The sequence below is a fragment of the Tiliqua scincoides genome, chromosome 7 (assembly GCF_035046505.1).
Source record: "Tiliqua scincoides isolate rTilSci1 chromosome 7, rTilSci1.hap2, whole genome shotgun sequence".
Taxonomy (NCBI): domain Eukaryota; kingdom Metazoa; phylum Chordata; class Lepidosauria; order Squamata; family Scincidae; genus Tiliqua; species Tiliqua scincoides.
This window is the reverse complement of record NC_089827.1, coordinates 36,678,004-36,799,899: the sequence shown is the minus strand read 5'-3', so window position 1 is coordinate 36,799,899 and position 121,896 is coordinate 36,678,004. Positions and strand designations below refer to the sequence as shown.

The window sequence follows — 121,896 nt, the reverse complement described above, 5'->3', positions numbered from 1 at the left end:
GCATTTCAGCATTCAGATGGAGACATTTTGGAATCTGATGTGGGGGTTCTTTTTTCTTTCCCCCAATTCTTGGTGTTGAATGTGAAGGCAAAGATGTGTGTAGCTTAACATCCCTTTTATGGGGCTATTGTGAGGATTTTATACTTATCATCATCATCTTCCATATACCAATAGTGAACTCAAGTAGTTGCATACTATCAATTTGTATGCAAAATAGCGCTACCTACTGGGTATGTTTTAAAATGGCTCTTTTCTCTTCTGGAACCTGAAAAATCCAGGTTCCAGGAACTTTCAATATTGGGGGCAAAAAGGGATAAGAAAATGTAAAACTCATTGCTGGGAGATGGGAGCACCAGAAGATCTGTGCAGCCAGGACTATGACTGTACTATGAAGGGAAACATCTGGTGAAATGGAGTTTGGTATGGGTTTCTCCCATAGAATAACACTTTTTAAAGCTCCATTTGAAAAAAGGGGGGATTTATGGTCAGCCTGCCTATGTAAACTGCCTTGAGTCTATAGGACTCAAGTCTATGAGAAAGTCTCTTTATAAATGCTATAAATATTTTTTTTTAAACTTTCCTGCTACTTTTTATTGTGGGAGGAGGGATATGCTGTTGCTGAATAATTGCAGCTCTGCAAAAATCTGGGATTTTGCCATTGTTTTATCTGGGCAGCTTCCATTGCCATCTAAAGAAATTGAAAATGGGACATTCTGTGCTCCTCCATTCTTTAAGTCTATATTTGAGGGCAGCTGAAGAGAACAGTTAAAAAAAATGAATGTTCTCTTCATCAGTTGAAAAAGACATAGGAAAACAGAGGTTGGGAGGAAGAGATTAACCTGCATCCTGTGGATAAACCGGACACACACAGACTTCTCTTGCCCCAGCCTTCCCTTCACACCTGGAAATCCTGTAGCTTTCTGTTGCAGGGCCCAGTTGTTTCAAATACTTTTGTTGTGCCATGCCAAGGTGCTCCAATCTGCCCACAATACACCAAGAAAATCCACCTCCCTCTTGCCAGCCATGGATGTGTAGTTGTGATCGGCATTCATCTGCTTTCTTCCTGCTACATAAAATCAGTTGCCATATAAGATCAATTTTAAACAGACTAAAATCAGAAGGCACACTTGCACAAGCCAGAAGCCATTCTTTCTCCAGCAGCCAGACCTTCAAGTTCCTCTTTGCCTGTTATTTGGTCTTAAACTAATGGACGTTTCATCACTGTCTGGAGCTTATGAGAGAAGCACCTGAACCCTCACTTCCTGTGAGAGTTTGTTTCCTAATCTTGAAGCAACCACTGATAAGCACCTGCTCCCTGAATCAATCCATGTAATAACAGAAGAAGCAGGGGCAGCTCATCCATGAGTTGCATCTGTTGCAGATTGTGGGGTGGGCAGGTGAACGGGAAGTGAATTCTGGGTGTCCTTCACCCTGAATCTGCTGCCACCATCTCCCTCCAGCCTGCTGAGGATGTGATGTGCTACCAGAGAGGACACAGAATGGTCTGTACACAGCTGCAGCTGACAGTCAGTGCCAGCTGCTGGCAGTCGTCCTCTGCCTTCTTTAGTTGTCCATGGGGGAGCGCTTGCTTGGCGAGACACTGGAAGTGCTGCCTTGGGTGTCCATTCTCTGCCCTTTCTGGTGTTCCATGTGGGAGCACTCCCTCAGTGAGATGCTGGAAGTGACAGAAGGTAACCATCTTTTCAGAGACCTTGGGGACCACTTCTCAGGATCTCATGAACCACCTGTGGTCCATGGACCACAAGTTGGGAACCACTGCTCTAAGGTGACAGCTTTATGCATCTGACAGAAAGTCCACAAAAGCTTATGTTGCAATCAATGTGCTCATCTTTGTCACTTGGCAAGAGAGAGGGCGAAGGATGGACCACTTGCAGCTGCAGCCAGCACTTCCAGTGTCTTGCTGAGTGCTTCTCCAAGGACTACCAGATTTAATTGTATTTTTGTGTATGTGCAGGGGGTTGCATGTGGTCCACGATGACTCCAATTTTTGCCTTAGTGGTCCGCCAGCTCCTAAAGGTTGAGAACCACTGCCTTAGAGAGGATAGGTAAATATACCATCCTTCAGTCTCGGAAGACTATGGTATCGCGCTCTGAATAGTGGTTCTGGAACAGAGCGCTCTCTCCAGTGTATGAAGCCTGGGTAAAGTAGATATGGAGGATAGACTGTTACCCATGCAGCAAATGCCCCCTCTCCATGTCGCTGAAATGGTCCAATGGAAAGGCAGAAGCCAATACGGTTGGTTCCAGCGACGTCGCAGGAGTTGCCAGAACAGGACTGCGTTCAGCCATGAACTGCCTCAGGGACTCCGGCTCCAGATTTTACCTCGAGGTTGACTCCTGAAGCCTTTTCCATAACTGGATGTAGCCACAAGGCAGTGGAGGTTTGGGATCAGAGTTTTCCTTCTCTCAGATGAGCTGCCTTCCCAGGCTAATGAGTCCCATCTATCCGGTGGCTGTTTAGTCGCCTCTTACGACAAGTACAGCCAAACTGAGGGCCTATTATCCCCCAGCCCCCAGAGGTATTTATACCATAAATACAGCGAGATGAAGGGAGAAACAAATGTTTCTATCCAAAAGCACTCTGCATGTTGCACAGAGGCTCTTTGTCACTTAGTAACCTTGAAGGCAAGGCTGAAACTGAGCCCTGGGAGCCTTAGGAGACAGTGAAATCTAGTCGTGAGCAGCATGTGGTCTCTTTGCAATGAGGTCCTGCTGTCTCAAGAACCAGGGCTAATTAGGGATGCTGACCCCCCCAGGCAGCGCGTTGATCCTCCCCCTGGCGGCGCTCAGGGGAAGTGCAACTGCCTGTGATGCAATCGCGGCGGGCAAAAGCAGCCGCTTCTCCTCCAAGGAAGTCCTCATTCTGCTGCAACGTGTCCCGTTTGCGCTGGTGTGCGGGGCTTGCTTGAGCGCTGGCTCCGGCTTGGCTCTAGCTTGGCAGTCTGCAGAGAGAGATCCACCCAGAGAGAGCAGCCGTGCAGAGAGGGATCCACTCCTCCTCTTCCTCCTTCTCCTCCTCCTCTGTCCCTGGATATTTGGGACCTGGTGCGGATTTTCCCCCGGGCAGGATGAAGGTAACGATGATCCTTGCAGGACCCCAGCAGAGGGAGGGGGTGGTGGGTGGGAGAGATGCGCACAAACCGAGCCACGTTTGCAGAGCAGCAAAACAAGCCTCCCCGTTGCATCATTGCATCTACGTTCCAGATTGCAGGCTCTCTGATCATGTTGGAGGAGCCCCCTTTGCAATCCATAAGATCAGACATGGGTGGCTGGAGAGAAGGGCTGCATTTTCCTGTTTTTCCTCTCCTGGAGAATTGCATTGATTTTTTTTTTCCCTAGGGGGGTTGATTATGGAGGCGCCTAAAGGATTCAAAAGAGAAAGAGACTGTGATGCTTTTTCAGGGGTAACCCCCCCCCCCAAATTGCATTTTGAAATGCCTTGATTTGGGGTTGGGGAGAACATCTTCCATGTTCAAGGCCTCCCCGCCCAGGAGTTGATGATTTCGCCAATGGAAATGAGATTGCAGGCTCATCAGTGCCAAGGATCCACTTTTCCTGTTTTAGCTGGGTGATTCAAAGGGGTTTTGTTGGTGCTGCCCCTGCAAAGGGCCCAGAAATTTATTTATAGATCTCCGCGGCTTTGCAATCGATGTGCATGTTTTCTGAATCAGGTCAGCAAGCACTGAGTCAGGGGTATGGTGGATGGAAGATGTGATTTCAGTTTTCCCCACTGATGTGACTGACGCCCTGCAAGAATCCCACACTCCCCCCTCCTTTGGTTCTTTGGCAACCAAGCTTCTCCAACAGACGTGCTCAAGATCCTGTTTCACATTTCCTCTGCTGCTTTAGGTGTCAGGGAAGACGTGGTAGTTCTCATCCAAGCTACCAGGGCCCTTTTCCAACCTTCAGGTCGTGGGGGGGGGGCTGTAACTTTACACCCCCTGAACAGTCGCCCCCTCCCTAGGAGGGCCTGGGTCTCAGGGAAAGTGTGCTGACATCTTGCAAGTGAAAAGGTCATTGCAAAGTTGCATAGCTGAGCTGCATGTTGTGGATGCTGTTCTTCATACCATTGACAAGATGGGACGTGATGTGGGCCTGAAGAATAGCTGGTAAAACATTTCTCTTTAATTTTATCACCCTTCTTTCTATCCTGTCTTCTATCTTGTGGAGGAAAAAAAAAAATTCCTGCCCAAGGCAGCTTAAAAAAAATAATCTGATCAAATCAAAACAAAAAAAAGCAGAGCAATTAAGAAAACACCCAGGGCAGCCCAAGGAAGGTATTTTGGTAGCCTTAGGAAATAAGGAGATCTTCAGGTGATGTCTGTGGAGCCCAATGGATCACCTGGAGCAAGGGGTTCCACAGCCCTGCACAATGACCCTTTTGCATATTGCACTTAGGAGGGAGGTGGGTCATGCAAGGGGGTCTCCCAAGATTATCTAAAGGACAGGTATGTTCATGTGGGAGAAAGCAGGCCTCTAGATGCCCTGGTTCCCAACAGACATGACTTGGGTTTGTGTGTGTTTGCGTGTGTAATCGTTCAATGTAGTCGTATTACTGCTCATTTTGTTCTTATTTTGTTCCAGAAGTAGGACACTAGGGCAAATGTATTTTTAAGGGCCCTGCTCCTACCCCATTGACAACTACTAGATGGGCAGAAATTATGTAGTTGAAGCTGTTCCCCACAGTTTTCATCTCTAAACCAGAAAAATCTTTTCCACCACCTTTCGACAAATGAATCAAAGGCTCAAAGATATATGGTGGCATCAGCTTTGTGGACTAAAACCCACATCATCGCATGCAGGAAGAGTATCCTCAGTGTGAGCAAATTATTATTATTAAAAATATTTATATACTGCTTTTCAACAGGAATAGTTCACAAAACTTTTACATAGCAACATAATTCAATAAATGTTCCCTGTCCCCAAAGGGTTCACTATCTTAATTTTTTTTTTTAAAAGGCACAAAAGAGACACAAGCAACAGCAAATGGAAAAGACATTTTACTGGGGTGACAGGTGCTCTTCCCTGCTAAATATAAGAGGATACCACTTTAAAAGGTGCCTCTTTGCCCAATTAGCAGGAGTTATATAGATAGGGGCATGGTGGAAAAAAATGGTTGACAGTGAAGCTAGAAGGCTGTGGAACGTAAATGTTCAGGACATTTCTGCTCAACATTCAGATGTATGCCAGATAAGCACAGAGAAATCTTCCAGCTTGTAGAAATACTTCCTGCACCTGAAAATGGTGGGCTTGAGCCCACAAAAACTTTTACCTGCATAAATCTGTTGGTCTTTAAGGTGTCACAAGATGCTTTGTTATTGCTGTAACAGACTGACATGGTTAACTGTTTGAAATCTGCTAAATTTCAGGGTGCTTGGTGGCCATCCAAGTACTGGGAAAATGTAGCACCATGTGTCAAACCCTGCTTGGAGGGTCTGCATCCTTCAGTGAGTGGACAGTGGGATTGGGGGCAGACACCAGGACCAATGTAGGGGGGGCATGGTGGTGGGATTATTATGGAGCTTCAGATGGCATTAAAGGAGAAGGTCATGTTAGACGGAGGTGGTTCAAGAAAGGTGGTTCAAGAAAGTCATCAGGAGTTCCCCCAAAGAGGAGAAACATACAGACCATTTGAGAGAGAGGATGCATTCCTCTGGTTTCAGAGGCCTTCCCTCCTGCTGTTTCCTGAACAGCCAGTGGCAAAGCTGAACTGAGGAGTACATCCAGAATACAAACCTGTTGTGTAAGGAGACAATGCGACTCCCACCTAGAACAGGGCCTGGCCAGCTTGGCTTCATATTGCCTGGAGGCCTAGGAACAGCAGGAGCAAGTTTGCAGAATGGAACCCCAAAAGTTTCCAGTGAAGAGAGGGAGCAGAACTAAGGGAATTCATACCCTTTGTCAGTGGTGGTTGGCATCCAGTAGTGTTTCCGTGGGGCTCTACACGGCTGTAGTGGATGGTGAGGGATCACTGTGGATGACAGCAGTACCCCATACCATACATGGTGATGGCTGCGTGAGACCTTGCCAAGAGGAAGTGGGTTGGGACAACAACTATGCCAACCCTGTAAAGGCAAACCAGCCGCCAGTCTGAACTGGTTGCACCAACCATTTGCTCTGCATGACGGAGGCATGTGATTTTGTCCTGGCAACTCAGGAAGTATAGCGCAAAGAGCAACTGTTCACATGATGTGATGCGATTTGCACAATTGCCGGGGCTGATAAGGTGATGGAGAGCTCTGTTGTTGTGGATACAACCTAATAGATTGCAGCACTGTGGGAGTTATGGAAAGGGGCAGCTACAGTGACAAAGGGATAGGAACTTCTTACCTACTAGGGCTGGCTTTTTAGTTATGAAAGAAAGCAAAGTGAAAAGACATCTTTAAATGACTAAACACAGAGTTTGGCCATTTTATAAAAAAAGAGAGAAGCTGGGGAGAGGCAAGATTTGGATTGGGACTGTGGCAAGGGTGGGGGGGGGGCTTAACCCTTTCAGCCTGTACTGTTCTGCACAAAATTGTCTCCCTGAAACTACAATTTGCAAGGAGAAGAACTGCTGTTGGTGCCACTGAAAGGTTCCCACCCTGAAAAATAGCAGCTCTCAGATGGAGGGGTGGTGGTGTCATGATTATCACCCAAAAAGTCAGGGGCAAATTGGGAAATTCCAAACCCTGGCAGGATGCAATCCACACCCTCTGTCACCATCCTAATCCACCTAAGCTTTAAGGATAATGTGATCCACTTATAACACCATAAACAGGAAAGTGAGGTGAGGATTGCGGCCTCAGATTCTTTCAAAATGGTCAATAAAATGGATTGCACTTAATCTTCAAAATAGAAGAATTTTATTACATGAAAAGGTTAGTCTTAAGAGAGACCTTGTTGCTCCATAAACATTAGTATCATGCTTTTACAGTAGCATACAAAAACAAGAACAAGTTATCTAGCTTATCTACAGGATGGTAAGGTTACTGATTACCAACATTGCAGGACAGTCAGCAGCCTAATACTCCATAAACTGCCTTCTAACATGCTCCAGCATCAGGAGTACTAACCCTGGCTTTCCTCTCTCTCTGTGAACCCACACCCAAGTTTTATACTCCAAATTACAAATTAACCACACTTGAATAACGTCAGTCTTCTACTTAGCAACCTGCTTAAAATCTCACTTAAAGGAAAAGGCCACTTGCCCAACCCCATGACGGGGGAGCGATTTTTGTTGAAACTGTGGGATGTAAGATGAAAGAGACAAAACCCTGTCCTCTTGAACTATTCCGATATGGTTTGCCTCCCTCTTCACCCTCACTATGTAAAGTAAAACAGAAGCCTGACCAGCCAACCAAAGTGTTTTTGTTCTGTTGCGCTGTGTTAAAAAAGGGTTTAAATACAATGATACATTGGATCCCTAAATTACAATATGTGGGGATTTCATCAAAGTAAATTGTTTCACCCTAACATGAACTGGGGGAGGAGAGGAGAATGGAGGCACATGGGCATCTCCCAGTATCTATAGGGGATGTGCTCCCACCACCACCACACCATGGATACCAGAAACCCTAGCTCTGCGCTGTCTCTGCACCCCCAAGGTAATCTCCATAACCTTTGTTTGTCTTATTTACAATCACACTAAGCAAGAATGTCTCCTCCTTTTACCAAAAGCTATCAGCATGCAGGCTTATAGGAAGGCAAGCATGCAGGCAGCCTAATGCTAGAGAAGAGTAAGGGCCAAATCCTATCCATCCAGCACTGGTGCAGCCATGCTAACAAGGCATGTGCTGCATCCTGCAGTAGGGGAACTGTCACGGAAACCTCCAGGTAAGGGAACATTTGTTTCCTTTCTTCAGGGCTGCATTGCGGCTACACCAGCACTGGAAAGTTGGATAGGATTGGGCCCTGAGCAAGCATTCACAGGAAGCAGGAAGAACTGCAGATAACCTGATCCACGGATATGGGGGTAGAAGTTTGTACAAGATTATGAATGTAGTGAAGGGAGTAAATGGGAAACCTTCTTCTCTCACATAAAGAGTACTAGTGAAATTGATTGGATGTGGTTTCAGGCAGACAAGACCTACTTGTCTTGCAATGCAAGGCACGATTAACGCATGGAGGACAAACCACTTCACACTCTAGGTAGAACCTGCATATCCTCCATGTATAAACTTCCACCTAGCAACTAACTGTCCAAGAGAAAAGGAGAAGAAATTAAAACCAAATAGTTTTCAATGTATAGGAGTTGTTGTTGCTGTTGTGGGGAGTCATTAGACTATGAACCCCTCAGTCCGGAGTGGAACAGGATTGCCACCTTATCTGCCATTTATGTATAACTGAGCTATTCATTCATCCTGTGTTATGCTAAACACACACTATTTTGATCAGGCTTCTCTCCCCAGAGTTCCCTTCTAGACTTCCCTCCTGTCATTTCTCTAGTTCTTCCAATTTCTCAGTGTGTTTCTGCTTTGATGGAAGTTAATGAGATTCAATCATCCGAATCAACAATCTGCCTCAACTGAGGCGGGGAGGCCTGGCCATATCCAGCCCTAACAGGTTGGTGATATGCTTGCATGACATCATGGGTGAGAATTAATTACTGTTTGTGGTGGGTGACAGTATCAGCCTGGGTGTTGTTGCTACAACTTGCTATTACAATTGTTAAAACAAAGGAATTGTTTTAAGTAACGGGTCGGTTTTTTCTCATTGATAAGGGCAATGTGACCGTGGGATAAATAATAATAATAATACAGGTATTTCTATACCGCCTTTCTTGGTCCTCAGATTTCTCCTTAGACTTTATTCAAGGCGGTTTACATAGGCAGGCAATTTAAATCCCCGAAGGGATTTTTACAATTTGAAAGAAGGTTTCTATCTTTCAAGAAACCACAACATTCAGATGTTTCTTTCTTGATCTGGTCGCACATTCTGGCCTCCATCCTCCCACGCTCAGAGCAGATGGAATAGCTCAGCTCAGTTTGTCAGCTGCTTCAAGGTCGCAGGATGCCGGTGGCCTCGAACTGGCGACCTTCGGATGTTATCTTCAGGCAAATGGAGGCTCAACCCTCTAGACCAGACCTCCTGGCCTAACCTAGAGAAGTTGTACTTAATAGTTTGGAAAAGAGGTGGCAATTTTTGCAATGGAGTTCAGCCATTTTCCTGTTGCTTCTCAAAACACCCTTGCAAATCTCATTCACATGAAGATCAAAGAAAAAGTTCTCTCCAACAAAGGTGGTCTTTAAAAAAAAAACAACCACACACACACACATAGGTGCGCACACACAGAAATAGCCTTATTGTGCTATCTGCTTGAATTACTTGGAACAAACATGCTGCTAACAGTCTATGTCTAAGAATAGTACCATTTTATTGACTGTATAAGCAGCTATCTTATACCAAGACTTGTATACAGATTATATTTTTTTTATGATTCAGTTGCTGTAGCAAGAGACAACTACTGTGAACAGTGGCTCAAAGTTATTCCTCTGTTCTTCTCGAACGGCTCTTTCAAATGGGTGTCAAGTATGTCGATTTGTTGAGCTCAAAGTCCTCAGGAAGCATGGGATCTGTACTGATTCCAGGTGGCCCATTGCTGGACCAGTCAGTGACAGGGAAAAGGGATCAGCAGCATGGGACACTGAAAAAATGGATTGTTCTGGCAAAGGGTGGTTCAGCCTTGCACATGTTTTTTTCTGGTGTGCTAGTTCAGCTCCCTTTGGCTCCCCTTTCTCCCCTCTGTCTCCCTGCTGAGATTGGCCTGTGCCAACCCATTGAGCACTCCAGCTTATCTGACCAGATTGGAAGGTGAAGCAAGGTGTCCAAGTGGTTGTAAAGCATCCAATCAAACAGGGGAATAACCGCTGAAATATATGTCACCTTCAGTAGGTCAAGCTCAATAGTTCTGTATATTCTGCTCTGGCTCTTTCAAAGTGAATCTGTGCTTAGCCAGTTCCATCTTCCTCCCTGGAAGGAGAGACAGGTAATGGCATTCAGAAAGCCAAGGCCCTGAGTGAGTGCAGCTAGGGACAGCAAGTTCAATTGCTTGAAGGAATTGTTTTGCTTTTGTTTGCCTGGAATTGCCAGCTTGTTCTTTTGCTTCTTTCCTTCCTTACTTTGTATTTCTAATAAACTCTTTTTAGCTCTTCATCTGCCTGTTGTCATCTGAACTCAGCCAGAGCTTTGCCCCAGTCCTCCTAGTAGTGATTGACTGCCAGCTACAGATGAGCTTTTGGAGAGCTTCTTTGTAACTGGGGGTGGGGGTGGGTGGGGAGGCTTTTGCAAATGGTTGCTCTTTGCCTGTCTTTGTCCTTATAGCTATACCAAAGTCTAGAGTCTGCCATTTTGGTCAAGGGCAAAGGGGCAGATCTGGGGGCGGGGGAGAGGGAGACAGTGGCACCAGGGCTGCCTTCCTCCATCCCCGCATCTAGTCAGGGTGTAACATTTTCTGTCCTATACTAAGCTGCACAACCAGCAGTCCCATGGGCTGCCATTGTCAAAATGCTTGATGAAGGTGGAGAGTTCCTAGTAGAACAAGTAGCTCCTGTTGGACCTTTGCTCCTCCCAAAGTGTGTCTTCCTTGGGGCAGGAAGCAAAGTGCCAGTCTGCCCAATTCTGCAAAGCTCTCCCCACTGGGACCTCGATAGCACCCCCATGCCTACCCCCTGATGTTGCCTTGTTTGTTTCCACTGCTGCCAAGGATTGGCCTGACCAGGTGGACCCCTGAATGGCCTTCAGGCAGTGCCGTACCTGGCCAGCCCTGGTGCTACTTCTGCTAGCAAATTGCCTTCCAGTCAGGGAGACTGTGTGTGTGTGTTCTTCGTGCAAAATTAACAGCCCAATCCTATCCCCACCAGTTCATTACATGCAGCCATGCCAACTGGCATTCTGTTTGCTGTAGTGGTGGGGGGGATCAGGCAACCAGTGAGAAGTAATTAAAAAATAATTCACCTCTTGGTAGGCTGGCTGATAGCTAACAGATCTCCTCACACCCATGTCAGTTATTTTGCTGGTATAAGTCTGAGGAAAGGAAAGGTGGGGTCCTGCCAGGAAAAGGGAATAGGGTCTAGTATGTGCACTGCTGCTGAGATCCTTCCCCTCCCATCCTTCCAAATCACCCCTGGCCCTTCCCCCAACTCATCCAAAATCTCCTCCCTCCTTGGGTCAAACCTGTGCTTTAACTTTCACCTCCAGAGATCCAAAAAGGCTGTAAAATAGAGAGCTTAGAACAGGGGTGTCCAAACATTTTGGCAGGAGGGCCACATCATCTCTCTGACACTGTGTCGGGGGCTGGGGAAAAAAAGAATTAATTTACATTTAAAATTTGAATAAATTTACATAAATGAATTTATTAGAGATAAATGCAAGTGGCCCCCGGGCCGGGGTTTGGGCACCCCTGGCTTAGAATAAACAAAATAATCCTCCCCACTTCAGCATTAAACTATTGTTAAAAACCAATGAGCTGAAATTGTACTTCTAATCTGCAATCTGTTTGGGAGCCATTACTTGGGAAAGATAGCAATTGCCTTATTTATTTGCTTGGTACTTTGGGCTCCCCCCCCCCCCGATTATTGCTTTGCTTCTACCCTCATAAATCCAGGATAGCAGTCCAAATGAGTTCCAGTTTCCTTGAAATTAATTGCTTTCATTCATAGAATATCCATTAAAGAAGCCAGGCTACTGAACTTACAGAGGAGGGCTCCCATCCTCTTAAATAAACCATTATGCTATTAGAAGTTAAATTAGCTTTCCTCTGTTAGGAGGGCTTCAGCAAACATTGCCATATGCCACTGATACTGAAAGTGCGTTAAGTCTTGCTTATCTAAAGGAGCAGCATTCCCTCCTACTGCATCAACCCAGCGAAACGCCTTTTTAAGATAATCACAGGTTTTCACTTTCTTGTCGCAGCTGATAAACCAATCCTAGCACATCTGTTTCTTTCTGCTTTGAAATCCTAAATTTTTAGTGTCACAGAATGGGATTGCTTAGCTTTCTTGTGATACTTACTCTTTGTGCGTAGAATTAGAAATTGAGTGGTTTGTGACATGAGATCTTCTGGGCTTGACTTCTATCTATTGGTTGTGTCTACATCCCATGATTGTTTAAATCATTTTTCTTTCTCAAACACTGGATGACTCAGCTGAGAGCTGGACTAGATATTGCACTCATCACATAATAAGGATTGGTATGTGGAGAGTCTGTTTCTACCCATGCTTTTGAAGGCACATGTAATATATGCACGCAGGGAAAATCTACTACATGTGCAGGGATCAAGTGCAATAGCCAATGGCACAATTTGGTGGAGTGCCATACAAGATGGAGGGAGATGAGGTTGAAGGTGCAACAACAGAGAATTTTTATTGTAAGGATAAAAATACAAAATGAAGGCAAAGGAGAATCAAAATGCAATGCAGTATCTATCCAATCACTCCCTTAATTGCTTTAATGTAAGCATTGTCTTTTTTTCTTCTACCTAGAAAGGAAGAGGCAATGGGGCACATAATGGCACAGGCAAAGATGAAAGGAAGGAAGGGGACCAGGATGTAGGGAAACTTGATCCTGGGGAAATGGGTGCTGGAGAACCAGGGTTCTGTGATAGCGGGAGGGAAAAGGGAAAGACTGAGGTCAGGAAGATGAAGAAGTAGGGAAATTCCAATATTCCAGCCATTGTGAAAGGCCATGGTGGTGTTGCAGTTCTCTGTAGCCTGAATTGGAACTGTAGAAAAGGAGTGATTGCCTCGGTGAGCACTTGTGGTGGGAGGGCTAGTCTGTTCCACTGACTAATCCTAACCAATGTTTCAAGCCTTCAGGAGTATATAAATGGAAAACAAGGATATTCCTTGTTCTCTGAGTTCATAGTATCAAATAGTTGGAAGGGAACACAAGGTCATCTAGTCCAACCCCCTGCCTGTAGCAGGAAATCCTCTTAGCAGGAAATCCTGCCTGTAGCAGGAAATCTCCATCATGTGTCTGTTGAGCCTCTGCTTGAAGACCCCCAGTGAAGTAGAATCCACCACCCTCCTCAGCAATCTGTTCCACTGTCGAACTGCCCTTACTGTCAAGACTTCCTTCCTGATGTCCAACTGGAATTTCCTCTCTTGCTGTTTGTACCCAAGTGATCTAGATCTACTCTCAGAGGCAGTTGAGAACAAATTTGTCCCTTCTTCCATGTGACAGTCCTTCAGGTACTTGAAGGGTGCTGTCATAGCTGCTGTCTCAGCCGTCTCTTCTCCATGCTAAACATACCAAGTTCCCACAACCATTCCTCATAGGGCTTTTTCTCCAGTCATCTGATCCTCCTCGTCGCTCTTCTCTGAATATGCTCCAGTTTGGCTGCAGCTTTCCTAAAGCATGGTGCCCACAAATGGACACAGTACTCTAGGAGAGGCCTGACCAATGCAGAGTAAAGCAGAACTACAACTTTTCACAACTTGGGAGCTGCAGCTCTACTTATTATTATTATTAACAGTATTTATATAACGCTTTTCAACAAAAGTTCACAAAGCGGTTTACAGAGTAAAATCAAATAAGCAACGGCTCCCTATCCCAAAAGGGCTCACAATCTGAAAAGATGCAAAAGAACACCAACAGACAGCCACTAGAAAAGACACTGCTGGGGTGAGGAGGGCCACTTACTCTCCCCCTGCTAAATAAAAGAGGAGCACCCGCTTGAAAAAGTGCCTCTTACCCAGTTACCCAATTACTGCAGGCTAAAACTGTGTTTGCCTTCTTTGCAGCTGCATGACATATTCATCTTGTGATCCACTGCAATTCCTAGATCCTCCTCACATTCTTGATGAATTGGGGAATTGTTCTTGATGAATTCATTCTGGATGAATTGGTTAAGGGAAATTGTATATTGGAAGTCTGGGCTCATCTCAGGCTCTCCCTAAAACAATTAAAATAAATGGGCTGCTCAATCCTATGTAACTCCCCTTGCAGCCATGTAAGAACAGATTGATGAGGGGAAGGGGTGTCCCAGTAATGCTGAATTTTTGTTAAATCTAAATGCATTGAAGTCAATGGAGATGCACAGGTGCAAAATGTACATGGCTAGGGGTGTCTGTTTCCAAAGTTTGTTAAATCAAGGTTCATTAAATCGAGGGTTCTCTGTGCCTGCCTCTTCCCCCACCCCCTGCAACGGATCTTGATTTCTGCCTGATCTGATTCCAATATCTGCCTATAGCCCCCTATTTGCCTGCTCTGGAACTTATCCCACCTGCTGAACTCTGAACTTGGCCATAGCCTGACAGTATCCACTCTATATCTCCAGAAAAAAGGAAGAACCGTTTAATAAATGTAAGCCCTGGTCCTCTCAAGCTTATAGTTGCCTCTTAGGAATGTTCAAGTGTCAAAGATCCGGCCACCATAGCGCATGGCGCTCTTCTTGACCTTGAACTCCTACTTCCACCTCTTGGGTGGAATCACAAGTAGGTCTGACCAGAAATGATCAGATAAGCCTACTTCTCTTGGCTTCATCGTGTCAAGGTATCAAATCACAGGGATGCTGGTTCAAGCTTGAGAAAAAAGCATTGCTGTAACCAGTGAGGTCGATGGAAAAAGCTACTCTGGAGGAGGAGAATGGGCAGGAAGGTGGAAAGGGGAGTAGAGAGAGAAGCATGATTGTAGTTTGCAAGGCTAAGTGAAAGAATGTGGAGCAAAGAGCGTCTCCCAGCTCTGCAGAGACCTGCAGAGTCTCGATAAATCAGGGCTAGATGGACCAATGAGCTGACTCCGCATAAGGCAGCATAATTGGTGTTTGTAAACATATGTATAACTTTTCCTTGAGTTTGAGAGTTGATGCTTCTCAGCATTTGTAAAGATGCATCAATGGAACATTCTGTGATCTCTGAAGGCAGCAAATTCCTGTGCTGCTTTTAACATGTGACTCCCAAAAGCACTTTCTGAATGATTTTTGAGTTGAGCTGCATGTGGCAGTTGACAGGCCAACTGTCAACAGGTATTAAACCGCAGCTGTCCATGTTGATCATGCTTTAGTGTACATGTACATGATGAGGCTACCCTTGAAGTGTCAGTCAGTCTACAGTGTACATCAGAAGAGCCTGGCTAGATCAGACTGTTGGACCCTCAAGTCCAGCAGCCCATTTCCCATGGTTGCCAGCCATATACTAGTAAGGCCAGACACAAAGCTTAAAGACAAGAGGCTTTCCTCTGTAGTTGCTCTCCAAATAATAGTGTTCAGGTACACTGCTTCTGAACATGGAGGTTCCACTTAGATATGACTAGTAGGCATTGGCAAACCTTCTCTCCCCCCCCCTCCCCATGAGTCTTTCATTCACTTTTCAAGCCAGTAGCCACCACTGCATGTTGTGGCAGCAAATGCCATCATTTAATTTAGTTTTTGTGGTGTGAAGTGATACTGTATCTTTCTGTCCTGAATCTCTTTGCCTGTCATTTTCATTGGATGATTCCCAATTTATGGAGCGAGAGAGAGAGAGAGAGAGAGAGAGATACTTCATTAACGGTCATCCGACCAGCTACTCACAAAACAACAAAACAAAATACACAAAATTGAAACCAACATCCCTTTACACATATATAAACTCATAAAATCATCGATTTATACTCTCAGTTTTCTTTCTTGCCAACTGTGTAGCATGACAGAAACGGGCCACCCTTAGCGATATATCAGAATTTACATCAGATAGCAGAAAAGCAAGCTGCTCCTCCACCTGCATCCCCATTACAGCGCCGAAAATCGGGGAAATAAATTTGGATCGCAAATCGTCATAATTTGGACATTGCAGAATAATGTGGGCAGTTGTCTCCACCACATTAAATGGCAGGGGCACAGACTCTCTAAATAGGGACGCCAGTCCAAAAGAACTGCTGATAAGAGTACATTACACGTGGCTTTAGTGAAGGCAATCCTGAATTTTGGAATAACAATATTATAAAAATATCTGGCAAGAGAAAGTATAAAAGCTTGATTCCCCAAGAAAAACATACGCAGAAAGTCTGGCTCTCGCAGATCTCATTTCAAGGTCCACCAACCTCTGACGCAAAATTTCTTTTGCGTCTCCGGGCTCATCATCATTAAAGACTCTGGGGAAAGATCACAAAAATTAAAGTAGTCCAGGCACCTCTTTTCCCAGGAGCCTACAAAAGGATCCAAAAAGATCAAATGAGTAAAGTTATCCTGTCGCGAGAGAATCTTCAGAAAATAATGCAAGGCATTTAGCCACATCGACATCTCTATACTTGGGGTACCGGATTCCAGCCTAACCACAGTATTCGGCACACATCGGGGGACATACATCAGTTGACGCAGAAATTTGGTCTGGATCACCTCTAAAGACCTGGTATTTAAATATGGGGTGATCTCAGAACCATAAAGCAATTGAGCCCTGGTTTTAGCATTATGTAGCCTTAGAGCTGCAGGGAGAAATTTGGCGCCTTTGGATGAATAAAAGCGATAAATGGCACCAGATGTTTTCTGTGCTGATTGACTGACATAGTTTTTATTGGCCAAACGGCCACCTTGATAGTGAAAAATCACCCCCAGTTATTTTATTAATTTAACCTGCTCAATGGGTTTCCCATTTAGGAGCCATTGATGGGCCTTATAGCGTCTAGCAAAAACCAACTCCTTTGTTTTATCAGAATTAATGATCAATTTCTCCTGTGAGGAGAGAGAGAGACTTCTTTCTGGCCACCTTCTTCATTTCATGCATAATTTTACATATTGCTTTTGTGTGTCCCTCTGCCTTATTTGTCTTTTTTTTCTGAAGTAGTGAGAACCAAATGCCTCCACCAGGCTGTTATTGCTTGGAGCTGATTGGTGTAGCATAAGACTCTCTGTCCTGCTCTGTCTCCCTTGGTTTCCAGGCTGAATTCAAAGTGCTGGTTTTTGCCTTGAAAGCCTTATGCCAGGGATTGGCAGGATTTAGTCTTGGGGATTCTCTGTGTGTTTTTTGCTAGAAAAAAAGATCCACGACTCATAGCTAAGTGCAAAATAGTATTTGGAGGTGGAGCATGGTGCAAAGTGCTGGCTCTGGGATGGAGCCCACTGCCTTTTGCATCACGAGCCATGTATAGAAATGGCCTGGAGTTACAAATACATGAGTCACTGCATGTCAGTGATCGTGAGGTGATACTCTGAAACCACAGATACTCTGAAACCACCAAGCTGCACAAAAGCAACTAATGAATATTCAGATTTCATAGATGAGGATCTCTTGAGATTGTGAGAGAGGTGATTAGTGCAAAACCAGACATGGCATGATTTTTTTTTTTAACCTGCCCTTTAAAAAGAAAGGCAAGTTGTTCAGCATTCATAAACATGAAGCCCCATTTTACAGCGGAGATTTGGGGCCAAACTACATGTGATTTTAATACACACTGACCCTGACAGTGTGTGTGTGGGGGGGGGGAGCAGTCCAGATTGGGACTGTGGCTGGGGGACTAGGGGCTTTAAACCTACCACAGTTCTGGATTAGCCCTCCCCTGCACATGCTCCTTGCCCTAGGAAAAGAAAAATGAGCATAAAAAAGACTGGAGTTCCTGTACCTTTAACAGTTGTGCAGAAGAGGAAATTTCAGTTGGTGCAACTTTCTCACTTGCAACCCTATATATAGATTGCATCTGCTATAATTTCCTCCCCTGTGCAAATAAAGTATTACAGATGCAGTGTGAGCCTTGTTCATTCCTCCCATATCTGGTTGCCTTGGCCTGACCTTGACAGTTGGGCAGTCTGGGTGAGATGGTGAGATGAGGCATTTTTTCCCCTTCCTTTTCTAGTACTGCTTCCTCTTTGTTGGTACAGCTGGCTGTAGGACTGCCTTGAGATTAAACACTCATTTTTTCCTCACTTAATGTCGAATTTACATTGTGCATTTTAAAATCCCACCAGCTAGTCTTGAGGTGGCTTACTATACAGCGAAAAAATACAGTACCAGCCACTTGAAGACTTAATTAGATGCCATACAGCAGTGGTTCCCGATGTTTTTTTTCACTTGTGTACCCCTTGGCAACCCATTTCCATAAACTGTACCCCTCATATTAGCAAAATGTTTACAATTAATATAGTTGCTATTTCAAATTTTTATACAGGTGTGTGCCACTTAACGACGGGGATATGTTCTCCAATCCTGTTGTTATGCAATTAGGTCTTTAAGTGAACATTCAGTCCAATCTATTGCCTTTATTGTGTAAACAGACACTCCTTGCCAGACACTAGCTGGCTGCACAGGCGACAGGAGACAGATTGCCTCTTCTTCACATTAAGAGTCTCTCTGTTGTGTAAAGAGACACTCTGCTGCAGGCTATGGGAGATGCGATTGCTTAAGAGCATCCTTATTGTGCTTTTACCACCGTCATATATGTGATCCGTCATTAAGCGAGCCATTGTTAAGCAGCAGACGCCTGTATTTTCAACTACTGCCTGCCTTTTTATACACACCTGCCCTTTTGTGTCATTATTCAGTTCTTTTTTGCTAAGGACAAATACCCCTGGGGGTACATGCAGCCCAGGTTGGGAACCACTGCAATACAGAATTCAGAAATGCATATGGCCTGTCTCTGGAGAGCCCTGTCAGTGGGAGAAGAGAGATCTGCTCTCCTCCTCCCTGCCCTGGCATGCATTGGAGGGAAGAGCTATATGGCCCTTGGGAAACGTAGTTTTTTTTACTACTGCAGTGCACTGGAGATGCAAGGGAGGAAAAGGTCAGATTTCCCTCTTATTTCTTTATTTTTTACATTTTTATATCTTCCCTCCCTCCAAAGAGCTCAGTGCATAGTTCTTTCTGTCCTTTTGTCCTCACAGCAATCCTTTGAGGTAGGATAGGCTGGGAGATAGATGGTCCCCCAGCTGGGAGGTGGTTTTTGAAAAGGAAGGAGGATTAGGGACTGGGATATTGGGTGACTCCTGAATATTGACCTGGCTCGCAAAATAAGGTGAAGTATTTCCAGTTTGTTTGTTTGTCTGTTTGTTGAGTGTGTTGAGGAGTGTTGCATATAGTGTAACTTGTTTTTCAAGCCAGTCAGACAGAAACTGGGGGAAGTTGCCAATTGCTGGTCATGGCAGTGAAGGTGCAAGTAGGAGGCTCAAAACACATGTGCTCACATTCATTAACCTTAGGTGAGCAGCTCCCATTCAAACTTCCTGCTGAGTTATTGCAGATGAAAGTTCAGCCAGTCCAGTTTGTTCATGGCCACCAATGCCTCCATCAATATAACAACACTCTTTAGAAGTGTTATTATAGCAGAACAGTTTTCCCTGGCCTGTCAAGTCTGGTTCTGAGAACCTGTGTGCCACTGCTGAGCTGAGTTTACGCTTCAGGGATCAGTACACTTGGGCAGCCAGTGAGCTGCCAGGTGGGAGTGAGCATAAATCAACCTGTCGCTGCCTCTGACAAGCCTGTTGCAAATAAATAACATGCACGGCACAAAATGTTTGTTGATGGTAGGGCCAAGGCTGTAATATTACCTTAAGTATGAATTTGAATCCCTAGGAATAAAAGGAGCAGTGCTTCTTTCCCAAGAACTGCTTCACATATTGCATTATCCATTCAAAGAGAGGACACAGGTGGTTAAGTGTCTATGGGAGAGAATGGGGCCACTCCAAAACAAGATAGTGATTTCTACCAGGGCTCCTGATGTTTGAGGTGGTGTGCCAAATGCTGCTCCTTTTATCCAATGATGTGCAAACTTCTCCCACTATCTAATATTCTAGCGCAGCACTTCCTCTCTGTCACCCTCTTCCTTTTCCAATCCAGAGAGCCAAAGGAGAAGAAAGAGCAGTGGAGGCACAAAGATGGATAGAAATGAGCTCTCCCCAACAGTCTGCTGCCTGAGGCCACTGCCTCAGTCGGCCTCAGTGATGGGCCGACCATCCTACATTCTACAGTCTCAGGGGACTGCCTAGGTATGCAGGAATACACGTTTGTAAATTAAAATTAAAAGTAAAGGAAACATACGCAAAGCCTAATGAGGACTGAGCATGCTTATGTCCCCCAGGAGTCATGAAATGTTGAAGGTATTTGTTGGAATAACAGGATAAGATCTTAAGGGTGTGGGAGGAGGAACTGGGCTGCTTGATTCCGGCTGTAGTAGCTTAGAGCAGGGGTCTCTAAACTTTTAGACCAGAGGGCCACATCAAATATCTGGCATGGTGTCAAGGCCCAGAAAAATAAATACATTTTAAATATGAAATTTAAATAAATGCATTAGAAAGCTTCAGAAAGCCTAAGGCCTTCAGACTGCCCCAAAACATAATAATAATAATAATAATAATATTAGTAAATGCAGGTATTTATATACCGCCTTTCTTGGTCTTTATTCAAGACTTTTATTCAAGGCGGTTTACATAGGTAGGCTTATTAAATCCCCGAAGGGATTTTTACAATTTGAAAGAATGTTCTATCTTACAAGAACCACAACATTCAGGTGTTACTTTCTTGATCTGGTTTCACATTCTGGCCTCCATCCTCCCACGTTCAGAGCAGATGGAATAACTCAGCTCAGCTTGTCAGCTGCTTCAAGGTCGCACAGTGCCGGTGGCCTCGAACTGGTGACCTTCGGATGTTATCTTCAGGCAAATGGAGGCTCTACCCTCTAGACCAGACCTCCTGCCCTTTTTTGGAAAACCAGGAAGTGATGTTTTAGGCCTTTAGAAGGCATTCTGAGAGGAGGCGCATGGCCTCCCCAGCCCTCAGAACACCTTCCAGACGCAGCTGGAGCACAGCTCTGGTCACGTTCAGTTGAACGGATCAGAGGCTTGCCGCAGGCTGGATAGAGGCTTGTTGTGGGCTGCATCTGGCCCCTGGGCTGGGGTTTGGAGAGGCTGGCAGATGAAGGTTGGGGTGAAGCAATGTTTTTTCGTTCCCTGTATTTGCAAGCTCATGGTTAGCTGGTTGACCAAGAGACCAATCTGTAGACAGGGCCAGTGGTTTTCGCTTGCTTTGGGACTAAGAGCCCGTCTAATTCCAGATAATCCTTCTCTTTATTGTTTTTATTGTTCATTGTATATCATTTGATCCCCTGGCAGGGGAAATAGGCATTTGTGTTTGTTAGCCAGGCAGCGGTGCAAAGAGAAAATTATCAGCGTATAGGAAACAAGATGTATAGGTCAATTAGATTCAACTAGCTGCTCTCATAGAGTTGTTGTTGGTTTTACCCCTGTTGCCCCACTAGCAAACAATGCAATTGTTAAGCAAATGAATGAATGCCAAATCTGACAAGCGGGGCAACAAAAGAGACACTCAGGGCCACTGTTCTCTGGATAAGAAGCTTGGAAATAGCTTGTTTGACCATTCGGTGCTTTCTGTCCCTAGCAGTTCCTGCGGAAGTGTCAGGGCAGTGAGATGCGATAACAAGGAGAGGTCAGTAATGAGCAAGACAAACACTCAAGTTGTTCCCTTTTGGAAAACAAGCCTGGGATCTGAGCATTAAGAGCTTATTTGAACAAGAGTCTTCTGAAGTTGTCAGGCTGTGTCACAGGTGGCTTTGTGCTGTTTCTACGCCAAACTGGCATTGAATCTAGAACTTTCAGGCAGTATGTTGTTAGTTAAATTTTTGTGTTGCCTTTCTCCAATGAAAATAAGGGCCGAGTAGAGTCTATACCACCCTTGCAACATTTCAGTGATGTGGGCTAGATTCAGTTTTGGGATGATTGGCCAAGCAGATAATTTTGTCACTGAACAGTGATTTGAGCTCTATCTCTGCATGCATGCTGGAGAGAGGAATCCATTCTGGACTCTCATGGATTCAGTCTTTTGACTCTAGCAACATTTTCTGAAGCGGTTCCAAGAATTCCATCCCCTTGAGCAATTTGTACATACAGTAGTGGTGGAAAATGGGTGTATATTAATTCATACAATTGGAGAGCACACAGAAGGCCAGATACTCTTGAATTGGGATCCGCTAAGATTCATTTGCAATGGATTATTCCTTAAATTTTTATCCCACCAAAGAACTCAGAACAGCAAATGTGATTCTCAGAACAGCAAATGTGAATAAATCTCACAGAAGCCCAATGAGGTAGGCTAAGCTGAAGAGGGAATGGCTGGTCCAAGGTACCCAGTGAGTCCCATGGCTGTGTGGTGGTTTTAACCTAGTCTCATTCAACACTCTACGCACTATGCCCCACTGGCACTCCTATGTATGGAGTCGTCTTCTGCATATGGTTAGTCCTTTTATGTCATACCCTCCATCCCAAAGGATTGTCTTGTATATGTGTTGCTTTAGCACTAAATAGACCCAATAAATGGATCTCTTTTGCACTAATCAGATGCCTTCTCCGCCCCCCCCCCCCCCACTGCAAAGAACCTGCAATCTCCATATTATTTTCCTCCAAGGCTGTTTACTTTCTAGGCTGACCCTGCATGGTTAAGCTAATTATCATGCTGAATACTGCTGTGACTGCTTTTAAAGATTTAGTCCTTGTTTAATTCTATAATCCATTCTTGACGTTATTAACTAAACAGGGGGAGGAAGAGAAGAAACAACATACCCATTCACAATCCATCGAGCGCTTTGCTCATCAACATTGGGCCATGGGTGGTACATTATGTACACTTCAGACCAGCATGCAAGGTGGATGCTATTGGTTAGGCAGTGGTTTTTCAACCATGTATCAGCAGGTGAGGCAGCTAATGCTCACTGGCAGAGTACTTGATTTTCATGCAGACAGCTTCAAGAGCAAAGGCTTCTTTGGAGAGCTGTTTTCAGATAGAGAAGACATACTGGGCTAGATCAGCCATTGGCTTGACTTTGTATAGGGCAGCTGCATATGTTGATCCATGGGATGCTGTACACAGGTTCTTCCTGTCCAGTACATGGCAGTGGCAGAAGACATCTCCTGTCTGATCTACACATGATGAGGCAGAACAAGATGGCAGAATCTTGAAGTAACAGGATGGATTGTACCACTAATATCACAGGAGGAAGATTGTATCTTTAAATGGTCCCTCTACATAAACATTCCCCACAAGTAAAAGTACCTAGAGAACCGCCTCTTCCTGTAGGAAACAACCAGTGTCTTGAGATCTTCTGGAGGGGTCCTCCAGGTGGAAGGCTGGTAGTGATAGCCTTCCACCTGGATAGTGAAGGGAGAGGGCCTTCTCTCGGATGGCCCCTCGCACTGGAACTCTCTGAACATGGAGATGAGGATGGCTCCCTTTCTCTCATCATTGAGAGAAAGCAGCAGCAGTGGCAAACCTACTTTTATGTGGCTGTGTTTGGAATTTAGAGTTTTGTTTTGAAATATATACATATTTATTCATTAATATACACATACACACACTTGCATACAATCTGCAACCATTATATCTGTGTGAAATTGGGAGATCCTGTTTCTTTCTGTGCTTGTATCATTGCCTGATGCTCTTTTTAAAATTTTGCTTTTTTAAAGTTTAAATTGACTGCAACCCCTCCTTGGGTGCCTCTTGATTGGAGGGAAAGAGCAGAATCAGACTATATGCCACAGCCATTATTGGAGCTAGATAGGAAGCTGCCTTATACTGAGTCAGACCATCGGTTCCTTTAGCTCTGTTTCCTTCTGCATACAAAGTATGTGCTCTGCCAATGAGCTGTGGCCCTTTCCTCAAACCCAGCAGTAGCTTTGTGTCAAAATTACTGCTATAAAATTCTGGATAGTTTACTGCATGCTACAAAGGGTGTAACCTTAGTGGCCAATTCAGCCACAACACTTTCTTCCCTCCTTCCCCCCTTCCATTCCCTGTGTGCAAGCTTTTGACTTCCTTGTGCACTTTTCCTGGCAGAGAGCCACTTCTTTGGTGAGGGCTGTAGCTCATTGGTTGAGCACCTGATGCCCATGCAGAATGTTCCAGGTTCAATCTCCACATGAGAAAGCCCCCCTGCCTGTATTACTGGAGAGCACCTGCCATTCAGTGTAGACAATGCTACTGTAGATGGAGTGGTGTTCTGGCAGGCAGCTTCATTTGAAGGGGGCTTTTGGTTCCTCTTCTGAATTTAAAATTGGAGGCATACTTTTACATCCAAATTTTCCTTTTAGAGTTGGGAAGAGTATGAATGACCTGCCCTCAGAAGTACCCACATTCCTATGCTTATTCATGAGTCACCTCTTTTTTGGAAGGCAGTGAGCTCCATGCAGTAATTCTTGCAGAGATGCAGAAAGCCACTTCATTCAGTCTTCTGCTGCTTTTTGTATGAATGCTTTTTGCTCGTATGTTTGCTACAGTTCTTCTGTCATAGAATACCACATACATTACCATCCATGTACTGACCAGAACTAGACCTGTTCAGCTTCATCAAGGTGGTCATATCACATGCCCTCATAAGAACATAAGAACAGCCCCACTGGATCAGGCCATAGGCCCATCTAGTCCAGCTTCCTGTATCTCACAGCGGCCCACCAAATGCCCCAGGGAGCTCACCAGATAACAAGAGACCTCATCCTGGTGCCCTCCCTTGCATCTGGCATTCTGACATAGCCCATTTCTAAAATCAGGAGGTTGCGCATTCACATCATGGCTTGTACCCCATAATGGATTTTTCCTCCAGAAACTTGTCCAATCCCCTTTTAAAGGCGTCCAGGCCAGTTGCCATCACCACATCCTGTGGCAAGGAGTTCCACAGACCAACTACACGCTGAGTAAAGAAATATTTTCTTTTGTCTCTTCTAACTCTCCCAACACTCAGTTTTAGTGGATGTCCCCTAGTTCTGGTGTTATGTGAGAGTGTAAAGAGCATCTCCCTATCCACCCTCAAACCTTGATCCTTCTCTGCACTGGAAGCAATTAAAGGTGAAATGAAGCATAGCATTGGAGAGCAGTGAACCTGACTTAAATGTGCTATGTCCAGATCTCTCTTTCTCTCTATCTCTTTCTCTCCAGGATGGAGCCCCAAAAGAAATGGAAGGCATCCTCCTCTTTGTGTGGCTATATTTGGGTTTCCAGGAGCTTTTAATTATTTATAAGTAATTTGTTTCATGGCAGTTGAAAGTGCATTTGGTTCACAGCACAGCATACGGTTGAGAAATTATTCAAATATATTTTCTTTTCGCCATGGTTTGCTTTCTTTCTCTCTCATGTGCCTGAATTCGTATTATTTTAATGTTGGTGAAATTGCAAATATCTGCGCTCTGACTTTATAGGTAGCCTGGATGTATTGCTTGGCCTCCAGATTCCTTGTGGAAAAGGTCATGAGGAGTTGCAAGCCTTTTCAGCTAGAGTTAAAAATAGTCTTCAGTGACTCAGCCTGCTCAGCAACATCACTTTCCCTGCTTGATGACAAATAGCAGGGGATTTTAAAAAAATCCACCAAGTGCTGTGGATGTCATCATCATTTTCAATTAGTCTTCCTCTGAAGCTTTCTTCTCAAGGTGGGGGTTGTCAAAGCAGCAGTGGAAACTCCTAGTCATAAAATTTATATTGCTGTGCTGTACTGCCTGATGTTTTTAATTGTTTTAGAATTGTTACGTTTTAAGATGGCAGCATGAGCACTGTTTTGAAAATCACCATGTCTTGGCTTTTGCAAGGAAGGCAACATTACAAATGCAAAAGGAAGGTACTCTGTTTCTTTGGCTTTTTAGTGATGCTCTATCGGTATTGTTGGCAGGTGTTTGCCTGAAGATATGCAGGAACAGCTCAGACATGTTGGTCACCTAGAGCAGGGGTGTCCAAACTTTTTGGCAGGAGGGCCACATCATTTCTCTGACACTGTGTCGGGGGCCGAATTAATTTACATTTCAAATTTGAATAAATTTACATAAATGACTATATTAGAGATGGAACTTGTATGAATGAATGAAGGTCTTGCAATAGCTCAAGGCCTATAAAAATCCTTGCACAAAGCAAAGCTAGCCTTTCCTTCACCGCCACTGCTACATCACAGATGTGAAACAGCAAGCATTGGAGGGAACCCTTGTCCCACAGCTCATGCAAGAGGTCAAACGGTCATCTTCACACTGAGAGCAGTTGCGTCAGGCCAGCATGGGCTCCAGCAAGTCTCCAGAGGGCCAGATGCTCCTTGGAGACTGGGGGCTCCCTGCGGGCCGGTTTGTGAGTCCCTGAGGGCCGCAAGTGGCCCCCGGGCCGGGGTTTGGGCACCCCTGACCTAGAGTATTGCTCTATCCTGCCCAGTCTCTGGAAAAAGAGGTTGCTTATGGCCATGGACTCCTGCAAACCCCCCAGGCCCTGAGGTGGCAGGATGGTCAGTGGCTGGAGTTCAGATGGCACACATCTTGCATGGAGACAATCCATGGCACAGTTGCAGACCTGTTTTGAAAGACAAGTGAGATTGGGTCAACCCATACCTGCACAACTGGTGCCCCACTAACCAGCTCATCATCTTACAAAGTTCTGGTCCCGGAAATTCAAGCTGAAACAGCCTAGCACAACTTGCGACTTATTCAGCCAAGTGCAGTGCATCGGTCTCATGTTGCAGCCTTCAGTTAACCCAGGGTTGTCCAAACATTTTGGCAGGAGGGCCACATCATCTCTCTGACACTGTGTCGGGGGCCGGGGAAAAAAAGGAATTAATTTACCATTTAAAATTTGAATAAATTTACATAAATGAATATATTACAGTTGGAACTTGTGTGAATGAATGAAGATCTTGCAGTAGCTCAAGGCCTATAAAAGGCCTTGCACAAAGCAAGGCCAGCCTTTCCTTCGCTGCCACTGCTGCATCACAGATGTGAAACAGCAAGTGGTGGAGGAAACCCTTGTCCCACAGCTCAAGTGAGAGGTTGAACAGTCTTTCTCTTGCTGAGAGACCAGCACGGGCTCCAGCAAGTCTTTGGAGGGCCAGAGGCTCATTGGAGACTAGGGGCTCCCCGAGGGCCTGATTGAAAGGCCCTGAGGGCCGCATGTGGCCCCTGGGCCAGGGTTTGGGCACCCCTGAGTTAACCTCTTGTATTGGCTTTCTGTCTGGGACTGCAAAAGCTGGGGCAGGAGGGAGGAGTTGTTTCTGCCAAACACACACGGATGCTGTCTTTGCTTCCACTGGGGTGGACTAGTAGTGGCTATAACCTCAGTTGGTTGTAGGAGGAATCACAGAGGACTCTGTTTACAAATTTTGGGAACATACCTGAGGGGTTGCATTTGAGATGAGCGATCTGTACTCAGGAATGGCATAGAATATCAAAGGAAGATGGACTGACTGCTGGATCTGTCATGAGACAGGCAGTACATTGTTTACCTCTGAATCATTTTGTCCTCTGCTTGTCCTGAAGGGTGATATACAATCCTGTTAGTGCAAGTACATGGCTGTTTTAATAATGCATGAATGGAATAAACCAGGTCCATTAACACTGCTATCAGTGTAATCACCATTAACCCTTTTTTTACCGTTATGATGGCAGTTCCAGAGTTGTTGTTTTTTTTTTTTTTTTACAAGAGACTGTTAACCCGGTGAATTCATTGCAGGTTCTTATGCCAGAGTGCTGTAATGGGTCTCCACCTGTAGCAGAATGAGGTGGACAACTGGGATGTACCAGTGTGTGCGAATCACCACTGAATTTGTATTGGCAACCTTCAGTCTCGAAAGACTATGGTATCGCGCTCTGAAAGGTGGTTCTGGCACAGCGTCTAGTGTGGCTGAAAAGGCCAATCCGGGAGTGACAATTCCTTCCACACCGGGAGCAAGTGCAGTCTGTCCCTGGTCTGTCTCCCTGGCTATGGGCCTTCCTTCTTTGCCTCTTAGCCTCAGACTGTTGGCAAAGTGTCTCTTCAAACTGGGAAAGGCCATGCTGCACAGCCTGCCTCCAAGCAGGCCGCTCAGAGGCCAGGGTTTCCCACTTGTTGAGGTCCATCCCTAAGGCCTTCAGATCCCTCTTGCAGATGTCCTTGTATCGCAGCTGTGGTCTACCTGTAGGGCGCTTTCCTTGCACGAGTTCTCCATAGAGGAGATCCTTTGGGATCCGGCCATCATCCATTCTCACGACATGACCAAGCCAACGTAGGCGTCTCTGTTTCAGCAGTGAATACATGCTAGGGATTCCAGCACGTTCCAGGACTGTGTTGTTTGGAACTTTGTCCTGCCAGGTGATGCCGAGGATGCGTCGGAGGCAGCGCATGTGGAAAGCGCTCAGTTTCCTCTCCTGTTGTGAGCGAAGAGTCCATGACTTGCTGCAGTACAGAAGTGTACTCAGGACGCAAGCTCTGTAGACCTGGATCTTGGTATGTTCCGTCAGCTTCTTGTTCCGTCACCACTGAATATCAACTTAGGTAAAACAAAAAATCCCAAACGCTCTCTGCACATAGAAAACTAGCATAGTAGGGAGACATTTGGCTCAGAACTTTTCTCCCTGAGGTGCTAGTTTTCTACATAATGGGGAGGCATTCCAAAATCTTGTTGCCCACCTGCAATCTTGTCACCTCATTCTCCTGCAAGTAGAGAAGAGACCTAGAAAACCATGAGAGTGCTCCAGTATCTGTGCTGCCTCCCTGTATCTTTCTAAGCAGGATTCCTAAAATCACATTGTTAAGGGCCAAGACATGACAGGGACAGCCATGTTCATTATTCATATTCCTAGTCATTTGTAAATCATAATAAGGAGGGTTTATTTTTACAATGATAAAGAGTGCATTGGTGGGAGCAACTGATCCTTCCTCTCTTTACATCCCCATCCCCTGGTGTTTCAGATATTTTTCCCTAGCCTGGTGTTGGAACCCTGCTTGGACAAAAATGCCTGGGGCAACAGAGAATAGGGGTAGTTCTGCTCATCCACCCACACCACTTTTTATGTTAAAATAAAATATTCTTTTATACACAAACAGAACAGAGATGTGAGCAACAGACATGGCTGCTCGTATCATGTCTAGTTTGACCCTAATAGTAATTTTTTGTTTTTGCCTTTGCAAACCAGCCAGGGGATCAGGATTGAAGAATGACATCATCAGGATTTGGGAGAGATACTTAGCTAAAAGTGCTTGCAACTGCTGTTGAGATGTTCACTTATTACAACTTCATCATTACAACTGTGTTTTAATGGCTGTCAACCTGTCACTTTGTGATGCAAATGGTTTAATCAAGAGGGGAAGTTTCAGTGTCCTGGGTGGCTCCTGCTAGGAGGTGTATATGTACCATGCTAATCCTTCCCTGAAGGATGGTGAATCCTTCTCTTCAGGATTCAAATACAATAGTGAATTTTCTCAATAGGAAGAGGGCATTGTAGGGTGCTGTACATTTCCTTGGACTAGATAGATCTGTCAAACCTTCTTCAGACAGAGCAAAATAGAGTATGTCCTGCAGCAAGATAAACTGGGAGAAGGAGAAGGTCTGGATTCCGACAGCCAACCCTGCAATTTTCTGCTGGTTTCTCTGCCCTGTTGCTTCTAAAGCTGCTCCTGTATTTATGATTGATTCCCTAGTCGCTATACATGAAAATTCATAAATGAGCATTTTTGATCTTTTCAACATCTTCGCTCTCCTGTCTTCCTGGTTGCCATTACTCCATTCAACATGACTGTTCAGCATTTGTATTCAAGAACCTCCTTGTCTAATGATGTGTGTTATAACTTCTGGTTGGTTGATCCTTTGATATGCAGATTGCAAGTTTAGGGTCCAAAATGGTCAGCTGATTGGAGCAAGTGATGAGGAGGTAGTTGGGCATCTCAGTTTGTTTTTAACAAGAGGGTTTGGCAGAGGTCACCCCAACCTCAGCTAAAAGGTGACAGTGTATGCAAAGTATATGGTATATGTGTGGAGGAAAAAAGTAATTTGCAGTTTTGAGTGTATAGAGGCAGAGAAAGAGCCAGCTGTTGTTAGGCAGCAAGATATCTCTCTGGGAATCTGATGTGGGGTAGTAGGATTGCTACCTTGCAGGAATTTCTGCTATTTGTCTCCATTAATGCTCTGCTGATACATTTGTTAATAAAGCAACTACAGGTTGCATCCAATCATCTATTTATTTTTCATCTACAGAGTTGGCTCAACGTGGGTTCCCCTAACTGCGGGTCCCCCGACCCCCCCGCAGGTCATCCCAATCGGGGTCCCCCAACCTGCAATGAACCCCGCTCGGGGTGACCTGTAACTCCGATTGGATCCAGAGGGCATTCTGAGGGCTGGGAAGTTGAAACCAGTCTGGGAAGCTGCTGCCCTCTGAAGTGGAACACTTATTCCCCATGCCAGTCTTGCCACTGCTTTGCCTTTTATAGCTGATCCCTCTGAGCGGTCTTCTAGAATCAAATCTCATTCCACCTTTCCCTCTCTTCCTTGCTTTGTCTTCAGTGGAAAGTACAAGGAGAATGTCTGAGTGTTCTGAAAGGCAATCCAAAGATGGATTAAAGACACCTACTGAGCGTTTTGCTCAGAAACAATTGCACTATTGTGTCCTCAGCATGTCAGAGTCTCAAGCACACAGTAAAGTAGGTTTTCCTCAATCCTCTCACAAGCTCAGAAGTGCAGAAGGCACCAAATGAGCTGTCTTGTAGCAAGATGGATCATGCAAAGTATACATCTCAGTTATTTTTGGGAGTCTTTATTGGGTAGTAATTGTCATATTTTTTTCCCCAGCATGCAGGTGAATAGATTCTGAATAGAATAGAATAGAAACTGAATAGATTCTAGCCCTCCCTGATTTTAGAAATGGGTTATGTCAGAATGCCAGATGCAAGGGAGGGCACCAGGATGAGGTCTCTTGTTATCTGGTGTGCTCCCTGGGGCATTTGGTGGGCCGCTGTGAGATACAGGAAGCTGGACTAGATGGGCCTATGGCCTGATTCAGTGGGGCTGTTCTTATGTTCCCTGCATAGCACATTAAAGAAAAACAACCTAAAATGATATCTTGTTCCTTTCAGGGCTGTCAAAATGACTGTGCAGCTGGATGTGCCGGGGCAGCCGCAAAGCATGTGATCGAATCTTTCAAGGTACGTAGTTTGCCAAAGCAGACATGCCTGGAGCGCTTATCTGCTCAACGGAAACAGTGTCCTTAAGACACAGGCCGACTGGTTTGGCCTCAGCCTGTAAGAAGCCTGGAGTTATTGATGTATATGAACATTGCAAGCTTGGATGGGGGTGGAAGGTGGTTTAAGAATTCTTCTATGCATCTGTAGTAATTTAAGAGTTATCTGCCCTGCCCTGCCCTGCCCTGCCCTGCCCTGCCCGAGATGGGGGGTGTCAGCTGTTGGAGTGGGGGTTGTTTCTTCTTACAGCATGTTCCTGCTAGATGGCTGTGCTTGATTTGCGCTTTGCATTTCACAGGTAAGCTAGGGCCAGCTTACATTAGCATCACAAAACAGATTAACCACAGCAGCTTAATTCTTATTATTTATCTGTAAGCAGGAATGAACAGAACAGACTCCAGGCTCCAGCTCCTTACTCAGTGTTCCTTTTTGTGTAGAGCGTTGAAAAGTTAGCCAAAAATCACATCCATGAGTGATGTCCAACAGTGCAGAGAGGGATGCAGAATCTTTCCCCATTATTTTGTTCAAATCATATCTTTCTGTGTCATTTTTTTCTGTTATCGGAAAAGGGGGGGGGAGAACCCAACCAAAGTAAAACCAGCATTTTGGGGGGGGGGGGCAAAAACTAAAGAACAAGCAGCAGATGATTTTGCAGGGATCTAAACAAGTTTGCATGTGTCCAGATGTCAGGGTCTCATTTTCTGACTCAGAAGTTACAGCTCAGCAAGGATGCCCCAGAAAAACTCTCTTATAATCTCCTATCTTATTCCTGCCAATGCTTCTTAATATTCCTCTGTTTATTACTGTTTTATCCTTCATAATGACTTTGGCTGTTTCTCCAGCCCAGTTCTCTTTTTGCTCCATTTATGGGCCATTCCTAATGAATCACTGCACCAGCATAACACACATTTGGCTGGTGTGCACTGTTGCAAAAGTGCCACAAATCGCTTTGCAACAGTGCTACTTGCTGGTGTGCCGGCAGGAAGGCCAGAGCCTACCCACTAGTGTCAGTGGTTGCAGGCCCCCAGTGCACACCCATTATTTGTATGCTAGGATAATACAGTATAGACGCACACACATATATGGTCAATCTCCCAGATCAGCTGCCATTCATTCTGCCTGAGAAGCACACAAGAGTACCTGTACTGTATTCTAGGCATGTATCCTTTCAACACTTAGACCAGGCCATTGTCAAACATGGTCCTTGGAACCAAGAAGAGGTTAACTCTTTCCCTTGTGCTGTTTTTCTGCCCTAAAATCACTGCAAAAGTGGTTCTTGTAGGCATATAACTTCTTTAGGAGCAATAACAGTTTTGTGGGGGACTTTCAGCAGGAATACAGAGTGGGGAGAGTTGGCCTTCCTGTGTGTTGCAGATCCAGTCAGGATTGTGGGCCACTGTGACTGTATTTTTCTGAAAAAGAGACACTTGCAACTGCACTTACAGTTGGAAGTGCTTTAAAGCACTTACAGGTTAGCGTCTGGATACCACCAATGGTACTTGAGGTGGTGTCTGGTGGTACTCTTGGGACCCTGAACACCTGTTGTGTGGCAGCGAGAGTAGGAATGCAACTCAACGAACATGGCTCGATGGGCAGAGCTCCAAAGCATGCTTTTCTGCACTCGAAACAGCCCTCCCATCCACCCTGAGCCTCTTACTGGAGTTTGTCACATCACATCTGTCCACCCAACCCAGAAGTAACTGGCAATTATGTACCACCAGATACTTCCAGTGGTACTTTGAATAGGTGGAACACGTGAAGTAGTATGGTGAAGGACAAATGTTGAGAAACACTGGTTTAGCTTGATCCCTTCAGTTCTTCTTCTTGTCAGGATTTGGGTTACTAGTGAGTTTCCAGGCTCAGATAAAAATTGCTGTTTTAACTGTTTGGGCTGGGAGCTCTGAATACCTGAAGGAGCTCATTCTTCCATATTCCAGAGCTGGAAGGGGATGCCTTTACTCATTTGTGGAACTTCTTTCCAAGAGAAGTTCCTCTTGCAAGCACTCTCCAGATTTTTAGTAAAAGGTTCATGCCTACCTTTTCCAAAAGGCTTTAGGCTGTTATGTTCTGAAAATACTGACATTAAATTTACACTGGAGTCATTTTTAGCAGATTAGCCCCTCTCCTTATTTTATTTAAAAGATTTATATACCACTTTTCTGGTATATAAATTCTGGCAATTGTGTACTACTTTCCCTTGCCATGCTCCTTGCGCGCTGCCATGAAACCCAGAAGTGCGGGACTTTCTGTTTCATTTACAGAAACAGTGCAGATGCTCCTTACCAGTGCACAGGACCATGGTAAGGACTTGGATTTTTTTTTTTTTTTTTTTTTTGATAACATAGAGGCAGCAGTACTAAGGCAGCATCAGGCAGTGTTCTGGGTTGCTCCACCTCTAAGGACCCTCAAGCCAGTGAGTTTGAGGGGTGGCAGGGACAAGAAAGGGACAGATAGCCCTGCATGAACAAATCCTGAAAACTAGCCAGGTCAGGCTAAAGTCTTGGCAGTAAGAACTGTCTTGCCTTATGGCTGTGTTACTTAACTTGGTATTAGATGTAGACTCTGGGAATGGCTGAGTCTTGGCTGCTGAAATGTAGCCTGCCTCTAAGGGCCTGTCATTCCAAGAAATGTTGGAACATCAAGATTCCTCGAAGCTAGTTGGAAAGTGGCTGATTGAACTAAGAACAAAAACAGATGCAATGTTTCCTAAAACCTATTAAGCTAACAAACATAAAGATAAACTTGGCTGGCAGACTGAAGATAATATGTTTCAGGGATGAGACAGTCTAAGAGAAGACGGGCTTAGTAATGGTCCACTGACTGCATGCCATCCTGCTACTCTGATTTTGCAACCTCTGTTATCGTCAGTGGAATTCTTTGGCAAGTGTGGGATTTCAAGCTTGTGTAGCTCTGAAGACTGGCCTGTTGCTCTCTCTGCACAACAGCATTCTGTGCTGTGAAATGGGTGGGGCGTGTTGCTAACCACAAGTGGACTCATGCAAAATTGTGCCCCCTATGCTGCCTGGTCCTATATTGTGGGTGCATGGTCATCAGAAGAATGGGCATTTGAAGGCGTGTTCTACTGAGCCAGACTGTTGGTCTCCCAAGCCAACTCGGCTCTCATGCAGAGGAAGTGTTTAGTAACCCTGCTCTCTAAGATCCTTTTAACTGGAGGGAACTGGGATTTGTTTGGAATGTTCTGTATTGATAATTGTCTCCAGCTGAGCCCATCTCTTGGAATTGTAGTAGTCTACAAAGCTGTACCTTAACACATGCCTGGTATTACTACATTCTCTGATGGTTTCTTGTTTTCTTAACAAACCTTTATGCAGAAATTGAATTCTGACAACTGGAAGAGCAGCATGCCTTGGTGGGGTTTGCATGTGTTTGTACTTTCCAGTTACTGCATGGAAAAACACAGACTTTTTTCCCTTTGCCTCTGGTGTAGCAGTTGACCTCATTCTAGGTGCCTGAATTGTGGCAGCAAGGTCACTGAAAAGAAATTGTTGCACATTTGGATTAGAAGGCAAGCCACAAAGAATAGCCTCACAGGTGTTTGTGGTTAGCCCTGAGGAGCTCCCCACAGTACAATGCTCTCTTTTCTACTCATGTTACTTAGCTGCTGTAATGTCTGCAGGATATTTGTGTGCTATGTATATACAGTCCACTTGTGTATTCTTTTCTGATTAGAAAAGAGTTCCTTAGTTCTTAATTAATCAGGTGGTGAATATGCACACATTGAATTAAGTGTTGAAGATAAGAAGTCACTATCTGGAATCAGCACTTTCATGGTCCAGGGTTTCTGATCTTACATACTCCTGGCTCACTTATCGGACCTGTAGCAGCTTCCTAGGGGTGCAGGGAGCCCCCGTTCCAGATTCTGCAGGGTTCCCCAACACACAGAGTCAAAATCGTGATTGCAACCACTTCCGGTTTCACGAATGCAAAACCTGAAGTGCTCGCAATTGTGATTTTGAGGGTCTCTTCATGTTGGGGAGCCCTGCAGAGGCTGGCATGGGGGCTCCCTGCTCCCCCAGGAGGCTGCTACAGGCTACTACAGGCTCTAAGTGGCAGCACGAACTAGCACATCACATCACTACCTTCCCCCCCTCCCCACCCCTTAAGGGGGAAGAGGCCAGGGCTCTCTGGCTGGGACGGCACGACACCCCAGTTTGAAAACCCCTGGACTAAGTAAGCCAATTTCCAATTAGCGAGACCTTGAGATCCAGCCCATTACATGCCTGTCACTCTGCTGAAGTGAGATTCAAAATCAGGCGCGCCTTCCCATGACTAGTAAAACCGGCACAAATTTATGTCAAGTGAGAAAAAGTGTGCTTATTTTCTCAACTTGTATAATAAATGCAGGTTTCAAAATTTGGGGTGACATTACATATCATATTTTTAGATTGGTGGGGCTGATCTAAAAGTGCTCTCACAACATTCCATCCAAATGCAACTTTGTTCTCCAGAGTTGAGTTTTGCAGAACCAGATTATGCAAATTTGACCCAGAAGTTGGCTCTGATGTTGCTGGTTGGCGGACCCCTAGTTATGGCTCCAAGAAAATCCCTGTTCCAGATTTTTCTTAGCTGTAGAATTTGGGTTCCCTGCACCCAGATGGCTTGAGGTTTTATGCTGAATGCAAAATAAATGTAGACTATGGGTGTGCAGTCTGAGATGAAGTTGCTGCTGTGTGTGTTCTTCTGATTTATTTCACAAAGTTTTGCATCAGCATGGTGAGCACCAGAGTTCCCACCTATGTGGAATAGTCTCCTCAGTTTCATACTGCTGCTTCTTGGGCATTTGTGCCATTTGAATCCACCATTGGTTCCTTAGTGGCAGCTTTCCTGTTAACTGTTCTCTTTTGTCTGTTTGTGCGTGAAAGTGTTGGTGCCAATTTTACATTTGTGAGAAGTCAGCTTTAATGTTTCCTCAGCAGAGACTTGTTCTGAGGAAGTGAGGCTGTGGTTTCCCATCCTGTTTGCCTGAATATTTATTTCCTTGATGTAATTTTTTGTAGTTAGTTTTTTTTTTTTAACCTTGTTTGTAGCTCTGTTCCTGAGGCATCATGTAACTCAAGCCCACATTGCTGAGGGGGGAGAGGCTTGCCTAGGGCCACTTAGCGCCCAATCCTAACCAACTTTCCAGCATTGAGTTAAGGGTAATGCAAGTCTGAAGTAAGGGAACAAACATTGCCTTATTTTGAGGAGGCCTTTGTGAGTGACACTCAACTGCAGGATGCAGCACATGTCCCATTGGCACTGCTATGCCAGTGCTGGAAAGTGCTGGTTAGGATTGCGCCCTTAGAGAGTGAACTTCCTGATTTATAACTTTGTCTCTTAAGCCTTCCACCTGCTGTTATTCCATGAGAAAATGCACCTGTGAGTCACATCTGTCAGTTTCAGCCCACATGGCATTTGCAACCCCACGTTTAGTCCAGTCTGGGGGGATCCTCATGGCAAAAGCCATGCTAGTCTCTCCTCCAGTCTGTCACTCACCCTCCATCAGACTTCCTGTGGCTGCATATATCCCAGCAGCATTTGCCATTTCCCCCTGAGGGTTTGCCATTTGAGGACAGTAAACTTCCTCCTTCTGCTGATGAAATGATGGGTCAGGGTGGCACAATAGGATCAGTGTGCTTTTTGTTTACTGTGTGAGTGGACATGTAGGGCTGCCCAGGAGCAAGCCCCCAGCCATTCGTTGAGGCTTGCTTCTGAGCAAGCAGGCATAGGATCTTCCTTAAAGCAAGCACATGGGGACAGTCATCCAGTTTCATGGTGGAAGTGACATCATCAGGAAGTGACATCATCAGGCAAATTAAAATAAATGTATAAATAATTAAAGTAAAACAAATAATAAGCAGAAGCCAGCCCTGTTCCACCAAGTGAATTTCCTCTGTAGGCAACCTGCAATAACACCCTCCCTCCAAAACTAGTAAGGTTTTCAGCCCTACCCAGTGCCCAGTTCAATTTAAGAACTGTTTTGTTACCATCAAAACAGATAGAACATTCAACAACTGGAAGAAGCTGTGCTTGTCAGCATCGTGGAGAGCTTTTGCCTATATAGTTGCCAAGAGTTGGACACAACTGAATGGATAAACCTACCTACCTACCTACCATGTTAAAATCTTTTTTTTCCCCCATGGGCATCAGACAGAAACTTTTTCCAGTTGAGCTGGTGGAATGTTATAGCAAAGAGAATGAGTTGTGATCCAAGTGGTTGGCAGTTTAAAGTGCATCCTGGTGACTCACTTGGTGGCCTTAGGCAAACCACTCTGTTTCCCACCATTAGAGTGCATATTTTCTGTCCCTGTCTCTTGAATCCTTTCACTTTAATCAACCTTCCTTATATCTATGCTTTGTTTTTTCCCCCCAGGCTGCTGACTTAATAATCAACCCATCTACTACTTTCAAGGAAAAACCAGATCCCAATGGCCTGGTGTTTGGAACCGTTTTCACCGACAACATGCTGTTCATAGAATGGTCATTAACATCAGGGTGGGAGAAACCCCATATTAAGCCTCTGGAGAACCTCTCTCTACATCCTGCCATATCTGCACTTCACTATGCCGTGGAAGTGAGTACAGCCCAAGATGAGATGGAGTTTTTATATACTGTATATGTCTGTGCATATTTGAAGACAAACAGTGCATTTTATTTAAAGACAACCAGTGCATTTTAGGGCCCAATCCTTAACTATCTCAGTGCCCGCACTGAGCTCCAGCGCTGGCATTGGGTGTCACAAACGTCCCATAAGGCATGTGTGCGGCACCTGGAGAGGAAGGGCTGCCGGCGCTGAGCCTCAGTACCGTGTGGAAGGTTAGCTGGTGCTCTGGTGCTCCAGCAGTTCTGGCTGGTGGTAAGTAGTTTCGGTGCAGGGGGAGGCAAGGAGTGGGCAGAATGGAATGGGAGGCAAAACCAGGGCGGGACCAGCAGAGCTCTGCTCTGCCATATCCTGAACTCCATGTTGTGCTGGAAGACCCAACTTGGGGCCAGTCCTATCCAATTTTCCATTGCTAGTGCAGCTGTGTCAATGGAGCATGAACTGTACCCTGTGGTGGGCAGGCAATCAAAGAGACCTCTGCAAGGTATGGGAACATTTGTTGCCTTACCTCGGGGCTGCATTGTGGCTGCACCATTGCTGGAAAGTTGGATAGGATTCGGTCCACAGAGTCTCTCAAGTTTGCACTGGCAAAATAGCTGGCGCAGACTTGAGAAGCCCCATTGCAGGGCTTGGGGCTTTCCCTGGGGGAAGGGGACAAAAGTCCCCTTCAGGATTGGGCTGTTAGTTTCATGTTATAAAATGTTTTTCCATTTATTTCTGTAGTATAATGTAAGGCACCAAAATGTACTACGTTATAACACAGATGTATTTCTAGAATAATGATGCTTTTATGGAGAGAGAGAGAGAAGTAAAAGATTAAGGCCTCAACCTTAGGCTCCAAGAAGACCTGCTTATCTGTATCCTCCTGCCAACGTGGAGTTGGGGAAAAAAATACATCCCCTCTCCTGTTCCACTTCATTGGCTGCTACTTGTACAGGAGGGAAATGGCTAATGAAATTGTATCACATCACCCTTCCCCCCCCCCAACATACTACTGGAAGATGTCAATCACTTGCATTCATGCATCTCCGGTAACATTTGGTTGTGTGGCCCATGATCTTGCACAGGCTGGTTGAGAACCTAGTGTGTTGGATCAGTTAATAGGGCAATCACATTTGCTCTGTGGCTTGTCAAAAGCCACTTTGTGACATGCCCAAAGTACCAACTTTTTGTTTATGATTGTTGTTTAAGACATACTGCCTTCCTTGCTTTCCATTTATTTAGTGGCTACTTGAACGATCAATCGCATGAAGCATTGCAAACTAGATTAAATGCTACTTGTAATAAATAAAGCAGTAGAACATGTTTATGATTCTAGGATTAACCCTGTCTCTCTCTGATACGAGGCGAGTCTGTCTGCATTCAGCACTAAGACCCACCTCTGCATGGTTTCATCATTTGCCTTACTGGCATTTCCAGTCATCCCTGTCTTCTGCTAATCACCTGAGGCATGCTAACCCATTTTAAAAATTTAAAACAAGAGTTAGTCTGGATTTATAATCACATCAGTGAATGGTCCCAAGGCAGACCATGCCTATGGGTAAAATTTGACTCAATTTTTATGATCCTATTTCGGTTCTTAAGTACATACACAGTCTGCAACGAATAAGTGAATATATTAAACTCTTATGGCCAGTTAGCTGCGTTCATCACTTGATTTTTCTAGACCAGGTGATTGGCCTGACTCCAATTAAAAGCATTGCATTTGAGGTGATCAGAGTTGGGTCTGTGATGTTTGGCCCAGAGTGGCTCATTTGCACATGTGAGTCATTGCTTGGTGCTGCAGTAGCCAACTGATGAATGCGCATTTGTGAATCCGCACTTGGTTCAACTAGCAGAACAGACTATGCCAAGCTTCATCCATCCTCCCCCATACTCTCAGTAGTTCTTCTGAGCATTTAGGCTGCAATCCTAACCACACTTTCCTGAGAGTATGACCCATTGAACAAACTAGGACTTACTTCTAAGTAGATCTGGTTAGGATTGTGCCCTTAGTCTTTTATGTATCTTTAGTGTAACAGCAGTGGAGATTTGAAGCCAAAAGCAAGTTGCTGCCTGCAAGAAATGGAATTAGTAACTGCCAGAAGCCAGCGTGGTTAACGGTCAAGGATTTAAATGCCAAACGCTGCCGTTTCCGTGTCTGGGAGAGCAGCATATGTTATACTTCCACCTGTGTTAGAGCCTCAGTTAGGGCACGTTTTTGCTGCCAAGGAGCATTTGGAAAAAATGCAGGATTCTTATTTTTTTTATTTTTTGTTTGCCCTTTATTGCAAAATATTTTAAAACAAGAAATTTGTTTTGGCTGTAACTTTCTGTGCTTTTGGAGAGAGCAAAGTGGGAATTGAATCTGGCTCTCAGACTCTGTCCCCACCAGCCTTCAAAGCCTTTAGAAAGGCTCTACTGGGCTCTGTCTGATTCCATCCCTTTTTGTTTCAATTCGATCTAATCTTTTACCTCTGGAAAGCCTTGAGATTTTCCCGGCCTCTCTCTGGCTAAGGAGAACTAGATGCATGAAAAGCTCCCTGTTTTCACGAGGGGCAAGGAACCACGCTGGAATCCTGGATGTTTGTCTCGCTCAAAGGAGCGTTATTGCTATCCAGTTATCTGAAACCTTTGCTGCTATTAATGAATATGCTCTCTTTTTTTTATATTTTCCCCACATTATTTTTATTTTTATCCTTGTTGCATCACATTTCCTCTAGCCAAGAGGACAGACAGAGGCGAAACTGCTCCAAATGCTGTGGCTCAATGAATACACAGTGGGTACAACACAAGATGATGGTGGTGATGATGATGATGCTTTGGGCATTCTCCCTGCCCCTACCCATCCCACACCTCATTGTGTTTCTGTTAGTTTTCTGTGATCTGTGACCCCTTCGATAATCCCAGCTCTGCCCAACTGTGTGACCTGTCTAGCTTGTGTGTTGCAGACACATGGCAGATGTTGGATTATTGTTTGCTTGTTTGTTTGTATGGATCCATGGGATGCTGACCCTAAACACGCCTTGCTTATAGATTCATAACACTGCCACTTGCCAACGTAGCTTGGTGACATTTGTTGCCTAAAAGAAGTAACTGAGCAGTTTTGGATGATAGTGTCTGACCGCTCCCATGCAATTTAGATGTAAGTGTGCACATCCTTTCACCCTCTTGGAATACTAGAGTGCGGCCTCAAATGGAGGGGCAGATTGTATGAACAACCACTCCCACCATCCCCCACAATTTGGCTGCAGGAAGGTAACACAACTGGAAGAAGGCAGGATGTGTGCACTTCCATGCTAATTGTGTGGGAAAAGGTTCTAGTCAAATAGTGTTGTCCCAACTGGCCCGGATAGAGCTTTTCTTGGGTTATATTTACAAGTCTGGCCTAGCCAGTTTAGTCCAAAGTACCTTTATTTACTTTAAAAGATTTCTATCGTCTTTCATTCTGGTAGGACTTGAGGCAGCCTTCAAAATTTTTTAAAGTGCAGTACATCATTGAAGCAATAGAATAACACGGCATCTCATCATAAACCGACCCAAGAAGGAGAGCTATAGCCAAAAACAAAGTGAATCCCAGCAAACCAGACCAACTGAATAGATTTTTAAGGAGCTGTGAAACAAACTTTAAAAAAGGAAGGGGCATACAGATTCTCCCAGGAAAGCAAGTACCATAAGTATGGGTCACAGAGAAGACCCATACTTGGAAGAGAAACACAAAAGTAAGGCACAGAAAGCATTCATGACCCAGACATGTCTGCCTGAACCAGGAATGCTGGTGTTGTCTCCCCCCTCCCCAGGCTATGACTTGTGACTGGACAACCAGGTGTAAGGTTGGGTTCAGGACCCCCAAGCTACAAACATGCTTCTTGAGGAGGCGTGCTACCCCATCTAGGGATAGGTGAACACACCATCACCAAGTTAGCAGACCTCCTGATGAGGATGTCCTCTGTCTTGTCCCAATTTAATTTCAGCTTATTTGCCTGCACCCAGCCCTTCACTGACTCAAGAGACTGGTCCAGGGTACCCAGAGTTTCTCCAGCTGGGAATAGCAGTGAGATGTTTCTTCACACCAAAACCCCAGATAATCTCCCTCCACAGCTTCGTGGGATACAGAACTGAACCTTGTGGGTCACCACAAGTCACTGGCCATGGTGTTGAGCAAAAGTCTCAGCACCACCTTCTGGAACCTGCCATCCAAGGGAAGATCAGAGTCAGCACAAAGCAGTCCTTCCAATATACATCCCAGACAGGCAGCCCAGAAGGCTACTATGGTCAATAGTATTGAATCCCACTGTGCAGTGGAACCAAGAGACTGCACTTTTCTAGTATAGTTCCCAATGAAAGCAGTTTCAGTTCCAAAAGCAGTTCAAAGGCCAGACTGGAACAGTTCCAGCTAATCACTTTCATCTAGAAATCCCTGAAGTTGGGGCACTGCCACATGCATGAACATCTTGCTCAAGAAGATGAGCACCTGTCTGGTAATTATCCAGGATGGCATTCAAACACTATCCATTAGTATCAATTGGGCACTTAAATAATTTAGGCTGCAATCCTAACCACACTTTCCTGAGAATAAGCCCCATGGAACAAAATAGGAGCTGCTTCTGAGTAGACCTGGTTAGGATTGTGCCCTTAGTAGAATTAAGTAGTCTTCCCCTTGGGCCCAAAAGTTAACAAACTCTGTGCCAGGTGACTGGGGGCCCAATCCTATCCAATTTTCCAGTGCTGGCGCAACCGCAATGCAGCCCTGGGGAAAAGGAACAAATGTTCCCTTACTTAGAGGAGGCCTCAGTGACTGTTCCCCTACTGCAGGATGTAGTGCATGCCTTACTGGCACAACTGTGCACCAGTGCTGGAAAATTGGATAGGATATGGCCCTGAGTGTTCTACAGTCGGGGCACCACCGCTGAGAAGGCCTGTTCTCCAGCTGCTGTCCACCTAACCTCTGAAGGAGAGGGCCCCTGAATCAGTCCTCTGATACAGATATTAGAGAATGGACAGCTTCATATACCAGCCATAGCTGGGTTCAGACAGCAAGAGAGTAAAGAGAGGTATTTTCCAGTGTCTGCTTCCCAGTTAGGGGAATGTCCCCACTGCAGGCTTGTCAAAGTTTAAGCCCAAGTGTTATGAAACATGCCTGTTTGGGACTCGAGGTTTAGTTGAGGGAGGGTGAGGAATTCTCAATGGATAATTTATTATTTATCTTTATGTATGTATTATGCTTTATATCATGCCTTTCCTCCATCATGGAACTCAACATGGCATGCATGGAGCTCCCAGATGGTCATCCATCCAGGTACTGCTGACCAAACCTAGACCTGCTTGGCTTCAGCAAGATGGCTGTATCATGTGCAGATGGCTGTATGATGTGCCCTTTGAGAAATGCATTGGGACCACATGAAATTTAAACTTTTGATGAGGATTTTTTGCTTTACATAGTTTCCCAGAGTTTGGGGGGACTGGTGGGGCAAGGGCTATAAATCTCCATAAAGATTTATCATTCATGAAGCACTTTTGGGGTTGTATTTAAAGTATTATGCATTAGCTCAGTAACCCTCACAACAACCCTATAAGGCAGGCTAGTATTATTTTGTTGCAGATGGGAAGGACTCAGGCTGTTCATGATTGCAGTGAGACTAGGTATTTTCTGTTACAGTGAGTTTCTGTGCTATATCAGCTTCCATTCCCAGCTCTGTTTTTGCTTCCAGTGGGAAAATCCCACCCACAAACTATTGCAAGCAGCTGTTCTCAGCTAAATCAGCAGGCCCCGGAACTCCCCACTGGTTTCCTCCATAGCTACTGAAAAGGCTGACTTGAGCACTGCAAGTTTTTGTAGATGTTCTCATCCTTCCAGGAACAGACAAAAAGGGTTAGGGTGAGATCTTTTTATTTTTGGACAGTGATTTCATTCTTGGTTTCTTTCCAAACTCAGAGGAATATTTTAGCGACAGCCAACAGTAATAATCAAGAATGCTCGGAATTGCGTTGCATCTTCCATGACCATACAACCAGGGTAAAAAGCAGCTCCACAGAGACATGACATTTTGAGATCAGGACAATCTTTCATGCAAGAGTGCAACAAGAACCTCCTCTCTGGTTGGAAGACCAGCAGATTGAGGTAACAGTATATGACCCACGGGCTGCATCTGGTGCAGTCCACAAGCTCTTGTTAAAATCTTGAGGATCCTAGTCAGTAGCGATTGGTGTAGGCTGCCCCAGGTGCGACACTTCACAGGTTGATGCCTGTGCCACCCAAGTCTCCTGCCCTTACTATGTTGTTGCTTAGTTGAGCACCATGTTGTTTTTCACTTTGGAAGGACCTTTTGGCCCAACCTTGGCTCTGGTTGACTCCAAATCGTGGCACTCTGGAAGCAATTGGTGGTGACATGATGATGTAATGATGTTGTTATGTCACCTCTGAATTTCTGGAACACCACTATAGATAAGGCGCCACACTGTGGTTATACTCCGAGGTAGGAACACCTCTGATCCCAGCTGTTATTCACCAAAAGAAGTACATTTCAAACTCTCACGATTTCAAGGATACAGTTGAAAATGTGATGGCAAAAAGTCAGTTATATTGGCATTTTGAGATATTGGAGGAATTATGAGATCTTACTAACTTAATGAACAAACTCACTGACATACATTCCTGAATTAACAATATTAAAACTGTTCGGGCTTGATGGCCTCGATCCAATAAAAACTCTTATCTCCTGACTCATTGTTGAAGGGATGTTTATGTTCAGTATTTTTGATTCATTCCCTTATTATAATAACATACTACAAACAGTTTTGCTCTACTTCATATGTAGTGCCAAATCAGAGTTTGATGTTCCCTAAAGGAGCTCCAGGCTCACCACCCAGCCCTGTGTGTTCCAAACCCCTCTTTGATTTCCTTTTTCATGGCAAAGACTAGTTGGCAATTATGTCCAAATCAAGCCAGTTATGATTTAGAGCTGTCCCAAAATGCTTCCCCCAGTTTTGTCACTCCATTCACAGATGGCAAAAATGGGAGAATGGAATGTTGTCAATTTTTTGTGAGAATTAAAAAGCTTAGGATTGGTGTTCCTTCTGTGGTCACTAGCTGTTGGCATCTATTTTTTCCCCCAGAAGTCTCATAAAATTACACTGTGGTGATGACAGGGGCTTCTGGGGGAAAAAATGGCAGTCATCAGCTGGCCACCACTAGAAGTGTTGTCAGGAAACAAGTGAAAGCAGTGGGGGAAAAAAAGAAGCGATAAATAAGTTTTGACTCTCCTGGCCACCCCAAATTTTGTGCCAAAAGTGTTCAAGCCGTAGTTAAGGTTGCAGTTTCATTATGATTTCCAATTTTGGTTTGGATGTAATGGCAAACTGTGACTAGCTGTGAAAGAGAAAGTCAAGTAGAGTGCAAGGGGAGGAGGAAGCATGCGAACCTGAGGCTAGCTTATGTAATACCAAATCATTATTCGGCATTGCATCAGAACCAGCCCACAACCCCTCATAGCTGGGTGCATCTTAACTTGTAGTCCCATTGATTCAGGTTTGCACATACTTACTGATTAAAATTGACAGAGTTATCAGCTGAATTTCTTTCTGATTGACCAGTTAAAATCTTCAGCCACAGAGGAAACAGGAAGTCCCATTGAGTGCCTGCACTAACAGGTCTCATCTTTTTTCTTTCCCCTCCATCCTTCTGAGAAGAAAGAGTGCCTTAGTACAGTGTAGATCAGTGGTTCTCAAACTGGTGGGTCATGACCCACCAGTGCGTGTAACATTTCCCTGTCCCTTTAAGGGGCGGGGAAGAGGAGAGGCAGGGAAGCAATTCCCAAGATTGCATCCCTAAGGGGGTGTGTGCTTTCATTTACTTGGACTCAGTGAAGGCCGCCAGAAGCTGCAGAAGGTGTGGGAAGCCCAGCTCAGCCCTCCGCAGGGTTCCCCAAGTCTCGGAATCTTGAAACGGAGCAATTGCAGTGCACCTCTTGCAAACAGGAAGTGCTTTGAGATCGCTCCGTTTCAAGATTCCATGTCCCGTGGGATTGTGCTAGGCTCCCTGCACCTCCCTCAGTTTCTAGCAGCCTTCACTGAGTCCAAGTAATGAAAGCACCCCCCCCCATTAGGGACACGATCCTGGGGATCGCTTCCCTACCCTTGCCACTCCCCCACAAAACTTGAGGCAGTAAAGCTCCTTCAAAGTTTGAGAACCACTGGAGTAGATAGATGACTGTGTTTTTTTTAAAAAATTCTTTTTTTGTAAAATAAGAGATGGGGATAGGCAAAAGCAATAATCCTTAATTCAATTTATGTGGAGTGATGCAGAAATTATTTCACTATTGTTTTCTTTTGGTATTCTGGACATTTAAATATTGCATTCCTATTTTGAGTGAATGATTATTAATTTAGTAGTTTCTTGAACTTACTTATTTACTTTAATCATCATTTGCTTGTACCTTGCCATCAGTAATGCTAACAGTTTTCAATCACTCTCTTCTTATTTCCTTTAGCTCTTTGAAGGTATGAAGGCCTACCGAGGGGAGGACGGCAAAATCCGCCTGTTTAGGCCAAGGCTTAACATGGACCGGATGTTGCGGTCAGCTGTCCGAGCAACCTTGCCGGTTCGTACAGCAAACATTTTCCTTTCCTTCTCCCACCTCAGATTAGGAAAGTATTTTAACAGCATCCAGCAAAATGTCTTTGAAGATTGATAGCAGCTGTAGCCCTCCTTGTGTATTAGGAATATCCAACGTCTCAGTTCCATGTTTACAACACTCCTGCCAAGGAGATTCTTAGAAGTAGGATCAGTGATCATTTCCTTTGGACCAACCAGTAGTTTTAAAGAGGACAAAAAACCTTGAGTTACACAGAACTGTTTTATCATGCAAAATCATATTCGGAGTACAAAATGTGGAATATAATAATTTATGACCCTGCTGTCACAGGATGTGGCAATGGCAAATAGCGTAGATGGCTTTAAAGAGGAGTGGGGGTTAGGCATACTTATAGGGGATAGTTCTGTTGATGGCTGCTGACATGTTCAGAGGCAGTTTCTCTGAATATTGGCTTCAGAGGGTAGGGGGGTTGGAACAGCGGGAAAGATCTATTGTGTTCATGCCCTCGTTGGGGCTTCCCTTGGGCATCCGGATGTCTTCAAAGCAAAACAGAATGCTAGACTTGATGGACCTTTGGTATGATCCAACAGGGTTCTTCTTGTGTTCTTACGCTCATTCATTCACATTTTTATTCCACCCTTCCTTCAAGGCGCTCAGGGTGATGTACTTAGTTCCTTCCTTTTGTCCTCACAACAACCCTGTGAGGTAGGTTAGGCTGAGAGATGGTGAATTGCCCAAAGTGGAAGCTTCATGGCTGAGTGGGGATTTGAACTTGGATCTTACAGGTTTATCTCCAGAAACACTATGCTATCCTGGCTCTATGACCATTGCAGTTTTGGTTTGGGCTGGTTCTACATATATCTGCTTCCCCCGTTAGATCAAGAGTGGTCAACTGGTCAATTTGGCCTGCAGCTGTCATGCTGGAGGAGGAGGATGTTAACCTTTTCCTCATGCCCAGTATTTACCTGAGTTAAATTAAATAGGCCTACAAAATTGAGGGTCAGAAAAGTTTTTCCAAAACTTTATGGTGGTTTGATATGAATTTGGGGTGCCGATTCCAAAAATGGCATCCGTTTTGCCCTATCACGTCTAGTTCTGGAGATATAGTATAAGCTCATTAGTGAATGGTTCAAGCAGCTTCCTCATGAGAAATATACCCAGGAATTGGTGTAATGTTTAAGGAAGCAAAATGTGTGTTGGGCTGTGTTACCTGACGGAGAACCTCCAGTGACAATCTCTTTCTGGATCAGCTTGTACAAGAGCAGGAGGTCCTTCTTGCTAAAGGTTCTTCATGCAATAGCAACAGGTTCTGCTGAAGTTCTAGTTGTATATCTCAGCTGGTCGTTCCCATTTGACTGTGTCCTGGCTTGTACAGGGACTGAGCAATGGAAGTATGTGAGGAGAGCATATCAGCAGAGACTTCATTGCTGTTCACGCTGGGGAAGCGGGGCTTAAGAATGCTCTTTGTCTATGTCTCAGCTTGAAATAAACTAGCTGAAGTGCATAATAATGTGGCTGACTTGAAATTAGGGGTTCTATCAAGTTCAGAGGGAAAGACCTTGAGCAGTGATTTTCAATCTTTTTGTCTCATGGCACTCTGACAAGATACTAAAACTATCAAATCACACCATGAGTTTTTTGACAATTGACAAGGCATACCATTTTGTTGGCGGGGGGGCTCACATCTCCCAATGCTCTAATAATAAATGACCCTTCCCCAAACTCCCAAGGCACACCCTGCAGACAATTTGTGGCACGCCAGTGTACCATGGCACAGTGGTTGTACATGGCTGACCTTGAGACTGAATTTGGCCTCCAAGTTACCTGTACCTTCCATTTATACGTCTTGGTGGGGGGGAGCTATAATAAAAATGAGAACATGAAAAGAATATTTTCCCCTTTTTGTTTCCTCATAGACAAATCTTATGCATGGCTTATCCAAAATCTCCTGTATTTGTGCTTCTGAGAAAATATTTTGCAATTGTGATAAAATCAGTCAAGCTAACTAGTTTTTTGAGAGGTTAGAATCATGTGACTGTTGGCATTGTGCCTGTTGCATGCTAACATAAACGAAGTGGAACATCATGGCCTCTGGTTTAATAGCCTAATTAAATGTTCCTACCAGTGTGTGTTCTCATAAAGATTAGACTATTTCTAATCATTGTCTTCTTGTCCTTTCAGGAATTTGACAAAGAAGAGCTTTTGGAGTGTATCCGGAAACTTGTGGAGGTCGAAAAGGAGTGGGTGCCATATTCAACCTCTGCTAGCTTGTATATTCGCCCTACTCTAATTGGGACAGAGGTGGGAAAAATTTGGTTTCTTCTTCTTTTGGGGTGGGGTAAGGTATACAAGTGTTTTGGAACTGAGCGGGATGGAAACTCAGGCCTGATCTACGCATATAACAAAAAGTTGAAATGGGAGAATGGACTCCATCAGTTCAGACTGCAGGTGATCACATGTTTGAATGCATGAAAAACATCTGCAAGTAGGACACTAGCAGAGCAAGGAGCCAGCCAGGTAATTCATTTTTCCCATGCCAGCTGTAGGAATCCTTCATGCCTGTCTCTGTTTTTGATGCCCTCCCCCATAGCTGTTCCTTGTTCTCTTCTCAAGACTTGTTTTGATGCCAAAATTGCAACCATTTGTTCCACCCATTTCTCCACTTCTGCTCTCCCTCTTCTGGTGCTCCCTTGACCCTTTCTTTTTTCCTACCTTCTCAGTTGAGGAGTTAACTAATTTGTTATTCCTCATTCCTCCTTATTCCTGTCCGTCTTCTGGTTACCATCCCTCCTTTGTCCTACCTTATTTTCACCCTGTCTCTTTCCCTTCCCTTACTGCATGCAAACCTACCATGGATCATCTCTCAACTCTTCCTCTCTCTCCAGCTAATGCCTGTCTCTCGCTTACCCCTGCTGCCAAAATCCTGCAGTGTGCTGTGTACTCCCACTGCCTTATCTGTCTTTCCTTCAGCTCTGCACTTGATCTCCGCCCCCCCCCCCTGCGCTCCACTAAAACTGTTCTCAGAAAAATCACTGATGATTTTCTTATGGCCAAACAGAAAGGCAGATTGAAATGGAACAAGACTATGTTGTTCTCATTCTTCTTGAACTTTTTCTTTTATTTTCAGGGAGTTTTTACAGGAAGGATTATTAAAAAGTTGTACTCCCCACCTGCAGTCCAAGATGGTACAGACCACTCTACCAGTGCAGGATTCTACAATCTTATTTTCCTTAGACTCAGTCTATACATTCAGTATAAAGAGGGACTAGATTGGATTGCACCACTAGAAGCTGTAGATGAGCGATCACATTTTAGAATGTGCCCCCATGGAAACACACTCTTTGCAACAGAAACAAGCCAATTGGGGAGAAATTTTTATGCCCTTTGCTCTCCTGGTTTTCTGTCTGAAGAGCTTTTATAATTCAAAGAGCATTAGAACCTGAAATTTCCCCCACCAGCAGTTTGCAGTGGTATAGTTCACTCAGCCTCCTCAGGGTTCTGTCACCCCATTCTTCTTGCATGAAGGCCCAGCCCAAGTTGATCGGGCACCTGAAATGTTGCCAAATTCTGCCCTCAGTGCCCTTGCCTCTTCCACTGCCACTGTTCTTGTAAAGTGGCTGGGCAAGGGAGGGATGTGGGCATGGAACCTCTCTGCTCCTAGCATAATCCCTACCAAGCCAGTTTACAAAAAACATGGGGGTGAGGAGAAGAATTGTCTGAAGCACCAATGGTGACTGCCTTGGCAGTGCCACAGGAGGAGGAAGAAAGCCATGCCCCCATCTCTTGCAAGAAGACTTCATGAGAAGAGGGTGGGGCAGCCACCCAGTGGCATGGCTAGACGAGCTAGAGAAGATGCCAGGGAAGCGCAGTGTAGGGTACTTCTGCCAAAATCCCGCACCTGGGTTATCTGGAAAACATATTTGCCCAAAATGGACATGAAGTTGAGTTTCCGTGTTTGTCTTCTCCCTGGCCCACACATTTGGAAGATCCACCATCATGTCTTAAATCCCTCTAATTCTTTTATGGTCACTATAAAAAAGAAAAATGGCACACACAGTGCTTAAACAAAATGTGTCCTCAGTAAGTACAGGTAAAACAGATACGAGAACATGAACTGACCAGTAGGTGAAAATCTGCCTTTGTAAAGTGTCTAACATTTGTGTAACTAACATTTCAATCCTGTACACTCCTTCCTGGGAGTAAGCCTCATTGAGGACAATGGGACTTCTGAGTAGGCATGCAAAAAATTGAGTGGTGTGGGGGGGGGGACATCAGAAAATTCTTAACATCACGGTTTTTTCCAACTCCCCATTGTAGGTGATACAGTTTGGTGGCACCTCTCTGTGGTCTCCATCCGTTCTCTCAACTGTCTTCTAATGCCTCTAGCAAAATCAGTTGCACCAATTTCCCTGTTCTTGATTCTCTGATCAGGTTTTTTTTTCCCTTCCTGCTGTCACCACCCCATCTATTTGCCTATAGTTTGCGCCCTTTGCCTGATTCTAAGTTGTTTGCATAGCATGTTTGTGAACACAGCAATACCAACCTGTACTCGATAAGGGTGCATTATACATATCCAACAAAGCATTCCAAAAATACTACAATTAAATACAAAAGATTTTACTCATGAACAGTTTTAATAATCATGATGTTGAGATTTATATTTATTCTCCTTCTTTCAAACTTGTTTTTGGGTGTTATTTTTTTGTGCCTCTTTTATATTACATTTCAAAATGTAACTCTGTCCCACTAAGGGATTAAAAACTTTATTTTTAAGAGTCCTGGGACTCTTGGGATGTGGCCAAGCTTTCCTGAGCTGTTCAGAATTGCTTTTGTGACACTACAACATATTGACCTTTTGTTGCTCAGCCCTGGTTTGTACAGCTGTCATTTTGAATCTGAATCAATAAGGCCCTTTTCACACAGGATGATCTTCCTACACAGATACCTTCATGTGTCATGAAGGAAACCTGTACTTTCTTGCACATAAAGTGATGTCCTTATAGGAAAATCAGCCCATGAAGAGTCCTTAGAAAGCTAAGTGTCCTGTGTCCTTGGATCACTTCTATTGCTAAAGATTATGGGCCCAATCCTATACAGTTTTCCAGTGCTCGTGCAGTTGTGCCAGTGGGGTGTGTGCTGTATCCTGCGGTGAAGGGACTGTCACTGGGACTTTCCTAAGGTATAGGAATATGTGTTCCCTTTCCATGGGGCTGCATTGTGACTACACTGGAGCTGGAAAGTTGGATAGGAATGGGCCCTATCACACTGGCGTAGCTAGAGGGGGAGCGGGGCACTAAGTTTTGCAGGGAACCTCTCTGCAGCGTGCAAGTGGCCCCTCCGCTTGGAGCCATTTACCTGCCTTTAGCTTCACCACAGCATGAGAGCGGCTCCACCCCTCCCCTTGGGAGCCATGGGGGAGGCAAATGGCTCCCAAGGGGAGGGGGAGGGGCTGCTTGCACACTGCGGGGAGGCTCCCTGCAAAACTTAGTGCTCCACCCCCCCTCTAGCTACGTCAGTGTCCTATGACAAGCTTTCAAATGGGAGAAAAAAAAATCTGCTACTTTTAGAGTTGATGATAGCACCATCTAGTGGAAATGCTGTGGCGTTCCATTGTACATTTGAAGTTCCGAGTCCATGCTTTTCCATTTTAACATGAATACTTGTCTCCTAAGTAATTTATTTCTGGAGGGCCAACCTGTCTGCACAAGTGGCCCATTGTGGTAGCAATAAAGGCACCAACCAAGCAGCCTGCCACCCAGGAGGCCTTCTCCATGATCCCTTGCACTTCAAACAACAGTATTTATATACTGCTTTTCAACAAAAAGTTCACAAAGCAGTTTACAGAGAAAATCAAATATCTAATGGCTCCCTGTCCCAAAAGGGCTCACAATCTAAGAAGATACAACACCAGCAGACAGCCACTAGACACTGCTGGGGTGAGGTGGGCCAGTTACTCTCCCCCTGCTAAATAAAAGAGGAGCACCCACTTGAAAAAGTGCCTCTTACCCAGTTAGCAGGGGTTAACTTCAGCAGATCGTGTTTGGCTGTAATTCCTCTTTAGCATCGTATTGCAAAAGAACATATGTGGCTCCCTTAATAGCCGCCTTGGGTGCCCTCCGGGGAGAAAGGCAGAATACAAATTAAATAAATAATAAAAACAATAGTGTCAGATTGTTGGTCCACATAGTTCTTTATTATCTTCCACACACTAACTGGCAGGGGCTCTTCAGGCTTTCAGACAGGGCTTTCATCCCCAGTCGCACCTGAAGGTACCAGGCTTTCTGCATGCGAAGCAAGTGCTCTGCCACAGAGCTACAAGCATCTTATGCAAAGACGTTTTTGAGTTTCTTTGCATAACATGTCTGACCATGTGTGTAGCAAGAGCACTCTTAAACCATTTTGAGATTGTTATAGTGCATGTAATAATATGATGAACATCATAACCACCCAAAAAAAGTATGAGAAAATAATAGATAAGATGTATAAAACATCTTGATTGCCAGGTTGCAAGAAACAAAACCAGCCTGGCCTGCTCATCCTTTTAACAGAGGCTTGATCTGCAGTAATAATCAGCTGGAGTTTTATATGGTGGGGCTAAACATTGCTTCCAGCCAGGATCTTTTCGGGAATCTTCATCAGCTGGGGTGCTCAAGTTCCATCCTGTGTCCAAAATAGCCACATCCTTCCTCTTCTAGGACCAGAGGTCTGTCTGAGTGACTGTCTAGATTAGATTAATCTAAATGTCTAGGATTCTTTGTATCTCCTTTTTCTGTTTTCTGGTCCCACTTTTCTTTCATAATAGGCTTTCTGTAGCAATGGTGTTTTTATGTTGATGCCTGGACAGAAGTGAATCCATGATCAACACTGGATTTGTCTGTGTTTTCACTGCTCAGCCCTCTCTTGGGGTCAAGAAGCCAACAAAAGCCCTTCTCTATGTGATATTGAGCCCCGTGGGCCCATACTTCTCAAGCGGAAGCTTTAATCCCATATCCCTGTGGGCAGATCCAAAATACGTCCGAGCCTGGAAAGGAGGAACGGGTGACTGCAAATTGGGAGGGTAAGAGAATCTTGATCAGGTAACAGCTGTTTGCTTAAACTGCCGCTCTTGATTTTTCCCCTTCAGGCATGAGAATCAGAGTTTCATGTGCAAAATGGTAGGTGTCGTCTGCCTTATACAGACTCAAGTCATTAGTCCAGGTAGCTCAGTATTGCTTGTGGTTCTCAAAATGTGTGGCAAGAGCCCGGTCATCTGAGAATTGATGGAATTGCACCTAAGACTTTTCCCATCCAAGAAGTGGAGACGTGGAGATGTCAACACTAGGAGTGATTGTCAGTTACCATCTTAGCAGCCCAATCCTATCCTCCAGCAGCTCAGACAGGTGCAGTGCTTGGTTTGAGGTAGGGAAAAGGATCATGGAGTGGGCAGCTGCTGCTGAAATCCTCCCACCTTTGGCCTGGCACCAGTGGGCAATCTGTGGTCTACTGCTGGCAGCACTGGTCTTCGCGTCTGGCACGCTATCACTAGCAGGCCATAGAATGGAGATGAGGCCGGGGCGATGGTGCACTGCATTCATAGGGTGGAGCTGTAACTCCCATGGAATGCTGCTTGAAAATAGCATTTTATGCATGCTATTTCTAGCATCGGCAGTGGCCCATATAAACTGAGAGGTCATCCAGAACATCCCAGTACCCTATTTGATATATCATATTGGCCAGGCCAAAGCCACCTTTTAACCCCAGCTTGCATGCAGCTTTCAGTCTGGTTGGCATCCCCTGCAAACCAAAACTTGAGGGGTGGCAAGACGTCATTATTATAGGCAATGGTTTCTTTTTGTTTGAAGGGTTAATCCAACCCCTAGCATCTCTCTTGATGTCAGGCTTTGGCAAGGGTGAGGTTTCAAATAGTTATGTGTGAGACTCAGGGGCAATTGACTCTCAGTTTAGGTAGTCTAGAAGCTGTTGCATGGTCCAGAAGAGGCAGAGTTCAAAAATCAAGGCAGCAATAAAGGCTCAATAGGGTGAGAGCTGAGTGCATAGTCTCATCCAAGCACAGGTCAAGAGAAAAGTTTGGGGAGGGGGAATTGAGGCAAAGTTCACTTACAAGTGATGTAGAGACAGCTTGCCTAGACTAAGGAGCCTTGCTATGAGGCCTGAGCATTATGGGTCCTGGTAGATGAGGATTGGCCCTTGGGTGCAGCTGACAGTATTTGAACAGGCTGGTCCTTCAGCTTAGTTAGCGCCCTCAAAGCTCAGTCTGCTAGATGTACAATGGAAATAGAGTGGCAGTTGCATAGGCGGTAAGTTATCAGAGCCTCATATTTGCATGGCTTATGGTGCCAAAGTTGTTAGGCTTAGCCCTTTAATTTAATTTGCCGTAATATAACTGGTTTGTTCCATGTGCCATTTCTTGAATGGGCCACAATAAAGAGCCAGCCTCTTGGGCCGTTTGGGCCACAATAAAGAGCCAGTGGCTCAATGGCTGTCCCAACTACTGCATTTAATTGGACCTGAGTTCAAATGTAAACTTGGCCCCAAGTTTTGCTTGATGACCTTGGGACTTAGACAAATGCCCTTGCCTTGAATTAATCTTGTAGTAGCTGTTGTGACAAAAGTGTCTTGAACTGCCTGTCTGCAGGATTGGAACTCTGAAAGCAGCTATGCAATGGTTCTGCTGCTTTTGTTCTCTGGATGCTGATGGCATTCCCGAGAGACTTGTCAGTGCTATCCAACTCAGCAATCTTCTGCCAAACTTCCTGAGTACAGTTCCAGGGGAACCATGGCAAGAGAGAAGCCTGGCTTTCTCCCCTGCTTGTGGGCTTCCCAGAAGCAGCTGGGGAAATAGGATACAGAACTAGATGGGCCTTTGAGTGGTTCCAACTGGGCCTTTCTTATGTTCTTACATAAGTTGATGGGACAAGCCTGGCAGCAGACACTGTCTTCCTTGGCTCAGGGCAAAGACGTCTGTGACTGTCTAGTGGAATGCAGGCATTTTGGGAATGTGTTTGATGGCTCCAGAGGCATAATTGGCTGTATGCCTGACCATGTCCTGTTAGCCCAGTTATTCTGGCTGGTATATAGGACTGTACAGCTGTTGATTTAACATCCACAGCAAACTGATAAAGCTTATTGGATGCTTTTGTCACTTCAGGAACTTCTTGTTGAAGTATGTGACTGTGAAACTGATAGTAAGAGCCCAGTCTTATCCTTCCCCCTTGCGCTGGTGCAGCTGTGCCAAAAATTGGTGTGCTGTATCCAGCGGGCAGATTGGAAGGCTTCAGAGATGGAAGGATAGTTAAATCCCCCTACACCTCTATAAGCCTCTTGCTCTGTAACGGGTTTCCTTAGATCTGCACTAACAATTTTGCTACTCATTCAGAAAACAAGATTGAAAGAGTAGTTCTGCCCAGCCATACTCATAAGGCAGTTGTAGATTACCTTCAGGCATTAAGGATATTGTTGTCTTCAGACTCAGGCATAAAAGGCAATTCTGTGGTTGAAGTGTATTCAATCAGATAACCTCCTTCCATTTTTCTTCTGTTTCCAAAAGGAACTACGGCTCTTCGATTTATGCTCAGCGTGAAGCTATGGAATTAGGATGCCAGCAGGTTCTCTGGCTGTATGGAGAAGACCATCAAATTACAGAAGTTGGGACCATGAATCTCTTCCTGTATTGGCGAAATGAGGATGGAGGTACAGTGGCATGCCATATTCAGCTGCTGTTTGCCACCTTTCCTCAACCTTGAAAATCCATATCTGTGATGAACTGTTGCACGAAATGTAGGGGTGCTCCTTAAGTGTCAGTCTGTTTCAGCTGAAATAGAACTGCAGCAATGTGTCCAATAACTGGACATCTGACCCATTTCTCAAATTTGACGCCAGTTTGACCATTTTTGAAAATGTGGTTGTTTTCACATGTCCCTCAAACCCCATAACACCATTCCATATTCTAGACTGAGGTTCCAGATTTTGGAACAGTCCTCTGGCACTTTTGATTGTGGCACCTGCATTTCCAGTTCATTTTAGTGTTAACAATTATATCAAACGGCTTTAAAATCTGAGAACAGCAATTTCACCAAGAATGTAAAATAATACAGAGAATTTGATACTAAACCAAGCTTATTACTGCAGACACTCGAGCATAAGTCCACCTCACAGATAAGCCGAGGGACGGTTTTAAGCCAAAAAATCATGGAATTTTCTATGATCCTCAGATAAGTTGGGGGTTAAATTTAGGGGGGTGTCTGACTATAATTTTGTCTGATTTTTACCTGAGGCTAGATCCTGAAAAATAACCTACCAGTAATTGTTACCTAAGAACTGTGTTGTCTCTAATTTATTAAAAATATAATAAAACATCGTGATACATTTTTATTCATTAACTTTTTTAAAATTCTGGTCTTCACAACCTTTTTGTGAACACTATCAGCCACTGAACCACCTCTGAATTTCTATGGCTCGCTTTATACTTCTTTATAAGATAGAAAATATTAATATGTTCTTTGCACAGTGATCTATTAATGCAAACTATAAAAATGAAATATTTTCTGTTATCCATACTAATGTTGTTCTTTATTTCAAAGACATCATTTTTTTTTAATGGACCTAAATAATGAATGGCAGTTTCCTTGGGGTCCAAGTAGATGCAACAGCAGCAGACCTGCATTTTAGAACATGAGTTGCTGTAAAACACATATTAAAGGACATATGCCCCATTGCATACAGTAAAGGGACAGGCATACAGGGATGTGGAATTCTTTCTCTGCTAGTTCCTGCGCACCAAGTCTCCTCTCCTCAGCTTTTTTTCTGTTGGCTGGGTTCTGAGATGCCAAGTAAGACCTTTTGGATGAAAAGCATCTGTTGGGAACCACTTGGAACAGGGAAAACACAGGTAGAAAAAGGGTTCAGCATTTCAGGTTCTTTGCGTTAAATTGTCTCTTCTTTATATTAATTGTGATCACGCTCACGCTAACTAATGGAGTGTGTGCTTTTTAAAAAAAGTAATTCTATTTTGTTCTACTGGTATGTAAACAACATACCAGTAGAACCATTCATCAAATTCTTCTTTAAGGTACTTGATGTGCTAAACCAGAGGCACAACATACAGCTTAGAACGCATAACTAGGAGTGTGCAATTCAGTTCACAGCAGAGAGACAAGCAACAACGAATGAGCAATAGCAAATGCAGCTACACATAGTTGCAACATGAGTTATTCAGAAGTAGACCCATTGTTTTCTATGGGTGTTATTCTTAAGTAATGGTACACTGAATTGTAGCCTGGAACTTTGTTTCAGATGGAAACAAGATTACATCCTGGTGTTTATAAAACCAGACCTCTGTCAAACATTTGCAAGATGGAACGAAGCTACAGTAGGGTCTGCTAAAGAGAACAAGGTTTGCCTGATTTAAATGGAAACCTTGAGCCCTGCTTTCTGTGATGTCTCCTCAGGAGATGGATGGATCTATCAACTGTCAATACCTCATCTTCCACTTTTCTTCCTTTCTTGTGTGTATCCATTTTTATGGGACAGAAAGCAAAAATAGAAGACATACCAGAATGTGCACTGCCCATTGACAGTTGGTGCAGTCCAAATTCAACTACCAGTGGGACCTTCCTCGAAGGGTAAATAGGGTGTGGGGGGGGGAGAATTCAGATTGAGACTACAGAGGAAGAGAAAGGTTAATGTCTCTCTACCCCTGAGCTACAGTCCCACTCTGGATTGCTCCCCCAATGTGCTATTTTTGTTTTAAAAAACTCAAAAGGCTCAAACTACGTGCTTTAAAGTAATATGCAGTTTGATGCTGCACAGAAAGATTTTCAGAGCTCTAAGAAGCTGAGATCATGAGTTCCCAGACTATTGGAGACACACTTCCAGGACATAATTCCAAGAGTAGGTTTGCTCCATTCAAGGCACACAGATACTTTGGATAGACTCAGCCTAGTAATGTCTTGTGTCCTTGAGTGAAAAATAGCACCTAGAACCAAGAAGTCCTGGATCACTGCTCTAAATTTCTATCAGTCGTGTTGGGAATGTCCAGGCTGGGCACTGGCCAAAAGGCCACCTACATTAAAAGGCTCACCTGACTGGGTCAGCTCCAAATTCCTCCGTACTGGTTATAGCGATAGTGTCCAATACATTATGAGGGGTGCCATGAGGTTCCCCAGCACAGAGCTTTGCTCCAGGTTCCATAGCAACCTGGCATCAGCACTGTAAGTACTTTCAGTAATGGCAATGATGGTATAAAATTAAAAATTAGTTTTCTGCCTAGATGGTGCCATCATTTTGCTTGCTTTCTGAGGAAATGGGCATTAAAATGATATTTGCTGTCAGTCTGCCTTTTCTGACACTGTTTGCAAGCATGCCTGTCTATCTTTCCCTAGCTGTGATAAATGCTAAGTGGGGTAACGTAGAATTTCATAAGTACAGTAAATGGAACTTCTGGTTATTTCTACATCAGTGATTCCAATTTAGCCCCTTCTCTACACACATCCAGAGGAATATGAAAATGTTGCAAGGTTATCCAAATGGCCTCTATATTCCTCGTACCTCACTCTGTGACTTTTGGTTGATCTACTCTAATGTCATAATAAGCCTGTGTTGGCAGTGGTAAGGACCATTGGCTAAGCTGCTCTGAGGCTACAGAGGGGCTTGCCAGGGAAGCTTTGGAATCTTCAGTCCTGAGGTCTGTAAGCAAAGTATGTTAAATTGCACTTTCATCCTTCCAGCTCGGACTTCTGAATGACAGACACTAACCCATTAGTTTAGTTTGTAGCTTTTCATTAGAAAGGCATATAGTTTGCTCTGCCATTTATACACTTCAGGTAACATGGGGACCTTAATTCAATTATATGAAAGATGAATAACTGTTTAAAAAAAAAAAAAGAATAAATGCTGCTAGGAGTTTCTATGCAGGGTTGTTTCCATTGGCTGAAGTACATCCAAGAGCCTCTGGCTCATCAAACGCAAATGGGCCATGTGCGGTCACTGTCTGCTTTTTAGCCATGGCACGTGAACGAAGCCATATGGAGCCAGGTTTGGCTGCAGTTTACAGGAAGAGTGAGTGTTTTTGGCAAGCCAGCCGTCACACATTGTCGTCTTCTCGGGCTGGTACCAAAGGAAGCAGATATTGCTGCCAGCCATACTAGATGGTGGGCACAATTGTATACCAAAGCAAGTTTAAAATGGTTCACAGGCTCTCTGCTCTCTGGCAGTTGGCCTGGCCTGGCATCAAAATAGCATCAACCACTTGAAAGCCAGTGTGTGACTGTCACCGTGTTGATCATAGGGCAAAGTATGGTAGAGGAGATCTCAGAGGTTGTCAAGCAAAAGTGTCAAGATGATAAACCAGGTATAAGTGTAGAAAGAGTCCATTTCCCTCAAAAAGATGGCATTATGTTCAGAGGCATTATGCCACCAAATGTCAGGTGCTGAGGGGCAACTGTGATGTGGAGGTGAGGAAGGGTGGATTGGCTCTGGGAAGGGGACAGGTTCAGTGGCAGCTGTCAAACCCTAGCCTCCTTCCTGGACCTAATCCCACAGCTTGGGTCCACGTGGACGCATGCCAGTTGCTTTGTTAGTGTGGGTCCAAGTAGACCTGAAATTGTTCCCTCACACAGAGGAAGACCTCCATGACTACCCGCCCTCACAGGATTCAGCAGTAGCCATTTTGGTATTGGTGCATTGGTGGGGTGTGGGTGAGTTGAGGTTTGGATTGGGCTGAAGTCTCATTGATTCAATGAAGCTCAGTCCCTGTTAATTGTGCGTAGGAGCGCAACCTTACAGTTTGTTTTGCAAGAATTAGAGATTGTTGCCCTAGTGTGATTCTCCTGAGATAGCAAGCCCTTCCTGTAAGAGACATCAAGTTGTCATATTCCCTTTTCGTATCATTCACAGTTCATTATGCTTCTCTAGGAAAAGTTCATTATGTTTCTCTAGGAAAAGGTGAACTCCACTCATCATTTATGCAAGGAGTGGCCAGTTGACATCCTGTGGATGGAATTTTATATGCAATTTTATATGCTTTTTAGCAAATTTAAGATGTAAAAACATGAACTTTGTGTTCTCGCATAAGGACTAGAATCATGTCTAAACAAAGTGCAGGCTAAAGAGGTTTTCATTCCAAGAAATTGATTGTAAAAATTAGACCTCTGCCTAATAATGAGCCTTCTTTTTCCAAGAAAAAAGTCTGAACAGACCTCAACAAATATAATTGAGGGGCTTTATCTCCCACCCATTCCACCCCTACCCCAGAGGCATTCCGGCTGTGGAGAAACTTCCCATCCCATGACAAGGTGGCTATATGCTTCCCAAAGGAGGACTAACCCTATGTAAGTCAGGGTGCAATCCTAACCCACTTTCCAACACTGACATAAGGGCAATGCAAAATAAGGGAACAAACATTTCCTTACTTTGAGGAAGCCTCTGTGAGTGTCACCCAACTGCACGATGCAGCACACGTCCCATTGGCATTGCTATGCCAGTGCTGGAAAGTTGGTTAGGATTTGGGCCTCAGTCATTTATAATATCCTGCTAAGTGAATAAATGATTTGTAAATAAAAGAACCTACAAAAGATCATGGCAAGAAATCATGGTAAATAGGTCTATTACAATTGCATGTATTGTATCATGCATGTATTGGCAACCTTCAGTCTCGAAAGACTATGGTATCGCGCTCTGAAAGGTGGTTCTGGCACAGCGTCTAGTGTGGCTGAAAAGGCCAATCCGGGAGTGACAATCCCTTCCACACCGGGAGCAAGTGCAGTCTGTCCCTGGTCCGTCTGTAATTGCCCTGATTGTAATTAAGGTTACATATTAATCAAATGGAAAATGTCATCTGAGTACACAATAGCTTCTATAGAAACCAACGGCAAGAGATACCCAGATTTTCAAAACAAATCCAACACCGTTCATATGTCCAAATGCTTGGCAGGAGATCTGTTTGTTAATCCATTTCTTTGGAACTTCTCTTTTTTTGCTGTTCCTGGCTGATCTGAGAGTATTCCAAATGTTTTTCTCTCTTCCCCTTTATCTGGGACATATGCCCAGAGTGTAGGACTAGATCTAGTGGGCTTAAGCTGTAGGAGGGGACGTGTTGGTTGGATGACAGGAAACATTTCTTAATAGTAAGTGAACTTAGACAATGGAATTGATAACCGGGAAAAGTGGTGGGTTCTCCTTGCTGGAGGTCTTCAAGCAGAGGCTCATTTACGCATCTGATGGATGACCTTGAAGGCCCCTTCTAACTCTGAATTCTATGGAATCCAACTCTATGGGTTTTGCTGATTGAATTAGGCCTAGTTTGGCTTTTGACATGCCACCACAAGTCGACTTTATTTTTCCACTGCATGGTGGTGCTGTGACCACCTTGCCATTGGTTGGCACAACTGGAAATGGGCATGGGCTAGATATTTCGCACACAGCCACCAGGTGTCATGAAAGCAGATGCTTTGATGGCATATAATTTTATTGTTGTTTACGATACCTGTTTACTAGATCACCTCTGAGCAATGCAGTGTGTAACCTGTGTTGCTATGCATAGTTTCCATAGTGATATTTAAGATAGGGTATATGAATAGCTGCTGCTGGACAGAGCAGGCAATCCTAACTGGACGAGATGGACTAGATTCATATCTGTTATATGAATCTATTGAGGGGGCCCTGGACTGAGAAAGGATGACTTGATTCAGGCTACCCTCAGTCTTCTAGGTCAACTTCTGTACTCCATGCCATGGTCTGCACTAGACCTCGGACCCATGATGGTCTTGCAGGAGCATCACTGGAAAAGGCAACCTCCGGATGTAAAATCCAACTTCACCACTAGGAAGACAAAGCATAAATCATTTGCCATTTGGCAAGTGTGCCAGTTTAGGCACTGTTCAGATGCTTTCAGATCTCCACTTGGGCTGTGCTAGTCTGCAAAGGTGCTCCCTCCCTGGTAGAGATTGCCTGTAACTGCTGGGATCCCTGGTAGCGATTGCCTGTAAGTCAGTTGCATGAACGGGGTTGGGCCCGTGTCCGAACGCACTCAGGATACTCCTTGGCGGGAAGAGGGTCGGGGGCTTCTTGTAGTGGGGGATTCGATTATTAGAAACACAGAGAGGGGGATTTGCGACGGGTGTGAGGACCGCATGGTGACTTGCCTGCCTGGTGCAAAGGTTGCGGACATCACTTCTCGTCTAGACAGGCTGGTAGATAGTGCTGGGGAGGAGGTAGCGGTTGTGGTGCATGTCGGCATCAACGACGTGGGCAAGTGTAGCTGGGAGGTCCTGGAGGCCAAATTTAAGCTATTAGGTAGGAAGCTGAAAGTCAGGACCTCAGAGGTAGCATTCTCTGAAGTACTACCTGTTCCATGTGCAGGGCCAGCTAGGCAGGCGGAGATCAGGGGTCTCAATGCGTGGATGAGACGGTGGTGTAGGGAGGAGCGGTTTAGATTCGTTATGTACTGGGGAACATTTTGGGACAAGCGGGACCTGTACAAGAGGGACGGGCTTCACTTGAACCAGAATGGAACCAGACTGCTGGCGCATAACATTAAAAAGGTGGCAGAGCAGCTTTTAAACTGGTCCCTGGGAGAAAGCCGATAGGAGCTGAGGGGCATCCGGTTCGGGACTCCTCATCCCTATGGGACGAGGGTGGGGAGGTTAGAGAACAACAAGGTAAAGGCAGAGTAGGAGAAGAAATTGGGAATGGTAGTGTGATGGGATGCGATAGACAGTTTGGCACAATGAGAGGATTCAGGGATAAAGGAGCTAATAAGCAGCCCATCCTGGGGCATTCCATGTACAGATACTTTTATGCAAATGCCCGAAGTCTCCGAGCAAAGATGGGAGAACTGGAATGTCTGGTGACTGGGGAAAACATTGATACAGTGGGCATAATGGACACCTGGTGGAATGCGGAGAATCAGTGGGATACCGCAGTCCCGGGCTATAAACTCTATAAGAGGGACAGGGAGAGGCGTGTTGGAGGTGGGGTGGCCATTTATGTTAAAGAAGGGATAAAATAAAAAAAGTAGAGATTGAAGGTGGGTCTGACTCCATAGAATCTCTATGAGTTAAATTACCAGGCCTGAGGAGTGATGTAATACTGGGGGCGTACTATCATCCTCCAGACCAGAAACCGGAAGGGGACCTTGAAATGAGGAAACAGATCAGGGAGGTGACAAGGAGGGACAGGGTTACATAACATAGGAATGTAAGAACAGCCTCACTGGATCAGGCCATAGGCCCATCTAATCCAGATTCCTGTATCTCACAGTGGCCCACCAAATGCCCCAGGGAGCACACCAGATAACAAGAGACCTCATCCTGGTGCCCTCCCTTGCATCTGGCATTCTGACATGGCCCATTTCTAAAATGGTTTGTAATTATGGGGGACTTCAATTATCCTCATATAGGTCAATTTGTGTTTTGGTCACGAGAAGGAGACCGGATTCCTTGACATGCTAAATGACTGTGCCTTAGAGCACCTAGTCATGGAGCCCATCAGAGGACAGGTGACTCTGGATTTAATATTGTGTGGTACTCAGGACCTGGTTAGAGATGTCAATGTTACAGAGCCATTGGGGAACAGTGATCATGCTGCAATCCGTTTCGACATGCACGCCGGGGGAAGAATACCGGGCAAATCTCTCACAAAAACCCTTGACTTCCGACTAGCGAACTTCCCTCAAATGAGGAGGCTGATTAGAAGGAGGTTGAAAGGGAAGGTAAAAAGAGTCCAATCTCTCCAGAGTGCATGGAGACTGCTTAAAACAACAGTTATAGAGGCCCAATGGAAGTGTATACTGCAAAGGAAGAAGAGCTCGACTAAGTCCAGGAGGTGCCCGCATGGCTAACCAGCCAAGTTAGAGAGGTCGTAAAGGGCAAGGAAGCTTCCTTCCGTAAATGGAAGTCTTGCCCTAATGAGGAGAATAAAAAGGAACATAAACTGTGGCAAAAGAAATGTAAGAAGGTGATACGGGAGGCCAAGAGAGACTATGAGGAACACATGGCCAGCAGCATTAAGGGGAATAATAAAAGCTTCTTCAAATATGTTAGAAGCAGGAAACACGCCAGAGAAGTGGTTGGCCCTCTGGATGGTGAGGGAAGAAAAGGGGAAATAAAAGGAGACTTAGAGATGGCAGAGAAATTGAATGAGTTCTTTGCATCTGTCTTCACGGCAGAAGACCTCGGACAGATACCGATGCCCAAACAGCCCCTCCTGACCAAGGAATTAAGTCAGATAGAGGTTGAAATACAAGATGTTTCAGACCTCATTGATAAATTAAAGATCAATAAATCACTGGGTCCTGATGGCATCCACCCTAGAGTTATTAAGGAATTGAAGAATGAAGTTGCTGATCTCTTGACTAAAATATAAGAACATAAGAACAGCCCCACTGGATCAGGCCATAGGCCCATCTAGTCCAGCTTTCTGTATCTCACAGCGGCCCACCAAATGCCCCAGGGAGCACACCAGATAACAAGAGACCTCATCCTGGTGCTCTCCCCTACATCTGGCATTCTGACTTAACCCATTCCTAAAATCAGGAGGTTGCGCATACACATCATGGCTTGTACCCCATAATGGATTTTTCCTCCAGAAACTCGTCCAATCCCCTTTTAAAGGCGTCTAGGCTAGACGGCAGCACCACATCCTGTGGCAAGGAGTTCCACAGACCGACCACGCGCTGAGAAAAGAAATATTTTCTTTTGTCTGTCCTAACCCGCCCAACACTCAATTTTAGTGGATGTCCCCTGGTTCTGGTATTATGTGAGAGTGTAAAGAGCATCTCCCTATCCACTCTGTCCATCCCCTGCATAATTTTGTATGTCTCAATCATGTCCCCCCTCAAGCATCTCTTTTCTAGGCTGAAGAGGCCCAAACGCCGTAGCCTTTCCTCATAAGGAAGGTGCCCCAGCCCCGTAATCATCTTAGTCGCTCTCTTTTGCACCTTTTCCATTTCCACTATGTCTTTTTTGAGATGCGGCGACCAGAACTGGACACAATACTCCAGGTGTCCATATGCAACTTGTCCCTCAAAATGGCCACAGTGCCAGAGGATTGGAGGATAGCAAATATCATACCAATCTTTAAAAAGGGAAAGAGGGGGGACCCAGGAAACTATAGGCCGTTCAGCCTAACATCTATACCGGGTAAGATGGTGGAATGCCTCATCAAAGATAGAATCTCAAAACATAGACAAACAGGCCTTGCTGAGGGAGAATCAGCATGGCTTCTGTAAGGGTATGTCTTGCCTCACAAAACTTTTAGAATTCTTTGAAAAGGTCAACAAGCATATGGATGCAGGAGAACCTGTGGACATTATATATCTGGACTTTTAGAAGGCGTTCGACACAGCCCCCTCACCAAAGGCTACTGAAAAAACTCCACAGTCAGGGAATTAGAGGGCAGGTCCTCTCCTGGACTGAGATCTAGTTGAAGACAAGGGAACAGAGAGTGGGTGTCAGTGGGCGATTTTCACAATGGAGAGTGGTGAAAAGCCGTGTGCCCCAAGGATCTGTTCTGGGACCGGTGTTCTTCAACCTCTTCATAAATGACCTGGAGACAGGGTTGAGCAGTGAGGTGGCAAAGTTTGCAGACGGCACCAAACTTTTCCGATTGGTGAAGACCAGATGTGATTGTGAGGAGCTCCAGAAGGATCTCTCCAAACTGGCAAAGAGTTTGGGAGAGTTAGGACAGACAAAAGATTTCTTTACTTGGCGTGTGGTTGGTCTCTGGAACTCCTTGCCGCAGGATGTGGTGACGGCATTTGGACTGGATGCCTTTAAATGGGGGATTGGACAAGTTTCTGGAGGAAAAATCCATTACTGGTTACAAGCCATGTTGTGTATGTGCAACCTCCTGATTTTAGAAATGGGCTGTGTCAGATTCAAGGAGGGCACCAGGATGCAGGTCTCTTGTTATCAGGTGTGCTCCCTGGGGCATTTGGTGGGGCCGCTGTGAGATACAGGAAGCTGGACTAGATGGGCCTATGGCCTGATCCAGTGGAGCTGTTCTTATGTTCTTATGAACTGACATATGATGTGGTGGGATGGTCCTGGTGGTGCTGAGATTGGTGCAAATATAACTGCTGGGAAAAAGCACTCCTGGGATTTCACAAATTGCAGCCACTGCGTGAGCATCTTCAACACCGAAGTGCCTCCTCGTGATTCCAGCTGGGTCATATGTCTGATGGTGGCCTCACACATGCTCCCGTGGGCAGGCACAATAGTGGGAGCCTAAAAAGACTGAACCAACCAAGCCTATGTAAATTGCTCATTTATAGTGACAAGCATCCGTACCACATTGGAAATCTGGGGAAGCAGGCAAAATGCTAAATATTCCTTGCAGCATGGAGAACCAGTAGTGCCTGAGCCCATCATTTACTACCCTATATTAGAAATTGAAATACTGTTCTTTTCTTCCATTCCAATTTCTTTTACGCACTGTCATTTTTTAAAAAGCAATTGTCATTTATAGCTTTCTAATTCTTAGTTTATGTACTCAAATGTTGTGCTTTGTATTGACAGAAGAGGAACTGGCAACCCCTCCACTGGATGGCATCGTCCTTCCTGGAGTGACAAGGCAGAGCATTTTGGATATGGCGTACAAGTGGGTAGGTGTTTGTCATGTCTTTCGAAAGGTGGTTTTGTTATCTGAATGGCAATTGTGATTTATCCAAGTCTCTGATCTTCTAACTGTATCCTCAGAAAAGTTCTGCAACTGCAAGTCATTCGATAAGCAGAATGGCGATAACGTTTACTGCTATCTAGTTCTAGGGAGAACCAAGTGCAGTATCTGTCAGTCTCTTCAATCTGGCTCCTTCAATAAGATCTCATGGAAATGGTTATGATTAAGTTGGGGGTATCTGCTGAGTTGTCACCATCTACACCTTGGGGTCTCATGGCTTTTTACATCCTTCCCTGTTGCCTAAGATCACACGATTGAATCCACAGCCTAAAATTCTGCCCATGAGGGTGGGGAGACCTTCTTTATGCACTGGCAAAGCTTTCTATGGCATAGTTGTCAATCAGAGCCAATCCCCATGTAGTTCTCTACATTACAGCTGTTGTCTAAGGCAGTCATTCTTAGTGGAAGCCATATGGCCCGATGGGAGCCCTGGCACATTTGAAGGAGGCCACAGATTGAAAGCTGTGAGAAGGAGAACCCCAAAGATTTATTGGGGGGGCTGGTAGTAACTAACAACCCAATCCTAACCTGTGCTGGCACAGCCAGGCTGCGTGGCCTGCACTGTATACAGTGCAGGTTAGGAGGCAGCTGGAGGCCTTGTCAGGGTAAGGGGATATTTTTTCCCTTACCCTGTGTCAAGCTCTAGCCTGCCTTATGGGGATTCTCAGATCTGCGCCAACTATTTCGTATATAGTGCTGGAAGGGTAAGGAGGGGCATTAGAATATGGCAGGGGAGGCCTCCACCAATCCCTTCCTCTCCCAGGTCTGATCTGTCCCCCATTTTGTCCTCCCCCCACCCAGAAATTCCCCTCCTCACTTCTCTGCCACCCTACCCATGCTCCTGCTCTACCTGATGCAAGCCTATTTTCTCTGGCTGGTGCTGCTCCGGGATGCAGCGCCAGCAGGCTGATGCAGGCCTTTGAGCTGGTGCTGCCAGCTCACAAGTAGTTGTAAACATGCTTTATGGCATGTTTGCAACATTCTGAACTGGCGTAGGGACAATTGTGCTGGCTCTGGATGTTGTTTGGATTGCGCTGTGAATCAATGGAATACCCAAGCAGCATTTTATGGTCATAGGGATTGTAGCCAAAAAAAGGTTGAGAATGTCTGGTCTAAGGGTCAAATTACATCTTATGCTATAGCTACACAGAACAAAATCCTGACAGCTCCTTTTTCGTTGCAGAGTACTTCTGGCAGATGGTGTTGTGAGGCAGAGAAGGAGCAGAGGGGAAGTGGGTGTGTAACCCAGCCCATTTTCCCCCTGAAATTTCCCTTGAAGAGTTAAGTACTGCCCCACCCTCCCTCCACTGCATAAGGCTCCATTGCAGAGCTTAAGGGGCTTTGCAACTGAAGAGAGATCATAGGGATTTGTAGCATGTGGCTGCAATATAATGTGCAGTTTTCCTCATAACTGTAGTCAGATATAGGCAGGTTGTTTGCACTCTAAGCAAAGAAAATAGATCTTAGTAATCCGCGAGTGTGTTCTTTAGCTTGTGTCTCTCTTTTTCTGTGTGTCTTCTGCAGGGAGAATTTAAAGTGTCGGAGCGATACATCACCATGAGCGATCTCATAGCTGCCTTGAAGGAAAACAGAGTGAAGGAGATGTTTGGTGCTGGAACAGCTTGTGTTGTGTGCCCAGTTTCTACAATATTGTACCTGGGCGAGGTGAGGTTCAGTTCTACAGCTTTGCATACAGGATTTTTAGCATATAGGAGAGACATCTCAGTGAAGAGGGCTTCCTTGGTCCTCTGCAGGTCTTTTAAGACCTTAAAATGTCATGTCTGGTTTTTATGAAAAGCCAAGCTTTTTATGAAAAACCTGGTTTTTATGAACAGGCCTTTGGGAGGCCTTAGAAGGCATTCTGCAGGCCGGGGAGGCTGCACGCAGCCTCCCTGGCCCACAGAACACCCTCCAGAAGCGAGGGGACCTTCTGATGGGTCCATGTGGGGCCAACCCACAGATTCAGAGACCTGCAGATAATGAAATCCACAGATCCTGAATCTGCAAGCCCACTCTATACAGCAAGCCCACTCTATTGGTAGATGGGTTAGTAATGGTGGGGACTTAATTGTGAAGCTGCCCTGTGAATTGCAGTCAGAACAAAGTCTGCTGAGGGACATCAGGAATGGATAAGTGTCTCTGAAGGACAACTGTTTCACAATCTGAACTTTTTTCAACTACCTTACCCAAGACTTGTATTCTATGATAGTAGTTCCCAAACTTTTTAGAGACCCTATAGGCTGCTGCCTACCAATATAAATGCCAAGAGGCTATACTGGTATTGGGCAACAATGCTCCCCCCCCCCCCACATGTCGTAGCTTATTTAACTCTTGATGCACATAGCCTAATCTACCCTGACAGTTTTGCAAACTACCAAAAGTTGGGTACTGGACCCACAGTTTGGAGCTGCCCTTCTATGATTAATTTGCAAATGGAAACAACAAAGGAAGCCCATAGGAAATTGTCATGGCTCTGACCTCAAGTGATAGCCAGGACGTGGATTCCAAGGCACTGGTCAGATCTCTGACAACTGATGTCGAGTTGCAGAAATCAGGCTCTGACAGTGAGGAGGCCAGGATCCTGAACCCATGACACACACACACTGAAACAGTTTTTCCTGAGCCAAAGTCACCTGAAGGGTCCAACCCTAACTTGCTGGGAACCTATCACTCTTCACTGTCTGCTCACTGACACAAAGAATGTGTTAGGCAAGCAGTGACTGAGAGACAGCACAGTGCTTGGCTGTCAACCTGGACGTTGTCCCTTTAAAATGGGGGTCTCCAGACTTTTTGGTCAGAGGGCCGCATCAAATGTCTGGCACGGTTTTGAGGGCTGGAAAAAAAATTTAAATATAAAATTTATATAAATAAATTAGAGATGGAACTTAGAGATGTGAATAAATGAATGATTGGGCTCATTCATTCAACCTCTCTGGCCCTTAGAACACCCTCCAGATGCAACCAGAGCACAGTTCCAGTCATGTTCAGTAAAGTGGGCCAGGGGCTTTCAGGAGACAAGAGGCTGGCTGTGGGCTGGACAGAGGCTCATGGGGTGGAACGTAAGAGAGCTCAGCTGGAGCTGGAATTTGCTTGGATCAAGTTGCTCTCTTGAAGATCTCTAGAGTCTCTCTGATTGACTTGCCACTTACCACACCTGCTCATTGATCCCGATGTGAGGCCAAGACAGGATAGAAACGCAGTTGACAATTTGATTTTATGTGTGAAGTTTGAGTTTAAATACACGTTTCATAATTAATGTATGGGTGGTGGCTGCTTATTGTTTTTGTTTCAAAATTTAATTTTTTTCCCAGCAAATTGAGAACCTTTAGCAAGTATTGTAGACCTTTTGCTCTGTCTTCTGAACAATAAATCTAATGAAGTCATCATTCCTTTAAAAGGACAAATAAATTAGCTTCCTTTATGCTACTATTTCTGCTGATTACCATGGTCCTCTTTGTTTTTCTGCTTTTGTACCTAGAGAAACCCAGTCCTAAGGCCATCTCTTGGCCAGTTGTGTGAGATCTCAGTATGCAAAAAATACAGTCCGTATAGGATTTTGTTGTAACTTTATATAGTGATTTCACTCTTTCCCTAGAATTTGCACATTCCAACCATGGAGAATGGACCTCAGATAGCTACCCGGTTCTTGAACCAGCTGACTGATATCCAAGTAAGGGTTTCAATTCTTTCACATGATAATGGTGTAGAACAGTGGTTCTCAAACCTTTTAGCACTGGGACCAACTTTTTAGAAACCTTTCAGGACCCACCAGAAGTGATGTCATTAACCTGGAAGTGATGTCATGGCTAGAAGTGACATCATCAATTTAGGCTTCAAACCTAAGCCGTGATCAGCCAAAGGTTCCATTACACAGCACTTTCATGCTGTTATTTTGCATAGCTCAGAATTCAAACATTCCAGCTTGGAAGTCAAAGCAGAATGCAGACTTGGATCCTTCTCCAACCACACAGCCCTCCCCCTGTCCAATGTCCCATCTTCCCACCTCTTTAGAGTAAAGCACCATGTCTCTCTCCCGCTGAGAGCCTGCCTAGCTCAGCAGCTCTGTACTCTGTATTTTCAGTGACTCTGTATTTTCAATGACTGCTTGAGCTAGGCCAACAGACTGAGGCAAAGAGGCAAAGAAGGAAGGTCCATAGCCAGGGAGACAGACCAGGGACAGACTGCACTTGCTCCCAGTGTGGAAGGGATTGTCACTCCCGAATCGACCTTTTCAGCCACACTAGACGCTGTGCTAAAACCACCAGTCAGGGCGCGATACCATAGTCTTTAGAGACTGAAGGTTGCCAACTACAACTAACTGAGCTAGGTGCTACACGACCCACCTGAAATTGGCCCACAACCCACTTAATGGGTCCCGACCCACAGTTTGAGAAACACTAGTATAGAAAATGAAGACGATTGAGTCGCTTTTCACATTTCCATCATCCCAATCAAAACATATTAGATGGAATAAAACTTTGCTCCACTCATGTCCATTGCTCCCTATACCGTGGTGCAGTCCTCTTGTGGGCCTGTATCATCTTAGAATATATGTGTGTTTGGGGGAATCATTTGTTTGAATCTGTGTGTAAAGTTATCACATCAGGGAGAAGACATGGCTAGTGCTTTTCATGGAGAATTGTTTTCAAACATTTGTTGTGAAATGGCACAGTCTTCCCACAGTTCCAGATAAAGTCCTTAAGGAGAGGACTCAATCTTAAACATGACACAGGTGTTAAGAAAAACACCCAGGCCCTGTTCCATGTGGTTGGGTTCTGGTGCTCAGTAACACATTCTTTCTGGGGAGGAGGGCAGTGTTCCCACTAAGGTGTGCAGTGGCATTGCTGTGCACCTCCCAGCTGAGCTCCACGCAGCTTGGACCTTGGCAACCCAGAAGTTTGGCTGTGATGTGATGATGTCATCACTGAATGTCCAGAGGTAGTGTTGCAATGTTTCATGATGCCATGCAGCTTCCAAAGGGGTCCACGCACCAGCATGGGCCCCTTAGAGGGTATGGTGGTGAAAGGTTATTTTCCTCATGATCATGGATAAAGGGTCTTTCACTTACTAGTCCAATTCTGAGCTATATAGTGTCTTACAATGCAGTTGCATTGCCAGCTTGGGAATAATGGCTATGGTGTTACTTTAAAGCAGCCATTCTCAACCTTTTTTTTCCTTTTGTGTGTGTGTGTGTGGAAGGGAGGCTATGGCTCCTTAGGAGCTCTTCTCAGGTTCCAAGACCCACATGTCAAACAAGGGCAAAGCACAAACAGATAAACATAAAAAGCCCTTCTTACAGTTTTAAGTCTGTGGCCCCCTTCAAAAGTGCTAGGGCTCCCCACGGGACTATATCTTCCATTGAGAATGGCTGCTTTAAAGGATCTTCATTTCTAAAAATCTTATTAACTGCTGATCATCCCCTAGTTTTAGCAATATTAATCCATTTAATTTCAGGTTTAACCAAAAATTCACCTTGCAAGTCATATACCATGGTTGGATAGTCACATGGTTCTGACAATATTGCACAGCTGTTTCAGTGTTGGATGGTCACAGAAAGTGCTGCCTATGCTTGGAAGACACCATGTTTCCACAAAATATAGGCTTTGGGGTATTTTACATATTACACAAAAGCAAACACAAATTTGTCACAGAAGACACACTCAACTGATTCCTGCAACCAATTGCAGCTTCCTATCAAATGTACCAGTTTAATGTACTTCTCTGTTATGCTTATACCCTACATTTCTGGTATCCTTAAAAACATATTTTGGTCCCAAAGCTATGATTCAGAGACTTAAATTTTTTTTACTACTACTGCTGCTACTGTTACTACACAAATAAATATTTATGTGTGCTTTTTTCAAAGTGGTTTATACAGCAGCCGAGGTTAGAAAGAAATGTTAAAAGATGGTTCTCTTTCCAAAGTGGCTTTTTAAAATTATTCAGTCACCTTGTTGGTGTTAAGATGTCTGGGCAGTGCCTGGATCTAAGTCTGCCAGGGAACAGCGGACTGATTCACAGCACAATACTACGCATGTCTCCTCAGAAGTAACTTCTATATGGGGCTTACTCCCTGGAAAGTGTGTATAAGATTGCAGCCTCAGACGACGAAACAAACCTTGGTTTGCTGAGTTGTGAATGTGACCTAAGACCTTCCTGTGACTTAAAACAAACCAAAATGCCCAGCTGTGCAAGCTGAAGAGGTAAGAGAGAAGGGAGCACACAGGCTCAGCAGGTGTGGGGAAGCTGTTATGGCCCAACAAATTATTATTTGTTGGCTCTGAGCCAGCCCTATGTATGCCATCTTGAGTTTCATTATGGAAGTCAAATGAGAAATAAATTAGATGTACACCTCTTAGAGAATGTCATGCCTAAAGTGAGTCCGTATAAGACTGGGAGAACTAGTATCTGGTGAAAGACAGGGCTGATTGGCATTCTGTCCCCGTGGTGGATGATCTGATATTTAATTATCTGTGCTTCATTATCCTTTATTCCTTAACTAACACTCTCCACTTTTTGTTTCAGTATGGAAGAGAAGACAGTGAGTGGACAGTCATGGTGTCATGAACGTAAAAGGGCAGTGAAGGCTTGGGCCTTCTGATAACACAACAGGGCAGGCCGATGTACCACCTGAACGACGACCAGATTTACCGTAGCTCTGCATAGCGTAGTCAGTGTGTTATCACTTTGTTCCTGGGCTGGGGGTTGATTGTTTCCATGTGCCAGGGAGTGAACACAATCGTTTTGATTTCCTACTGTGATTTTTGCTCTAGAGTAGAAACCTGTCTTCTGGTAGAGGTGCTAGATGTAAGCAATAGACACTTTCCTAACGGTTTCCTTGGTGCCCCCTTGTGTCCTTGGTACAGTCAACAGGCGTGCTTGAAAAGATCTTCAACTGCTCTTCAGTGTGTAAACCAAGTATTCTTTATTTTTCTCCGCCTTTTCACCTGGTTGCTTGTTACATGCAATGCAAATGCTAAATGACTCAGACAAATCTTTTGTTATCTCATGGAGTCCATTCCTTATTTCTAACTTTGGAAGGTAAAAAGTTTTAACTTAAGATTTTTTTTTTTTTTTTGGTAATGTGTTTTCTGATTTTCGTGAGAAATTTGTTCTAAATTCTCAAGACTCTGAGAATTCTCCTTCTTATGATTCCCACTTTCATTTCAGTTACTGAGGAGGCTGTTTCTTAAAGCTTCTCAATAAGAAAGATTGAATTGAATTCTCTCTGTGGTACTTGGTCACACCATGCCATGGGGTGGATTCAGCGACTCTTTTTTCTTACCAGAATGTGACTTCTGCAAGCACCACACTTTGGGATAAGTATGGAATTAGCTTGTTGGAAGTTGGTGCTCCAAGAAGCAATTGGTCTGTTGGTACCTGTAACATGCCTTCAGTCCCAGTCACATCCCACTGGGGGCAGCCCAACATCAGAAGGGCTGGAGCAGACAAGGTCACTTGCACAGCTCAGGGCACAAAGGAGGCATATGAGGCAAAATAACTGCTTGCATTCCTTTTATTCTGGGAGGTTGCCATACAGTCTTTATGTTGTATGGGATGTTGCCATACAGTTTTATCCATTTCCTTCACCCCCTCAGACCTAGCCATCCCCCAGCTTGTGGTTTCTTCACTCAAGTTTCACTCTGCTGAATTTCTATGCCCAGGATTACAATTGCCTTGTCTGTGCCCAGCTCTGATTGTTGTCTGGGCTTAGGTAATCTGACCCTGATTGTTGTTTGGGCTTAGGTAAATGTGAATCTTTGGCCAGTGGGGCTTCCTGGAGAAAAGGCGGTATGCAGTGTCCCTATCACTCCTGCCAATGGACCACCCATGCCCTGAGAGGAATGCTTTACCTTTGCCCTCTCTCCAGCACCTGGGGTTTCCCCAGTCTCTGCCTTGTCCAACCTTCTCCTGTCCTTGTGTCTCATCTTCCTCAACCTGTCTCTGGCTCTCCTCATTTCTGCTGAATAATTTCTGCCTTTCCTTCTCCATGCAGGTCTCATCCCATCAGTCATCCTTTCACTTTCACCATTCATCTTTCAGCTACCTCCTCACTTTCACTTCTAGCTTTTTGCTCCTCTTTTTTTCCCTGCCTGTGTCCTCTGCCCATTCTTTCCAGGTCTATCTTTTGACCGTTCTTGCATGCCTTTCTTGCTCCGCTGTGTCTCATTCCTCCTCACTTGCCTCCCTGTCTTTTCCCTCTATATTCCCTCCCCTTCTGAGGCTCCAGCCACTCCAGCTACAGAGGTCCACAGGGGTCCTGCGCCTTTTCTTGCTTCCTCTGATGCTCAGTGATGATGTTATTGCTGAGTTGCCGGAGTCATCCCTTGCCACCTCCCACAGCTCCTTGCTGTAGCAGAGCCTCCACAGTGCCACAAGGCCCCCCACTTTGAGTAAGGCAGATTTTAATGGAGATGGCTAGTGTGTGGTGGCTTTGCAGATTACCACACTTTAAGTTCTGTTTGGTGACCCAATTTTATGTAGTTTCTATGATGTAGTGATTGCACAGCTGGTTCCTCCAAACACTAGCTGTGGCGACCAGTTGGGTGTGTGTACCCACTAGCTGTGGGTACACACACCCAATTGCTGTGTATACCTCCCTCACACAGTCTAATTCCACTTGACTTCCATAATGCTGCAACGATCAAACAAGTGGAAGGGCAGAATTGCTGCTTGAATGCAGGCTTGATCTACTGGAAGAACAAATAAGGTGCTATCTTGGGCATTCCGAGATGTCAGAGAGCATCTAGAATATGTTGTCCACATCTCAAACATCTTAATAAGTCTTTTAGAGATTTATTAATTATAGGTATGGGAAGCTGGAGGGAATGTGACTTACTCCCAGTTGTTCTTGCACTGTTGCTTACTCGTTTATTGCAGTCTCTTTTTTTGGATGATTCCAATTTTGGCTGCATAGAAAATGAGTTATTCTGACTTTTTTTTTTCCTTTCTTCCCACATGAATTTTGCCATCCAGTAATGGGATTTTTAAGTTCTTGGCTTGCCCCTTTCTGAGCTAGCTTTAAAACATCTCTTGCCAAAGAGGTTACTTACTACAGTGTTCAATGCTGTCAAATGCCACGAACAAGGTATTTATTGAGTTAACATTGCCATAGCTTCATGGGGCAGCATGCTGGTAAGATAGCCAATAAAACAGTATAGAGAACAGGTTCTCTGTTTTGCTGTTGCACTAATGTGGTACTTAGGGAACTAATAAGTGTTGTTGGGGTTTTTTTTTTGTATAAAGGGGAAGGGTGAAATTTTGGGAAACTTGTAACTGCCGCTTTTCTAACAGAGCCTACCTCTAACTGGATTTGCTTACACCTTGAAATATGCTTCGCACTTTCTGTATCTGTCCCCATTTCTTCTGGTCTCATAGCAAATGAAAACATTCAGAAAAAGCACACAGTAGCATACTCTTCCAAGTGGGTCTTCAGACTGCAGTTGGAGGAGATGACAAACATAAGGTTGCATTCAGACATACAGTTTTCTGAGTGTGACATGCTAGTGCCTCTGGGAGAAGGGGTTATAGCATTGTCTTCTCTCCGACATACTAGCTTTCCATGTGCAAGAGTTTTTGGATGTAGGGGGCATTCAGATAGACAGTCTCCCACTTGCATTTTAAAGTGTTTGTGTACCACAGAGAACTCTTTTGACTGCTTTTTCAGAGTGTTTGAACTGGCTCTTAAAGCCCAATCCTTTACATTCATCTGTTAGAGCCAGCCGTACAACTTGGAGTAAGTCGTACAAGTTGTTGCATCCCTTCGAATCCCAGATACAACCAGCAGCTATTCCTGAGATTGTAGTGGGACTTTCTCCAGATATCTCAGCAGCAGGAAATGCAATCAACTGTATCCATTACATTCTCAGTTTAATCAATGTGAATGTGGGACTGCTCACCTTAAGAAAAAAATATATTGCCTGAGCCTGCTCTAGGCTGGTGAGCAATGGATTTTTAGACAGATTTGCGTTTCATAAGTGTTTATTACTTTTTTGAAGACCAGTTGAAGTTGATCGTACCAGTGTTCTATTTAGAATACAGATGTTAAGCACAAACCACTGTGCCACCTATAGTAGAAGTAGCACTGTGTATGTCTTCTTCCAGTCACTTGAGCGTGTATTGTGCTCCAGTCATTGTTCAGTTTTATTCCAAGTATTGATAGCCACTGGTGTGGGGCTCCCAACTCTCCTCTCATTAGACTGGTGGCCACAGTGTTAAACAGGATACACTGCAGTTATAACGTTGGGCTGAGGGGTTACTTGCACAAGGCCACTATCATACCTGAAGAGTGCCTTTTGACTAGGAAGTGTGTCCCCACATTAAGAGTTCCGTAGCACCTACAAAGATTGAAACAGTACCTTCAATATATTAGGGCAAATGTGGGGTCTAAACACTTTATTTTTCCACTGTAAATGGCAGAAGAGGGGAGAGTTTGAATTGGATAAGCAAAGTGAGAAAGGGTGCTTAACCCTCCCCCTGCTTCCCCCCCACAACTTTGCCCCCCAGCCATTTTTCTCTCAGCCAGGGTTCTCGGATGTGTGTTTGCCACCTCAGACACAGAGAGGGGATTACAGGGGGAAAGTGGCAGGCAGGGGAATAATAGGTCAACTCCTGCGGAAAGACCCTCCCCCCACTGCTTTGAGGGGAGAAGTGTTTGCTTGTGTTTTGGGATCCTGTGGATTGCCAGATATGTAGTTCTAGCCTAAGATGTGTTCTCTCAAGCAAATCCTTTATCTGTATGAAATGCTCCCCTTTTGAGAGAGTTGGAAGGAAATGATTTTATCTTAGTTGGTCGACTGAATATGAAAACCCTTTGATTTACAGGAGCAGGGGATCCATATGCAAAGGTTATTGGAACAACAGACCCAACCAAATTCCAGCTTGCTGGTTTGCAGATATTCTGAATACCTCTTTCCCTAGTTTTTTGTCTGATCTTTCAGAAGATGTGAGTCTAGGGAGCATGTAAATGAAAGCAAAGGTTCACAGGTTTCTGGGGCAGTATCCTTTCTCCCCCCCCCCCCCCACAGCATTTACCATGGTTAGCTGGTAGAGATGGGGATTGATGGACTTTCCCTTTAAGTCTAACTTTTCAGGTGGCAGACAATCAAGAACATTTGGGGAGTTCTTAGGAAGTCTGGCAATGTCAAGTAGCTTAGTTGATTCCTGAGTGGAGAGGATAAAGGCATGCTGTTACCCCTAGAAGCTGTGGTCTTACTAGAGTGGTATAAATTTTTTGCCCCAAAGGCAAAAACCTAAACCAAACCTAAACTAAGTTTGAAGTGGATTTACCATGGGTCTACCACAACCTCTGCCAACTTGATGGAATCTGGTGTTGATATGCTGTTCGTTAGTTGTGATTTTTTTTTTCTATCCAGCTCTCAGCTGAGGCTAACCTGAAGAAAGACTGTAAACTGAGTGCCAAATTGGAAAAATTTGCCAAAATGATGAATTGTTTCTTAGCAGTAAGAGATAGCCACATCCAGTGTACTCCTGTTACACCAAACACCTTGACAAGGGTTCAGTTTGTCAGAGTAGTTTCCATGAAAGTGGCGAAAGGAGAATGGAGAGTGACTTTTGCTTTCTTTCCAAACCCTACTGGTTTCATGAAAGGGGGTGTTTTAATTCCCCCCCCCCAACTAGAATTTGCACAGCATCTGGAAGCATGAGAAGAGGAAGCTCAGGTCTTTCTCTCACACTGTCTTTGGACTGCACAAAATGGCCTTTAAGTTTAGGCAGTGCAAGCAGTGGGTCCAAAACATTAACTTTTGGCTGCTGCTCTCATAATGGACTTGTTGGAATTAACTCACTTTGCTCGGTTTAAGAGCTGGCTGGTATTAGCAGAGGCCCTCAATGTTGGCCTTCTGAACTCCTCCTCTTTGGCTCTTGTTGTGCTGGCTGTGTGCTACCAGTGCACACTGTGCTGCCAAGGGGTGTGGGGATCCTCGAACACCTCTCTGCAGGGTTCCCCATGTCTCAGAAACCCACTTTTGGTGTGCAATTGCGAAATTGGAAGCAGGCTGCAATTCTGTTTTTAGCTTTTCTGAGACATGGGGAGCCCTGCAGAGGTGTCTGAGGGGCCTGGGCTATGGCAAGTAAAAACAAAAGAAAAACAGAAACAAAACACTCTTCTATCCCTGCTGGCAGTGCAGTTGTGGCAGTTCCATCACCACCATCCCCCTGGCCCCGCAAAGAGTGGTTCCCAAACTCCGAGAGAGTTTGGAAACGGCTGCGCTAATCTAATTGTGCATCCACTGCTTTCTGGCACTGTCCATATATCCAAATGGGCATAATTTTTTTTTACAAAGATGGGAAGTGCCTTGAACAATGATCCTGCTGCTCTGTAATGACATCTGTGTTATCTATGGAGATTGCACAAAGGAAAAGGGAAGGGAAACATGTATATGGTTAAAATGCCAATACCCTTCTAGTGAGAAGGGTAATTTGGTTAACACTTGGATAAGAAAATTCATGGAAGTGCAATTTAGCCCAAGTTCCAGATCTGCTCTGTGCTCACAAGGTGGATTAAACTCTTTAGAACCCTCCATGTGGAACTTCTCTTTGGATATAATCATATGGAGGAAATAACTGACTCACTAGTACCATTCTGACAAGGTGCTGCTCCCCAAGGCCTTTTGCATGAGCACTGCAGATTAAAAAAGGTGCCAGATTCGCATTGTGAATCGTTGTTGAGAAGTAGTATTAGGCAGTCATATGCAGGCCAGCCACTACTGCTTCCAGACCAGATTTACTCCCATATTCTCCTGTGTAGACAGCAGAGGGAGGGCCAGTGCAGTTATGTGTGGCCATATAGAGCCAGCAGGGTCAAGATGCATTGCCATGTGTTGCCATAGAGAGCCAGCAGGGTCACAATATAGATCTGCATCAAACTGCAAGTTGCAGACATGACCTTTATCATGGACCATTAGATTTAGATGTAACCTAAATAAAGTGTATATGTTCAGTGTGGAGAGAGGGCATGAGCCCAAATAAACCTCTAGGGAAGAAACTGCACGTTGTGCATGATCTTTTCAAGAGCAGCTGTTAAGAACAACCTGTATTTGTCATGAGAAGTGGTACTTATACACATTAGAAACTTATTTCACCTGGTAGAAGCCAAAGTGCTAGTATTCACCGCCCAAGATGCACAGTGGTTCTAAGCACTATTATAAACAGCTGTTCACTGAATGCAATTGGCATATTGGCTGCGATCCTCAGGCGTGCACATGCCAGCCGTGTGCATGTACCAAGATTTCTCATCTGTTCTCTCTTCAGCTTTTCCACCAAGCTTCCAAACTGCATTTTAAGGTCAAGCAGTTAAGAGGTCCACACAGGGAGCTAGTGAACAAGGTGCAGAAATGTTGCGTGCATGCATGTGTTTATGTACCTCTCTGCTTTGTGGCCATAGAGTTTAACCAGAGTGCATTGTTGTGTCTTTGAAACGTGCTACATGAGTCATCTCTTTTTTGTACCCTGGAACTATCTATGTGAATTGATGCAATCTGTATGAGGTTTTCTTTCAGACTGTCATCACCAACAGTCCAGGTTTTTAAATTTGTCTTTTCTTAAATGTTAATGAGGTTATCAGATCACACTCAAACCAGCAGAGTATTTTGATATTGCGTGACAATCCTATGAGAAAATAAAAAGAAAAACTATACCTTCTATTGTCTGTGGTGTTTATTTTTCCATAAAAGCAAAACTCCCACCCAAGACAAAAAGTAATAATATGAATAGCAGTAATGTCCATGGTGAGGCTTGTACTTAAGTGTGGAGTGAAGCTCAAGACATACTCCATGATCATGTGCAGAGGCGGATAATAATTGCAAGGATTAATATCTAGCCTTTGGGCTTCCGAAGGTTTCCTTTCGCTAACAGAAGAAGACTTCATCTGATTTAAGGGAATCTATGGATGTGCCCTGTTGTCTTTTTGTTCTCTGTCAGATAATTGATGTTGATTAATTTGTACAGCAACATAAATGACTTTTGTTTCAAGCAGCAGAATAGCTTCATCAGTCTGCAATCCATTTAACAGCTCCATCCTCATGAAAGGTTACAAAAGCAGAACCTCTGGACTGCTGTCTTTAAGTGTAATGGCCATCTTGGAGATGCTGCCACAAACGGCAGGAGGTGTTCTACTGCTTCTACTGGCTATCTGTGATATCTGCTGATATCGATTGATATCTACTGGCTATCTGTAGGAATGCAGGTAAACCAGTGTGGGCGGCAAACAGTGGGAAGAATGGGGGGGTTTTTGGGCAGGGGAGGCAGTACAGGAGAGGGAGGGAATAGCAGCAGCAAAATCGATCAAAAATCAGAATTGCTGGTAAAGATATGAGGAGTCCCATTGGGAAAGTGGAGGCTTACTCTGGGGTGAGGGGGAAAAAATTTCTCTTGAGAAGGCCTCCATGACCACTACCACCCCTGTAGGATGCAGTGTGTACCGCATTGGCACAGTTGCATCAGCACTGGGGTTGTTAGTTAAGACTGGGCCCTAACATTCCCAAAATGGACAGATCGTTTCAAGTAACTCTCAGTTTTCTGCTACCTGCTTCCTAGTCAGTGAATAATATCCCTTTTTTTTTTAAAAAAAAAAATACAAATTCAAAAGCAAACCAATGACAATTGAAAAGGCACTACTGCTTGTCCTCACTTGCTGCAGCAATTGACTGGATGTGGAGGGGAGTATGGAGGAAAAAGCATCCCTTAACAGCCCAATCCTATCCTGTGCTGGAACAGGCCATCTGGCTGGTCTGCAGTGTATCAAGTGCAGGGTAGGAGGTGGCTGCTGTGCAACTCAGAGCATTTTCCCCTTACCCTATGTTACATGGTAGCCACCCCAATGGGGCTACTCAGATCTGCACCAGTGAATTCACAGGCACAGATCTGAGCAGCTTGGAGTAACGCTGGGCTGCTCAGGTGGGGGTTGAGGATCTGACCTAGGTTGCTCAGTCGAGTCCCACACCACTCCTGGGCCCAGGCCTCCCAACAACCTGTCATCGTCGGCCATGAAACACCCCTGCTCTGCCCTCCTCCCTGTCCAACCCCCACCCCTGCACCAGCCGCCCTCGGCCGGCTTAACCTTACCTTTCCCTGGTGGTGCAGAGGCTGGTTTTGGCCTCCATGGGCTGACTCAGCCAACTCCTAAGGAGGCACAAACATGCCTTACAGCACATTGGTGACACTACAGTGCAAGGGACTTAAGCCAGCCCATCTGAGGGTTGGGATTGCGCCCTAAGTCATGTATCCAGCGAGGCACCGCTGGGATTCGAACCCAAGATCTCCTGTTTACTAGACAGGTGCTTTAACCAACTAAGCCATGGCGCCACTTAAGTCATGTATAGAGGTAGAAAAAACAGGTAATGGAAAAAAAAAGTGCGCGCACACAACCACTTTCTGTACTTCTCATTTTTGTTTTAAAAAAATAGCCCAAAAACGGAGAAAAAGCAAAACACTTTTATTTGGTTTTTATTATTTAATGGGGAGTGCTTGGGGAGTAATGACTGTGACTGCACATGCTGACACTATGCCACCTATATAACCTACCTAGTACACTTTCAAGGTGATTATAATTTATAATGCAAATTTTGAATAAAAACACATAACACTGCTTTCTGCACTTCTAACTTTGGGAAAAACGACTGTGGACTGGCGGTGGATGAGTGGGGAGGTGGGGCCAGGATCTGGCACAGCAAAACACCTAAGTACTCCCCTCCTCCTACTGCACACTGTGCAGGAATATTCCAATGCAAGCAGCGTTACTTGAGAGGAGGATACCAGGAAAGGGGATGGAGATTCTCCCCCATTCCTTGGGTACCTTGTGAATGCATTTCCCTTCTGGTCAAACAAACACACATATGGAACAGTATAGAGTAGTAGTTCTCAAACTTTTAGCACTGGGACCCGCTTTTTAGAATGAGAATCTGTCAGGACCCACTGGAAGTGATGTCATGACCAGAAGTGACATTATCAAGCAGGAAAATTTTAACACTCCTAGCCTGCAGTCCTACCCACACTTCCCCAGGAATAAGTCCCATTTACTAACATTGTTAAAAACTTATACACAATAGCCTGTTAAAAGTACAGATCTGTAACATTTCCCCGAATGCCATCACATACCATGGTAGCATCAAGTCTTCTATATTAAAAATAAAACATTGAAATAAATGGGGACCCACCTGAAATTGGCTCGCGACCCACCTAGTGGGTCCCAAACCACAGTTTGAGAAACTAACTATAGAGAACTTTATTTTTTTAAAAAGCAGTCATTAGTAAAAGGGATCTCTTCCACTCAAATTGGGCGAGAATTGGAAAAGTCCAGAAATATTAGTAGGCATATTTGAAAGCAACAAGAAAACTAACTTCCTAAACAACATACTTAAAGCTTACAAGACTTACATGTTGATAGTGCCAAGCCAACTGACAGAGCCTTCAGCAGAATGGGGCCAAGAGTCCTCCCTCTCTGAGCACACCTTGCCCATTTTATCCCCTTTACCCAAATTGGTTCATGGTCTGTGTTGGACCAATCAAGCTCTTCATAATTCTGCTCAATCACACTTAGCTCATCCCTCAATCTGTCACTCTTCTCACAAATGTACCAGTTCTATTTCAAAGCATTGATCTTTCAATTTCCATCATTTTAGTCACGGGCAGCCCAATCCTAACCTGACCCAGAACAGGCAGGCCAACTGGCCAGCCTTGCATCCAGAGTAGCGTTGGGGCCAAAAGTGGCTCAGCCCAGGGCAAGGGGAATCGCTTCCCCTTACCCTGTGTTGCACTACAGCAGCCCAATGGGGCTACTCAGATCTGCACCACCCAAGAGGTGGTGCACATCCAAACAACCCAGAGTTGCTCTGGGCTGCCCGGGACCGGAGTTAGTCCAGGAGGGAAGAGTCTGGAAGAGTCCAGAAAGGAAATGCATTCGCAAGGTACCCAAGGAAAGGGGGAGAATCCTCCTCCCAAGTAACCCTGCCTGCATTGGAGGATTCCTGCAGAGTGTGCAGAAGGAGGAGGGGAGCACTTAGTGGTTTTGCTGAGTGGAACAGGCTTGGAGGAGAGACTTGGGAGTATGCTGGGGCTGGAGTTCCTTTGGTAGTTGGGAAGGTGCACCCCCCCAGCATCCTGAACTCCTCCGTTGGAGGGGCCAAGTGTGTTACACCTTCCCAGGTGCTGCCTTCTGCATGCGGACTCAGAGGAGGCTAATAGATAAATTAGGAACACATGAATCAAAATTGGTCTTAATGTGACTATCTAGCCTAGTGATTATTCCACCAACTGGTAGTACTCTCCATAGGGAGAGATCTTTCCCAGCTTGGTGTCTACATGATGTCTTTTCAACTAGTGCTGGCAGGGATTGAACCTGTGACCTCCATCCAAAATCATTACTCCATGCTACAATCCCTAACTGCTCAAACATCTTCTGAAGAACCCTGAAACATGTTGCATTTCCAGATACTAATCTTTGTAATAAATCTATCTCTGTACAAATGACAATGACATAATTTGAGATATTAGGTTCTATTGTCTCTCCCCCCCCCCCCCGCCAGCCTTTCTGCTTAGGCAGAAACTGCACAATTCCCCAAGCTAATAATGGATTGTAAAAGAACATCTGTGCATCTTTCCTTCCCATGTGCACTATTTGTTTAATTGTGGTGGATTAACATAGCAAGGGGATGGTACATCATAACTAGGCAATTATCCATTCTTCATCGCTTAGTTATGGTCCTGCTAATTGGTCGTTTAACACATAAGATAGGCTAACATTAGGAACATTTGGGGCTGTTCAAAGAAGAAATCAACAAATTAATATTGTTGTGTGATATTTGCATAATTGGCTGCAATTATTTAATGTTTAATTGGGTTGATCAAATGCGATTCACCCCCCTCACATGTGTATGTGATTTGCAAGTGGTGGGACTTCAAAACTACAATGGTTGATTCCTGTTTGTGTGTGTGTGACCTTACTGTCTCCTTACTACTTTTAAAAAAGATTTGGGGGACCCAGCATCCACTGAAGTTTATGTTCAACAAATCAGGAGGAAAATAACATCTTAATATGATACTTGTGGTCTGTTGCATAAGCTGGAGTTTCCTACAGATTTGAAAAGTTGTGAAAGCAATGATACCTGGACAAAATACTGTCATTTATGTTGAAAGTAAGTGGGCCGCTGTGAGATACAGGAAGCTGGACTAGATGGGCCTATGGCCTGATCTAGTGGGGCTGTTCTTATGTTCTTATGTTTATGTTCCCTTTGCACATTTCTAGGCCTGGTTCATTCATTACTTGAGCAGATTGATCACCATTGTGATGCCAGGTTGTATGGATGTCTGCTTACATGGTTAGGGGTTGTGCTGAGCGCTGCCCAAGTTGTTTAGGGAAGCCAATGGTTGTCATGCCCCCAAATGGGTGGTTTTGCTGCCCAGACCACATCTGTATCCCTTTACTCATCCGTATCCCTTTACTCAGCATAGCATGTTTAGTACAGCTGCACTGTAGAACAAGTTGAGTTTTGTGTGATTCACTGTTCATCTCTGTTATTGGAAGGCATTTGGCATTTTTCTCTACTTTAGTCATAGTCTTGGAAACCACTTTAAAGCATACTATGGACAACTGATGGACCACAGACTACAGTTTAAGAGTCATTACTATAGATGCTCTCTTGGGCACTATGTGTTACTATCTTCTGAGAACAGCGCACACACATTACCTCTTGATGTATGGTCCTAATTCACGGAAATACACTTTATTTATTCTGAAATGTATAACCTGCCAGGCTAGCCCCCAAAACAGAGTCTCTGCATGGCTGATATTCCCCATAAGAAGTACACAGCAGATTTTAAACACAGCTCTGATGCAGCAGAATGCAAAAATCCAATGTCAGAGACAACAGTTAGACAGTCCAAAACCTTTCTTTGAGCAAACTTTGAGAGGCTCCTAGGCAGGGAGTTCCAAAGAGAGGAACCAAATACAGGTCGTCCCTCATTATCTGCTGGGGTTCCGTTCCAGAACCTCTAGTGCAGGGGTTTCCAAACCCCAACCTGGGGTCAGATGCAGCCCGCGGAGCATCTCTATCTTGCCCGCAGCCAGCCTCTGATCCCCTGAAAGTTTCTGGCCCAGTTGACCAAACACAACCAGAGTTGTGCGTGTGGGGTGAGGGAATGTGGGTCCATTTAAGTATATGCTTTATTTCTTGGGCTGTGTTAGTGCTTGGAGCAATCCTGGACATTTAAGCCCATTCATTCATTCATTTCAGTCATTCATCTAAGTTCCATCTGTAATGTATTTATTTAAATTTTATATTTAATTTTTTTCCTGCCCTCAACGCTGTGCCAGGTATTTGATGCGGCCCTTTGGCCAAAAAGTTTAAAGACCCCTGCTCTAGTGGATAAAAATTCCATGGACAAAAAAAAAAAACAGTGGAAAAATAAAGACCCACTTCCAGGTTTCTTGCCCCTCCATTGCTCTTAATGGAATAAAAGTTGTGCTTCGACATCTGCAGGAGTTTGATTCTGGGACTCCCTGCTGATACCATAAAATGTGTCAAATAAAAGCAGTTTAAAAAAATTAAAAAGTGCTTCCCTTTACAATTGTGGTTTCAAAACAACTATTTTTTTTACTGTTGTAGAGAGGTAGTCAGCACAGAGCCACTGCCTTTGCCTGGCTCAGCTAAAGAATGGAATGATTGCTTGTATGACTATCTCTCTACAACAGTAAGAAAAGCAGTTTTTCAAACTGTGATTTTAAAGAGATGCATTTTTCCCCTTTTCCAGGGATCAGGAAAAGCAGGGCAGGCCTTCTTATTTGCAGTGGCCATTCATGTTGAGTCAAATCCGTGTATAAAAATTCAGTGTATAACCAGGTTGGACCTGTACAGTACGGACGTAGGCCTGTTCCTCATCCCTGCACATGTGACTTGCAGATATTGCTAAAGAGGCCCTTCTGAAGGTCTCACAGTCCCAGGGAGCTCAACAATATGGGCTCATGCTTGGGCTGGTGTGGCACTGGCATGTGTTCCAAAGCACCAGGTTGTCCAGATCACCCTGTCCCAGGTTTAATATATTTATCTACAACATTTTCTTTGTGTCATGTGGCTTAACATAATTGTTTATTCATTTCATTTTGCAACTGCTCAGGAAAGTGTAAAAATTCATTCTCGTCCCTGTGAGGTCAGTCCAAGGATCCTAAACTTTGAGGCTGAACAGACTGTGATTTTCTCAGTCTACATCCAACACTTGTAACCACTAGACCAGTGTTTCTCAACGTTTGTCCTCCACTGTACCAATTCACATGATCCACCTATTGGAAGTACTGCTGAAAGCAACTGGTTAGGACATAATTCCCTGTTACTTCTGAGTTGGGAGGCCAGATGTGACATGACAAACACCAGTAAGGCTCAGGGTGGAGAGGAGGGCTTTTTCGAGCATGAAAAAACATACTCTGGAACTCTGCCCACCAAGCCAAGCCTCCTACTGCTGTTTGTCGTGTCATGTTACTGGTCTCACTGAGGGACAGCAAGGATCCTGTGCATACCAGTCACTACCACTAGTGGTATCTGTACCACTGGTTGAGAAACACTGCACTAGACCACACTGGCTGTAACGTAAAATAATTCTCAGGATGACTTTGAAGGACAATGGAACTTCATGAACTTGTTGCATGGGAGCAGGGTTGGCCTTGGAAGCTGCAGCGCCCAATGCAAGAACATTTTTGTAGGGCTCCCCCCCCCCAGGATCCCCCCTACTCACCAGGACTTCAGCAGCAACAAACTGAGGCCAAATGTGCTCCATGCAAAGCATGGCACCTGGAAGTAGGTGGCAGTGACATGATGTCACCGTCAACTTCCTCTGGGTGCCCGATTTTGGGCCAGTTGAACCCAGAGGCAGGCAGGAAGGCCACCGAGCAGCAGAAATCTGCTCACTGTTGTTGGCAACCTTCAGTCTCGGAAGACTATGGTATCGCGCTCTGGATGGTGGTTCTGACACAGCGTCTACTGTGGCTGAAAAGGCCGATTCGGGAGTGACAATCCCTTCCACACTGGGAGCAAGTGCAGTCTGTCCCTGGTCTGTCTCCCTGGCTATGGGCCTTCCTTCTTTGCCTCTTAGCCTCAGACTGTTGGCCAAGTGTCTCTTCAAACTGGGAAAGGCCATGCTGCACAGCCTGCCTCCAAGCGGGCTGCTCAGAGGCCAGGGTTTCCCACCTGTTGAGGTCCACTCTCCTAAGGCCTTCAAATCCCTCTTGCAGATGTCCTTGTATTGGAGCTGTGGTCTACCTGTAGGGTGCTTTCCTTGCACGAGTTCTCCATAGAGGAGATCCTTTGGGATCCGGCCATCATCCATTCTCACGACATGACCGAGCCAACGCAGGCGTCTCTGTTTCAGCAGTGCATACATGCTAGGGATTCCAGCTCATTCCAGGACTGTGTTGTTTGGAACTTTGTCTTGCCAGGTGATGCCGAGGATGCATCGGAGGCAGCACATGTGGAAAGCGTTCAGTTTCCTCTCCTGTTGTGAGCGAAGAGTCCATGACTTGCTGCAGTACAGAAGTGTACTCAGGACGCAAGCTCTGTAGACCTGGATTTTGGTATGTTCCGTCAGCTTCTTGTTGGACCAGACTCTCTTTGTGAGTCTGGAAAACGTGGTAGTGCTCTCTTTGTGAGTCTGGAAAAAGTGCTCACTATGCTCTCCTCATGATGCAGTGGCATGAAAGATTCCATGCCAGAGCATCAGCCACAGAGTTAGTTAGTGGCTGTGGGTAGTCCTCTTACTGCCCAGTGTGGAGGGGGGAGCAGCTGTGGGGCCGAATATGGTCCATTGGCCAGTCCTGCACAAGAACTGGAGCAATGGAATCTTGAAGCCAGCAATCTCAAAAAGTGTGAGCAACGTTCTTTAACTCATCCAGTTTACAGACGCATAGCTGAAGCCACTCCAGCTACATTTGGTAACCCAAAGAAGATAAAAGAGCCCAGAGAGAAATAAAACTCTTTAGAAGGGCCCCTGCCTTTATAAATGTTTAAGTTAACAGAGTATTTTACAAAGAGACAACCGTATAAAAATCATAAAGAAACAGATGGTTGAGAGAAACTGTTGGGTAAAGGAAAGGAACGCTACCTCATTCTTCTTTTTAAAAGTTTTGGAGAAGCACAATTAAATATTCCTAACGGGGTCATTGCACACAAACCATCTGGCATGAAAGAAACCCCTTCTATTTGTACGCCTAAAAGAGCTGTAATAATTGTATTTTTCTGGCAATCGAAACACATTCTACTGGTTGCACTTTCCAAATCATATCGGTAATTATGCAGTGTTGTTCAGTCTCCAATAAAGCAGCTTAATGGACACCTGTTTGGTGGCCCGGCATGACACTAATGTGGTAGAATGCATTTGTTTATGATGTATTATTTTATTATATTAACAATTTCTATAGCATGTATGGAACAGAATTTGCTAAGGCAGAGGGGGCGGGGTGGGGTGGATCAAACGCCGCGCCAAACCATGGTTGGGCATTCTGAGAATGAGCAGTCGAGTGCCTGAGCAACTCTCCATGTGCACCAATTCCTGGTTTCCCACTTCCTCTGAGGTGGCAAACTCTGGTTTGCACTTGCCCTGTGATGGAAATGCCTAAAATAAGCACGAGTACCAAACAGCATAATGAAGAGTGAATGCTTTGCAGTGATGCAAGCAGCCGTGAAAATTTCAAGTCTGACATGCAGCATGTGAGAATATTGGAGTGAGCAGCAGCTACAAGAGGAAGCTAGAACAAAGATTTCCAGCAGCGGTGAAGCTGGTTGGCTGAGCATACAAAGCAAGTCTATACATGGGGGCAAGGTAGCTTGTTAAGGAGGAAAATTTAAAAGATATGAGAGGGAAAAAGATATACATGCCCAACTCCTGAGTGGCTCAGAGGCTGTTCTCCCAGCAATTGTCAACGTTAATCTTCTCACAGCACATTGACCTCTTTGGTCTCTATGGTCTTCACCTCTTGTGATGTCACTTCCAGGAAACTCTTCTGGGTTCTGTGGCTGTGTTTTTAGGGCAACAGTCTGAAATAACCAATTATCTGTCCTTCTTCCTCCACTGGCTCCTTAAAGCAGTGATTTCCAACCTTTTTCATCTCATGGTACACTGGCAAGGCACTAAAATGGTCAAGGCACACCAGCGGTTTGTTGGCAATTGACAAGGCACACTGTGCTGCCAATGGGGGGCTCACATCCCCAGTGGCCCTGCTAATAAATGACCCTCTCCCAAATTCCTGCGGCACCCCTTGGGACCATTCATGGCACACCAGTGTGCCATGGCACAGTGGTTGAAAATGGTTGCCTTAGAGTCTGCGAGCCAATTCTAATCGATGCACGCTGGCCCACCGTCAGAGTGCACTGTCACAAATGTGCCGTAAGTCATGCTTGCAGCAGTCAGTGCTGGAGCAGGCTCAGTGCAAGCCCACACTGGGCTGGCACCAGTCAGAGACTGGTGGAATGCTGCCTGGAGCTCTGTGTGGGTGTCAGGCTTTGGAGTGGTAAGTCGGGGCGGGGAGGGTCGTGGGATCAGTGCTCAGCTCCGCCAGATTCAAAGCCCTGCGTAGGGCCTCTTGGCCCTCAAAGGCTGCCCTCGAAGCCTGTTTGGAAGCTGGTACAGAACATTGTCGCCATTGGATGCCTCTACACTGAATTTTGTATATGTTTTGAATTTGTGATGAACATAGTCTTGAATTCTAATTTAAAGATTTGATTTTTTTTTTACTGTTTTAGATAAATAACTCTCTACCTCACTGGTTAAAATTGCACTCCTTGCTATTCAAAATCTCCTCCTTTTACGGTTGTATCCAAAGGTTCACTTCTGCAAGCCTTAGGATACAACCCTTAGGCTGAGATCCTGTATTCACTTACCTGGAAGTAAATTCCATTGAACAAAGTAGGGCTTCTCTCTGAGGAAACATGTATGGGAATGCACTATTACAGCCTGATCTAGTGCAAATTCTTCTGTGCTGAGGCAGTAGGACCAGTACTGTGCTGCATCCCGTGGGGGGAATTTAGCAGGCAGGAGGTCTCTATGGGTAAGGGGATATTTGTCCCCTTGCCCTGGGGACTGCCGCAGCCTGCACAACAGCTGTTTGGAGCTGTGTGAGCTATTTGGCTGGTGCAAATCCACATGCACCCGTGTTGATGGATCAGGCCTAAGAAGACGGATAGGATGCAGCTCAAGCTATTGCTGCCCCTCCTGGGCCCAATCCATTGTTGCCCTTCCCCCACCCTGTTCCATCCTCCTCCCCCTAATCCAGTGGACATCTCCCACCGTGCCAGTGCACGTGCGAAGACCTCAGCCTTCCCGCTAGCACACCCAGCCTCCACATCATCACACAGTGCTTTATAGCCCAATCCATTCATTCCCTGCCCCATCTCCTCCCTGTCGCTCCCCTCCCTATTCTCTCTCCGCAGGACTTACCTGCTCCAGCAGGCATCCTGACAGCTCCCGCTATGCTCAAGAAGGCTCTGACATTCCTGCTAGTGTGCCTGGACCTTGCATGTTCGCAAAGCACTTTATGGTGCTTTCGTGATGTGACAGTATGTACCCGTGGAACACACATTCTGTTAGTGCAATGCTTAGAAAGGTTTGGCTTGTGAGCATTGTCAACTCTAAAACTAATCCTGAAGACTCATGTTTCTCAGCATGATGTAATTTTAGAGGCCCTGTTAAAATCTCTTACTTTTAATGGAGATTGATGCTGATCCCCAGGGACTCCGGTCCAACCCTGGAATGCTGGCAACCCTAAGTACATCACAAGTCCTCTTTCTCTGTTATTTGAAACATCAGTGCTCAACTGCATCAAACCTTTGTGCTGTTTCTCCCCTACCTTGCCCCACACCCTCACTTTGAATGCTGTGCCCTGATAGTCTCTAAAAAGTGGCTGTAACTGGTGGCTGAATCAGGCTCATTAGGAGTTTTTATGCATCCAAGTTATCAGAACAAAAGCAAACATTAGAGAAGGTTAGTCAGTAATTAAAACAGAACAAGCAATCATGAAAACAAGCACAGAGGTTGACGGCACTTGTACTATCTCAAAGGGCCACTTTCCCTTCCTAGCTAGGGCCTTTCAGTGAATAGCAAGAGCTTAATTTCCTGCCATCTCTCTCTTGCTTCCTCTCAAAGAAGAGTGGTCCAAGTGGAGACCCTTCTTCCTCCCCAGAAGCAGCTATTGACGAACAATTAACTGAGAAGCAGCGAAGAGGGAAAAGTCTTTGCTTTCAAGCCGAGGAGCACCAGAGTTGCTGGGGCACTCTCTTTGGGTCATGGTACTTCTGCTCTTGTAGCTCAGAAGTGTTATTTTTCAGTTTAACTTGGTTTCTAATTGGTTACCAGATGCGTCTTGTGAGACTGCTCCAGCTCAGGCCACCCCATTCATTGCACAGATGGCCCACTGATGAACCATTCCAGTTTTTCAATTAAAAGGGAAGGAGTTCTATGCATTTGATACAATAAATAAATATGTATTTAGTTAGTGACTTTTTACTGAAAGGCAAATGATGTCCCTTCCTAGAGCATTGGCGACTGGGAGGAGCAGAGGGTGGCAAATCATTGGAAAGGGTAGACAGTATTTGGCATGCCTCCTCAGGCATCAGGGTCTGCCCCTGTCCAATGATCTGACTTCTGCAGCTTCATATATTCAAGGTGAGATTTGCTTTCTTTGGTTTCTTCTCAATGCATTCTTTTACTCATTTTGCATGTTGTGATCACTTATATAAACGGATGTAAAACTCAAACTGTAAAATTAAATGTGTAGAAAGATATAGAGGTGTGTGTTGCTTAATGACCTTCCAGGTAACAACAGATCACATATACGACGAGTGATCAAAGCACAACAAAGAGGCTCTTAATGGGTTTCCAGTGGCCTACACAGCAAGTGATTGTTTATACAACAAAGAAGAGGCTCTTAATGAGGCGACCCATCTCCAGTAGCCTGCGCAGTGAGGGTCTAGCAGGGAGTGTTTGTTTACACAACAAAGGCATTATGGGGCTGAATGTTCACAAAACAACTTAGGGCGCAATCCTAACTGCGTCTTGGGTTGACTTGTGCCAGTGCAGGAGGGTTGCAACTGTGCCGTAAAGCACATTTGTGCTTCCTCAAGAGTCAACTGGGATGGCGCAGGGACGCATGCTGGAATCCAGCCTCCATGCTGACTTGGGCAGGGAGGGTTGTGTCAGTCAAACTCAGCTGAGGCAAGGGTCTTTGGAGGGCAGAGAGGAGGCGTTCTGGGATCAGGGGAGGGCGGTCCCTGGGCAGGCGGAGAGTGGGAGGAGGGGCTGGGACTTGGCTGTTATGCCAGATCCCAACCCCATTCCTCAAGCAGCATGGAGTGGCTTCAAGCTGCTCTGCTCTCCTCAGACTTATTGAGGCCATGGCGGCTTGCCTGAGATAAGGGGAAGAGTTTCCTCTTGCCTCCAGCTGAGCCACTTCAGGCCCCAGTCTTGCACTGGATACAACACAGGCCTCCTGGCCTGTCTGTTCCAGCACAAGATAGGATTGTGCTGCCAATTGCATAACGACAGGGATCAGAGAACGTATCTCCATCAGTAAGTGACTCACACCTGTACTGCTATATGGAATGAATGGAGACTTACAGCCCAGTGCAGCACATGAAGCTGTGCTCTGTTGGAGAGCCAGTGAGAAGGCCACAGTGGCCCTGCATGCAGTGACAGTTCTGTGCCTGCCCCGTACCTTCCAGGCCCATTATCTTCCATTTTCTTCATTAATAATCAGGCATGTTTCTTCCTTTCATAGATGCTATAAGAGCAAAGTAACAGGCAGGCAGGCAGGCAGGCAGGCAGTCTGCACACTAGCAAGTAAAGTCAGAACATTAACAAGAAGTGGGACAATTGCTGCGGAATTCAGTGAATTGTCACATCTCTTTGCCCTGCAGAGGATTCATTTTTCATAAAAACAAGGGGAGTTCCCCCAGCATTCTCTTGGGAGTCCCTATAAGTGTGCCACGGTGCCCCAGGGCATTGCAGCACAAATTAGGAAACTTCCAATGTGTAGTTTGGCTCTACAACTAGGTTATATTCTCAGGAGCCATAGCTCAAGCTTTGCAGATAGGTGGTCTCAGTTCAATCCCTTGCATCTCCAGGTAGAACAGCAAAGACTTCAGTTTGAGATCCTGGAGAACTATTCCCATCAATTTACCAAGATTTCAAGAGGGCAGTTGGCAAGGTGACCTCTGGTGGACCCCCTGCTGCCTGCTATGTTATTCCCTCCATAATTCCCCATGTAGCATCATAACACTATGAGAGGCATTGTGATGGGTAAAAGATGGGAAACCCACACTGCCCCCGTTGTAAAGGAATTGTGTCCGCCCAGGTGGTGGTCACCGATGGTTGGCTGCATCTCATCCTCCACAAGGGGTCCGGACAGGTGACAGCAGTGCTCCTGCTGGCTCAATGGACCTTCAGCAGCTACCCAACAATGCCTTGTGAATTGAGACAACATTGAGTTAGATAGCCCAACAGTCTGACTCAATGCTTGCCTCTTTCTGAGGGTTCTCCTTTGGCTTCGAATGTTGCTGCATGCCTGTACCTTATTGTACTGCCCTGAAGAACTGGAGTATTTAGCCACTGCCTCTCCTTCCGAAACATCACAGCTGGAAACAAAAGAGGATTTTAGTCCTAAATGAGTAGCAGCAAGAAACGATGGAGGAAACTAACTGAAACAAAGGAGAGATTTTTAAAAGTCTGCTTGTTTTTATTTACTTATATTTAAAGGCAAAAAATATTTCTCTGTCATTATGCAGTCATGTTTGTGTTTGTCACTTTTCAACATTCTGGTGTACGTTAACTGTACATTTTAACTGTATTGTCTTGAACTATAATATTTTACCTTGCTTTTAGAAGAAAGAAACTTCCAGTGCAATCCTGATGTCCTCCTCCGCTGGAACAGTGACTACTGCCCCAGTCTAGAGTGTTGCAAACATGCCATAAAGAACATTTGCAACTGCTCAAGTAGTGCCAGGGGGAAGGCCTGCGTATCCCACTGCTGTATCCAAAGGAAAGGTTGCTGGCAGAGGTGAGTACTTTGTCAAGCGGTGTAGGGGTGAGAAGCAGGCAGCAGGAAGGTGGAATGGAGTCGAGGAGCGGTGTAACTGATCTCCTCATTGGGCCAGCTGGAGCATTACATGGGATAAGGAGAAAATATCCCCTTATTGCTCCTGCAAAATATCCCCTTACCCTGAGGAAACTTCCAGCCTGTTCCTAATCTGCACTGAATATGGCCTAGGCCACCCGGCTGTGACAGCACAGATTAGGACTGGGCTGCTTGTTTACTAAACTTTCTTTTAAAAAAATTAAGAAGCTGACTCGGCATGCAAAGTCGGACCATTGGGCCAACTAGCTCAACATTGTCTACTGGCAGCTGGCTCTGTAGGTCATGTTATTTCACATCATTCTAAATGACAGTGACAGTGTCACTAAGGAACTGACATAAAAGAACTTTGAACACACAGCTACAAAGCAAACTAGTCAACCTGAATACTTACCGCATGTGTACCGAATCTGGTTTTGCATTCTGAGCTGGAGAAAAATGTCTTGGGATAATGATGCTTGATTTGTAATGAACCTAAGAATTACAAGTTGTACAAATTCATCTTCAAAACCAGATAATTATGAAGCTGTGACCAACATACCACTCAAATATCATGTTTACCAATAGAACTGGGGTGTGACGTTCAAATGAAACTAAATCTAGCCATTTTTTTTTTAAAAAATTGAAAATGAGAGGAACAGCCATTACTGTTTGTCCCAGTAATCCTGGGTGTGGCACCCAATATATAGTGAGACTAATCTAATCCATTTTAAGATTTTTATAAACTGCAGACTTTGGGGCTCTTAAACCACATCCTGTTTGTTTGCATTTTGCTTTGCTTAACATCCAACCTGATGAAGTTACACTAAACCACTGGTAAGTTTAGTGGTTATAACTGTGGATCAGTTTTTGTTGGTCCTAATAAAGGTATAACCTGTGCATTTAGCATTTTTTTTCCCTTGGTTGTTTTATTTTTTTTAAACTGCAAGAGGTTTGATGGTTTCTTATGCTAGCAAACCAAACAGATGATTTAGTAACCGAACAGTAGATGGCGCTTAGCTTCCACATTTCTCATGATAGCAGAAACAAAGTTTTTAAATAAATGCGTTTATCTTAATGGGTCCGTAATTAATGAAATTGATAAAACTGTATGGAAAGTCAGAGACAGTACTACCAAGAAATTTCATTTGGCTGAAGGAGTGCAAGGCAAAGAGTTTTACTCTATAACAAAAGTGTGTCTCTTAAAAGCAAGCAATAGCCTAGAAAAGAAGAGGGCAGGAAAGAAAAATGAGGTCTAGGCATTCAAAATATTAGCGATGGTCCAATCTGAAGGGCCTTTTACAACAGTGCATCTCCCAATATGTTTTTGCAAAAGACCCAGTGAAAGTGTGAACATTGCGTTGCTGCTGGGCCAGTCGCGGGTGCTACCCTAAAGCTGCACTGATGCTGGTAAATCAGCGGCAAGGGTGTGTGTGAGGAGGGTGGGAAGGTCCAGGGGAGGGAGGGGTTCAAGGGAGTGAGGAATGGATCCATCTGTGACTTACGCCAGGATCCTATACCCCTTTCCCAGATTATCCCACCCCCTTTCCTCTACTTGGACTCACATGAGTTCCACAGCTGGCAGGTGTCTGAGGAGACCCATAGGCAGCCAGAAGGCCTGTGCAGAGGTTAGTAAAAACATTTTTTACTGACCTCTCACTGGCTTTCTGTTTACCCCCTCCCCATAGCATGCAGCACAGCCCTCTTTCAAAGGAATAATAAGCCACAATGAACACAATCGGACTTCCTCCCAAGTAGACACACATAGTATTGTGCTGTAAGTTGCCCAAGACCAATCTAGTAAGTTTGTTGCAAAGGCAGGGTTTGATCCAGGAATTCTTCAATTGCCAACTACAGGTTCAGCTACGCTTGCAGCAGAATGAGTCATAGAATGGACTACACCACTTCAGACAGCTGGAATTATTGAGTACTCCCCTGCAGGGCCTAGGAGAGGGGGATAAAGAGGGTAATTTGCACCCAGGCCCAGGTTCAGAAAGGGGGCCCAGGAGACAAAGGAGGGTCCCAGAAACTTCCTGGGATCTCACATTTTCTGATCTTATCCAGACTCACTGCCCACACAGGATGCTGGAGGCACTACTGTGCAGTGGTGTCACTAGGATTCATGTCACCCGGTGCAGGAGGCCTGCGCGTCATCCCATGCAGTGGGTGGGGCAACGCCCCAGGTGGTGGGCGTGGTGATGTACCATCGCCCCGCCCCCACTGGTTTTTTTGGCTGTACCTTTTGTCAGAACACAGATATTTCAATGTGGTTTGTTTCATTGCATTCTACATGCAATTATGCATTGATTGATATATAACATGATGGGATTATTTCTCCAAACTCTGATTTTCGTGATTTTGAAAACTTGTAGAGTCACACACACACACACACACCTGTGTCAACTTACTAACACCTTATTGCAGTAGTTCTCAAACTTTTAGCACTGGGAGCCACTTTTTAGAATGACAATATGTCCAGGACCCATTGGAAGTGATGTCATGGCCAGAAGTGACATCATCAAGCAAATTAAAATAAATAATTATAAATGATTAAATTAAAATAAAAGAAATAATTAAATAAGGGGGAGCCAGTCCTGTTCCACCAAGTGAATCTACTCTGAAGTAAGTCCTATTGTGGTCAATGGGGCTTACCCTCAGGAAAGTGTGGGTAGGATTGCAGCCTGTGAGCCCAATCTTATGCATGTCTACTCAGAAGTAAGTCCCATAGTGGTCAATGGAGCATACTCTGTAGCCTGCCTGCAATAACCCCCCCCCCAAAAGAATCAGTGAGATCTTCAGCCCTCCCCAGTGCCCAGTTTAAAGTTCTATTTCAAGCATATCAAGATAAAGATCCACCTGGTTTTGTAAGTGCAAAATAGAAAACTTTCCCCTTACCAGTTGAAGCCTCTTTTCTTTGTCCTTTTTTGGGGGGAGGCTGCCTTCTGGAGCATTTGTTGCGCTCTAGTTCCATCGGATTGGGACCCTTCTGGTGTCCTCACATTCCACTTTCCCTGGCCTGATCACAGCCAAGGCACATCTGCCTACTTGTGAGTAAACACGACAGTGAGGCTGCTTCACTTTCTATAGGGCTCAATAGACTGCAGCTGGGAGGGAGGGACCTCCTTTTCCCTTTTGTGTTTTTGGGGACTGCATTCATTGGATCAGAACCAGTCTGACGTTCTTGGAGTCCTCTTAGCCTGCTCTTTCTGACGAACTATGGCAAGTATGCCTACTCATGAGTAAACGCGCGTTTTGGCTCACTTTCACTTTCCATAGGGCTCCATGCATTTTTTATTTCTGGTTTTTTGGCCATAACTTTTGAAGGAAAGGAGTGATTTCAATTCTGTCTTTTGCATTGCACTCTGCTGGACATTCTGCATCCAACGGTGTATGGCATGAAGGGGTAGCTCCTAAAGCCGCGATGTTAGCGCGTCCTTCCCAGGGCGCATCACCCCGTGCGTCACCCGGTGTGGCCCGCACCCCCCGCACTCCCCTAGCGACGCCAGTGCTACTGTGGGCACATGGCTGCGACTACTGCCACAGGCCATACAAACCTGGCCCAGGAATGCATAAGTTCCTTAACTGTGTCACATCTGGGAGAAAACTAATCTGCCACGGTAGCTCTTTAGCTTGTGGTTTTGCTTACCACGAAGGAGTGTACAGGAGCTCAGCGACACAGCTGTGGGACTGCAGCTGCTGCAGAAGTCAGGACACTTTCCATTCTTGTGTGAGCCTAAATACGATGATACTAATCTCCTGCAATGATTTTCTATATTTTAAAGATTTTAGAGAGACTTAGGAGTGTGTTTGGTTTTCCGTATTACTGTATCTAGCTGTGTAGACCTGAGCTCTGCATTGGGAAAACTGGTAGACCTGGGCTCCAAAGATTATTCTGGCTGTTGCCACTTTCCCCCTACCTATTTTGCCTCAATTCTGCCCACCCCATTGCCAAACCCCCCCACTCTGTTTCACCCCGTCCCTCTTTAGGAAGGAACTCAAAAGAAACATTGTGACTCTTGATAAAATACCAAACCCAACTACATGAAAGTAGAAAAACAGCACGGAAGGGAGCAAGCTAGGTCATGACCTTTCTCCTTCATGTGCCATTTAAATTTTTTTTCATTTTCAGGATACAGTATATTTTTGCAGGGAACTATAAGCAGGCACCCCACCCACCAAAAGAGATCCAGCCCACTCTACCATCTCAGAATTCTATCTGCTCATTGTGCAATATTCCTAGACTGTGCCTCTGTTTCTTCTTTTTCTAACTACAGCAAGGAAAAGTACAAGTAAAAAAGAATTTCTCCCCTCCCCAGGATGGCAATATTCAAGGTGGCCATTTTGGACACCAACTACCCTTGTGATGCATGGGCATCCTCTGTAGTAAAGATGGCATTGCCTAGTGGGAAAGCTTCACAGTTCTGGGTCATATTCTTGGGAACATGGCCGGAGCCTTACATGTTAGGAGCAGTGCCTCTCAGTGGTGTCCTTGATGCTGTGGAACTCCCTTCCATGGGAGACCTAGTTAGCCCCCACCCTGCTCACTTTCTGACCTCTGAACTACCCCTTCCATCAAGCATCTGAGTTGGGGGGAGGGCTTTTGATTGATGCAGTACTTCAGATTGACTTACTCAATGTTGTTTTGGTGTAATCAGAGGTGTCGCCAGAGGGGGGGCGGTGCACTAAGTTTTGCAGAGAGCCTCCCACATGGCTCCAAAGGGGAGGGGAGGGGAGGAGCTGCTTGCATGCTGCGGTGAGGCTAAACAGAGGCGAATGGGGTCCATTTCAGGGGCTGGATCCAGTTGTCAATTTATAGTCTATAGCACAGTTCTATGGGACCCTAACTTACTTCACCACATGCATTAGTGCTGTGACAAGGGAGGTCTATGCTCAAGGCCCTCCTATTGCAACATAATGTGGGCCCACACTATGCAAATGATATTTACAACCATAATTTGTTTCCTCTACAAGTGATACTCCTTTTGGGAGCTGGGCCACAGCTGCTGTTGCCTGGCCTACCACCTACTTCTCCGGATGGTTAAGTAGCCAGGCGTTGAACTGAGCAGCTGTCAGGAGTCCTTTAGTGGCTTTCTGAATGCCTCTTGAGTGGCCTTCATGCCGGATCAAGCTCCAGATCTCTGCACCTCTTTAAATGCAAATGTTATTTGCCTCTAGAGAAAGACAGAGGCAAACGGAGAAGTGGCAAATGAGAGATCCACTTTGCAGAGGCCAGTTGAGAAATGGATTTTTACCCTCATTTTAAGACAGCCAAAGGAATAGGAAACTGTTTTGCCAGAACAGAGTGACACTCCTTACTAATGCAGGTTTTTCTCCATATATCAAGAGCACCAACTTCCATCCTAAATCGGGTAACCCTGGAGCTCTCAGTGGTCAGCCTCAAAATAAAGTAGGCGCCATTGCTATCAATAGTGGTTGCACAGTTATGAAACTTAGGGCGCAATCCTACCCTGTGCTGGAACAGGCAAGCCAAGAGGCTTGCGCTGTATCCAGCGCAGGATAGGGGCCCAAAGTGGCTCAGCTAGAGGCAAGGGGAAACTTTTCCCCTTACCCCTGGGTAAGGCGCCTTTGCCCCAATGGGTCTCCTTGGACTTCCACCACCTCCTGAAGTGGTGCAAGTCCAAGGAGAGCGGAGTGGCTTCAAGCCTCCACAGGACAGCACTCTCCCGGCTTCCTCCCGAGGAGGTGCAAATGTGCCTTAAGGGACTTGTGGCTGGTGCAAGGGCCCATGGGCACTTCAGGGTTGCGCCCTTAGGCACAGTTAAGGTGGCTAGATGGAATGTCCATGGACAGTACACCACTGAATGCCATATGCTAAGGAACATCTTCAAGGAAGGCCTATTACCATCATGCCTTGCTTATGCAAGTTCTGAAGGCACCTGACTGGCCTCTGTGAGAACCTGGATGCTGGACCAGGTGGACCTTTAGGCTTTTATGTTTCTTTCACATGCTACACAGAGCCTTTTCAGTTGTAGTGTCCTGCGTGCAGAGTGCCCTCTTTGGGGAGGTTTGTCCAGTATTTATATCCTTTCAACACCAGGTGAACACCTTTTTATTTCTAGCATGTCGTCTCACTCAGGGTTCTCAAACTTGTGCATTGCAGCCCACCAGCCTGGGAATCCCTGTTTCTGCCCCCTAAAGGGGAGGCGAGGGGTAAAGGCAGCGACACAATCCCCAGCATCGCACTGCTGCCAGGGACAAGAGGGGGGTTTACACTTACCTAAAGCCAGCACCGGCCTCTGGAGGGGTGCAGGGAACCCCACAGACCTCCCTGCAGGGCTCTAAATGTCTCAAAATAAAAACTGGAACCCACTTCTGGTTTCGTAATAAAAAATCTGTAGGTAAGTGTGTCTCTCTCTTCTCCCGTAGCTGGCAGCTGCACAAACCTGGGGATCATGTCTGGTCAGGGCAGGAGGGCAGGAAGTCTGGTCTGGTGGGCAGGAGGTCTGGTCTGGGCAGGAGGTCTGGTCTAGAGGGTAGAGCCTCAGTTAGCCCAAAGATAACATCAGAAGGTCGCCAGTTCAAGGCCACTGGCAGCTCCGTGAATGGCGAGACCTTGAAGCAGCTGACAAGCCAAGCTGAGTTATTCCACCTGCTCTTTGGTGTGAGCAAAGAAGTGTCTTTGGCTGCCCTTCATGTGAGAGATGAAGGAGCTGCTTGTCAGCCTGCTTGGGAGGGAACTGGGGGCCAGAAGTGATACCAGACCAGAAAGATCCATCTGAAATGTTGTGTGGTTCTTGAAAGATAGAAACTTTCTGTGATTGTAAAAATCCCCTCGGGGATTGAGAAAGAGCCTGCCTATGTAAAGTCAGAGTAGTCAAAGTAGTAATCCGATGACTAGAAAGGCGGTAAATAAATACCCAGTTATTATATTATTACGTCACTGCTTTCACACACCCCCCATCATCTTATCTCAATTCTCAAACTCCTTGAGACTTTGAAAACGCTGAATTTGAGTGTAATGGTTTTACTGGTGCTGATTTTTAAATCACTCTATCTGTGTACTGATCTGCTACTGCCATGCTCTGATCTTACCATGCTCCTTACACACTGTCATGAGACCTGGAAGTGTGGAACATCTAGTTTCACTATTGGAAGTTTCACAGCAGCAAGGAGCTCAGTAAAGAGGGGAATATCTGCTTCTTGCTCAAGTGAGCGGGAAGGAAATTATTGTGGCTTGCATTGGTGGCAGACTGGAGGAAGGTGGTGAGAGTAGATTTGTGGTGAAAGGCACCCTGAAGCAGGCAGCCTCATGGATGGGCTGGCAGTGGGAGTGCAGGATGATGATTCTGTCACAAATTCCCAATTTTGAATTCTAGGGGGGAAATTGTGAACTTTTCCCATCAGCCAGCAAAGGGGACACCAAGTTAATTCAAGACTTTTTGTAAACAGCTCTGCAGAGTGGGGAGCTATATTGATTCATCTCTTCTAATTAAAGGACTGCATTTTAACGGTTGAAACTGCTTTTATTAAAATAATAAAAATGTAATAATTAATATAAATTAAAATAATGAAAATGTAATTAATTTAATTTAAAAGTAATTTAATTTACAAGTGTAATAATAATATAAACTTCATTGTTTAACAAAAAAACAAACCCAGAGAGTTTCTTTTTTTTTTTAATTGAATAAAGATATGGGTACAGGAACCAAATATACATGGGTTAAAGGTAATACAAAGGGGAAAAACATTGGGAATTCACAGAACTGTAGTTATTACCATTTTAAATCTTTCTACTACTTTCCTCCATTCTATAATGTCAATACCAATTTAACAAAACTTACAATCTAATCTAGTCTATAGTTGTCATGAACACTAACATATTTACTTTCGTCTATTTTGATTTTACTCGAATGACTTATAATTGTTTATCTATTGATCTGTAAAACGGATTCCATAATTGCTGTATTATTTCTATCTTACCATCCTTCAATCTTTCAGTTAAGACATCCATTTCAATAATTTCATATAATTTCTTAATCCACATTTCTATAATGGGAATTTCTGAGCGTTTCCACATCTGAGCATAGATTAATCTTGCTGTAATAATTGTATAAACCCCTGGGGGCTGGGGGCTGGGGGCTAAGAATAGGCCCTCAGTTTGGCTGTACTTGTCGTAAGAGGCGACTAAACAGCCACCGGGTAGATGGGACTCGTCAGCCTAGGAAGGCAGCTCATCTAAGAGAAGGAAACTCTGACCTCAAACCTCCACTGCCTTGTGGCTACATCCAGTTCTGGAAAAGGCTTCAGGAGTCAACCTCGAGGCAAAATCAGGAGCCAGAGTCCCTTAGGCAGTTCATGGCTGAACACAGTCACGTTCTGGCAACTCCTGCGACGCCGCTGGAACCAACCGTATTGGCTTCTGCCTTTCCATTGGACCATTCCAGCGACGTGGAGAGGGGGGATTTGCTGCATGGGTAACAGCCTATCATCCATACCTTCTTTACCCAGGCTTCGCGCACTGGAGAGGACACTCCAACTTCGCCATACGGCGTCGGCACAACACGGGAAGCAGCAGTTTACCGGTTATAAGTCTTTGCTCGATTGGCGTAGAGCATGACGCCAGGGGCTGCTTCCGACGGTGGGAGAGATCATTGCATCTCATTGGGCAGCTACCGCCCGCCTTAAGCTGGGCAGTCCCCAGCCAGTAAGGTGTTGCCTCGCCACGGTCCGTTAACCTCATGGGGTGCGTGGGGTTTAGGGTGAAAACCGACAAGCGGATCGACAACTCTGCACCATGCAACAGAAAACAGAAAACTACTGCCCTAAAGCTGGGCACCTGGAACGTTAGGACAATGACACCTGGCTTCTCTGATGACCTGCAAGAAATAGACGACGCACGCAAAACAGCTGTCATCGACATGGAGCTGAGCAGACTGCAGATGGACATCGTCGCCCTTCAAGAGACTAGGCTGCCAGATTCCGGATCTGTCAAGGAGAGAAATTTCTCATTTTTCTGGCAGGGAAAACCACCAAACGAAACCAGGGAACATGGCGTTGGCTTTGCGGTCAGAAATACCCTGCTGAAATCCATCATCCCACCTACTGTGGGAAGTGAAAGAATTTTGTCCCTGCAGCTCCAGTCATCAGCAGGACCTATCACTCTCATCAGTGCTTATGCACCGACTCTGTCGTCTCCAGCAGAAGCCAAAGACAAATTCTATGATGACCTGGCCACCACTGTCAAGAAAATCCCTGTAAAAGAGCCATTGTTCATCCTCGGCGATTTCAATGCTAGAGTTGGTGCTGATAACAGTTCATGGCCCACTTGCTTAGGTCAGTTTGGCACTGGGAGGATGAACGAAAATGGCCAACGCCTGCTAGAGTTTTGCTGTCATCACGGTCTCTGTGTCAGCAACACATTCTTCAACACAAAGCCCCAACATAGAGTCTCTTGGAGACATCCAAGATCAAAGCACTGGCACCAGCTCGACCTGATCCTCACCAGACGCTCCAGCCTTCCCAGCATCAAGATCACACGCAGTTATCATGGTGCTGCCTGCGACACTGACCACTCCCTGGTGTGCAGCAGAGTGAAACTGCAAACAAAGCGACTGTATCACACGAAAAAGGAAGGAAGACCTCGCATTGATACCAGCAAGACCCGGGATCAGAGAAAAGTGGAGGAATTTGCACAAGCGCTTGAGGAATCTCTTCCAGGCCCGGCCGACGCAAACGCATCCAACAGATGGGAACATTTCAAGAATACCGTTTACAACACCGCCTTGTCCATATTCGGCAAGAAGACCAACAAGGCGGCAGACTGGTTTGAAGCCCACTCTGAGGAGTTGACACCAGTCATTGAGGAAAAGAGGAGAGCTCAAGCAGCATACAAGGCCTGTCCCAGTGAGCGCAACCTGCAGGTCCTCCGAACTGCTCGCGGCAGGGTCCAGCAGACTGCCAGGAGATGTGCTAACGACTACTGGCTCCAGCTCTGTTCCGAGATACAGATAGCAGCTGACACGGGCAACATCAAGGGGATGTATGATGGTATCAAGCAGGCCCTAGGTCCAACACAGAAGAAAATTGCCCCTCTGAAGTCTGCCACAGGCGAGGTCATCCAGGATCGGGCGCAGCAGATGGAACGCTGGGTGCAGCACTACTCTGAGCTATATTCCAGAGAAAATGTAGTCACCAAAGAAGCACTGAACAACATTGAGTGCCTGCCTGTGCTGGAAGAGCTTGACAGTGAACCAACCCTAGAAGAACTTCACGTGGCCCTGGACTCCCTTGCCTTTGGCAAGGCACCTGGAAAAGACAGCATCCCTGCTGAAGTCCTAAAATGCTGCAAAGAGATCATAGTCACTGAGCTGCATGAAATCCTCTGTCTCTGCTGGAGAGAAGGTGGAGTACCTCAAGACATGAGGGATGCAAACATCATCACGCTGTACAAGAACAAAGGTGACAGGGGTGACTGCAACAACTACCGCGGCATCTCTCTCCTTAGCGTCGTAGGAAAGCTGTTTGCCCGAGTTGTACTAAAGAGGCTCCAGGTACTTGCAGAGAGCGTCTATCCAGAATCGCAGTGTGGATTCCGAGCCAACAGGTCCACCACTGATATGGTATTCTCCCTTAGACAACTGCAGGAGAAATGCAGGGAACAACGACAGCCACTCTTTATAGCCTTCATAGATCTCACAAAGGCTTTCGACCTGGTCAGCAGAGACGGCCTCTTCAAGATTCTCCCCAAGATTGGATGTCCACCCAGGCTCCTCAGCATCATCAGATCTTTCCACAAGGACATGAAGGGCACTGTTGTCTTCGATGGCTCCACATCAGACCCTTTTGACATCCGAAGCGGAGTGAAGCAGGGCTGTGTTCTTGCACCAACCTTGTTTGGGATTTTCTTCGCTGTCCTGCTGAAGCAGGCCTTTGGAACTGCAACAGAAGGCATCTATCTCCGGACCAGATCGGACGGAAAGCTCTTCAACCTCTCCAGACTGAGAGCAAAATCCAAAGTCCAGCTGAAATGTCTGCGTGACTTCCTCTTTGCCGACGATGCAGCTGTCACTACCCACTCTGCCAAAGATCTCCAGCAGCTCATGGATCGTTTTAGCAAGGCCTGCCAAGATTTTGGACTGACAATCAGCCTGAAGAAAACACAGGTCATGGTTCAGGATGTGGACTCACCTCCCTGCATTACAATCTCTGAGCATGAACTGGAGGTTGTCCATGACTTTGTGTACCTTGGCTCAACGATCTCCGACACACATTCTCTCGATACCGAGCTAAACAAGCGCATCGGTAAAGCAGCTACCACGTTTTCCAGACTCACAAAGAGAGTCTGGTCCAACAAGAAGCTGACGGAACATACCAAGATCCAGGTCTACAGAGCTTGCGTCCTGAGTACACTTCTGTACTGCAGCGAGTCATGGACTCTTCGCTCACAACAGGAGAGGAAACTGAGCGCTTTCCACATGCGCTGCCTCCGACGCATCCTCGGCATCACCTGGCAGGACAAAGTTCCAAACAACACAGTCCTGGAACGTGCTGGAATCCCTAGCATGTATTCACTGCTGAAACAGAGACGCCTGCGTTGGCTTGGTCATGTCGTGAGAATGGATGATGGCCGGATCCCAAAGGATCTCCTCTATGGAGAACTCGTGCAAGGAAAGCGCCCTACAGGTAGACCACAGCTGCGATACAAGGACATCTGCAAGAGGGATCTGAAGGCCTTAGGGATGGACCTCAACAAGTGGGAAACCCTGGCCTCTGAGCGGCCCGCTTGGAGGCAGGCTGTGCAGCATGGCCTTTCCCAGTTTGAAGAGACACTTTGCCAACAGTCTGAGGCTAAGAGGCAAAGAAGGAAGGCCCATAGCCAGGGAGACAGACCAGGGACAGACTGCACTTGCTCCCGGTGTGGAAGGGATTGTCACTCCCGGATTGGCCTTTTCAGCCACACTAGACGCTGTGTCAGAACCACCTTTCAGAGCGCGATACCATAGTCTTTCGAGACTGAAGGTTGCCAATACTAATAATTGTATACAACAGAATATGTCTTGTATCATTGTTACAGCTTTCCGGAAAAATATTTAATAGGAATATCTTTAGTTCAAAGGGTATAACACATTTAAACATACTTTGAATATTCATATGTACTTTTCTCCATAATTCTTTTGCCTTAGAACAGAGCCACCATATATGGTAAAAAGATCCCTTCGCCTCCTTACACTTCCAGCATCTGTTACATGTACCAGGATACATTTTTGCAAGCCTGTCTGGAGATAGGTACCATCTATCAAAGATTTTATAGATATTCTCTTTCATCATTGTTGCTTTGATTATCTTCATATTTCTTCTGCAGATCTGTTCCCAATTGTTCATTGTTATATTATGTCCAATATTCTTTACCCACAGGATCATCACCTCTTTTACCGACTCATCTTCCATTTTCATGCTTAACAAATATTGGTACATCTTCTTAATATAGTGTTCCTCATTTGATAAGAATATTTTATCAAATTCTGACTCCACTGGGTAGATTCCTTCTTTTTTATCTTCCAGCCATCTTGTTTTAACTTGTAATTCTGTCAGCCAATCCAATTTAATCCCTTTCTCCAATAACTCTTCTTTTGAATAAAGATCTGCTTTATCATCTAATAAGTCGTCATATCTCTTATTTTGTGATTCCCGTATCCACATTGGCTTTGTATTGATTTCTAGTGGTTTGATCCATCTTGGAAATTTCCCTTAAACTTTATATCTTATTTGTTCCCAAGCAAATAACAGTGCCCTTCTTATCAAATGTTGTTTAATATAACTGTGGTATTTAGCTTTATCATAAATCATAAAGGCATGGGGACTAAACTGCAAATCATGTAATTCTAGTTTTTTTCCAATTCTGCCCAGTCTTTTATCCAGTTCATTGCTGCTGCATAATAATAAATTTTCCAATTAGGCATTCCAAGGCCAGCTCACTCTTTAGCATCTTGCAATAGTTTCATCTTCACTCTTGCTTTATTTCCTTGCCAAATAAAGTTGGCCATAACTCTATTCAATTATTGGAAAAATGATTTCTTTAATATCACTGGAATTGTGGGGAATAAAAATAGTATTTTTGGTAACACGTTTGTTTGTATTGTTGCTATTCTCCCCAACAACGATAAGTTCAATCTATTCCATCTGTTTAAGTCATTCTTAATCTCCATCATTAACTTTAAATAGTTATTTTCCATCAATGCACTGGGTTTATCTGTTAAGATAATACCCAGATATTTAACTTAATTTGCAATATTAATACCAAATTCTTGTATTTGCTGTTTCTCTTGTTTTCTAATGTTTTTCACTAGTAGTTTCGTTTTATCATAATTTATTTTCAATCCTGCCATTTCTTCATATTCTGTCAAGTTATCTATCAAATATTTTAAGGACGGCTTTGGATGCTCAAGAATGAAAGTAAGATCATCTGCATATGCCTGGATCTTAAATTCTTCTTTTTGAACCTTCACTCCAACAATTCTTTCATCTCTTCATCTTACTATATTGTTCAATACTTCCAAAGTTAAAATAAATAATAACGGAGATAAAATACATCCTTGTCTTGTTCCCTGTTGAATTTCTATCTTTCTTGTTATATTACCATTTATCTTTATTCTCGCTGTCTGTTTTGTTTATTATCTTTATTAACTTTGGTCCAAAATTCATCTGATACATTTGTTTTATCATAAAATTCCAATTTACTCTGTCAAATGCTTTATGTGCATCTACAAAGATTAATCCTAATTTCTTCTCTGGGTGTGCCTCAAAATATTCTATTATATTAATAATAACTCTCACGTTATTTTTTATGTGTCGTTTTGGTAAGAAGCCTGTATGATCTTGATGTATTATTTGTAGCAGGACTCTCTTTAATCTTCTGGCTAATATTGATGCAAAGATCTTATAATCCGTATTTAAAAGAGAAATTGGTCTATAATTTCTAATTTCTTTCTTTTCTGTGTCTTGTTTGTGTATTAGCATAATTAATGCTTCTTTCCATGAGTCCGGTATATTTCCAGTTTCCCAGATATCATTAACCAAATTCTTAAATGGTAATTGTATAGTCTCTTCAAATATCTTATACTAAGCAGCCAGAATTGCGCCTGGTCCAGGAGATTTCTGATTTTTCTGTCTTTTAATTGCTTCTGTTAATTCTTGCATGGAAATTTTTTGATCCAGAATTTGTTTCTGTTCTGATGTCAGTTTTAGCATATTATTTTTAAATAGATAATCCTTTTGCAAGTTAGGATCTATATTATTCTTCTTATATAATTGCTGATAGAACTTTTCTAGTATAAGTTTAACTTCTAAAGATTTATGTTTCTCAATTCCATTTTCATCTATCAAGCTGCTTATAAAGTTCCTCTGTCATTCTTTTTTCAGTCTATGTGCTAGCCATCTTCCAGGTTTATTTGCATTTTTGAAATAATTCTAATTAGTTTTAATTTTTTCTCAATTTCTTCCGTTTGTATAATTCTAATCTCATGTTGAAGTCTCTGTATTTTAGCATTTAATTCTTCTCTAGATGGGTTAAGAACATAAGAACATAAGAACAGCCCCACTGGATCAGGCCATAGGCCCATCTAGTCCAGCTTCCTGTATCTCACAGCGGCCCACCAAATGCCCCAGGGAGCACACCAGATAACAAGAGACCTCATCCTGGTGCTCTCCCCTACATCTGGCATTCTGACTTAACCCATTCCTAAAATCAGGAGGTTGCGCATACTCATCATGGCTTGTACCCCATAATGGATTTTTCCTCCAGAAACTCGTCCAATCCCCTTTTAAAGGTGTCTAGGCTAGACGCCAGCACCACATCCTGTGGCAAGGAGTTCCACAGACTGACCACGCGCTGAGTAAAGAAATATTTTCTTTTGTCTGTCCTAACCCGCCCAACACTCAATTTTAGTGGATGTCCCCTGGTTCTGGTATTATGTGAGAGTGTAAAGAGCATCTCCCTATCCACTCTGTCCATCCCCTGCATAATTTTGTATGTCTCAATCATGTCCCCCCTCAAGCGTCTCTTTTCTAGGCTGAAGAGGCCCAAACGCCGTAGCCTTTCCTCATAAGGAAGGTGCCCCAGCCCCGTAATCATCTTAGTCGCTCTCTTTTGCACCTTTTCCATTTCCACTATGTCTTTTTTGAGATGCGGCGACCAGAACTGGACACAATACTCCAGGTGTGGCCTTACCATCAATTTGTACAACGGCATTATAATACTAACCGTTTTGTTCTCAATACCCTTCCTAATGATCCCAAGCATAGAATTGGCCTTCTTCACTGCCACCACACATTGGGTCGACACTTTCATTGACCTGTCCACCACCACCCCAAGATCTCTCTCCTGATCTGTCACAGACAGCTCAGAACCCATCAGCCTATATCTAAAGTTTTGATTTTTTGCCCCAATGTGCATGACTTTACACTTACTGACATTGAAGCGCATCTGCCATTTTGCTGCCCATTCTGCCAGTCTGGAGAGATCCTTCTGGAGCTCCTCACAATCACTTCTGGTCTTTACCACTCGGAAAAGTTTGGTGTCGTCTGCAAACTTAGCCACTTCACTGCTCAACCCTATCTCCAGGTCATTTATGAAGAGGTTGAAAAGCACCGGTCCCAGGACAGATCCTTGGGGCACACCGCTTTTCACCTCTCTCCATTGTGAAAATTGCCCATTGACACCCACTCTCTGCTTCCTGGCCTCCAACCAGTTCTCAGTCCACGAGAAGACCTGTCCTCTAATTCCCTGACTGTGGAGTTTTTTCAGTAGCCTTTGGTGAGGGACCGTGTCAAACGCCTTCTGAAAGTCCAGATATATAATGTCCACGGGTTCTCCCGCATCCACATGCCTGTTGACCTTTTCAAAGAATTCTATAAGGTTTGTGAGGCAAGACTTACCCTTACAGAAGCCATGCTGACTCTCCCTCAGCAAGGCCTGTTCGTCTATGTGTTTTGAGATCCTATCTTTGATGAGGCATTCCACCATCTTACCCGGTATGGATGTTAGGCTGACGGACCTATAGTTTCCCGGGTCCCCCCTCTTTCCCTTTTTAAAAATAGGCGTGACATTTGCTATCCTCCAATCTTCTGGCACTGTGGCCGTTTTGAGGGACAAGTTGCATACCTTAGTCAAGAGATCTGCAACTTCATTCTTCAATTCCTTAATAACCCTTGGGTGTATGCCATCAGGGCCCGGTGACTTATTGATCTTTAATTTATCAATGAGGTCTGAAACATCTTCTCTTTTAACCTCTATCTGACTTAACTCCTCGGTCAGGAGGGGCCGTTCGGGTAGCAGTATCTGCCTGAGGTCTTCTGCCGTGAAGACAGATGCAAAGAACTCATTTAATTTCTCTGCCATCTCTAAGTCTCCTTTTATCTCCCCTTTCCCTCCCTCACCATCCAGAGGGCCAACCGCTTCTCTGGCAGGTTTCCTGCTTCTAACATATTTGAAGAAGCTTTTATTCCCCTTAATGTTGCTGGCCATGCGTTCCTCATAGTCTCGCTTGGCCTCCCGTATCACCTTCTTACATTTCTTTTGCCACAGTTTATGTTCCTTTTTATTCTCCTCATTAGGGCAAGACTTCCATTTACGGAAGGAAGCTTCCTTGCCCTTCACAGCCTCTCTAACTTGGCTGGTTAGCCATGCGGGCACCCTCTTGGATTTAGTGGAACCCTTCTTTCTTTGCGGTATACACCTCTGCTGGGCCTCTATTACTGTTGTTTTAAGCAGCCTCCATGCACTCTGGAGAGACTGGACTCTTTTTACCCTCCCTTTCAACCTCCTTCTAACCAGCCTCCTCATTTGAGGGAAGTCCGCCCGTCGGAAGTCAAGGGTTTTTGTTAGAGATTTGCCTGGTATTCTTCCCCCAACGTGCACGTCAAAACGGATCGCAGCATGATCACTGTTCCCCAATGGCTCAGTAACGTTTACATCTCTAACCAGGTCCTGCGTACCGCTCAGTTCCAAGGTTCTCTTGGAACGCCTGCTCCTTCTTCTTCAATTTTAGGGTTTGATATGTTGATTATCCCTCTTTTTTTTACTTGCTGAAAATTTCATCATAATTTCTCTAAAGTATCCCAGATAATTTGTGATCTTATTTCTGGGTGATTATTTATTTTTAAAAACCAACTCATTTCCTCTTTAGCTAATTTTACAAAGTTCTTTTCTTTCATATCAGTAATGTTCAATCTCCAGAACCATTTCCTCCAAGATTTATTAAGTTTTAAACTAATTGGATTATGATCCGCAAAAGTGTTTGGTAATATTTCTTCTTCAAATATATCTGTCACTGCTGTAATTCAGCACATATCTATTCTGGACCATAATTTATGACGTGTTGAAAAATGGGTATATTGCTTTTTTCCTGGGTTCTGGACTTTCCATGTGTCAATCAAATTAAATTATTCTGCCAATTGTAAAAAAGATTTAGGTAAGTTTCCCCCTTTCTTTTTCCTCTTGCTTGATCTATCCAAATTCATGTCAAACATTGAATTAAAATCACCCAGCAAAATCAGGTCATATTCGTTCAAAGGAGCCAATTTTCTACGTAATTTTTCATAAAATTTTTCATGTGAGTCATTAGGAGCATATTATTTACCACTAGTAATTTCTTTTCCAGATATGTAATTTCTACCATCAATATTTTAGCGCAGGGGTGCCCAAACCCCGGCCCTGGGGCCACATGCAGCCCTCAAGGCTTCTCAATGCGGCCCTCAGGGAGCCCCCAGTCTCCAATGAGCCTCTGGCCCTCCAGAAATTAGTTGGAGCCCGCACTGGCCCAACGCAACTGCTATCAGCGTGAGAGCGACTGTTTGACCTCTTGCGTGAGCTGTGGGATGAGGGCTCCCTCCACTCCTTGCTGTTTCATGTCTGTGATGCAGCAGAGGCAGCAAAGGAAAGGCCAGCCTTGCTTTGTGCAAGGCCTTTTATAGCCCTTGAGCTATTGCAAGACCTTCATTCATTCTTATAAGTTCATCTTTAATATATTCATTAATGTAAACTTATGCAAATTTATTCAAATTTTAAATGTAAATTAATTCTTTTTTCCCCCCAGCCCCCAACACAGTGTCAGAGAGATGATGTGGCCCTCCAGCCAAAAACTTTGGACACCCCTGTTCTAGCGTCTTCATATGCATAAATCAATTTTGGATTCAACCAAGGTTTAATATATAAGGCTAAGCCTTTTTTCTTCTTTTTTTGTTTCTGCCGTATAGAAAAGTTCGCCTAATTTCTTATTTTGCAAAAGTTTCCAATCTTTGGAACCCAAAGAGTTTCAATGAGTTGACATTCTATTTTTATATGAAAACTTTATCACACATTTTAAGTACACTGTAGTTGACCATGTGGATAGACAACTGGTATGAGGCACTCAGTTTGGACCCCAGGAAATCCTGTCTGGCACCTTGCATGGGCCCTGACTCTACTTCATTATGTAGCTCATTTGCTTGTTCCCATCTAAATGGTAATACAGACAAAAGGCCTCCTCCCCTGTGATTAGCAACAGAGGGTTTGGCCCTTTAGTGATTACTTCAGCTGCTCACTCTTTGCCAAAGTCTCTCTTGCTTTCATACATTAAAGAGCCCTTTGCCAGCAGGAGCTGGAAAGCCCATAGCCTGACAGAGTTGAAGAGCCCTTTGCCAGACTTTCAGCATACACAGGACTCAGTAGCTGGAACCAATGTTGCTGGCCCATTGGCCACTGCTCAGTTTAAAATATGATTCCTGTTATCATATTGCCAACCATTTAATGTATCCACATGACTTGGAGCATGTCCAAAATGTATGGAGAAAAAAGCATCTTGGATGAACCAAAGAGCTGCCTCCTGCATCTGCTCCAGCCTTCTTCTGCTGCAATTCTATATGTTCACCAGTGCTGAAACTTAATTTACAACTTAATTTGGAGAAATATCTGAAGTATATCTCTGCTTTACGGCACCCAGCGCTAGGGCTCAGTGCCTGAGTATAGGATTGGGCCCTAAGAAACCCTGTGTTGCATGCCACAAAAGAAAGGCAGGCTAGAAATATAGCAAACAATTTGGGACCCAAATCCTAATCAACACTGCCACTGGCATAGCTAACCAACCATCAGTGGCATAGGGGTAGGTGCCAATGGGGTAGGTGCTGCATCCTGCAGTTGGGTATCACTCTTGGAGGCCTCTTCAAGGTAAGGGAATGATGTGTTCCCTTACCTCAGAGCTGCATTGCCCTTACGTTGGTGCTGGAAAGTTGGTTAGGATTGCACCCTAAGTGCCCTAAATGCTAATAGTGTTTTAGAAAATAAATTAATCATTATAATAATAAATACTGTTGGAGGAAAGGACAAACGGAGATAATGGAGATAATGAGGGATGGACAAAAACAGTGGCATGTACTCTGTGGTAGTTTGGGATGAAGACTAGTGGGGTTAAGGAAGAGAGTTGCTGACAGTATTTTTTAAAAAGAGATTTGGAGAGAGAAATGGTACACATCTTGTCAGGAAAAACAGGAAAATCTGTGGGAGGTTGGAAGCTAATGGCCCAATCCTATCCCCCACTAGTGTGCAGGACTTGGGGCTGCCAATGGAGTGTCCGCTGTATCCTGCACACCGGCAGGGGAACGGGTTCACAGGAAGGTTTAAGAAAAAGAAGAGATTTATTTACTTTCTCAGTCACTGCATGGTCCACTATGGGACTTCTCAAAGCTATATCAGCTGTTTGGCTGACATAGCTCTGAGGAGACTTTGGGGGGTGGGTCAAGCCCAGGATAGGATTCTGTAGACACTGCTGCTGCCAAGATCTGTCCTGTCCTTCCCCCATTCCATCCCAAATTTACCTCTTTGCTGGCTGAAGTCAAATAATACTATTATTATTATTATTATTATTATTATTATTATTATTATTATTATTATTATTATTATTATTAATAATAATAATAATAATAATAATAATAATAATAATAATAATAATAATACAGGTATTTATATACCACCTTTCTTGTTCGTCAGATTTCTCCTCAGACTTTATTCAAGGCGGTTTACAAAGGCAGGCTGTTCTAAATCCCTGTAGAGATTTTTACAATTGAAAGAAGGTTCTATCTTTCAAGAACCACAACATTTCAGATGGATCTTTCTGATCTGGTATCACATTCTGGCCTCCAGTTTCCTCCCACGCAAGCTGACAAGCAGCTCCTTCATCTGTCACATGGAGGGCAGCCAAAACGCTTCTTCGCTCACACCAAAGAGCAGGTGGAATAACTCGGCTCGGCTTGTCAGCTGCTTCAAGGTCTCACCATTCACGGTGCTGGTGGCCTTGAACTGGCAACCTTTGGATGTTATCTTCAGGCAAACGGAGGCTCTACCCTCTAGACCAGACCTCCTGCCCAGTAGCCAGTCTTTGGAGCATTGTCAGCCACACACGGCCTTCTGGGACTTTCACTGGTGGCAATGCTCCTTAGATTGATGGTGGCATACCATACAGTCTGTCTGTGTACCACACAGTTAGGGTTGGTTCATGTGGAGAAGGCTGGCAGATGCAGAAGGACTGCTTAACTCTTTTTTTTGACAGCTAGTTCTCCCCTCAAAATTGGCTCCTGCTCTTTTTCTCCCCAAGAGGAAAATGTTGTGGAGGGCCATACAATTTTTTCCCATAACTGGGAACGCTCCTGTTGGGTGTGTTGAGTTGACAAATGGTAGTCAGGGAAGAATTTGGCAGCCTGTTCTTAACCCAGTGGTCCTCCACTAAAAATGACAGCCTCCACTAGGTGCTTTTCCTTTTGACCTGAATTGGAAAAAAAGACCTGCACAACAATAGGCTAGTTTGGCCCTAAGGGGGAAGGACAGATTAGGGCAACTGAAGGTTGTGGAGCCAGATACAACAGGGAGCCCCTCCAACATAGATCTCCTTGCCATTTAAAATCACTTCCGGTTCTGTCTTATTTGGAGATCAGGATGGTCTCAGCAAGAATAGAGTCTCTTGAATGCAGCTCCAGCTTCTGCAGGCTGTGCATTTAGCATTTTTCCTCTGTGCATTCTGCAGGTGGACCCAGCCATTCTTGTTCCAACATATTTTCAAATATTAGCCATGTCTTTCAGAGGGAGTTCAACCTCATCCAGTGCAGGGCAGACCTGAGTTGTGGTTTTCTGGTCCAGGAGGACCCCTGTCTTGATAGATTTAATTTCAGAATATTAACCCTCATCCAGGTCCCAACTGCTTCCAAACAAAGTTCCAAGATGGACCTGTGGTGAGACCTACCAAGGCTCTTCTTATGTTCTTAACTCAACTGGTGCTACCACCAGTGCCCACCTTAGGGTATCTGGTTCAATAAACTTCTTCTTCTGGAAGGTGTTGATCTAATACAGCCACAATTAGTCCCCCAAAATATAATGAAACATGGTCTTCATTAAATTTTACTTATACCATGCATACAGAACTTCAGGCACAAAAAAATGCCATTATATGGGAAGAAAAGAGCCTTCAGTCAAGGATTTCTGCTCTGCATGTAGACTGTTGAAATGTAAACACAAAATATTTCCACCAGAGATCTTTGAAGCCTCATGTACAGTAGTGCTGTTAGAATTTTTTCTCAATAAAGAATCTTTTGTCAGGAATTAAAGTGGAGGAGGACGCCACCTGGCACTGAATGGTAGATTTTTGTGCTTTGCCCAGGGTAGAAAGGAAGCTAACAGAGCAGTCCTGCACACGTTTACTCAGAAATAAGTCTCATTGTGTGCAATGAGGCTTACTGTCAGCAAGCGTGTATAGGACTGAAGCTGTTTAACCCAATCCTATCCAACTTTCCAGCTCTGAAGCAGTTGTGCCAATGGGGCATGTGCTGCATTCTGGGGGGAGGGGGTGAGTCACGGAGGCTCCTCAAGCTCCAGAAATGTTTCTTGGATAAGACTGGATACCAAGAGACAAGTGGTGCATTTATTACTAGATACATGGAAGCCTGCCTCTAGCCTTGAAATAATTACCTCAAGGTCAGCAAGGGTCTACCAAGGGTCTACCAAAAACTAACTCAATTGCACCTTATTCTTAGCCAGTGCTTGACTTATAGTCAGAAAGTGGAGAGGACTTTAATGAAATCCGTGTCCTACCTCCTGAACTACCCCAGTTTTATCCTGTAGCCTTTTAGAACAGTTACTACGAGTACCGCCACAAAAGGCAAGGAGGCTGGTCCCCCTCTAAATCCCCTGTGATTTGTTTGTAGCTCATTTTGGGATGAGCGGTACTCATTGAGCAACCAATGATTTGAATTTAAATTTAACCAGCAGGAGGTCTGGTCTAGAGTCCGAGCACACCGGCAGCTCCCTGAACTGCTGAGAATGGCGAGACCTTGAAGCAGCTGACAAGCCCAGCTGAGTGATTCCTCCTGCTCTTGGTGTGGGCAAGAAGCATCTTGGCTGCCCTCCATGTGAGAGATGGAGCTGCTTGCCAGCCTGCCTGGGAGAACTGGAGGCCAGAAGTGAGACCAAACCAGGAAGATCCATCTGAAATGCTGTTGGTTCTTGAAAGAGAGAAGCTCTATGATTGTAAAAATCCCCTTGAGGGATTTAGAAACGCCTGCCTTTGTAAACCGCCTTGAATAAAGTCAGAGGAGTAATCCGATGACCAGAAAGGTTATTTATATACCTAGGTTATTTATATACCTAGTTGTTATTATTATTATTATAGTTGAAAGAGCCACTGAGAACATGTTCCTCCAGCGACTGTATCTTTTGCATTGGACTGTTGCTGAAAAAGTCCTCCTTTCTCTTAGGAGAGGAGTCTGGCTTGTTGGCTCCTACACTGGTTTATCCAGTGGAATGAGGAAACTCCCACGTTGCATCATTTCCAAGCTCGCTATCTGTCACAAAATTATCCAAGCCTTGTTAAAATGCAGCTGCAGCGCTTAATTATTGTTTGTACAGGACTTTGAGGACGGAAAGTGCTATGTAATTGCTGTTGTTATTTAACTTCAGAGCATGATGGGATCCAAGGGAACTCCTGGAATTGCGACTGGGGCAGTGCAGCAGTAAGAAGGCAGAGCTCCTTTCTCCGGCTGCGTTTCAAAGGGCGAACAGAAGATGAACACTCCAGTAAATAAATTTTACATAATGGACCTTTTAGATTGAAGGAGGGCTTGTTTACTTGAACAACTCATGGCCCTAACTAGACGTTTCTGTGTTTGGGGAAGACTTAAAACTTCTGCACTCTGTCAGCTGTTTCTAAGCAAACTGACAGGCGCAAGCCGGGATAAATTCAACAGGTTTATAGCCAAGAACCAAAGTGACAATGATACTTAGCGTTTATATAGTACTCTAGAGTATTCAAAGCACTTCACAAACGTTATCACAGTAATTCCACATCAATTTTATTCTGCAAGGCAGTGTTTCTCAAACTGTGGGTTGGGACCCACTAGGTAGGTCACAAGCCAATTCCAGGTGGGTCCCATTCATTTCAATATTTTATTTTTAATATATTAGACTTGACACTACCATGGTATATGACTGCATTTGGGGAAATGTTATAGATCTGTAACAGGCTACTATGGATATGTTTTTAACAATGATAGTCAGTGGGGCTTACTTCTGGGTAAGTGTGGATAGGATTGTGGCCTAGGATTGCTAAAAATTTCCTTCTTGATGATGTCACTTCCGGCAATGACATCACTTCTCGTTAATGACATCACTTCCGATGGGTCCTGACAGGTTGTCATTATTATAAGTGGGTCCCAATGCTAAAAAGTGCTATAAGAGATATCACAAGTTTGTAGAGAAAGATTGGGAATCAAAGAGCTACTTTAGGCATATCTAAACACTTAGGCATGCTAATAGGATTTTGAAAGGACTTTTTTTCTTTGACGGTCAGACTCCTGGGCCATATCACTAACTGGTTTTGAAGTGCCCTCTGTTTCAAGGAATACTGTGTTTGCTGTGTAGGGTAAAGAGGATCTCCAAGACACACAAGCCCACTGACCCCTTGGATGCAAGGAATTAGCTGTGTTGTTCTTTGGCTCCTGGGTGAATTTAGTCACCAGATGTGAAGGTGGGGTCTATTTTGGCAACGTTTTGAGGGGAACTCACCTCTGCCTCTTCTAACCCTCTTTCAACTGGCAGGCACCATTTTGTTTTCCCCAGAATGTCTATGCTGTGAAGCAGTATTACTTCCAAGCATCCTGAGAAAAACAAAATGGAGACTGCCAGCTGGAAACCAGGACTGCACCCTTGCAGATATCCCTGAATTCTACCCAACTACAAATTTTGGCTGAAGGTTACCTTGTGTAGGCCAAGCAAACGGAGCACCAAGGTCTGTGCTCTGCACACACACTGGGGATTTTTAAAGCCCCTTGCCATTACTAAAGTTTCTAGTGCAGTGATGTTCAACCACTGTGCCATGGCACACTGGTGTGCTGCAAATGGGTTGCGGGTGTGCTCCTGGTCCTGTATGGGAGGGTCATGTATTAGTAGGGCCATTGGGGGATATGCACCCCCAACTGCTAGTGCAGTGTGCCTTGAAAATTTTAGAACTTTCTCATTGTGCCAGGAGAAGAGAGAGACTGAAAATCGTTGCTCTAGTCAGCCACAATGAATGTGCTGTGCACTTCCTCTTTACTACATAATAGTTAGTGAAACCTCCATATTTAGGTCTGTATGCCCCGAATGCCTTCCAGTGGGGAGTAAAAGCAGTATAAGGCTACTGCCACTTTTAAGACCTGCATGCAGACCTCCTGAAGGCATCTGACTGACCATCGGATGCTAGGCTACTTATTTATTGAAGAGATTTCTATCCCATGGCTCTGCAAAAAAATCCAAGGCGTCATACAAAAATGTAAATAATAAAATATATAATAAAATTGACTGCACATTTCCTATTCCCCATCTGTGCTCCTGGAACTTGCAACATGGTTTGCAAGCATCACAGAATGCAATGCATTGTCATGCAGTACTGGGCCTCTGCCACAAACGGCAATCAGCACCGCCCATGCAACAGTGGCTCATCTGGTTCCCCCACAACTGGTAAGTTGGCATAGGGGGGTGGACAGGGGCAGGTTGGGGGAGTAAAGGGGCAGAGTAAAGGATGATCAGGAATCGGGACTGCCAGGTGGCATGTCTGGGGGCAGTTACTAGCAGCAAACGTTCCAAGCCAGACCGTCAGCTACTGGGTAAGGTGCCAGCTGCAGTGGTGGATGCTCTGCTCGCTGCCCCAGTTGGCCCCTCCAGATGCAGGGGCCCAATTTCGCCAAATTGCCCTAAGGCTGGCCCTGGCTGAGAAGGTCTCCAGTATCCACTGAATGGAGCTCAATAAGTGGAGGGCCCAGAGGCAAACCTTGTTGGATGGATCTTCAGTCTGATGCAGCAGGACTTTTCTGACATGCTTAAGTACAGCCTAACCTGTAAACTTCTTCCCTCCCTTTCTTCCCTTTTACTTGGAAAAACTTTGTGACTGGCCTGCATTAAGAGATCTGTGCTTTTGTTTTTGACTTTATTTAAAACATTTTTCATTTATAGAACCACAGTACATTAACTCAGGGGCAGGAAGTCTGAGAAGACCGCTGAGTAGGCTGGCAAAGGTTTCTGACTCCTGCTTTTTTTTTCCTCCTCACTGTGAGGCACCTTGTTTCTTAATTCTCTTCATGTCTTCCTCACCCCACCCATGGCAGCTACTCTTGCTCCAGTGGATGGAGCCTGACATTCCTGACATTTTGGTAAGAAACAAAGTAGATCCTGGACACCTGAGGTCTACCCATCCTGCTAACCACCTCCACTTACCAACTTCACCTTTTCTTCACATATCCAGCAACCAGCATTAGGTTACATATACACTCCTTACTGGTTGTCCAGGAATCAAGGATCTTCCATACACATTACAAAAACACGTTTTGCTTGCTTGCATGCTCATCCTACACAACAATAAAGCACAACTTGCAAAGAAGAGGAATTGACAACATCATTGGATAAATTCTTAATTAAATCTGTTGGCCATAGACACATCTCTATTGCAGTCTACATAAGCAAGAAACACCATCAAAATTAAATGACCTGGGAAAGTACACGGCGTATGCCTGAGGCTGAAAGGTCATCAGGATGAGTGCCAGGTAAATTTCCCAGCAGAAGGCATTCCACAGGTAGTGTGCCACTGCCAAGAAGGCCTTGAATGCAATCACCACTCAACCCCACTCAGGCAGCAGGGGCAGCTGGATAAGGCTATTTGAAGATGACCTTGGGTAGGTGGGTGTGGGAGTCTCTGTGTCTGTTTAATATTTTCCGTCTTTACCACTGGCTGGATCCCTGGAAAGCTGCACCCTGTGTGGGGAAATCTTTTTCATCCTTTCTCTCCATTATTACAGTCATATTGCCTAAAGATAAAGTTGTGTTATCCTGAAAGACAAACTTCTTTTCCCTCATGTTCAGATTCGCATTCAGTTCATTTATTTAACTGAGTAGCCTATCATGTCTCCAAGACATAGTACGAGGCCTCTAGTGTTTCAGCGGGGATGCACTTCCCTGGTAAGCGAGCCTACACAGCCCGCTTTTATTCCCCGGAGTTGGAGGGGGGCTTGCATTCTCTTGCCTGGTCCTCCAGGGACCTTCAGGAGGCCTCAAACTTGCTCAGGGGGAGGTAATTACAGCACCTGGGTCCTCTTTCTTGGCATGGCTGCCCTGTAAGGGGTCTTGGGTGGGGGCTGCTGGCTGCGCAGCCTCCCACCTTGCCTCCTCTCACAGCCTGCCAGTCATCACCAACTCCCTGGCCCTTGTAGGGCAAGGTTTTGGTCCCACCCCTTCTCCTCCAGGGGAGTACAAAAGGCAATTCCCCAGTGACTGCCCACACCTGGGAGGCTATCAGCCTCCTCTGCCTTCCCTGCTGGCCCTGCACCATACCCTGCATGCTGGGCTCCACCCCCTGCAGTCGCAGGGCGCCCACCCCATCAGGCTGTCCCCCATGGCTTCCCATGCAGCCAGCAAGGTCAGCAGACCCCGGGCAGACTGGCCCGGGCCTTGTGTTCCTGTCAGCGCCTGTAACCCCAGCCGCCGCCCACCGACAACGTCAGGTGACGACTCCTCAGGGCCAGGGCTTGGTGAGCAGGATGGCCACGCTCCAGCTGCTGCCAGACAGGGGGAGCATGGTTGCACAG

General features: G+C 44.9%; 1 protein-coding gene and 1 non-coding gene across 3 annotated transcripts; one reads left to right on the top strand and one right to left on the bottom strand.

The window, feature by feature from the left end:
- The first annotated feature begins 3,029 nt into the window (after positions 1–3,029).
- Positions 3,030–80,366, top strand: BCAT1 (branched chain amino acid transaminase 1). Of its 2 annotated transcripts, XM_066633105.1 has the most exons (12): positions 3,030–3,095; positions 30,753–30,821; positions 37,231–37,431; positions 40,161–40,217; positions 45,927–46,037; positions 48,213–48,332; positions 52,925–53,088; positions 55,579–55,721; positions 66,545–66,630; positions 68,229–68,369; positions 70,300–70,374; positions 73,230–80,366. In XM_066633105.1, the coding sequence occupies exons 1-12, from the start codon at positions 3,090–3,092 to the stop codon at positions 73,269–73,271; spliced, it is 1,215 nt and encodes a 404-aa protein (XP_066489202.1). In that variant the 5' UTR covers positions 3,030–3,089; the 3' UTR covers positions 73,272–80,366. The 2 variants fall into 2 exon arrangements, with proteins under 2 accessions (XP_066489202.1, XP_066489204.1); XM_066633107.1 differs by lacking the exon at positions 40,161–40,217.
- Positions 80,367–81,954: 1,588 nt separating this feature from the next.
- TRNAT-AGU (transfer RNA threonine (anticodon AGU)) lies at positions 81,955–82,028 on the bottom strand. Its single transcript has one exon. It is a non-coding gene; the product is annotated as a tRNA-Thr (tRNA).
- Positions 82,029–121,896: the final 39,868 nt, after the last annotated feature.

Excerpts from the sequence above, each read along its gene's own strand:
- BCAT1 (XM_066633105.1), top strand. Across the intron at positions 48,333-52,924 it reads CTACTCTAATTGGGACAGAG|CCCTCTCTTGGGGTCAAGAA; the intron begins GTGGGAAAAATT and ends TTCACTGCTCAG. Across the intron at positions 53,089-55,578 it reads GGTGACTGCAAATTGGGAGG|GAACTACGGCTCTTCGATTT; the intron begins GTAAGAGAATCT and ends TGTTTCCAAAAG.